Source organism: Ischnura elegans, chromosome 4, assembly GCF_921293095.1.
Source record: "Ischnura elegans chromosome 4, ioIscEleg1.1, whole genome shotgun sequence".
Lineage (NCBI taxonomy): Eukaryota > Metazoa > Arthropoda > Insecta > Odonata > Coenagrionidae > Ischnura > Ischnura elegans.
Window position 1 is genome coordinate 130,512,746 of NC_060249.1, and position 144,179 is coordinate 130,656,924.

Consider the following 144,179-nt stretch of genomic DNA (forward strand, 5'->3'; position numbering starts at 1 on the left):
GACTTATCTGGGATAATAGATACTTCTAACCATTGTGAAAAATAATCAACAATGACTAAAAAAGACTTGTTCCCAAATTGAAATAAATCTGCTCCTACCTTTTCAAATCTAAATTTAGGCACAGAGTGAGGGGTCAATTTCTCTTTGGTTTTAAATGGCCTAAACTTTTCACAGGGTCTGCATTTCTGAATATACTCAGCAATCTAACTTGACATGCCACATGGATCAAAGGGAACTAAGGATGATGCTTGTGAAATTTTATCTTTAAGATTGTCAAGGACCTTATCATGATTAGGCAACCATTTAAATTCAACATTCTCCTTCAATAAATGAAATAATGGTTTCATGACCTGATTCATATCTGGTACATACCGTCTTACATAATTAAATGAGCCTAAAAGTCTTTGCAACTCTTTCTTATTTTTTGGACTCTTAAGTGACTTTAGGGCATCTACTCTTTGAGGATCAATTTGCATCCCTTGTTCAGAAATTATTTGTCCCATAAATTTGACCTTAGATTTCTTAAATTGCATTTTGTCTCCATTAAATTTGGCATTAACCATTTTGGCAGTATTGATCACATTTTGTAGGGCTTGATCATGTTCCTCATCAGACCTTCCCATGATAAGCAAATCATCTCTACACACAATGACATTAGGTATGCTACCAAAATATTTTAACACTTTCTCATCAAATAAATCACCTGAGTTACTTAACCCATAAGGTAACACTTTGTAACGATAAACACCAAACGGTGTAGCAAAACAACATAACCAAGATGATTCAACATCTAATAGTAATTGATAAAACCCTTCTGACAGATCAAGGGTTCTAAAAATTTTTTTTCCTCTACATTTCATGCAAATATCCTCCAATTTGTATGGAATCAAAGGTTTTCTAACAATAATTTTATTTAGATCTGACGGATCCAAACATAGTCTCAACTTCTTGTTTGATTTCTCAATCAAGACAATTCTATTAACACATGCATTATCACTCATGTTCTCAACTTTGCATATAGCACCTCTTTTTTCCAATCGATCCAATTCACACTTAAACTGATCCATGAGGGCATGCGGGACTCTGGATGGAGGATACAATATTTCTCCTACCTTGTCTCTGATACTTAGTGAACACTTGTCCGGAAATTGCCCATGACCTTGGAATACTTCTTTGTTCTCTGAAATAAATTTACTTTCAGCACTAAATTTTAACATATCTGGCACTTTTGCTTTCTGAGCCCTTATTTGGTGCACTTTTTCATTAGTTTGAGTAACCCTTTGAACAAGATTTAACGCACAACACCCTGGTAAACCCAATAAAACTTTACATTTCCACTCAACAATCATAAAATCAAGACATGACTGATTGTTAGTTGATTTGCAACATAAATTTACAACACCCAAAGGTTTTTTCTTACTACCATCAAAACCTTCTAACTGGACATTTGTTTTACGTAAGCTTACTGGTTTATCAAGTTTCTCCAAAATACACAAAGGCATTACATTTACTTCCGATCCTGGGTCTAGCTTCATCTTCACTTTCTTACCTTCCACATTTAGTATAGCAAACCACTCGGTAACATTTTGAGTAATACTTTCAACACTTTTCACACTTTGATCACCCTTTGTCGCATTATAAACAACATTCACATTTTCACAAAATAATAGAGACGAATCAGATTCATTCTCATCGTCATTTTCTACACTTTTCACAGCTTTTACCTTACACGAGACGGCAAAGTGATTTTTCAACCCACACTTTCGACATGTCTTCCCGTAAGCTGGACATTGACGAATACCATGTTCTGTTTGACATCGTGTACATTTAAATATTTTCTTCTGAAACACTTTACCTTGGGGTTTTGAATTGCTTTGCCTGTGTCTGGTTTTTACAGCATCCACTACTGTACCTGCTGTGTCGCCTATTTCTTCCATCTTGTTTGCCTGTTGTCTGCTCTGTTCCGTCGCTCGACAATAAGTTTCTGCCTTCCTCAATGTTAAGTTATCAACTCTTAACAGACCTTCACGGATAACTTTATCCCTAATACCATGCACTATTTTATCCCTCAAAATTTTCTCCTCAACGGTTTCTTCATCCGTTGTATCGTTATAATTGCAAGATTTAATTAACTTCCTGCATGCTGTCATAAACTGGCCAAAAGTCTCACCTTCATTTTGCTTCCGATCCATAAACAAGTATCGTTCGTAACACTCATTCGTCCGTGGCTTCACATATTCACCAAGTCTTTTGGTCACATTTTCATAAGATTTGCGTTCCTCGCCAGTCATTGGGATCGTTGACAGAACACTGCGGGCTTCCTCCCCCATAATATTTCGCAACAGTGATAGTTTGACTTTATCATGCGATTCATCATGTCCGATGGCAATCAAGTAATCTTCAAATGCATCCAACCACGCAGGAAATTTAGTAGCAGCATTGGCACCCTGAAGGTCGAGATCTGGTGGAAGTTTCACCGACGATGCCAACAACGCGTCCATGATGATATATTTGACTATTACACCAGTTACTAATACTTATTTATTCCTCCCAACTTGTCTAACGACTGCGCCATGTTTAAACTTATATTTGGTGGTGCCCAGACCATAACTAAACACATAGGTTCAAGACAATTGGGAATAGAACAAGTATGTGGCAATAACACGAACGATCTATGGAAACTTCTCAAACCGCCATCTTTATTCGGCGTTCCACTTGTACCACCTTAACCAAATTTCATATTCATACATAACCAATGACACAATGATAGGGCATTGGATATCATGTCTTCTGACGAGGAGGATGTAGACGACATGGTATTAATGCCTGAAACAAGATAGCATGAGTCGAAAAAGTTTAACAAATTCGGTCACTAACATCAGGCCCGTCGCTAGCTGATCTGGCGCCCGGGGCGAACTGGGATCGTGCGCCCCCCTCCCCCCCCCCCCCCGCCCCATAACATTGATATATCTGCAATCGGGAGAGTTGAAAATATAATTGAAAATATTTTTTCGTAATAAGGATATTTTATCGAATATGAAAGTAAAACATACAAGGATATTTAAAAAAAAAATTTCGTCGGCGAACACGGTGCGCCCCCAACTTGCTGCGCCCAGGGCAAAATGCCCTGGTTGCCCCGCCCTCGCGACGGGCCTGACTAACATTCAAAGTGGAGATTGGATTCTGGCTAGATTCAGCAGCAAAAAGTCAGTTGCTCACTATGCAGGGAAAATTCTGGAGATTAATGAATAAGACGTGATGCTGTGGTTTGCTTTTTGAGGACATTTTTTGGAACTGAAAATTAAGTTTCACCTGTCCATGGAATGAGGATTCCAGCGAAATACCTGGAATACCAATGGAATTACGTTTTGCAGTGGGTGTGTTTTTGGAACTGTTTCGGTCATTTCTTTTGTAAATTCTTAAAAAAAATATGTGAAATAAGTGCGTTAAAGTGGCCTTTCTGATTATTTTACTATATTTTACGATTTTTAGTTAGTATTTGAAGGGATATTAAAATTTTGTCCAGAGACCTATTACTTCTTACGTTCAATTACTTCTTATGTAATCATAACAGTGCCTCAGAAAGAGTGAACATTTTTGGTAAACTACTGGATTTCTTCAATTCCTTAGTATTAAATCAAAACTAACCGACAGAAAGAGTCAACCTTTTTGGTAGACTACAAGATTTCATCAATTACTTCTTATTTATTGCGAAAACGGCAATAGGGTTGTTCAAGCCTATCAGAACGGTCTAAAAAAACGAATGTATATCACTTCTGATGTAATTTCATTTCGATTGGGATGAATGACAGATGCGTTGAAAAAGTAATGATGGAATTATTAGCAATCAAAATACGAACAATTTTAAACGCCGCCAAAAACGGTCGGCCATCTTGAAATAGAGGTGATGACGACACAAGCCTGTACGGCTGGCCTGTACCCTCGGTCGCTCGATGCCAAGCTGAGTACTCTGCATGCCGACTGGACATTTGCCAAGGTTATTCCTTATTTTGAAATGGCCTATGTTGTGCATGAAGCTTCCGGATGGATCAAGGCGACATGAAATCCATTCTTCAAGTTAGGCAGGCAACGTATGTAGCGTTGACAGGAATTGAAAGTTTTGTATAGCTGCATCCCTAGTAGCACAATTTGTGTTCAGAGTATGCTCAGGGCATTTTCAACACATATGTAAGATGTGTTCAACATAATTTGAGCACATGCTGAGCATATGTAAATGTCCGGCAAGGCATATGCTCAACATATGTTCAACACAAGTTTTCAACATATGCTCAGCATGTTTTCCACACATGCTCAACATATGTTTTTAACATATGCTCAGCATATTACCCACTTATGCTCAACATATGTTTTTAACATATGCTCAGCATGGTATCCAATTATGCCCAACATATGTTTTTAACATATGCCCATCATTCTCCCAAAATATGCTCAGCATACCCTAGTGAAAATATCTACAGGATTTTTTTTCCAATAGTAATTTGACAATGGGAAACATTTGTTTCTATAGGAAATTTTTATGTTCCTACAGGAAAATTTTATTTTCCCATAGGAACCTAAAATTTTCCTATAGGAACAATCATTTCCCATTGTCAAATTACTAAAGGAAAAAGAAATCCTATGGAGATTTTCACTAGGGTTAGGTTGCATCCATTTATCCCCCTTATGAAAAGTATTCCCTTACAACCTTGCAATACCTATAGATGCACAAATTCTCTCCTTTTTACCGCTCCTGCCTTTCACTGTAGACTTAGGGCATGATGTCAGACCTACACATTGCATTCACTCAAGTTATCAGATTAGCACTTTAAATTGAAAATGTTTAATCATTAATACAACTAAATTTGGTCAAGGATTTGAAATCGCCAATGTTAATTTAAAATTTATAAATGATAAGCATTCGACGGAATAAAGCATTGATGGTACTGATTATCATGTTGTCTAACCCTTCAACATCCTCTTTAGCCCTGTCATCGTACAGCTCTCACCAGCTCCACTGCACATGTGCATCTGAAAGCATTACACTCCACACTGCTAGATTACAACGTACGAAAGATTGAACGAACAAGGAAAAGGGCTAAGGCATGTTTTAGTAACATTAATAAGAATATTGATACATAGGTGGTATCATGAGCCACTATAATGCTTTAGCCCAAATTATTTGCAATTATTAAAGTCTACTGCCACTTTATCCTTTGATGGAGCTCCTACGGAACATGTAATCAATTGGTAGATAATGGATTACATAGGATATAATAGGAGAATCAAGTATGACATAGTTCTGCAATTTGATAATGAAGTAGATTTATTCTAATAAAAAAACATAAGCATTTAACATTATCAACAAATATTTCAATCCTATTCTTTTCCTTGATTTCTCTCAGTCTTCTTCAGGCAGCACGACCATCGTAGCCACTCCCCAGTTAACTCAAGAAAGGCACATTTATCAGCACTGCTAAACATAAGACGAGAGTGGGGAGCATCTGTAGATTAAAATAAACAGAAATCAATATTTATCCACTAAACAAGCACTGAACAGCAAAAAATTATTACTTCTTTAACCTGAAAATGGTGAATATTGACATCTTTCATGAATGGTAAATTAACATTAAGTTGCAAAATTTAAAATTTGCATGAGACAGACTAAGGAGAGGAAGTAGCAGTAAGGGAAGTATTGCATCATAAGTTCACACAATATGTAATGTAAAAGTTATTCATGTCAGCTAGTGTATATACATTGGTCTTAAATATCAATAATCCTACAATACATTTCCATGTAAGTCCATCAACATAATACAATTATTGAGAGCTAGATGAAGATAATACTAATAGATTAGTGAGGTCATGAACATTTTAAGACACCCGATTCATTTCCATGCAAGAGGGTGAAGTTCTTCAAAAAATAAAAATGTCATTTTTTTGCATGACTAAACAGACATTTCTCATTAACAGATTTTGCATTGTTTAAAATATGTGATGAAATATGGAAATCAAGAAAATTATGATGAACCTGAGAGTATCATGTTTAACAGAACAAACGGTTCAATTGACAACATTAAATTTAATTCCACTATAATGTGGAGCCTTATATTCCATAAAAAATCGCTTAAGATACACATTATGTGACTTTGGTCTCTAATTGTCCATGAAATTATAAATACCAATGCGCATATGGTGTATGTCTTGAAATCCGTGAAACCCAAGCAATATATATGCCAGATTTGGTTAGTATTTGAGGCACGAACCACAGGAATACTGTAGATACTGCAAATAAACTCGATTATTTTTGTCCCCTTACTTCTGAGTGAATCGCCTAAGTGCTAAAGTAAATTTTTAGTAATCTGATGGAAAAACTAACGATAGTACGTATCATGCACTACTTTTGAGCCATCCCCATGGGTTACCCATGCCAATTCTTTGTTTCGTTCCCTCATATCAGAGTGCAACTGTGTTAACATGATTCCTAGTCGAGACTACTCATATTTACTGTTAGCACTTCGCTGCGACAGTTATTCACAAAATAAGTTCGTTAATGATACTTGGTTACAAATTAGTTAATTATGCCTCAAAATGATACCATGAAAGAGAGGGCTAATTCATCATCCAGCGATTAGTTTAGCATTCATGAAATGGTGCTGTTATCATAATTTTATGGCCTTGTTACAATATTAGCATGAACAAAAAAAGAGTTTATGAATAGATTCTCAAACGAAATTAGAACAGGCTCTAAGCCTTGACCAAGAATTTATTACTTCCTTCACATTTTATTGTGGCTATGATTGATTTTGATCGAAAATTTTCGCACTCACTCGGTTACAGGCATCATATTCGATCCAAGTATTTACATTGGGCAGGAATAACTTAATACGGCATTTACGACCACAATTCAGTTCATAAATAGCCATTGAGAACTTTTACCATACCACACAAGAACAGTCAGAACTAAAATAGTAATATCATACATTCATCCGTTCATAAACAGCGATTGAGAACTTTTACGATATCACACAAGAACAGTTAGTACTAATTGTAAAATAGTAATTTCATATATTTATCTACCAATGTACTTACATTTCATGCTTCTAGATGATTCCGAGGTAACTGGGCTCTCTCCTCTTGTATAAAGTAACGTAAACAACGTCCGATTTGAGCAATGAAATCATAGCAACATCAGAACACACACAACAACGTCGACGCATGCGTCTCGCTCTTCAATTATTTTTAAAGTGTTAAAATCAGGGCCTTGGTTAAAATTATGAATTGATATGAATTAGAATAAACTAGAACTAGATATATTCCTTTACATTAATTATAAAACTAGCATGCAGTACTCGAATCCTGATCGCTGATTTGTCGACGAAATATTTCTCAGAACGCATAGATATTTTCTTGAAAATATGATCAACATATTTCGTTGAACACATGTGGAGCATATGTCTACGTATATATGCTCAACATATCTCGTTGAACACATGTGGAGCATATGTCTACGTATATATGCTCAACATATTTTGTTGAACACATGTGCAGCATATTTCTATGAAAATATGCTCAACACATCGTCTGAACATATGCTGGAAATATTTCGAGCATATGCTGAAAACATGTGGTTTTAAACATCTGCTGAACATATTTTCAGCATATGCTAATGTTGTGTGCAAAACATATTTCCCTGACATAATCTGAGCATATGCTCAACATTTCTTGTGCTACTAGGGATTTGCTAGGAAACTACGTGCAGTGAACTTTCATTGTGCCTCTAGTGCAAGTGAACAAAATTTGTGCCCTTGATGTACCCCTAAGTGAATGATTGCATATAGACGATGAAGTAAAGAGTGAAGTGAGTCGTGAATGTAACTGCTTTGACGAAATTATTTATTTCTTCCATGCTAGTTCAATCAACCCTATACATTTCGATCTAAGGTATCTAACTATTGCCTAGGGGATATGTTTCATATTTGAGCTAGTTGTGCTTTAGGGATACATTGAACGCATATTAATTTTCAATCATTTGTTCGCTTCTAAGTTCCGTTTGATGCGTTTGATGTAATTACCTATTCATTTTGAGCATTCACGAGTGTTTACATTTCACGAATTTCGTTGCGCTGTTGTTTGTTTTTGTTTTGGTCATATTTTGGTTACGGTAAGAGTACGGGTAAGAGTAATAGTGAAATTCGAAGTTTTTTGATGTTACAATAACCGGTTTAGCAATTTGTTTCAGCCTATTCATTTCATTGTCCTCGAAATGTCAATGTGAAATAACGTAAACTGATTCTAAGTCGTTAGTGATGAGTGAGAAGTGAGGTGTGGAGAATCTTTCGAACTTCAAGGAGTGCAAATTCTTTTAGCGTGTGCAGAGTGATTGGAAAACCGATTATCATGTTTTATTAGTGTTTTATATTTATTGTGAGTCAAGTTTTTCATTGAATCAGTTGATTCGGAATATACTGATTATATGTATCAAAAAGACAACTCGTGAAATGTGTACGTTGTAGTGCTATTTATGATATGATGAGCAATAAACATGTACAAGTAAAGCCGATGTCCCACGGTCAAATTTGCGTCAAAATATTTGCATCAAAATGTTTGTCCAAATATTTTGATGCAAATATTTTGATACAACTGGACTGGGGGTGTCCCACGATGCATCTCATTTTGATCAAAAACAAACGAAAGACGATATTTATGTAAACAATTAGGAAACTTGTGGAGGTGGAGAATTCTTTCTTTTTTAGCAGGCGGAATTGTCTGAACAGGCCTCTTGAACATTAAAGATGCGAAAAAAAGAAAACAGAAGGAATGCTGAACTTGGCCTTGGTCGGAAAGGGGGTATGAAAGCGTTGGAATAAACATGTTGGAGAAGGAGTTGGTCGCCGATGTTCCCGTTTATTATCGATAATAATTGACAAGTGAGGATATTTTCATGTCCCTTATCAGCAAGGTCGAGGGCAGAATAAAACGCCAGGATACAAACGTGAGGCAGTTTATTCCCGCGAGGAAAATGTTATTAATAAACGATGGACATTGTGGTTGAGGAGATGTTATGAATAGTGCTGTAAGCGTGCATATAAATCACATTTTTCTCTCCTAATCTAGCGGTTTCTAAAATAAGGTCCTTATCCGATAATCATAGTAATAGAAACGGGCAGCTGTAGTGTTCCATAGGTAGAATCGTCAGTTCATATTAGTCATTTCTCCAGCTGCTCGCTCGCATTGTATGCCTTCCACAAAGCGTAAAATTCGGCCTCGATACCTTAAGTAAATCTTTTATTATTTCCAAAACATCCCTCCTGGTATTGCGATTCTAAAGATCGCTTCCTTTCTATTTAAGATCAACTGATTATTACGGATTTCCTAGTTGAGAGCTTCCATCGCCGATCACAAGACAAATTTTTGCTCATATTTACCTTTAGGGCCACACCAGGCGATGAAATAGACGATCACGAACATATATATATTTGAAATAATTTTTTGTGAATTCACTTCGTGGTATCGTGATATTATAAATTTAAAACTAAACCTTTTAGTATTCCATACAATACTAATGAAAAAACTCAACCGGTTTCGATCTTTTCAGGTCCTTATCTAGAGGTTTACGATTAAGATAACGACCTGAAAAGGTGGAAACCGGTTGGGTTTTTAATGCATACTGTGTGGAATACAACAAATTTTATTTTTGTGTCCATAATATACATAATTATTAATTAAAATACTCATGCAGACGATAAATAAGTTTAACCTATTTGGCCTGTGTGTCAGCGCTTGGCGATGCTTTTTTGTCAAAGGCTCTGTGATTGGTCGGTTTCATCCAATTGGACGAAAATTTAGAACCTGTCCTATCAATTTGTACAAATCGGTGATTTGTACAAACGATAGGACCAAAAGCTAGTTGGACAAAATTTTGACCGTGGGACAGGGTGCGCGTCAGTTGCATCAAATTTTGATGCAAATATTTTGACGCAAATTTGACAGTGGGACATCGGCTTAAGGGTAATTTTGCTTATTATTACTCTTACTAAAGGATAAATTTGGATTTTCTTTAAACACTGATCTGGCGGCAGACGCTGGAGATCTTGAAAAAAAGTGGAATAACCCTGCTGAGCCACTTAAACAACACTGCAGTAGGGCATCTACAGGCTTGTGACGTCACACATCAATACAAGATGGAAGTAGGGCTTTTTGGCGTAACGTAAAATTTGTCACTGTTTAAAGCCTTCTCTTAACATGTACAATGAAGAAAATAGCATAATATTATTGTCATTGCTCCTTCTGAAGCACGATCTTTCGATTTCTTAAATAAAAAAAATATGGTGAACAACCCTATTAGAAAATGGAAGCAGTACCGATATTAGCCGTACGTTGCGCTGCCGTCGGGTATACCTTGAGGTTGACTCTTTCTTCATTCTCTAAGACTGCCGACCAGCCATTGTGAACTGCCATGTTAAGAGGAGGTACCTTACCTCCCCTCACCTCCCCCCGCTTTTTCCTTAGTCGACGTAGTACAGTGCTTTTCATAGATGGCAGCCCTAAAAAAGTGTACGTGACTGCCGATAGATGGCAGCACTGACTATGAGCGGCAAAACTGGGTATTCAAATATGTCATCCAGTATATACAGTAATATTAATACTCGAATTTCCTGAAAAACAAAACTTTTTGTTTCTTTTAAATAAAAAAACAATGGTAATTAAACATTAAGTTATTTTTATTGATAATAAACAGTAATACATTTATAAAACAAGGCAACATTAACATTTGAAAAAGATCACTGAAAAACAATAGATCACCACTTCAATGCCTTACGTTCGAAACAATTTTATAAAGCACGGAAAAATACTAAGGCATTTAAATAACCTCACATTCAGGGATAAGGAAAGAAATATTGCTAACTCAAACACATTGAGCAAAAGACAGTTGTGAATGCAATGCATTAATAGGTGCATGAGCAATTTATTTTTTTGTTTATTTATCACATCCCCCGTAAACAGCACATGACGGCCTTTTACAACGAGGGTTTCCAATATTAACAAAGTACAACACTAACATCCATGCCCTGGATAGGGATCACCTACCCAGGCGGGATTCGAACCCACGACTTACGGTTTGGCAGGCGAGGACCTTACCCCACCGCCACCGAGGCCGGCAAATGAATAGCAATGTGACAACTTGCTTATCACATGCATATGAAGCCAATGGCAGTACACCCCAGCATAACCATGCAAGACAATTAAACCAACAGGCAGTCAGAGGCAATCAACACTATCAGCAAAGGACAGTTGTGAACGCAATGCATTAATAGGAACGTGAGCACTGAATAGTTATCAGATAACTAGCCACAACACTTGCATATGAAGCAAAATGCAGTACACCACAGCATACCCATGCAAGACAATTAAACCAACAGGCAGTCAGAGGCATTTCAACACAATCAGCAAAGGACAGTTGTGAATGCAATGCATTAATAGGAACGTGAGCGCCGAATAGCAATCAGACAACTTGCTTATCACATGCATATGACGCAAATGGCAGCACACCCCAGCATAACCATGCAAGACAATTAAACCAACAGGCAGTCAGAGGCAATCAACACTATCAGCAAAGGACAGTTGTGAACGCAATGCATTAATAGGAACGTGAGCACTGAATAGTTATCAGATAACTCGCCGCAACACTTTCATATGAAGCAAAAGACAGTACACCCCAGCATAACCATGCAAGACAATAGGGTTGTTCAAGCCTATCAGAACGGTCTAAAAAAACGAATGTATATCACTTCTGATGTAATTTAATTTTGATTGGGATGAATGACAGATGCGTTGAAAAAGTAATGATGGAATTATTAGCAATCAAAATTCGAACAATTTTAAACGCCGCCAAAAACGGTCCGCCATCTTGAAATAGAGGTGATGACGAAACAAGCCTGTACGGCTGGCCTGTACCCTCGATCGCTCGATGCCAAGCTGAGCACTCTGAATGCCGACTGGACATTTGCCAAGGTCATTCCTTATTATGAAATGGCCTATGTTGTGCATGAAGCTTCCGGATGGATCAAGGCGACATAAAATCCATTCTTCAAGTTAGGCAGGCAACGTATGTAGTGTAATTGTTGACAGGAATTGAAAGTTGTGTTTAGCTGCATTTGCAAGGAAACTATAGTTATATACCCAGCTAGCACATTATAAGTCATTGAGATAAGGTGAAAGGAAGAAATAAGGAAGTCGCTTCTCAAGTAAGCTTGTTATGGGTTTCTTACGGCCAGGGCGACAAACATCCAGAGTAATGGCAAAATGGATGCCAAACTTTCAGCACTTCCGTAGATGCTGTTATTATCCCATCGTTACAGAGTGTTAATTAAGGCCTTTATGCATTAAAACAATGTTTATATTATTGGCGCTTCTATATTATGAGGAGAAATAACATCATACCTCCATAATTTGAAAATCATTCACATTTATGAACTGATAGCTTATAACGAAGGTCGTAAGAAAAACACAATTTCACAAGAATACCAACGTAGAATAATATAAAAATGCCGGAAGGAACATCTAATATACGTATTGTAGTCATCAGGTTATCAAACCGTTATTTAAAATTCATAAATGTTAAAATGTATGGACCTTGAATAAATTCAGTTTTTCATGCACATGCCAAACAAGTTTTTTTTACATAATTGGATATTTAGTTAGTAACTACACTTCACTGTCTCAAAAACTGCCGTGGTGTAGTGGTAAGCGTGTAGTGCTTCGGTTCCGAGGGTCACACGTTCGGGACCACCCTGATGCTATTTTTTTTCTTTCCGCCGCATGGATAGAGTAATTGTACTATGCTTTATATCTTCACTAGCCGGTTGCTTGCAGTTATTAATTTTTTTCTATTTACAGGAAAATCTGTTATCAGTTGTTCAGCCCTTATAAAAACTAGCTAAATTTCCCCAATAGCCTTTAAATTCATGTCAAGATGAGCCGCGTAGCATGTGTAGTACGCTGTTCAGCTGCCTTTGGCGCTCCAACAGAAGTGACTTACATTGCCTGAGGATATTTGACGGCATTCCTTACCTAAACGTCCCTAACGTCTTACCCCTGCCTTATATAAGTCCCTTAGCTTGCGATAAGCTGCTTATCAATTTTTTCCGTAAGAAAACCATAAGAAACGGTTAACTCACTTACTTTGTGCTATCTGGGTACCTACGTGCAGTCAACTTTCATTTTGCCGCTAGTGCAAGTGAACAAAATTTGTGCCCTTAATGTACCCCTGAGTGAATTGATTGCATATAGACGATGAAGTAAAGAGTGAAGCGACAAGTGAAGTGAGTTGTGAATGTAACATCTTCGACGAAATTATTTATTTCTTCCATGCTGGTTCAATCAACCCTATACATTTCGATCTAAGGTATCTAACTATTGCGAAGGATATGTTTCATATTTGAGCTAGTTGTACTTAGAGGATACATCGAACGTATATTAATTTTCATTCGTTTGTTCGCTTCTAAGTTCAGTTTGATTTTAATACCTGTTGCCAATTCATTTTGAGCATTCGTCAGTGTTTACATTTCACGAATTTCGTTGCGCTGTTGTTTGTTTTGGTCATATTTTGGTTACGGTAATAGTGAAATTCGAAGTTTTTTGATGTTACAATAACTGGTTTAGCTAGTTTAATAATTTGTTTCAGCCTATTCATTTCATTGTCTTCGTAATGTCAATGTAAAATAACGTAAACTGATTCTAAGTCGTTAGTGATGAGTGGTAAGTGAGGTGTGGAGAATCCTTTCGAACTTCAAGGAGTGCAAATTCTTTCGTGTGGGCAGAGTGATTGGAAAACCGATTGTCATGTTTTATTAGTGTTACATAATAGTGTTTTATATTTATTGTGAGCCAAATATTTTATTGAATCAGTTGATTTGGAATATACTGATTATACGTATCTAAAAGACAGCTCGTGAAATGTGTGCGTTGTAGTGCTATTTGTGATATGATGAGCAATAAATATGTACAAGTAAGGGTAATTTTGCTTATTATTACTCTTATTAAAGGATAAATTTGGATTTTCTTTAAACACTGATCTGGCGGCAGACGCTGGAGATCTTTAAAAAAAAGTGGAATAATCCTGCTGAGCCACTTCAAACACTGCAGTAGGGCATCTATTGGCAAATGGAAGGAAATCCAGGTGGCAGCACTAAGTTAGGTGTCATGGCCGAATAGGGAGGATCGCCCACTTTAGTACGTTTGTTTGTGTGGAACGATAACCTGCGAATACCCGAGTTTTATGTTCTTATTGAAAGCGTCATTGTTCTTATTGACAATTGCATCTGGAAGGGAATCCAGGTGACAGCACTAAATTAGGTGTCATGGCCGAATATGGAGGATCGGATGCATTAGTACGCTTGTTCGTGTGAAACGTTAGCCGGCCAGCACTATACCGTTTAGCCGAATATCAATGGCATTATGATGAAAAACTTAGAAGGAAAAGTTCATGAGCAACAAAATGTGCGGTGTTTATGATTGCACCGACCAGTGTGAGACAAAAGCTATCTCTCTACATAGATTCCGCAACACCCCTAATTTGGGAAAGAAGTGGGAGCACGTCATGAGAATGGGCAAGAGTGAGCTAGCTGTTCTATTGCAGGAAAACACAAGAGTCCATTAGGAAATAAACTTTTAATTCTGGGCTATGCACGATACAACGCATGGCGTAGTCCCGCCAACAACTGCCGGGCGTGCCCCGTCCTCACATGTCTTATCCTTGGGACAGGGCTACCACCCTGGATACAACAACTCCCCTCCACTAAAATAACCCTTTACAAACATGAAAATTAAATACATGAAACATAAGATACATTACATAAGAAAATCATTCAAATATTTTGGTGGCTGCCTTTTTCGTGATGGGCGACTCAAGGGAGTAGAACAAGGCTTAGCCAATACAGGGCTTCTAGGCAAGGGTTCATGAGTATTCTCATGGGTAGCAGATCCTGGACTGTCTGACTCGGAAATATCATTTTGGGGAAGTGGGATTTTAGCAACCTCCTCGGTATTGACATTAGCAGGTGGGGTAAACTCATTTCTCTTATCTTCACAGGACACAATTCTTGGACGAAGGAATTGAAGGGAGACATTTTTTTTTAGTTTCCCATCACACAAGACATCAAAGGACTTGGCACTCACTTGCTTTACTATTGTCGCAGGTTTCCATTGTTTTACATTGTGTTTAACACCCTGTGTCCACACCGTATCACCCTCTTTCAATTCCGGTAATTTAGTGCTATGTTTGGAGGCCACCTTCTCATTACAGGAAGTCACCCGGTCTTCCACAATGCTCATTGGATTTAATAGGGACAACTTTGTTCTAAGCTTCCTCCCCAGGAATAACTCTGCAGGTTCTATCTTAGTTACAGTGTGTGGCGTCGTACGATAAGCCATTAGGAATTTGTTAATCCTACGCTGCAAGGACAATACTTCACATGATTTATCAAGCACCGATTTCTTTAGAGCCTGTTTTACATGCTGCACAGTTTTCTCTGCCTGACCATTTGCTCTTGGTAAGTATGGGGGAGAAAACAGATGTTTGGCACCCATACTAGTAAGAAACTCACTAATTTCTTGGGACTGAAAAGGTGGGCCATTATCGGAGACAAACACTTTAAACAACCCATATGCAGCTGTCATGGACTCAAGTTTTTCAATTACTGCAGAAGAACTTGTTTCCTTCATAATTGCAACAATCGGCCACTTAGAATAAGCATCTACCACAATAAGCAATGTCTTATTTTCTACATAACAAAAGTCGGCATGAACTCTCTCCCACTTAGATTTTGGCCATGCCCAAGGAGAAAATGGTATTTGAGGAAGTGAGTTTTGGACCTGTTGACATGGCTCACAAGAAGCTACCATAATTTCAATGTCCTGGTCAAGAGTGGGCCAATAGACATAACCACGAGCAAGTGCTTTCATTTTACTCATTCCTGGGTGTTGATCATGCAACAAATTTAAGACATCACGTTGTAGAGCTTTTGGGATACAAACTTTCGAACCATAGGTGACACACTGGTTATTAATAGAGAGTTCTAACTGTCTCTTAAAGTAAGGTTGTAACCGCAGATCATCACATTTAGAGGGCCAGCCATGCTGGATGTACATCCGTACTTTTAATAAATCAGGATCTTTTTCTGTGGCTAGCACAATCGACTGGGCATTCAAAGGTACACCTAATGTCTTAACTAAACATATTACATTTTCAGGAGACTCCACTGGTGTATCATCTGCCAATGGAAGTCTGCTTAAAACATCAGCATGAGGGATATTTATCCCTTTTTTATACACAATCTTAAATCTGTAGCCATGCAGTAATACTGCCCAACGCTGAAGACGTGCAGCAGCGAGGGGCTTGACACCAGTCTTTGACCCAAAAATTATTGTGAGAGAACTGTGGTCAGTAACCAGTTCAAATTCTCTCCCCCAAAGAAATTTGTTAAAATGGGTGACACCAAAAATTACTGCTGCAGCCTCTCTCTCCACTTGAGCATAATTGCGTTCGGTGGAGGTAAAAGTTTTTGAGGCAAAGCCCACTGGGCGCTCTTCCCCTGAAGGGAGAATGTGAGATAGAACTGCCCCAGCCCCAACTTGAGAGGCATCACAAGTTAGTCTAATAGGTAACTTAAGGGAATAAGGAATAAGTACCTGGCTACTACTAAGGGCTGTCTTACATTTTGCAAAGGCTTCCTTTTGTTCTTTACCCCAAGACCAAGGGAAATCTTTCTTCAATAGTTTATTTAAGGGTTCCATAAAAGTAGATGCATCTGGGAGGAATTTATAATAGAATTTGACAGCTCCTAGGAAACTACTCAACTCAGACACATTTGAAGGCGCACCCATATTCACAATAGCCTTAACCTTAGATTCTTCAACATGTAACCCATGAGAATCTAGCACATGACCTAAAAATATGACTCTGTTAACAAAAAATTCACACTTAGGTACGTTAATGACAATGTTATGTTGGGCCAATCGCCCTAATACCTGTTTTAAAACAGAGGAACAGTCACACCAATTTTCAGCATAAATAAGAATATCATCAAGATACACAAATAAGTTAGGAATACCCTGTAAGATTTTTTCAACGGTTTGCTGGAAAATAGCGGGCGCAGAAGCTATCCCATACAGCATTCTCTTTACTTTAAAACAACCTACATGGGTGCTCAAAGTTAATATAGATTGTGATTCTTTACCAACGGCTAACTGTAGATATGCCTGAGAAAGATCAATTTTACAGAAACACTCACCTTTTAGTAAAGACAAATCGTCTATCCGTGGTAGTGGGTAATGATCCATACTCAGACAACGGTTTACTGAACAACTGTAATCCCCACAGATTCTCACCTCGCCATTGGATTTCGGGACCACTACAATTGGAGTACCCCACTGTGTGTTGGTCGTGGGCTCCAAAATCCCTTGTTCAACCATTTTTTCCAACTCTTTTCTTACCTTGTCTCGCAATGGAATAGGCACTTGTCTATGAGATACAAAAACTGGTACAGAATCTGGTTTCAATACAATCTGGGCGACATAACCCTTGATTAGCCCAGGCTTTCCAGAGAATACAGAAGGGAACTCTTTCTTAAGATCCTCTAACACAGTTTTACCATTGGCAACCACATTTACAGCTTTCTTTGGGAAAAGACTGTACCAATTTATAGGAAGCACTTCTAGCCACGGAAGACCCATCAAGCAATGAAACTTCCCTTTGTGCACAACCAGAGGTAACACATATTCAATTCCTTCAAACATAACATTAACCTGACATTCGCCGAGTAATGATAAGGGGGCACTGGAACAATTGTATAACATAGAGGTGGGCGTCAACTTCAAGTGGCTTAAATGTTTCTTATAAATATCTTCTCCTACACAGGATGCATCTGCGGCCGAATCTATTTGCATAGTTACAGGTGCACCATTAATCTGAACAGTCAACGTGCGCCGATTTCGTTGGGTTCCCTGCACTTGATGCAACTGCAACAACCCCACATGCCTGTGGCAGTCTTCGTCACTAGATTCCTCTGGTGTCTGTTCTAGCACGGATTTTACCATCTTTTTCATTTTGAACTTATCTTTACTCTTTTGACGGCAGAATTTCACTGAATGCCCGTCCTTGCCACAATGGGTACACTTCAAAGGCTTGTCACATGAGTTAGCATAGTGAGGCCCTCCACAATTAAAACATTTCACAATGTTCTTTGGTGATAATGGCTTACAGTGAGGTTGAGATCTCTTATTAATTACCGAAACTGAGGCAGGACTATCCCCAGTGCTTTTGGCGTATTCCGCAGATCCTTCCATATAGCACGCTTTGGCCACGAATCTCTTAAAAGGAACATTTTCGCCAGCCAATTTAGTGGTTATTTCTTCACTATTAAGACCATACAGAAATTGGTCAATTAATCTATCTTCCATACTGTTCCCAAAATCACAGGTGGCAGCCAACTTCTTTAACGCCAGGGCATACTCCGAAAAACTTTCATTGGGTTCACGAACACGACGTTGAAAGATCAGCCTCTCAGCACGAAAGAAGCGCACCGGTGTAAATATGGTCTTAAGCTCCTCCACTAATTGTTCGTAAGTCAGCTGGTCCGGTGTGAGAGGGTGAAGATTCACAGCTAGCTTCTCCAATGCTGCCCCTCCTATGTGACCAATTAAGAAATCCTTCTTGCCGAGATCCTCAACAGGAGGACGTAATGTCCTCATATAGCTGTTTAGGCGCAGAAGGTAGGTCGAGATGCTCTCAACACTTTGATCAAAAACTCCTATACTCATATTTAGGCAATAGGTCCGTGAAGATACAGAATGGCACGTACCACAGGCGCGGTCGACCGATCAGTTTTTTTTTCCCGAAACTCACGTAAAGCCTCAACCACACGACACATAACCCACGACAGTATCGGACTCCAAATATCCCATCCTCGTCGCCAAATTGTTCTATTGCAGGAAAACACAAGAGTCCATTAGGAAATAAACTTTTAATTCTGGGCTATGCACGATACAACGCATGGCGTAGTCCCGCCAACAACTGCCGGGCGTGCCCCGTCCTCACATGTCTTATCCTTGGGACAGGGCTACCACCCTGGATACAACACTAGCATGCTAGTTTTATTTAAGAAAAAAACAAGAATGGGTCATAGAGAAACATATGAAGGCATGACACCTTCATTGTATCATTTAATGCCTACTTAAAAATTGTTCGCGTAAGTATGGAGGTGTCAGAGGATGAGATGCAGACGGAAAGAAGGTTGAACAAACTTGCAATAACTATCAATGAATTTTCAGATATCCAATAAGCCAGGAAAGTTAAGGTTGGGGAAATGATTCGAATCGCGACAACTGAGAATTATATGAATATTCCAGGCCGACTACCCACCAATTGCCGGGACTAAGTCTGCTTGAGACAAGTAATTTCTCCCAAAGTCGCACAAACTTTTCCCAGGCGATCCCCCCCACGATCGCCGGGACATCTTCCGCCCGGGGGCCCGTCAAAACCGGGTCGGCCCTTAAAACATCTGTCTCTTTCTCATTCAATAACTAGACCCTGCTCTTCTGAATACGATGCGGTTCGAAACCCCGACGTTTCTAAGGCCTGCGTGCTTCGTTGGGTTAAAGGATTTCTCGAGTCGCTTAGCCCAAATGGCCAAAATTCCGGGGCCGAGGCACGGAGACCCGTCTCGCCACTTCCCCATCGATCTTCGCTAGCCGGTGAGAGTCGAGTGACTCCACATAGCAGTCAAAACGCCAATGCAAGGGGAATTCCACTCACGACCACACCGACGTCGAATTCCCTTAAGAAGAATAGATTATTGAGGACGGATGGCTTATGTGAGTAGATGCCTATCATATTGTTTGATGATTTTAATAATGATATATCTCTTGTGATGATGGTGGATAAAATCGTCAAACAATACACACGAAAACGGAAAAAGAAGCGCCAATTTTCTTCTGAAAAGCTTGTATCTCGTGTGACATGCCATTAATAACGCTTGTTTGTATGCTAAAGCCCATTGCAAGAACCAAATACTCCAACAGTGCTTCAACCATGATAGGTTACAGCATTCCACCTCATAGCCCTCAACGAGGGACCTCTTGATGTCTCTATTGAACTCCAAAACGTCAGATGTGGAGAAAATTACTTCATCCATTATTCACAACTGAGATTTACCATATACATCAGTATTCGCTTCACAAAATTGCTGAAAACACATCCGTTTCGCACACCGCTAGGCTGTAGCATTAGTAAACAAACCGGCCGATCCTCCATGTCTCATTTCTGAAATTGGCCACCAGATGTCAGCTACTTTGATTCCTGTTGCCAATAGGCTTGTGACGTCACACATCAATTCAAGATGGAAGTAGGGATTTTTGGCGTAACGTAAAATTTGTCACTGTTTAAAGCCTTCTCTAAACATGTACAATGAAGAAAATAGCTTAATATAATTGTCATTGCTCCTTCTGAAGCACGATCTTTCAATTTCTTAAATAAAAAAATATGGTGAACAACCCTATTAAACCAACTGACAGTCAGGGGCACTTCAACACAATCAGCAAAGGACAGTTGTGAATGCAATGCATTAATAGGAACATGAGCACTGAATAGCAATCAGATAACTACCTTTAACACTAACATACGAAGCAAAAGGCAGTACACCACAGCATAACCATGCAAGACAATTAAACCAACAGTCGGAGGCACTTCAACACAACACAAACACTTCAGCAAAGGACAGTTGTGAATCCAATGCATTAACAGGCGCATGAGCACTGAATATAAATCAGAGAACTGGCTTTAACACTGACATACGAAGCAAAAGGCAGTACACCACCTCCCATCCGAAATATGGGCACCACACTCCAAAACACTACGGTAGTGCTTGATTTTCACTTTTTAAAAATAAAGACTTATCACACGGATCACGAGAGCTCCTAACTTGCCAAGAGAACAGATTCAAAACATGGTCACGTGGTTATAACGGCCCTGGGACCACGGTGAGTCAACTGGTAGGTGAGGGGGGTCGGACAGCGCGGTACAGGGGGAAATAACTTTAATCGGCACGGCCAGAGGCGCTGCAGTCGATGGCACCAAACTTTCGAAATTGTTTGTTCTCCTAAGCATGGTATACATGGTTGAAGAGCCAATCACAGAAGGGAATTCTGAAAATCAATTGCCGGCCTGCCGGCTGCCGGCAAGGAATTCAAAAATTTCTGTCTTCTGCTAGGAAGCGTGGTGCTATCAACTGCTGAGGAAGGCGTGCTCGCGACGAACCTTTAAAAGTGCATTCATTCTCTCGTAATGAATTGATGTGAGTATTGTTGTGCAATTACTTTAGGATTACTAATGATTTATTATATATGTAACTTGGAATCAATTTTCCCACGTCTGTTTCATCCTGGCTTTTCACCTTTATAAATTAATCACCTATCATGAAATTCACTCTTATTCATTTAAGTGCATTATTAGAATTAAATTAGTTTATATATTGCTTACAAAGCATTAATTTTTTACAATACATATATGTACACACGTATATTTGGAATTTTCAGATATTGAATGGTGTTGGCTATTCTTCAAGTTACTTCCGTGGATGTGATGCTCGTGTTTCAGCTTCAGGCTTACCGCAAAGGGGATGCCGTATAATTGATCCCAGGTTTATTCTTTTAATTCATACACCATCGAATGCCATAGATGTTTCTAGAGATTTTAGTTCCTCTAATTGGTACATATGGTTAATTTTTTTAATCAATGCAAATTTTGTGCTTCTCACGTCTCAGTTTCGTTTGATTTATAATGCAATGATTTGTTTGTATGTTCTGCCGACTTTTCTCATGCATGCACTCACAGAGTGAAAGTATAAAATAATGCAATGTAATTTTAAATGTTTTCTTCGCTTTTTACGTACAATATCATTGTTATACTTATGGCTGAAACCATTGCTTTTGAAGTGAGGACTCCGTTTAGCTTATCGTAAACGTTAACGAACAGCCAATTTAATGTATTTAGTATTTCCTTGTACAAGGTATTTGATTTAAATAAACATGTAAATTAACATTGGAATTCTTTATTTCACGACAACCAACCACCCTCAACTGAAGTGAATGTGTGGCTTCCGATTATTCTCATTAAATATAATGATCTAGAACTGTCAAGTGAAAGAAACGATAGAAAATATTTAGTTGATTTCAGAATTATAACATTAATTGAGAAAAATGCTTAATATAAAACATCTGATGATGTTAATTACAAACTACAACAGAAACGTTGGGAGAGCTTTCTGCTATGCCCCCCACCATTTGTGCCCCCACCCCTATCCCATTACGTCACGGCGACTGTGGCGCATAAATGTGGCGGCGTTGCCGATCGAAGTTGCTACCCCCTTTGCTCCCTGCGCTGTCCGAATCCCCTCGCCCTCAGTCATGACCATACAGGGCGCACTCCCCTTCCCGAAGTTGCCCCCGCGACGCTAGCGCCAGGGCAGTAGGCACGTATGGAAGGGTACTACATGAGCTCTCTTGGAATTTGGAAGGAAATTTCGCGCATGCGCAGTGATACAAACAGGCAGTTCAAATTTGGGAGGCCGAGAAGGAGGGTGGTGGAACCGGCGTTAACGGTTGTTAACGGTCGCCGGCGGATTCAAGCAGGGAGAGCATCTCAGGAGGCCAGATATTTGTGAACAAGGTAAGTGATCCAGTGTATTGTTTCAATGTTAGGTTCGTTGAAATTCGGCCGTACTTTTCACTAAGCGTGAACCTAAAATATTGTCATTGAAATCTTTATTATTCATTATACCGTTTCAGACTATCACATTCGCCATCCGATTTGGAGCAGTTACATGGCTGCCGGGAGTATATGGAATTGACGAAAAGGCAGACAGTTTTCAAAAATGTCGTCATGATCAAGTGAAGAATGCAATTTTTAATATCGGGCTTGATTTAGTGAAACTACTCCCCAGCTCTCACAAGAAGAAAACTTTAATATTACTCGGGCATTGGCGTGAGTATTATTCAGTGATTTCAATACATCAGTTAATTATTTAGTCTGTTTGGTTTTTAGTCTGTTTTAAAAAGTGGGGAGGCCTGCTAAATTTCCATTTGCCTTTTCTCTTAGATTCCCCATTGGATGCCGCTAGAGAGGTTATAATGAAAGAAGTCCCTTCCACCTCCAGTGGGATATACACCTTCTCTCTTGCGTGAGTATTATTCAGATATTTGAATACATATATGTTTATTATTGAGTCTGTTTTGTTTTTAGTTTGTGTTAAAAAGTGGGGAAGCCTGCTAAATTACAAAATGTTCTTAAAATCCATAAAATTAAATTTTTATCACACACATGCATTCAGGATTGTAATGATGAAGTAGCAATTGAACTCTGCCTCTAAATAAGACCTTTTCTCCTCATATCTATTTGATAGACAACAATGTCCCTTATTTTTATGGCAATTTCCATGCTATTTTTCCAGCTGCAAATGGAGATCTGGGAGTCGAAGCCGGGGAGACAGCTGAGCTCCTATACTTCTTCGACAGGCTTTTTGATAGCATAAATGGTGATTCCCTGAAGCCACCTGCTGGGAAGCCATTACGGTGTGCAGTGTCCCCTTCATCTCAGCATGTGCAATTTTGGGGTGAGGCTCAGAAACTCCTGCAGTCAATAGTGTTCATTCATGGGCAGAAGGAGAGTAGGACTCCCTCTTTAATTAATTGGGGTAGGACTAGGAAGTAATATTAAGGCCCTTTGGCAAACTTTACACAGCATTGGATTTAAGAACCTTACCCCAAGGAATTTAAATCCAGATCCACTTGAAAATAAGTGTGGGAGCATTCGAAGCTATGGGTTTCGATATGATGCTCGAACGTGCTTCCAAGTCGTGCTTCTGCTTCCACTTTGATTTCAATTTCATTGAAAAGTTATTTGTTTTCAATGTATTTCATTTTTCATAAAATAGTGGTTTTCTATTATCATTTGTATCATGAGTATATCTGTGTTTCATTTAATTAAAATTTCTAATGTAAAACAAGTGGGTCATAGATGTAGTTCACAAGTCCTACCCCAAGTAATTGTTTCATAGGATTACGATTAGGGATGTGTCGATTCTCAATACCATTGATTCCTATACTTGGTATCGGTATCGAGAATCAATAACTTTAGGCATCGACACATTCCTTAGGATTATAAATTTTGAACATGGGTGGCCAATCTAATATCATTAATAAATCTATTTTTAGTGGTGGTACTAAATTGAACCTAAAAACTGATCAATACAGAAGAATTAACTAATTTTAAAAAAACTTGTACAGATAATCAGTTATCTTTAAACATACACCTATTACTGGTGAAAATGATCGATAACCAATATAATTCACCATTTACTCGTGGTAATTGACGAGTACTGACGGATTTTGCCAGTATTTATAATTAAATTTTTGTAATTAAATGGCTTACAACAGTTACATTTGTCATATAGGTTGGCCATCCCTGGTTCACTTGGTGATTTATAATGTTAGGAGTTAGTATTGGTGCTGATAACACTGAAGCCTGCATGTTGTGTTTTCACAACCACTTTGTGATGCTATTGTTATAAGCCTTCCTTTGAATGCTACTTACCTTGTAAGTTTAAAGTGTTATCAAAATACCACTTTGCAAAACTGAAATCTTCTTGTATTTAAATATCCATGCTTTGATGGCTTTCATGATAAGCCTAATTCAAAAGTATTTTTTATGAATGGTAATGAGTGTTATGATGTGACTTTCCAACACTGAAACCTCCTTGTATTTAAACATCCATATGCTTTTATGGCCTTCCATAATTATAACTGACTTTAATACGTGATATTTTATGGGTGGTATTGTAATATGTAACTTTCCTAAAGAATGTTACTAACTGTTACTCGTATTTGGTGTAGAAGTCTTATTCATATTAGCGCTTAAATTCATGATGCGCTAGGATAAAACTTAGTATTGTGCTTTATGGGATGTATAATGAACTACTGTTATTCTTAAAATTTAACTCGATTTCATTGTACAGCATTTAAACTTTGCATGTGTTACGACATGATTTGGATGTTTGCTTTCATGTTTTGTGGTTTATTTCTGATATCCTGCTTGTAACTACATGATATGTGATTTTTGAGCAATAAAACAAGTACATGTTATTTTGTGTTCTCATTTTCCCTTTCGAAATACGCGGCAATTGAGGTATCCTATAAAGTAGGCATCTTGCACTACGAAAGGGGGCGGGGCTAAATCGCTCTACTGCTGATAGTTCCCTTCCGCCCACAGTGGCGCTACAAACGCTGGTCCCGTTTTTTAGTATTGAGTGTCCCATGTATGGTCATGACCACCTAGATACTGAGTATTTAGGTGGTCATGCCTCAGTTGACGCTCCGTGCTGGGACCACGTGAGTTCCACGAAACCCTCCCCTACTTCCCCCTCCCTCTCTCACCTCCCCTACAACTTCAATACTTCTCTCAGATGGCGTGAGAGTGCAAGTTACCCCAGAGTCCTCTATATTGCCATATAATAAGTACGAAGTCGAAGACATGATGAGAGAGTAGTGTTGAGAGAGCAATCTAGAGGACTCTGGATGAGAGAGTAGTGTTGAGAGAGCAATCTAGAGGACTCTGAGTTAGAGGTGGGATTTTCGGTTCATTTCCGTGATTCGATTCATTCGGTTCTATTCATGTGAATGAACTGTTCTTTCATGTCGTTCATAAAGAATCACATGAACCAAATGAACACCGCGAACCGAATGAACAACGTGAACTAAATGAACTCTGCGAACCGAATGAACAACGTGAACAAAATGAACTCTGCAAACTAAATGAACAACGTGAACTAAATGAACTCTGCGAACCGAGTGAACAACGTGAACTAAATTAACTCTGCGAACTAAATGAACAACGTGAACTAAAGGAACTCTGCGAGCTAAACGAACAATGTGAATCAAATGATTGCAATGAAGCGAAATAATCCAGAGTTAACCGAAAACATTGAAGGCTGTACGCATGAACTTACATAATTATGTGTGTAATTATTAGTAAGAATATCTTCATGAATATAGTAAACTCAAGCTATAAACTCAAGATATAATGGTAATATTTAGAGGCTCTCTGGCATATAAAAAATTAAGGTAATAATCGAGAAATACGACTAAACATGTTTCCTTCGTATTCGGTGATTCATTATTAAATTAGGTTCTATTAATTGGCGTTACACCATAAAGAAATTTTCCCTAAAAACAGACAGACTTATCGGGAGCAAAGTGGTCATGAAATTATTCCGGGTAACTCACGCAACACCTCTGACAGCGGTGTTAGCAATATTGTTAGGCATCATGGCGCACGAGACCCCTACAACATACGGGTAAAACGGCATAACATTTGTCATATTACCTCTAGGAAAAGTGTGATTTTATGAAAAATAACCTTTTAGCATCAAAAGAGAATGATCATGATGCTACCGCAATGAAATCAATTATGCTACAAAAAATTAGTTAATGAAACCATATAGTGACATATAAAATAAAATAAATGTTTCACGAAGTAATTCAAGAAGAGGCAATTAAGATTTAACCTCTCAAGCGAGTATATATATACGTCCTAGATATTCCGTTCTTATGCAAAACATTTAATAAGGAATATTGCTATTCTTGTCTCATTGAATTTAAGTAATTCCTATTTTTCAGTATATTCCCAAGTAGCAAAATCTTGTAAAAATTATTTTAAAATATATTGCGAGAACATTTTAAAATGATTTTAACATCATTTTGAAAACATATTAGCTTTCTCTGTTTCAACGTTACAAATCTTTTTTTCACCATTTCAAAATGATTTTAACATAAGTTTAAAATATGTCCTACTCTTGTATAAGCTATGAAATATAGATTTTAAAATAGTTTTAAAATATGTTGTAACTAATTCAGCCTCTTTTAAAAATGATTAATTGCTATGTTAATATGATATAAGTAAACACATGTTTGAAATTTCGAACTGTGCCAGGAACAGTAAAAAAAAAATTCCCAACCTAACAATTATCCTAGCGTCAACAGACATGAGTGTTTGAAGGAAATGGTATATGCATCGTGACAATTACAGAACCTCCTCCTCGGCGTGCACGGAAATGACGGAAATCCCACCATTACTATACACACCTTGACATAATGGTAATCAGATGTCTGAGTTTGGTTTTATACGAATTCATTGTGGAAACATGTATACTCAGTCCTTATCCCTTTTTAGTATGCAATAAAGCACATATTGAGAGTGTTTTCAGGTGTTCCTTGATTGCATTCTCGGATCGTTCACTGTCCATTTTTTGATGATATGCCTTCATTTTGGGATATTTTTCCCAGAAATTCATTATTTTAAATTTCTAGAAATGTTATGGAAAACTGCCAAAAAATACTGTTTTGTGGATTTCAAGATGGTGAAATTCAAACTCACTTTTGAAAAAAGGGATTAATTTTTGGTAGACAAAGTCTCCAAAATCATCTGTATTACTTGTTTTATGTAAAGCTAATTGTCAGTTACCACAATCACCTCCAAGGAATGAGAATGTTTATACTGGTTTATTTTATCACACTGGTATGATTAAGATTGAAATGACCTAATTATTTCAAAATTATGTTAAAATGATTTTAACATTATGTTAAAATGATTAGAAAATAATTATCAAATTATTTCAAAATTATTTTAAAATGTGTGTAAAATAATTTTGAAATTGTTTTAAAATAATGTTCACATAATTATTTTTCTGTGAAATTAAAAAACGAACATTTTTGGCAAAAATAAGCCATTACTTCCTGCATATCCAAGAATATACTATCAACAAAATGAGATCAAATGGTACAAGACTTAAAAAGAGCAACGCCTAATACATTATTTTAAAATCTTGAAAAAGTCATGAATTTAGCCATCTTATGATATTTTGATTTTAAAATCATTTGAAATAATTTTAAAATCATTTTTCAATATTCTTTTGCTACTTGGGAATTCCTATTGATGTGTTTTCTTATTTATCAACTGTCGGAGGACGAAGAACGTTAAGTTCCATAGGTTCCATATAATAAGCGAGAAATTCATGGAATATTCACTCTCAACCAGTGCAGGTGGATTCAAGATTGTGACAAGAAGGGGGCTAGGTACCTGGGGTAACCTTGGTAAGGTGGGGGGGATTGGGAGTAAACCTTCCCCGATAACTGAACAAAATTATTATTTTCTTTAACTCTAAATATAATGGTGCATTAAAAAACTCAAGATATAATGGTAATATTAAGAGGCTCTCTGGATCCGCCACTGCTCTTAAATGACTAGAAAGACCTACTGCCATCCGCGGCCCGCGAAGTAATTCAAGACCATAATACTTCTACTACTCCGACGATTGTTCAAATGATTCTTCGATTCTTACATGATTCTTCAATTCTTATGATTCTTCGGTTCTTAAACGAATCTGCGATTCTTAAATGATTCTTCGATTCTAAATGATTCTTCGATTCTAAATGATTCTTCGATTCTAAATGATTCTTCGATTCCAAATGATTCTCGATTCTAAATGATTCTTTAGCTTTGTTCGCGTCGCTGCGACTTCTGCACTTTTTTGCGACTTCTTGCCCCTTTCCGTTCGCGTCGCAGAGGGCGCAAGTGAGGAACGCTGTTCGCGTCGCAGGTTCGGGTTCAAAAGTTGCAACTTCTGCCTGCCCCTTTTGCACCCTCGTCGATGGTAGGGCAAAAGTGGCACGGAGGGCAGCAGAGAGAATTATGGGAAATAGCAGACGAGGGAAACTGAAGAAGCAGACGATCTCAATATTTTCAAATGCTTTGTTTTTTGTTGTTTCAGCGTAACAAAAATGAATATAGTGAATATATATTTCCTAAATATATAATTTTGACTGAACTTCATTATTAAAGGAGTTAAACGGCTTTTCAATACCTACCGCTGAATGAATTATTACTTCTTACATAAAGAGGAATTTTGCCTTTCGCACTACCAATTGCATTGACGATAAATACCTTCTGATTTAAACCTATCGCCTCCAAATGTTTGAAAGAATCATATATTCATAGCATCACGGATGTAATACGCGATGGGTGGTACCGAACTGCAACAATTATTTATAAACCCCTACACCCATTCGACTTATTAAATCCAAACTCACCTGGGCCAAAAATTTATTGTTATCCAAAGTAACATTTTGGTTTCGATCCTCGCTATTCAGATGCAAGTTTATGTGATAAACTTTACTTTTAACGTATTTGACGTAAAATTAAACTGTCAGCAAGTTTTTTTTTGTAATAAACACATGCCACAAATATTATAATAGATTAAAGATTTAATAAAAAATATAGCTCATCTTTGGACAACAACACCCAAATTGTTGATGTGGGATGAACGTATTCACGGGATTGTTATGCCGGATGGAAAATTAACGCATTGTGGATGTGTTTATATTCGAGGAAATAAAAGACTGTTTATTTGCAACAGTAGATAGAGGTAGTATAATTTTTATAATTTGCTACAGTCTGCTTCAAAATGACAGCTCTTCCCCTGTTAAATGCAGAAAATGACGTGGTGCTAGATGAAAATGGAATGATGTCATTTACGCTGGAAGGTATGGTAATTTAATTCGAAATGTGGTTTGTTTTCGAAATTTACTCCATAGTGGCTTCATCATCTAATTTACTTCACATTGTAAGTAAATGATATCATATTACTTTCCTGGATCTAGCGTTCACTATTTTTGATTATATAATTCCTCTCATTTAGATGGTTCCTCCGTTATAAAGATAATGCCTTCGGATATTCATGACCATATTTGTGATAACCAAGAGTTTATGATGGTCGATATTGGAAATAATCAGCAAGTGAAACTGATTCTCCCTCACAAACCAGCTCCAAATACCCCACCCCAAGAGGACACTGCTAACCAGCAGCAGTTTTCCTGGGATGATGCAGCCACAAAACTTTTTTTTGAGGCTTATTTTAATTTTAAGGGAAAATATGGGAAGAAAATGATAATTCAAAAAAGGCTATATGAAGCTATAGCATCAGAAATGCAGAAGCATGGCTATGCCATTTCTGCAGTGCAAGTATGCTACAAATACAAGTCCCTGGAGAGGGCATTTAAGTTACATGTGACTTGCAATAAAACTGGTAGAGGTCGCAAGATACTAAATTATGAAACGTAAGTGTATTTTTTTACAGCATAAACTTTCTTTTAATGTCATAGCTTAATTACTCCTATAATAATATTCCCTCCTTATAATAAAAATTCACTTTAATATCTGGCCATAGGGAAATGACAGAAATATTTGGGAAAAAACATAAAATTGTTCCCAAGGTGGTGTCTGGCCGACATGGATTGACCATAGGAAACACTAGTGGTGTCTTGCCAAAGTCAGTATTTTGGATGTACAAATTTTATTATTGCTTTGCATGCTACTGTTAGGGGAGGGGTGTAATCATAGTACTTCACTCTAAGAAAAGTGGGAGTTAAGACATGTTTGCTATATGCGGAGGCTGGAAAAATGTATCTCTTTACAGTGTTGAAACTCATGAAAGTGAAAGTGTCGACCCCAGGCCATCCACATCATCAGCAGGGCTTGAGGAAGTATATCTCCCAGAAGGTCAATCCTCAGCTAGCCAGAAAGAGCCTGTGGCTAAAAATAAAGTCACTAAGCGGGATGGGAAAATGGCAATGGCACTTGAAGCTGTGAAAGAGGAAGTCGCTAGGCAGTCTTTACTCTTAGAAAAGAAAATGGAGCAAGATAAGGCCATTCTAGAAGAGATTAGAAGTGCCAATGAAATTAATGCCCAAAGTAATACTCTGAAAGAGGAGGCTAATGCTCAAAGAGCTAGAAGGAATGAACTCCTGAGTGAGCAAATTGTTCTGCTGAAAGAGCTCCTTAATAGGGAATAAATATATTTGTATAAATATATAATAAATCTGTATGCATTTGTGCTAACATGGTTGTACTCTACTTCAGAAGCACATACTCTTTTGATTTTATCATGTACTTCTATTTTTTAAATGAAACTGAGATTCATGTTGTACAAGTATTTAAAGTTCAGTGCTTAAAAGAAAAAAATCAGGGAAACCTGGTAAAGAAGTTAACCCTCTACAAATTGGCCCCTCTCATAGCCAGTTGCCTACAAATTTCATTTCGTAGAATTTTTCCCCCATCGGCATCGATAGGGTCTCCCAGATTATCAACAATTCCTTCAGGACCGTTAATTTCTTCAGCATCTCTGTCAGGGTAATCCTCAGGCAGGGGTTCCTCAAACCCCTCCAAATCATCCATGTCTGCAACATTATGGAGAACACAACAGGCATGGATGATTCTAACGATCTCAACAAGATTTCTTGTCTTGAGGTGGTATAGCTGACGGAACCTTTGTTTCAACCACCCAAAAGTGTGCTCCACAGTGATACGGCAGCTACTGTGCACAGTATTAAAGTTTCTCTGTGCTCTTGTTAGGTGCCCATTATCCCTAAATGGGGTTATTAAGTTTGGAGAGCAAGGGTATGCACTGTCTCCAAGCAAGTAACCCTGACCTGTAAAAGTGTAAAGAAAAATGTCCTATTTGATTATGATTGCAAATGTTCAATCAGTAATAATAAAATGAAATAAATTCTAGATGCGATGAAGTAAAAATAACTCTGCAAAGAAATACTGAAGTAAAATTCCCATTAACACAAACCTTGACATAAATTGGGAAGTTCAGGGTAAATTGGGCTATTTCTAAACACTCTGGCATCGTGCACAGATCCAGGATACCCTGTGAACACATCAATAAATTTCCCCTTCTCATTTACTACTGCCTGGAGCTGAATTGAAAAGTATTTTTTTCTATTGATATAAGACTCTGGGTCTTCATCTGGTTTATCTATCCTTATATGGGATCCATCAATCAAACCTGAATTTTGAGTGAAACTAGGCATATTAACTGCTTATAACTTGCAAACAGGCAAATTTATAATTTTTATTAGTATCTATCTATTACCAATTATGTCAGGGAATCCTTTCCTGTTAAAAAAATGCTCCTTTGTTTCATTTTTATCTCTGTCTGTGGGATCCTTAATTATCATGGGAGCCATTCCCACTATAAACTCTGTCATTCTTTTAATTACAGAGTGCAAAGCACTCAAGCTCAAATTAAACCGGTCTGCCACATCCCGGTATCCAGCTGCCTCATGCCCAACAAACCATAGGAATGCCAATATGTGTTTTTGAGGACTGACTGGCTCAAAACCTCCATGACCTACAGTGAAAATATATAAATAATCACAACAAAAGCGCAAGATTTGCGCAAATATTATAAAATAAAATAGAAAAAGCAAACCACAACCTCGTAATGCTGTAAAGTCGGGTAAAATTTGAAATTTCCCAATTAGGTTTTCCACTATGCCAGGTTTTAATCTGAAATGCCTCACAAACTCAGTGTCACTATATAAAGGAATGATATTTTCGACATAGCCTGGGACGGCATTCCTCTCCTGGGGTTCAATAATATCGATAACAGCGTTAATATGCTGTAAAATACCTGAGAAAATACATAGAGTTATCAATTAGTCATTCATGGAAAAATAGCAACGTGTTAGGCAAAATGAAAACACCGACGTCATCATACATATCTCTGTTGGTTGTCATAAGAACCTAATTTAAAAATGATTTCATGCATATTTTAAAACATAGAAGCTTTAAGAGATAATGTATGCCATGAACTGTATAAATTTGAACCTCAAGAAAACACACAGGACATACAGAGCCCGTATGAAATTGATGAATGGGCGCAGGTGAACGTCATCACTTTCAGAATTATAAATAAACAGTTTTGGAATTAATATCATAAGGGCCATGTTCGCCAAGCTTCACCATGATGATGACGATGTCTACACATGAAAAACAAATTATCGCACAGAATCACAACCAAATATTTCTTTCTCTATCACTGTGTGTTTGGTCCGCTTACGCACCCTGCAGAATCAACAAAGCAAAATCGCATAATTCAATATATATTGTTTGACATATAATTTTACTACCTCTCTCCTGTGGCTGTGCTAATGCTGGCAATAAATTTAGAATATCATTGTTATCATCTTCATCTGAAGAATCCTCCTGGAGTCCTTGGAGCAGATTTCTCACAATCAGATTACGCGCCATCTTTTCCTCAATAGCGTTCGCGTCGCATGAGTTGAAACTTTCTGCCCTCGTCTGTTCGCTCTTGCCCCCGCGGGTGCAGAAGTCGCAGATGGTGCACGCGACGCGAACAAAGCTTTTGATTCTTCATGAACCACACGATTCTTTATGAACCCTTTGAACGAGGAGCGTATTTCGATTCATTCGGTTCATGCCAATGAACCGTTCAAAATGAACGATTCATTCATGAACGACACAGCTCTACTCTGAGTTACCCGGAAGCCCCGTAAGACGTCGCACTATTTGCTCCCGACCAAAGGCCAATAAGGGACACTAGTGCCACTTATTGGCCTTTCTTAGAACTAAGTTTCTTCCCCACACTTTCATCAGTTCCGTGGAAACTGAATCTTCGTTTATACGCCGGTTCTATGTTCCTTGGTTCGTTACGAGGATCGTAGATGAACCTTTCACTTCTTTCACCACTTTCATTTTCCTGTTCTTTGACGATGCCGACCAATGTGAACGGTTTGTGTGTGGTTACGGCGGTGAGAGTCGGTGATATTGAAATGAAGTTGTAATATAGCTAGGGTCCATATCAAAAGCTGAGGCGAAAGAGCAACGGGGTGGATACAATGGAAGCATTTAGGCATTAGTACAGCGTTTTGTTTTCTGTCGGAAAATTTGTCTCCGAATGCGCTATCGCCAAACGGGAAGAAATGGAGGGTGTATTATGGAAATGGACAAATTACTGGAATGGTATGTCAGTCGTTGCTATTCGATATTTTGTGGAGGATATAGATCTTACCGCACTGTCGATGATTTGCATTAGTTGAATCAGTTCAATACTTTGAAATTATTCAGTGTTACGTATGGTTCGGTAACAGATGCTGACGTGTATGCGATTACATTGACGTTAAATCTAATCAATTGTCACAGGCTGGCAAACCAGGTGGTTTGTCCTAGAAAATTCCGTCCTGGCGTACTATAAGTCACAGGATGAAGTGAACCAAGGATGTAAAGGCTCCATCAAAGTCAGTGCTGCTGAAATAATTGGTACGTTTTTGCTGTTACGATATTACTAACCACTATTTTTTATAGTTATTGACTTCAGGTGAGATGTTTTTCTCAATCTTTTCATACTTCTTGCCAGTGAAGGCAAGCTGATAATGTTTGCTTTCATCAGTATCCTGAGATGTCTTCGCCATCAATTGTTTAGTATTTAATGAAAGTACCCATATATTGTTGAAGTTCTGCATTATGTATGTTAATAGTATTATTGGTATTTATAGTCATATAATTTCGTTGTAGCTGTACCAATATCTAGGAAAGCATCGTTTCTCGGCTGTTTATACCACTTGATTCTCTTCCATTGATGTTCACGATCGTGGTTGCCACATTTGCAGAGTTTTTATGCGTGGAATTGTCTGAAATTGCAGCTCACCCCGGTGGTGAAGGAACTCGGATGGACATTGTGGTCCCTGGAGAGCAACATTTCTACCTCCGGGCACCTTCGTTCAAGGAACGACAACAGTGGTTGGTGGCATTGGGAAGTGCAAAACAGTCGAATACCATCGGCGACGGTATGTTTGATGATCGTCTTGAATCAATTACGTTTAGGGTTCCATGCTTGAAATCTTGAATAATTGCTGTAACCATGTTTTGAAATTTGATGATGAAATGCCCGTTCATCTGGACCATTTCGAAGGCCTAGCCTTTGCTAGACTTGTGTTCACTTTGCTTTGACATTTTGATGTATATTATCTTATTTTTATTTTGAAGGGTTCACGAGATTTGAGGCTCTCGTGAGTGCATTGCTTTTGAGAATGAGTCAATATTTGTGCATTAAACTCTGCAGTGGCGTAGCCAGGGATTTCGTTCGGTTGTGGGCGGGGGTCAAAAACCAGGGTGGAAGATAAAAAAAACCGTACTAAGTAGAGGGTTTTAAACTAAGTGAAAGCAAATTTCAAAATGGAAAAAAAACTTACTTTTTCTTTTTTGATATTTTTTGGAAATTCATAATTTTTCTATATTATGATTTACTTTTCTGAATGACAGAAATTGTGTTTTTATATGATAGGGTTATATTTTGGGGGGGGTCCGTTGGGGGATGTGTTGTTAGGGTGTTAGGGTTATATTTTGGGGGGTCCGGACCCCCCGGACTTCCCCCCTCGTTACGTCACTGGTACTGTGGAAGAAATATTTCGCTGTTGGAGCAATATGATATTCTTAGTGTGAATGCATGGGAAAGCTTAGAAGAATATCAGTGGATTTTCTTGTTATAATTCCAACTTGGATAGTTGTAATCCGCTGCGTACAGGTAGGTTAGGTCATTTTTTCATATAATAGTAATTTATTGGGAATAAACAGTGAACATGTTACCTATATCAGTTCGTTTGTCCTACACAAGGTGTATGCTATGCGAAGTAATCATTGAAAGCTAAATATGTTTGATTTTCTTCGTAATTGTGTTAGGCTTCGAAGTCTGTTTATTTGTTGCATGTCAAAATAAATAACTATCAACTTTTCTTGTGTTGCTCGTGACAATATAGCTTTACTGGATGAACTAGAAGTTTTCGTTTCTAGTTATGCATAGCTTTATATTATATGACTCCCTAAATTTCAGTGTTTATTCTTTGTTCAGGAAATGAAGTAGGTTACGTACGACATTACAGCTGTGCTTTCATGTATTATGATGGAATAATCTCGATATTTCAGCTGCAGATGTGGAAAAAGCTGAGGGTGGTGATGGTGAATTTAAGGATGGATGGAACAGCTGTGAACAAGTGAATCTGACACTATTGAATCGTGTGGAAAGTGTGGTTTTGTTGCCTCTTATTATTGTTTTCGTATCAGCTGATTTTAATATGCTCACTGAAAATTTTGATAGACCCTCAGCTGTGCCGATACACTGAATCTTAATTGTGTGAAACTTGCTTGTGGAGGCAACAATTAGTATTCAAGTCCACATCATAAATACTGCATTATGTTGTTCATGGATATTGCATAAAACGTCTGTGGTGAATCATATTTGTTCGGAAACTATTGATGTTCGAAGAAATCGTTTGTTTTCAAGCAAGCGATTCAAGTCGACTGCCCGTGTTAAAATTGAACAAAATTCCAGTTTTAATTGCATAAAGTAGTGAATAATGGATGGAAAAGAATTTTGAGTCGAAGCATGTATTTGTATATATGTACTGTCCGATTGGGGAAATGTACTGCTGATTAAAATATATTATATTATTTATTTTCATTGAAAGCTACTATTTTTTTGGCAAGTCGATGGGTTAACACAAGCTTGAAAAATTTCAAGAATTGACCTGATAGCCCACGTTGCGGATGTTTTCGCCGCACGTCAAGTATTGAAGTAAAATTATGCATTGTAAATATGAATGCATTACAGAAAATATTAGCTATTCGTAGTAATTCTTTGCGTTAATTGTTATTGTTTATGTGCTGTTGATGAAGCAAGCTTGTGCTCCACATTTTAAGCTCAAATGTTAATTTCTAGACAATTCGCTTAACTAGTGAAATATTCATCACGCATGCTACGATTATTGAATTAAAATAAAGTAGAACTCATTTTATTTTTAGTTATTATTCCATTTTTCAATATGTGATTAGGTTACTTCAACCTCTGAGAAACAATTCAACATCACAATGTGCACGTTTAATGGGGTGTAATACCGAATAGCCCTGTTCGGGAGACGGTGTAAAATTATTAAACCCCTACCAGGTGCGATTCGCCGTTCAGAATAGTGAATTGCACCGGCGCTACAGAAATTTTTAGAATTGAGCCTTCCGGTGTAATTGAAACACGGATTACACTCGTTCAGAATACCGTATTGCACCATGGGTGCAATGCAAAATATTATTACACCTTCTGGTGTAATATTGGCGAATAGCTCGGTATAATTCCATCCAGAATAGCAGCCGTGATGACTTGTATGACAGGATAAAAAAATATCTTCTCCTTTGATGTCAGGATTGTTTTTAAGTGTGACATAGAAATCCCATTCAGCATTATGGAAAGGGACATATTGTGCTTCATGTCATTAATTTTTTAAAATTTTCTTCTCAATGGAAAGAGTTTTCCACATTCTTTTTGCTTTATAAGGTCCCATATTTCTGCCATAGCTTTACCAACAATTAATATTGTCCTAAATGAAATCTACCTCCTCCTTTTGCTGATAATCAAGAAAATGCGCCTGCAACACAATGTATGAGTTTTAGGACTACCAACTGCTTGGATTATAATTGTTAAAATGGGTTTTCAAGCAATCAAAAATAATGTAAGACAATTAAAATGCCAAACTTTTCTGGCACAGAACTAAAGTTTTCTCTTCTGCATGCTTTCAATTTGTGGCAAAAATCAATGATTGATAAGTTGTGTTGCGGCTGTGTCTTCAATCTAGAAAGCCGTCTATCGGTTGGTCTGTACCATCTCGACTATAAGGAGAGTAAAACAAAGAGAGACAAGTGTATCTCTATTAAATGGACTTTTCGTGATAATGTTCACATCTCCGGCGATCTTTTTTCTTAATCAAAAGTAGTTAGGTATGCATAGACAGCAATTGCCGTAACTCTTGGGTTCATTCCATTACATTCACACAAGGTGTTATGTACCAGGAATGAATCAAGTAATGAAGCCACTCTTACAGTTACTGTAGGAAAATTTTGAGTTTAAATGTTGCTAATGCTCGATATAGGCCTGGATAATTTAAATATTAAGTCTCTCACCCTTCACAATTGACTCCCTTTGATCCAAGTTACCCGATAATCTTGAGAGAAGTTCACAGAGTCCATTGGATGTCATATTTTTATCGAGTGAGGGGTTGAAAATTAGTCAGTGGGTAAGCGAGAAAATTAGTCAGGGTTTCAAGAACATTGAACAATTTTAGTTAAATTATAGTCAATACGAAAGAGAATAATTGTTATGGGGAGAAAAAGACAATTGTTTGGATTTATTTATGGCTTTCAGCTTAAACAGACTATCAACCTTTACTATCAGTGATGAAAAAACCCGTTAGTAAGATTGGTTCTGTTCATCTTCAAAGGCTGAGACTTAATCATATGCATATGATCTTGAGGTTATCTATGTTCCTGGTAAATATCTGCATTTTGCTGATATGCTCTCAGGGAGTTCCTTTGATGAGACTGAGTTTGATCTCAAAATATTAGAAATAGTTCATTCGGTCACCAAATGCTTTACAATGTCTCATGATCGGCAAAATAGGTTTAGATTGGCAACTGACAAAGATCATACATCCCAAGCAGCAGTCAACATCCCAACAACATCAGACAACATTGGCATTGTTGACATAAGATATCTGTGCAACATCCATGTTAACCTAATTAACGTTGTATGCATATCAGCCAAATATCCAAAGGACCCAACTAACAATGTTGCAGATACGTCCAACTGTGGAGTGGACGTGGAGGTTAATATGACAACATCTCTTAGATACCAGCACAACATCTAATGAGTAGATAATGGGTGTCCTTAATATATTCATAATATGTTGCAACGCCTTTTTTATGACTTAATTTAATGTTTGCTTATCAGCTTAAATATTATAAAATCTAATTTTGATTTTATGCATTACCAATACAAAACAATATTTTGGTAAAAATATTTAGTTGAAGTTCTATCCAAATACAGATGTCAAAATCAATTGAGTTAATATTATAATCTTTAAACATCAATAATTTGCCAAATTTAGAAATAAGGCCTTAAGTGTGAAAGTAAAAAGGCTTAATAATTAGAAAAAATTGAATTTATCTTGTTTATTCCTTTTCTTGATGAGGTCTGTCGGCTTATTATGTTTTTTCACAATGTCTCCACACATGTTTCCACACGGTCCTTACAAATTTTCTTCGTGAATTCCAAGCACACAGGTTTTTGCATCGGAAAAATAAGGAAGAGGTTTTCTGTTTTTAGCATGGTAGTCATTGGAACTACCAGGCTCCAAACAAAATATACAACTTGTTGTAATGAGTTACAATTACAAAAAACAAAAGTACAACAAGAAGGTCATTCTTCTCAAGTACAACAAGAAGGTCAAGAAGGTCATTCTTGGTTAAGAACAGTATACAAAGATAAATCTTAAAAGACACAGTTCATATATTCTTTTACATCATAGACATAGTTCATATCATAGACATAGTAGATCATAGTTTGAAAAGACATGTGCATAAAACACTGCAATCCCACAGAGTTAACTGGCACTCAAACGCCAGTGTCCCTCGCTCCATTGGTGGAATCAAAAGGCAGATATCTATGGAGAATTCTATTGCTATTTCAAAAATATCGAAGAATGAGATGAAAAATTTCATTCAAGAGCATGCCCCAGACTTCTTGAGACAAATATTACAATAGAAAAAACTGATCACCCGAGCTTAAGGAGATTTTAACAAAATAGAGCATAATTGTTGCTAATGTCCCCATATTATATATCCCAACAGAAATTCAAGAACTTATTCTTGGCTATTCTGCTTTGAAGGATTCTGTTCGAACAGTTCAGGAAGAAGGAAGAGAATTTTCAATACTTCCACTAATCCTTGCCCTGAGAAATGATTTTCCCCATATTGTAGAAAATTGTGTGAAAACCCTGTGGATATCTGTGGCAAACGTAGATGCAGAAAGAGGTTTTTCCATCCATGGAAATATTCTGACTGATAGAAGAACCACTTTACTTCCAAAAACCTGAGTGTGAATACTTAGAGATTGCACATTCCAAAATTTTTTTATCGCTAAAAGCAACCTATGATGTACATATTTGCAAGTGTTCATAATACATTGTTTCTTTAAGACCTAAAAGGCTTTTGTACCAATGTGTTAAGTTAAAACTATAAGTTTTTTTACATCATGCAGGCCAATGTGAATGTTAATTTTTGACCATTCAAAAATAATCCCCATCTAACTTCCGCATTTCTCTAGCTCTTTGAGGTTGGAATACCTAGCAAAAGGTGTTTATCGTATATGTATCCAACAAATGCTTAACTTATTCCTATCATCATAGGCTTTGATCTGTCTTTATAAAGTTTTTTTTACCATTAAATTATATCTAATATGCTTCTAAGCATTTTTTTGGTGAAATTATTGTTTTTAGGATAAAAAAGAATATTTGTGACATGAGAGAATTTTTATGATGAAACTATTTTTTATAACGAAATTGGAATTTTATGACAAAATTATAAACAGAAATTGACAGATTTTTATGACGAAATTCCCAGGTTTTATTCACCGATAAACTTTGCCTCTACTTATAGGTTTTCCAAAATAATTATTACTGGTGATTTCAATTACAATCTACTTGAAGAGACAAATGACAAAATTGACTTCCATAATTCCATCGCAGCTTTTAATATTGATGTAATTTTATGTGTACCAAAGTTACTCATTCTACTCAAATTTTGATTGACAATATTCTTCCTAATGTATACCGTAATGATGTTGGCACAAGGGTTCTTGATGTTCAAATATCTGATCACTTTCCTATCATATCTACGTTCAGTTTTTTTGTGTCATCTAAAATTAAAATATTTTCAACTAGAAATTTCTCAGATCTAAATACGATGGCTGTCCAGAAAGTAGCAGACATTTTGAAATAAAAAAAATAAGCAAAGTGAAAATTACAATTTTTATGGTATATTCTTTGAAGGTTAACTCTTTGGCTATTTTTATCCACAATCATCATTTAAATTTCGGCATTTATCATGACATGACTTTTCAATACCCTCTCTGTAGAAATCTGCCACCTGCGAGTTAAATCACTGGTTTAAGTACAGTGCTATGCACTTCAACATCAGTGTCAAATTGTTGTGTAACGAGCCAGATCTTCATCAATGGGTGTTAGTCCCTGTAGTCCCTCAATGCTAAATCTGGGCTATATGGCGGGTTATTGAAAACTTCTCATCCCAAACCATACAAGAGCTCTTGGGTTCGAATTGCCATGTGTGGATGAGCGTGGCTGTGGAGAAACAAAACTTCCTTCCTGAGTTTTCCCTGATGCTTGTTTTGTGTCGCATATGCCACTTTCCTGATTATTCCTTTGCCATACACATAGCCAATCTGGCGATAAATTTCAGTTGATTTTACAAAAACTTATCATAACTTGCACTTGACATCTGGCGGGATTTTCTACTGCAAAATTGATTTTCATTTCTGAAAGATATCTATTCTTAAAAGCCCAAGTAGTGAAACATTGGTAGTAGGTAGCCCAGTGGCTCCTATACTAATCTCCGTGGAACAAATTGCATGGCGTTCCTGTGGACAATATTACGCTCACAGATAAAGTCAATCGAAGTTGGCGAGAAAAAATACTTTGAAATGAAGTGGATTAGTACGAAGATGACGCTGACCCTAGCTGCCCAGCCAGGATGGCAACGAAATACCTCAGCACTCAAATGACTGTGCTTCTCTGATTCATTTTATTTCATAGAATACATTTTCTCTATGGCTCAGAAAGAATTAATTTGTGAACATAACATAGTACAAAGGAAAGCCATGAAATTTGTCAAAGACTGCTGGGAGATAAGTCTCTACAGACTCAGAGCTTAAGGGCTAGGCTTTCATTGCTTGAGCCAATAAGAACAGGTATCTTTCAAAGGTATACGGAGAACATCATCTTATTACATATGTTTCTACTTTGGCAGAAACAAAAACTTAATATATTAGTTATTTTGCCTAATATACTTAGGATTTCCTAATGGATAGGTTAAAGGATTAGTTTCTCCCCCTAACATTAAAGTACATTAATAAATGCTAGTTGGGACTCAGTAGTCCAATTTCTCCAACGGGCACTTCATTTTCTTCTATTTTCGTTGTAAAGGACTTGTATCCTTGCTCCACCACCACATATTTAACGTAACATTTGCGCTGGAAATCGTTAAATTGAAAAGGGAAAGTTGGAATTTTGAGGGTAGAAGTCGACCCAGCATGGGCTACTTGATGGATGCTTTGGCTTTATGCCTAGCCACGAGCAATGTCAGCTCCCGAGAGGAAATTTTCATCAGTTTACATTTGGGTAGCTTTAAAAAGAGGCAGCAGAGAGTGAGCATCCCTAGCTATTCTATCTATCCAATGTCTATTCTTTGTCTTTCCATTTGCTTTCTTGGCTGGAAGGAGGCATTTATGTAAAGTATGTGGTTGCTCGTACCTGAAGGGGCAAGTGTTACTACGGAGAACTAAGAGGAAGTATGTATGTATGTGCTGTAATTTCCTAAATTCGTTTTGGAAAATGGATGAGAATAACATGTGAAGTATGTTAAAAATGTTTGAGTAATCAATGAAGTGCAGAAAATTAATCTGTTGTCTTTGTCCGTATTTGTTCATGGCTGAGCTTTGAGTAGGTTATTGTCTTTGTAATGTATAATAATGCAATTATATGTTGGGATGTTATTGATAAATCTAACACATGTATTCGTTGTTGTCTTTTGTCTAAGGTTTAGTTCCTCATTCCTTCACATATGTATGCACTGTGCATTGTAACCAAAATATGGGTGTTAAAGTGTAGTGACCATTTGCAGACATATTTCGATAATCAGACAGTTTCAATATGTATTCATTTGAGTTACAGTTTTGAACGTTAGGTTATATGAAGTATTCATTCCAAGAAAGGGTTTGGTCAGTTTTCACTCCCACATCTAATACAGAACAGGTTCTAGTAATCCATCTTAATTCTAGTTGAAGTTGCTGTCTTTCAGTATATTGCATCTAATGTCTCTTTAATGATTTTGTTGCTCCTAGTAATGATTGCTTTATTTTTGGCTGGGTCAATGAAAATATTGCCCCCAGTGCTACTACTATTGATATCTTTGTTTTCTTGGCCAATTGCCTTGTGCATCATGAGGGTCTTTATTGGATTTATCAGGTAATGTGCTTCTAAAATACGAAAGTGGTGCAAAGGAGTTAAGGTTGTGAACTGATGTTTTATATTGTTGGTTTCCAGGGCCACCTCCCGTTCCTCTATCCCTCGTGCTTGGCAGTGGTGATGCAGCGGACGCAAGGCGAGAGAGCTTGGCGGCAAGGGCTGCGTTGCGCCGCAGGACATCATCGTCCTCCTCATCCAATGCTGTTGTCCCCAGTGAGTTACTTGAATTAGAGAGGATAATGCTTCATTGATTTGTAGTTCACATTAGAGTAGTTAATGTCCAAGGAGTACAAGTGGGCTTACAATTATGAATGACAAACGAATAGCTTATTATCTAACGTGCAATATTTTCCTCCAGAAAGTCAGATGCAGCAGTGGCTAGGGTGTCCCAAAAAAACCGAAAGTTTGAAAGTTGAGGGGGCATTTCCATTTTCCTATGCGAATGCATGAAAAAACATCCCACAAAAATTTTCAGCTCAATCGGACAATATTTGACCCTGCCGAAACGCATTCAAAGTTTGAATTTTTGAGTTTTCCAGATTTCATGCAATGTTGCCTACCCTGCAGGAGGCTCGAGTGTTAAAAAACAACCAATTTTAAGTTCAAACCATCTCCTCTAGCTCTATAGGCGTTGACAGCAACACTTGAGTCAAAATGAGCTTCATATCCACAACTCGGTGTGTTTACAAGTCCCGCTCGCCGTTGCGGCCGCCAGGCGCCAGCCGAGTGCATATTGCCCCGCCGTGTCGTGTTGAGATTCGAGTTATGCGCTTTTGCAACATCGCTCTGTTTATGTTAAAAGTATCCCGGCTTAGTCTATCAGTCACTCGTGGAGTTTAGTATTGTGCACTAACTGAGAACGTGAGGTATTGTCGTGTGTTTCGTGGTCGAGGCTGTTTCGGCGGTGGCCAGAATGAGCGTGAAATCGAAGAGTACGCCGGTTATGCGAAGTGCGACAAGTGCGTGGTTGGTGGGTAATGAGTCCAAACATTTGCCCGGCAATGGTAAACTCCCTACGCTGCGTGAAGTTCTCAAAGTTTTCTTTTACAACCTACACTGTTCTCCAGGATCGATGTCAGCGGCAGATGCAGCAAGGATTGCAATCAAAGAGTTACTTGCTGTGTGGGGAAAGTCTAATATTCCTACGCAGGAGGCTCGAGCAGCCATTAAGAAGCTCCTGACAGCTTACGAGAACTACCGTGCCCTTGGGAAAGACAAAAATAAAACTAGTGAGAAGTCAGTGTCCGCAAGAGAGGAATTCAGCAAAGAGCTCGACCGTCTGTTTGACATCGGCTGCAAAGACGCCCTTTCAAACATTACTGTGGAGGAGGACAAGTTGTTTTACATATCTATGAAAACTTATTGAAAAGGATATATGGCGGGTATTGATATAAAGTGGTGTAAGTGTTTAGAAAACCGTAAGAGACTTCAAGAAGAGGATTTTTAAAGGAAAAAACGGCATGAGAAAGAAAAGGAAATATTGGATGAGAAAGTGGACCTCGTTCGACAGATGTCTGCGGAGAGTACGACGAGCTCGTCGGATTCGGAAGAAAGTAATTTTTTCCGGGTGCGGGAAGGGTGACCAATATGGTGGAAGAAAGGGAGAAATAACATTTTGTTACTTTTACAGAATTTGAAATGCGGACAAGGTCCGGAAAGCGCCGTAGAGTAAGTATAATGTCCGACATCCTTGTGACTGCTTCCCTAGATCGGACTCAAGACGTCCTCTGCCGCTGGGTCTATGATAGTCCAGGCTGTCGCCAATGCGACAGCATCTGCATTGGGTTTTAAAGGGGATGAAATCCATTTAGTATTTTCCAAATCTCATCTACATAGAATGAGAGTGAATAAAAGGTCCGAGACACTAAGGCTTATCAAGCAAGACTTTCACCCTCAAGTTCCTTTAGCAGTGCACTGGGATGGGAAATTACTTCCGAGCAATGAAGACGACAAGAGGCTGTTTGAAGGATATTTCAAATGTAGATGACATTATCAAATTTTGTATTCTTCAGCTGCAGGTTCGTAAATGGTAAATGTCAGAATGTTCAGGGTGATTTAAACTCCATCCTCAGGATTAGTATTTAAAATTATGCCCCATATTATTTTAGAACCACCATCCTCGAGACGACTACAAAGAACTTTTGGAGTTGTATATAGTGTGGTTGGGTGGTGTGGTTCCCAAGAAAGAGAAGTATGTGGTTCGCCCCCCCAGGCCCAACTGACAAATCACGGTGGATGAATAAGGAGCTCTACGCTTTTAAAACGTGGATTTTTGGCAAGCAATTGCGTTTGTCGACACATGACAGTGACAATTTATTCAAATTGTGTTGCTTCATTGCAATTGCATTTATGAAACATTGGTACACCTGTCCTGTGGCAGTGAGCGCTCCGAGAATGGATCTTGAGCTACTTAAAGTCCTAGGTCGGAAGAAAGACCCTCACTACGCAGCAGCTTTGGCCAAGTTTTGTAACCATCTATGGTTAAAACTTTCGAAAACTTGAATTGTATGGCCCTCTTAGATGAAATGGTTTCTGACGACGAGAAAAGAGACATTGCGGAAGCAATCAGAGACAATGAGGGGTCTGATGATGACGCACCTCGGGCTACTCTTCCGCCTAATCGACCTATTAGTGAGCTGACTCTCGCTGACTTCGCTTCGAAAAATTCTGTGAAGTTTTTCAAAATTATTGGTATTTCGCCGGCATTTGTGCTGCGAGATCCGTGCACATGGAAAAGTGACGTAGACTATCAGAAGGGCCTATCTATAGTTCAGCACCTTAAGGTTGTTAATGATACTGCAGAGAGAGGAGTTCAATTAATAAAATATTTTCTAGTCAAGAAAAAATTGACAAATGATGAGGCTCAGAGGCAACATCTGTTACTAGTTGCTAAGCGGCATAGGAAAATGCATGAAAAAAGTGGCAAAAAACTCTAGTTTTTCATATTGCTTGTTGTTCACAGTGCATTTGTATCCGCATTATCACAGTATAATAATAAGAGAGCATTTTCTTACAGAGGTTTCTAATTTTAAATCCCCCAAGACCCTTAGAGCTAGGCAACATTGCATGAAATCTGGAAAACTCAAAAATTCAAACTTTGAATGCGTTTCGGCAGGGTCAAATATTGTCCGATTGAGCTGAAAATTTTTGTGGGATGTTTTTTCATGCATTCGCATAGGAAAATGGAAATGCCCCCCTCAACTTTCAAACTTTCGGTTTTTTTGGGACACCCTAAGCAGTGGCGCAGCGAGGGGTGGTTTTGGGGGATAAACCCTCCCCCCCCCCCCCCCCCCCCCAGAGCTAAGAGAAATTTTTAAGTTTAATCCATTTTACGTAATTGGATTGATACCTTCAGAAAGTCGTAAAACTCACCATTTTGAACAATTTATCTTTAAAATTCTGCAATTTATTAATCTCGTGCCTACCGCTTATCCTGGTGGGTATTCCATACCCCCACACGCCCCAGTATTAGTTTCAACTAAACCCCACCCAGGCTTAATTCCTAGCTGCGCCCCTCAGATGCAGAATATATATGTAGAGGGTTTTTCGGAAGCTAATGGTAGAATTTTTAGAATACAAGAAATGAGATGCGTTAGATTGAAAAATATATTTTAGTTTTTATGTTTTCTTTGACATGAATTTGTGGTGACTCTTTAAAGTTTTACTTGATCAAAATAAGTTTCTTCCATTCGTTAGAATTATTCCTTGTATTACTCTTGTGAATATCAATGCAAAGTGATTGAAGAGGTAAATATGGTAGGCTGCAAGCTATAATTTTATTATTGCAAAGGTGCATGGATGGAAAAGTAAAAGAAAAACTGCAAAGGAAGTTCTCTTGGGCTAAACACCAGTGCTTAAGTAGCTGCTAGCATTTCTGCACTAACTGAGTATGCCACTGTCTCCTGGCTAAAAACTGACATTTTGTTTAAAATCCCTGAAACTCTTCCTGAAATATAATATGTATTATAATACAAAATAATATAAAAGTTAAAGAAAACTAATGCAGTTGTTATAGTCGAAGTTATAATCGATACAAGTGAGCGTTCGATACATCCCTTCTCCAGACAAATTTCAATAGTACCGTATAAGCGTGTGTAAGAGGCGCACCCCTATTTTGACCATCGAAGCTATGAAGAAAAAGATTTTGCGGCATTTTTTTAATACTGTCGCGCGGTGTTGCCGACGTATATCGAATTTTCCTCTTTCAATATTAATTGAAAGAGGAAATTTTGATAACTGCGGCGGTAATAGCGGCATAAGAGGGAGTAGAAAGAGTTCCGATCCTCTCTTCACATACGTCGTTGCTCTACGATGCTTGTCCTATTCACGAACAATTTTGTTTAAATGCTCTCGCAGGAGTATTGCAATAGAATTGCAGCCGTGGAAATTTTTAAGGCAATGCACGACAGGCACATAGCATGAACCTTCCCGAGAGCTTGGACAACAATCGGGGCAATCTCAGCGCCGTAGGATAATAACCACGTCGTAGATTTAATGGAGCCACATTCGGCCCCCCATCAGCTAATGCCTCTGCCGTTTTTTTTTTCCTTTCCGAGACCCCACAGGAAATTAGGAAAACATCAAGTTACAGGGGAACAATGGAAACGTGTTTCATCCCTACCCCGTCTCACCAACTGACCTTGATCGATCTCTCAGTTTATGGAGGCCAAATGCTAGGCGAGTCATCTACTGAGCCCGAAGATATCTCGATAGCTTTCAATAATTGTAAGGCACGCACGAGGTTCAAAAAAAGAAAGAGATCTAACGCGACGCATATCTGACAGAATTTAAGTTTTTTAAGCTCGAATTGTTTTACGCAAAGATTTATAGTTACAACAAGGCTACTAATATTCAAAATAGTCCAAACAGGACAATTTCGGAAGAAACAAGCGTAGCATAAGCGCATTCAAACAAGACGAGACGGACTGGAAACTTTAGGCAACGCAAACTGCGTATATCACATTGCTGCGCCTTCGCCCCTTCGCTTTGAAGGCAACGACGTGACATGCAAGATCGGACGTGTTCTTCCCGTGCTCCTTCACTCATAGCCTCGTAGCTTGAAATACGGAGGGGAGGGAGCGTGCTCCTTCCCCTCCGTATTTCGTTGCTTGCTTCGAAGACGGAGGGATCGCGCTCCTTCCCCTGGACCTCTCCTTCCACGCTCTTCACATATAAGTAGGGACATGCAAAAGTCGCAAATGCGATAACGCGAATTTTAACGCGAATTCCGGGATTTTCCCGCGAAATACGCGATTTCCGGGGTTTTCCCGCGAATACGCGAATTTCGTGTTAATTGCGATTTTCTCCAATTCATGGACGATTTTCACTAACTCAGACGCAATTTTCACAATTTTTTTTCTTCAGCTCATCGTCCTCCCACGAAATTATTTTTCGGGACGTAGATTTAAGGCGTAATTTTTTCACTGCATTGGCCGCTTTCCGACGCGGCGAATTTCCATGGGCCGCCGTTCACGGCACAGCGCCGTGAGATGTCTCGTTAGAAAGTGGCCTGAATTTTCACGGAACCGTGCCGTGAACGGCGGCCGGCGAAAAGTCGTTGCGTTTGAAAGTAGCCTCAAGGTAGCACGATGTGTATTTCACGCCATAAACCGGCGCACCCGCCGGGCCGGATTGAACCTTGCTTGCTGACCGTCAACAACGCCGTGCCGTCAACTGCGCGAGTCCGACTCGCTTGCAGACATGCATTGTGACCAATGGTTATTTAAAAGCACAGTGCCGTGCCGTTGACGATGGGCGGAGCAAAGCAAAAGTCTGAAAGCGGCAAAAAGTGGCTGTGCGCCGTCTATTCCGTGAAATACACACGGAGCTACATTGTGGCAGCTTTGTGCCAAAACGACTTATCGCCGGCCGCCGTTCCCGGCACAGCGCCGTAAAATTCAGGCCACTTCCCGACAAGATGACTCTCTGGATTTCACGGCGCTGTGGCGGGAACGGCGGCCCGCGGAAATTAGTCGCGTCGGTGAGCGGCCAATGCCGTGAAAAAATTACGGCTTAAATTTACGCATCGAAAAACAATTCCATGCAGAGCAGAAGGAAAAAAATGATGAAATTCGCGTCTGAGTTGGTGAAAATCGCCCATGAATTGGAGAAAATTCATGATTTCCACAAAGAAACACCCTCGAGGAAATAAGGCGACTTGTTTGTCCGGAGGATGTCTAAACCGCATTCACGATGTCTACAAAGTAGCCAAAAATGCCATTGGAATCTGGGAATCTGATGGTTGACCTTAATACAATTACTGGAGGGTTCAAACTATCAAATACTCACATTCTATAAAGAGTTAACCCTTTCGCTACTAATGACGAAAATATGCGGCAGGACGTTTCTTGACCCGGGAGACGAAAGGCGAAAATTTTCGTCTGAGATTTTCCTACGCAGGCCTAATGCCGAAAATACGTTTCCTTGCTCTCCTCCTTTTATGATATTTGTGGGTTCGCAAAGTCTTAGTTTCGGGACCCAACACAGGCCAACACCATGGACTGGCAAAATCTGTAACTTCCGAAATCCGGAAGCATGAACCTAGACCCTCGTCTCTTATTACCTCTCTTTGTGGCAAGGGACCGCAGTCATACACTTGTTCATTCAGTTAGTATGCGAAATAAATATATGGTTCTTTCTCAAAAAATATAAACGAAGAATTGAATTCTTAGTCTTTTGGCAGCGTTTACAATTTTTAAACGAAATTCTACCACAAATATTAACTTATATCTCGATTTCAGTATAAAATCAACATGGAAATTGTTAATGCATTAAATTCGTTAATGCAGATGGTAGAGCTTCATTCAAAATTTTAATATTCTCAGAATAAATCGAGGAATTCAATTGAAAGTCTGCAATTTAAATGCAAGCAACAATCATCCATATAGCTAATTCACATGAACAAAGCATGAGTTGACAGCAAACCAATGCTGCTGGTAGGGTTGTAAACCACGAGAGGAGGGAGACCAACTACCCTCAGAGTCCAAGATAATGCAAAATGCCCACTAGGAAGGATCAGAAAAGGTTGGTGTTGAGAGTGTTTGATTATCTGCAAGACCTTTAACAGATGTCCAACATAAATGCTCCATACAGAGGGGACCGAAGAGTCTCATGGAGCGCAGTACCGCATTCATCTTAAGGAGAGAACTCCACCATTTTGAAAGAGTTAAGGAAGTTAAAAATGAGCCTCCAGAAAGTTCATAAGAGTACTTTTTTTTTTTTAGATAAAACCACTTATTACATCTGCAAAACATGAAAACCTCTAAAGCAGCTGCTGTAAAGTCAATACCTATGCAGATGGCTGAAAAAGCGTCAACCAAACTTAGTTCTCTTATGTTAGAAGACCTAAGCAGAAAAATAGGTATTTGAAAGATCTCAGTTTTTGATCCCAAGAAGTTCCGTCTACAGACATGAACCCTGACTTAAAAACAAAAAATTCATGGCCTGGAATCAATGGAGACAGAGAAGTTGGAGTTGGTGAGAATTATAGAAATTACTACAAAAGTAAAATTCCCGGGTTCAATGGATGTAATTAAAGCAATCCAGGAGCTCAAATGTATGAGACATCGTTTGCATCTAAGTGCCTTTAAGCAATTTGGATCCCTTCTGCAAACATGGACTGAGAAAGATTTCTTTCCTGCTATAGCACTGTGTTAACAGATATGAGAACAAAAGTAAAAGATGACAACTTGATCACAATAGCAATATTTCATTTGAAATTACAGACATTTAAAAGTAATTTCTCTCTATGTAAGCTAGAGATATGGTTACGCGAAGGATAAAATATGTAAAATAGGTTAATTCAGTCAATACTCCATGTATATTATTGCTTTAATTATTCCCGATCAATAATATCCTAAATTTAGGGCAATGGGTGGGCCACTGGATGGATGGCTCTCAATCAACATAAATTATTTTGCCGTTAAAATAACACCGATTTCAGGGCAAAATAACATCGCTTTTGTAGAAAAATAACACCACTTTTGGCTATAAAATAACCCCACCTTTTGCATGTCCCTACTTATAAGCATTTCTGATTTCTTCCATCCACAATTTAGTCCAACAATGAACACACTCGTTCGAATTTTTGAAAGCGCAGGTTTTGATACCAATATAATTTTCAGTTGCAATAATCCTCATATCAGCGTCTGAAGATGATTTTTGGAAAATCAGGTCTTCAGCGTAATGGAAATTACTCGGCAAGACAGATATTGACTATTAACCAGGTATGTCCTTCAAAACTTTCGTTTCTCTACGTTTGATAAGCGATTACTATATGCAGTATAAATGCCACGGGATGCCCACTCGTGGCAGTAAATTTAGCATGCCCTCCGGAGCGAAAAACCCTGCGCGATCTTCCATGTTCACCTCTGGGGAACCTACGTGACGGCGCGATGCTTACAAGAAAAGCAAACAGGAGCATTTTACAAATACGTCACTAAGGGAGAAACTCCCCTGCCTGCCGCTTGTTTTTGACCTAGGGTTTCAGATGACAGACTCACACTGGAAACCAAGGCCACTCAGTTCCCCTTAGACTTGGGACTGGTGAAGGGGAGGGGGGGAAGTTAAGAAGTTTGTGTAAGAGGCGCATCCTCATTTTCGGCTGCAATATCTGGGGAAAAACGTGCACCTCTTACACGCGCTTATACGGTAATTGGAATAAGACTTTAACCATGATGTTAAGAGGGCAATGTACTCTTCATAAATATATAAATTATTTTGATGTGATATGTTTCCTTATGAAGATGTATCGATATTATTATTATTATACATTGCTGCAAGTATGCTATTGCCTGGTGGCAGCATAAGATGTACGTGAATAACTACAGAATAGATATCCATGGTAAAAATAATACACTAATTCTAATCTAATACAACTAAGAATTTAACATTGTCTCATAAAACAATTTAAAACAATCCATTAAATACATTAATTCTAATATAATACAACTAAAAAATGAACCTTGACCCAACTTCACACTCTCCCTATTAAACCACTATGTAGTTAATAAATAAGTGATGCACACTTCTTCCTAAAAATTTTGGCATTTGCAGGGAAGATCTTAAAAATCACTCCTTTATTCCTCTATGTAGGAAGGATTTTTTTCAAAGTGTCTTTTCTGTTTTTTTAACTTAATTTTGAATTTATGATGTAACTTTCCGATGTAACATGGTGAGTCTAACTTCAGACCTATTTCTTTCCAACCCTGCTCATTTGCAAATGCTTTGTATACCCCGCATAGCCTATTTATGGTTCTTCTCACTTTTAGAGGTTTCCATCTTAACCTCCGTAGCATAGCTGATACACTTTCCCCCCTTCCATGTTTCCCTAGAGTGTACCTGGCTGCCTTTCGCTGAACCTTTTCAAGCTTAGAAGATTCATTTTTACTGTAATGATCCCACACCGAAGTTGCATATTCCTGTACCGGTCGAACCATGGTCATGTAGGCCATTTCTTTAATTTCTTTTTTGCTCTCTTTTATATTCCGCATGACCCAATGCAGGGTTTCAAATGGTCTCCCTACCACCTGATCAATATGCACTCCCCAATCAAGATTAGATGTGAAATTAACCCCCAAGTATTTTAGGTCACTAACTTTGGAAATATTTTCCCCGAGCAAGCTGTATGACCGATTCTCCATGTTTCTCCTTCTCGTGAATGTAATTTGCTTGCATTTTCCCGTATTCACATCCATTTTGTTGGAGATTATCCATGAAGATATTTTATTCAGGTCATTTTGAAGGATACACGGGTCTTCCCTGCCTTTGATCCTTCGGTAGATTATGCAGTCATCCGCAAAAAATCGTATTTTGGAGCGTAACTCCCACATGGATGCCATTAATATAAATTAGAAACAATAGCGTACCCAATACGCTTCCTTGCGGGACCCCTGATGTTACCGCTATCTCCCTAGAATATTCTTCACCGACTCTTACCCTCTGAGATCTACCTTGTATGAAGTCACTATCGATATGAAGTTATGTCGATAGGTTTCATTGTCTCCTATGATATTCACCTTACCCATCTGAAATTTTCAGCGTCATATGTTGTTAACAAAATGATTATTTAGTGAAAATTAAATCTCCTTGCCAACCATAGTTTTCATATTATATTGATATCTAATAGCAATGCAAAGTAAAGTGGAAAACCTCAAATCCTTCTCAATATGATTCTATTTATGGGAGATGAACAACATTTTAATGGTATAATCCTTATCACATAAATCACATTTGTGAATGATTGGCACTCCAAATAATCAATTTTTCTGCAAGTAAGATCAGATCGACTTTGTTTGGATTTGACTTTTCCCTCATATTTTTTTCATTTCATGAGATACAAGGCTGAAACTCATGTAGAATGTTATTATTAAGCTACCTAATCAAATTATTGTTAAATCTAACAAATATAAAGGTAGTGTAAATAAAGTTTTGGCCCACAAAATTGTACAATTGATAGTTGCACACAGCAGCATCACTATTGTGGGTACGGAAATTAAATTCATAAAGTGTACTTGGGCAGCAATATATTAATGGTACATATAATTTATTATTACCCATATTGCTAGTGTGTTGAGATATATTGATTAAAATATATATTGATACCATCAAATATCTCCTATAGTATTATAGACACGTACCCTTAATTAACAGATAATTGTGAGGCTGTCAAAATTTCATAAATAATCGTCCATAATGTTTTGGGCCCCTTTTTTGTAATTATATAATAACGATATCTATTTACAATGTAAGGTAAATGGAAATAATGCTGTGATCATTTTACGTACGATTGAATTCACATTTTCGATGCGGTTGCTAAGGCAGGATGTGATTGTTGAAGCCTGGTTATCCAACTCCAATTCGCCTAATGCTGTTTTTAATTTGTTTAAGGATGCTAACCGTTTATGGTAACAGAGACCATTTCCTCACGTAATTCATGCTTTAAAAATATTTTACATGGTAATCGTATGGGATTCAAGTAATAGGGAATTGATATGTAGTGAAGGTCGCATAAGGCGTCGCAATAAATGAATGCCATAGCCAAAAAATGAATATTTCCGGCGAAAATAATTTGCAGTGAATGTGTAATGATTATGAAAATATATTGCTCTTCCATTTGTGAAAACCATGTAATGCTGATTTGCGTTCGTGGCGCCATCTATACCGTAACAATAAAAACATGTTTTAGCTATTTTATGTATATTGTTAATGAAAATAACTTACGTGTCTGGTGATATTTTTGTGTCTTGATGTTTCATATTCCTATTTTATAAATATACCTCAAGGAATAGGCGAGTGCTGGATTTTTTGGGACAGAGCGTTGGTGGCGTCTTCTGTCGCTTGAAAGGTGGTAATATATATAATAGATCCTTGGTTTATGGGATTATGTCTTAGAAATTAACTTGAGCAGCTGGGCATTGGCATTAATTGGTCTCAGTCGGTTTATTAAAGAAAAATATGTTTTAATTTGTCTAAGTTTGTTGGGTTCAAACCCTCATAATCAGAAATAGAGGAGCTACAATCCTAGGGTAAAGGCTAAAATACGAAAAATCGGCGCTATTCCGCAAGTTCATGTGTCATTAATTTTATATTTCTCTCCATTACGTAAATATTCAATTCAAAAAGTTCTCTCAATGTTTATATCATCGTGGTTACTGAGACGACCTAAGTATTGTTGAGTGTTTATGAGCGTGTTGTTCATCCATTCCGCCCATTTCAACGGCATTTTGAGTGGTTTTTTCCGATTTTTAAGCAACTTATGGACCCAATGCTTGAACACATGTGACACAAATATGTTCCCACCCCCCTCCAAAACCTGCTTGATGAATTCAAGCGCCAATCGACTTGTTCTATACAAAGCGGCGTTGACAGAGCTAAAAAGTCTTCCAGACCTTGAAAATGATATAGAATGTGGTATCCATGGTCGGTTGTGGAGTTTTATATTAAAGTTTGGAAATTACCATTTGTAGATTATATTTTATCATTTATCTTCCAATTACTTCAGTTTGTTTGTAGGTATTGTAAGAATTTCCGTTTCCTCCTCTTCAGCTTCAGTTTCTACAAAATTCTCTTCTTATACATCTGCACTTAAATTCCTTGAAGACTCTTCTTGTTTCAATTTTCAATTGGTTTCATCAAATATTTTTTCTCCCAGCTTGCACAGAAAATAAAAGGTGGCTTTTTTTTGTAATTAATTTTGAAATAATTACTAATTTTTAATGTTTAAACAAGTTCTATTTGTTTACTATTATGTATTTCAAATTTTTGTATGAAGATTTTTCGAGAATTGCTGCGAGGTAACATTTTCTTACTCAACGTTTCACTCTCCTGCTGTGAGCGTTTTCAAGAGAATGGGAGGGAAACCGTTCTCGTCCCGAGGTACCCATATCAGTGACTTTTTTTTTTTAAGACTTCTTTTTTCAATGACTGACATCCATTTTGGGTATGCAAACAATTAAGATGAAAACTCGATAGCTACAGTAGTTATACATAATGCAAAAGATGTTGCAGAGTTATTGAATTAAAACTCCTGCATATAAAATAACGGTCTAAGTTTTCACTGGAATCAGTTTCTTTTTTTTTTGGAAACTTTAAAAAGTTCCATTGATGACAAATTTCTCAATTGTTTTGGTAAAAAGTTGTACAGTTTTTTGATGGAGATTTTATCTACCTCAAAGATTTTATTATTTTATTTTCAGTGGCGGAAAAAATTAACGCAAAGCTCTTTGGTGTATGAGAGCGGCCAGTTCAGGAACTACTTGTCTTCCAAAATTTTGCCCTTATAATGCTCTCATACAACCGGGAGTTTTAAAAGCAATATATCCCTTATACCGGGGAAATAATCACGCCCGTCGCATTATGACAAGGTGCAAAATATACAGCTACGAATTCTTCGCCATATTCTCTGAAGTATGCTTCGCCCTCGACTCACCTAGAATGGAATCTACTCTCGTCGGGACATCAGTGGATACAGCCGACATATTAGGCATTGAGACTGCCTTAAAACCCAATCGTTCCGGTGGGGTAGTGGGTAAAGTATCATGCTACGAATCAGAGGTTCCACGGATCAAGTCCCAGTGGTGGATGACTTGATGTTGCACACACAAATTTAAACATTTTTCTGATCTTAAAACTTCGCAATGGCTATCAAAAGGTCCATAGGATGTTGCATGGCTATTGAATTCTTACGCGCTTATTTATTTGTTGAAATTCAACTACATACTATATTGCATAACCTTTTGGGCAGTTGACTGTGGAGTGAATTTTGACTACCATTTCCGCGTCGTTCAACCCAGCTTCAAGGCCTCTAACATTAGCTGTATGTGCAATATGTCACAGCTTATTACTCCTCCCTCATTTCAAGGGAAAATTCCTTGGAAGTTCTATAGAGCTGAGCGAAGGCAGAACATCGAGCTGCCCAAACTCAGTAGTTCTCAATCGGGAAATTTTGGGCGTCTGCATATGTATTTCATCAGAAACATTGAGAAAATGATGTTAACAAAGGCTAGACTTACCTTTAAATTTTCCAAGAAAATGAGCATTACCCATACATTTAAAAAATATTTCATCATTATCATGGAATTAATGTTATTTCAAATTCATAAAAATATTGGACTGTTCGCGTTTTCCGCTCTTTAATTATTCCCTACTTAGAACTTTTCATTACTGTTAGTACTCAACATCAGGTTAGGAAGTTCGAAAGTCTTACTAACCAAAATATTGTAAATAAAAAGTGAGTTGGTTACCTTTACCTTTACCTATCAATGAAGAAATTTTATTCTTGTAATTACATGAATTACCATTTATTTCGATATCTCAATTTTCTGGCCAAATTTTCAATATTCTTTATTCAATGAAGAGGAGCGATAGAGTTTTTTTGACCATCCCGTGAATTATAGTGTGAGGTCGAATTTTCCAATTGTCCTCGCAAAAACTATATTTTCAGTAAGCCACCTAATGCTTACAAAAAATTTACGTCATATACAGCAGACATTTTCTTTTCACTTTCTAACGAAGGATTTACTCTCATGATTGTTGCACAATTGAAATGTGCATCAAAGATGGACTTTTGAAACAGTCTACGTATCAAAATAAAAGTAAATAAGTTTAATTGTTGACATTAAATACTTTGCGGAAAACGATTCGGACACAAAAACGGAGTAGACAGGTAAATGGGTGCGTGGTACAGCATGTGTGTTTCAGAGGAGAGGAGAATTATGCAGAAATTGATGAAGAAAGAAAGCATCAAAGATCGGAGCAAAAGAAATATTCACTAGAGTTAAAAGAAATAAATTCGAGAATCTATTGATTGATTATGCCTGAATGAGTTGTTCACGAGGGAAAATATATCAATCCATGATATGTATCAACTTGTAGCTGGGAAAATATTAATAATAATTCGATTACCACGGAAACAAAATATAGAAAAAGTTAATTCTCTTCTATTTACTCAAAAATAGAGTCGAACTCCACTAAGTTCCTTTCTGCCCATTCAAATTTCCAGTCTTTCCAGTTTCCTAAACAACTTTTCAATAAGTGAAAATCATAATACTTTTCTGGGTCTCATTTTATGTCAGTTTACAGAATTGAAATGCGTATGTAGTTCTGAAAGAACTATTTTTATAAAGATCTAATTTTTAATTAATGTTGTTAATCAAATATGCTTTCATATGGATCATCTTTGTCACTAACAATCAAGTTTTAAAGAAATTATGAAGTTCAAAAAACTATAATTACACCTCTCATTTCACTATGAAAGAAATCGTTTGCTGACCAATTTAATCAATTTCTTCGGATAACTACATGAAAGAAATGATTGAACATTAAAATGGCCATCACATATTCCGTTTCCTAAATCAATTTGGCTTCGCATTTCTCTTCAATTGCAGTATGTTACCTAAGTTGTTCCAATATAATCCTTGGGGAACTATTATTGGGCGTAGAATATTGAGCAAAGCATTGCAATACTGAGCTGAAAACAGGCAACTGATTTCTCGGAATTGGCTCAAAAAAGTGCTTTCATTTCTGCTACGAGGAACTCTATAGGAGTTTCCCCTTGAATCGGGGTGGGATGATGAGGAAATGGAAGTCAAAATTCACTCCACAGTCAACTGCCCAAAAGGTTATGCAATATAGTATGTAGTTGAATTTCAACAAATAAATAAGCGCGTAAGAATTCAATAGCCATGCAACATCCTATGGACCTTTTGATAGGCATTGCGTAGTTTTAAGATCAGAAAAATGTTTAAATTTGTGTGTGCAGCATCAAGTCATCCACCACTGGGACTTGATCCGTGGAACCTCTGATTCGTAGCATGATACTTTACCCACTACACCACCGGAACGATTGGGTTTTAAGGCAGTCTCAATGCCTAATATGTCGGCTGTATCCACTGATGTCCCGACGAGAGAAGATTCCATTCTAGGTGAGTTGAGGGCGAAGCAATGCTTCTAAAACTCCTGGTTGTATGAGAGCATTACGAGGGCAAAATTTTGGAAGACAAGTACCTAGTTCCTGAACTGGCCGCTCTCAGACACCAACGAGCTTTGCGTTAATTTTTTCCGCCACTGTACCTCAACCCAGATAACACAAAACATGTAATACACCTGTATTACATGCATTATACATGGTGTATAGCTGATGTATACATCTGTAATACAGCTGTATTACACATGTAAAAGTAGCTCAAAAGTCCTGCCATACAGCTGTAATACACATGTATTACAGCTGTATTTTTCTGGAAAATACAGCTGTAATACACGTGTATTACAGCTGTATATGTACATATACAGCTAATATACATGTGTATTACAGCTGTATATGTACATATACACATGTATTACAGCTGTATATGTACATATACACGTGTATTACAGCTGTACATGTACATATACACATGTATGTAGCTGTATATCCGATGTATGGATACATCTAAATTATGTTTCTTGCTCAATAGTATTCATTAGCTGACCTCATTATCTTAAACATGCTGATTCCTCTAATATTAGCTGCTCTGGGAATTAATAGAAGAATTTTCTCTGACTTATAAATGCAGTCAATGGAAAAATTACTAATCTGACTAAACCTTACTTATGCTCTGTATTTCTAATTTCACTTGATCACACATCATCTTACCATAGCTACTCTAAGTAGCAGCTGTACTAGTTCAAATGCAGAGGCCCTCAATCTTCCTTGATAAAACGTGATGGCCCTCAAAACCTGAAGATCGAACATCATTGAGAATATAAAATGGACAGCCAGAAACAAATTTTACAGAGTAGTAAAAAAGGAGGACCATATAAGATACCAGAGAGGAATAAAATGGATTGGAAAAACCCTGAGTGCATGAATAGCAAGATTGAAGGGAAAATGGAACAGTTCTCAATGGAAAACATTTTATGAAGTTCACAGATAAAAGAAAGGGAAGTACATAGGATGAGTTATCAAGCAGTGCGGACTAGCACAGGGAAGAGTGGAGGTTAGGACAATGAAGTAATCAATCCTAGCAATTCCTGACCAATGACAAAGTGAATGTCGTGCTGGGAATCCTGAATTCCATGAGAAAGGAATGCATCCAATAACCATTTGTAATGCAAATTAAGAATATAGTGAAGACAAAAAATTCCTTCATTTAAAATTATCATTTAATGCACAATATGTACATCATAAAATATAACAGGAACTATACAAATTCTTTCATATAAAATTATCATTTAATATACAATGTACACATTATTAAATATCACACAAATTGTGCATATTCTGTCATTCGAAAATTTTCAATTAATTTAAAGTTCATTATATACTGAAGTAGGTACATCATAAGAGTCTAGGCTTCCGGGCATTCCTCCGCATTGAGTTGTCCATAGGTGACGACAGTTTCTCCAGCCATCCTGCTGGCATCTTCAGGTCAGAAGTAGCAATGCATAAAATTGGGAACCTGCATTCGCAGCAACAACATGCAAGTGATCATGCAAATCAAATTTATTAATGCATACCAATGGTAAACATAACTAATCACTAGAATATAGGATCAATGCAAAATGAAATGGCAGAAAATCCCCCTACAAGGAAGGATAAACACCATAAATCAATTAGGAGTACAATATCCAAGGTTTATCACAACATGTCGCTAAGAAATGCCTTAAGAAGTTTTAATTGCACATGAAATCTCCAAAATATCATTAAAACCATAATATTTTCACACAACACCACATCAGGTCTTGAATAAGTTATATCTAACCATTAACAATAAGCTTCCACTCTTCACAATCACTATTTACATGGCATTTATAAAAGCACACTTAAACACATAGGCTTAGTAAAAGGAAATCTATAAGTAAAACAATAAGTCCTAGAAAAATATACACTGACAATAACGTTTTGAAATATAATGATGTACGAAGAAATAATGAAAAACTCCTAGTTTTCCAAAGCCATATTTTTATAATGACTCTACATTTTTAGGCATGAATGGCACCGTCCTCTTTGATAATCACTGAAACCATTTTTAAAAAACCTAATTAACTGTAAAATTTCAAATCTTACAATTAGTTACTATGCTCGAATACGTACCACAAGTAATTATTCGGCCAAAGATGTTGAAATTTCAAGTACACAGGAGCAGACAGCAGCATCAGCCCTGGGCCACGACAAAATTTCGGTGTTGATGTATTTTTCCGTTTTAACCAGCCGAAGGAATGTAATCCTATTAATACAAAACTGGAATTAAAAAAATTCGGAATGAATCAAGGAAAATATTCGTCGCAAAAGCGACTCGTCGAGATTTTCATTGCATCTTAAAATTTAGCATTCATACTACTTCGAAATATGATAGTCAATCTTCTCATGAACAACACACAAATAAAGCAATGAAAAGCGAAGTTTCATCCATTAATATGTATCGGGATATGCATATTCTAGTCAAAAAACGTAATTGCCTTTATTTGTTGTAAATGACCGAAAGATTACTTCATACCGGCATTGACACAAACAAATATTTTTATTGAATACAAAAGTAGCATCATTAAAAAGTTATTGTTACACTTTCTGGTACTTAGTAAACACTACGACAATCATCTCAGCAACCTAGACTAAATATTGTATTTTAATCACAAAATTTCACACATTCTATTGATGAATAGAAAACAAAGAAGCATTAAAACACTCGTCAAGAACCTTGCCGGATTATCTGAACCGGAATACATTTTTAAAAATTACTACTTGTGCACAGTTCAAACCAAATGATTGAAATACGTGGATCAACACTATTAAAAATTTAAAGTAATTGTATTCAAGGAACCATTATGTGTAGAAAAACTTACCTCACGCAAGCGGGAAGACGTTGTCGGGTGCCACTTGTCCCTGCGGCATATTTGAAGCCATTTCGCTCTTCTCTCAGTATTTTGAGGGAAACTAAAATTTTTAAACACGTCCTTGGTGCTAATGGAGCAATTAGGAGCCGAGCTACAACATATTGTGCCGTATTTCTTCTACAATTAACGGAAAATCTTGCCGAGCAACAGCCGGCCACATTAACTTTCACAACGTAAACAACGAGTGCGGAGAAAAAAAGAGGACTAATAATAATATGGCGATTGAGCGCAGGAGGCCATGGCGCAGGATAGTACGTTAAGCATATTAATTAACAACAAAACATTACCATCAGCGTTCATATTTAAATATGGGTTCCAAAAAGGGTACCGGCATTTTAAATACAATTATAGATCGAAAATAAATCCTATTATGAAATGATTATTACCTGAATATTTGTTCAAGAATATTAGAGGCGATGATGACTTCATACTCGTGTAATTCAGCTGTATTTGTACATATGTAAAAATACACATGTAATACAACTGTAATACAGCTGTATAAATACATATGTATAATTGGTGTATACGTACAGCTGTATTACATATGTACATTATTTCCACATGTAGAAATACACGAAAAATACATGTGTAATACAGCTGTATAGATACATATGTATAACTGGTGTATTCTTACAGCTGTATTACATGTGTATCATTTCCACATGTAAAAATACGCGAGTAATACATGTGTAATACAGCTGTATAGATACATATGTATAACTGGTGTATTCTTACAGCTGTATTACAGAAGTGTGTGTTATCTGGGAAAGTGAGGCTGACAAGATTCTTTATGTTTTAAGCTCAACATAATTCTCAAAGCTTTATTTTGTATCATAAATACCTCAGTGCTATTGTAACTGTCACCCTGGAAAATAAAACTGTAAGAGATTAAGAATTGAAAGTTAGCATAGTACACTTATTTTAGAACACTCTAAGGAACACTTAATTGTATATGGCGCAGTTGATAGATAGTATGTGACTACAGTAGTAGCCTGATTTAAGGTTTTTCAGGGGGGGACAAAATTTAAAACACTTAATGCAGAAAAACACTAAATAAGTATCTGCCATTTTTGAGGCTGTATGATTGGAACAGCTTTCTATGAACATGAAATATAATTTTAAGTAATTAAAAGGAGTCATATGCAACATTTTTCATCTAATCATTGTGCTTTTCCCAAAGAAGGTTGGAAGAAACTTTCAGAAAACGGCAAAAAATGGGGTGTAAAGTTAAATATGATAAGCAATTTGTGGTTGTATGATCTTAGGTTTTCCTGGCGTATCAGGTGCAGAAAAGTTTCTCGGGCTTTCCACCAGTTGATGTTGTCCATGTCTCCCGACGTTTCAAGCAGTAAGCCGCTGCTCGAAACGTTGGGAGACATGGACAACATCAAGCGGTGGAAAACCCAAGAAACGTTTCTGCAATTTGTGGATGTTTTAAGAGTAAAGAAAAAGTTTTATCATAACAATTATCTTAAAAACATAACAGTCCTAGGAGCTGACCAATAGCAAATGTAAAAAAATTGGACACGAGGCATATGATGAATTTGGTGATCTATTGGGCAATGTTTTCAATTTTCATTAGCCATTTATTCAGTAACAAGGCAAAAAAATATGAATCAAAAATTAAAATAATCCCAAACAAAACATACAATTCATTAGCTTTATGCCTATTCACAAATTCAGTATTAATTTAAAAACTTTTAAGAGAGACTAATTATACTTACAAACATTTATTTTAAAAACAAATCTGAGATCTTAGTTTGCTTATTTTTTTGCCATAATTGAGAAGCAGTTCATTTTCAAGTTTTGATATTGTCAATAAAATGGATTGATGGTTCTCAACAGATGGAAATTACGATCTTAATTTATCCAATCCAACCACAGCCTCTGAAAAGGTAGCCACTGCCAGAACTTCCTCATTCTCGTCCTCACTGCAGTTAGAGTCTGTTTCATTCGATTCACCACAAATTTCACCTATTGGGACAATCTCACTGGTCTGCACTTCATCATCACATTCAAGAAAATCATCAAATGATACGTCAGAATTCAAAGTTTGCCATTCATTATCATCAATTAAAGTTTGTAAATCACTATCTATTTCAGTGGTATTCAGGAAACCCGCTTTAGTGAAACAGTTTGTGACTATTCACCCTCTCTCATGCACTTGCAATAAAATGGATGGCCTGTAACGCATTAATTTTGGCTTGTTGTTGCCCACAATTTATTGAGACAATTGCCTTTCTTACCAGTGCACTTCTGTAAAGTTGTTTGAAAACTTTGATAACACCCAAATCCAATGGTTGTAAAACACTTGTGCAGTTAGCTGGAAAGAATTCCACCCTTGCATTTCTCAAGAAATGTGTATCATGAGAATGCGCTGCACATTAACGGTCTATAAAAAGGATTATTTTTCGGTTGGCCGATCCCATTTTGGCATCAAGGGATTTCTAAAAGTCGTGAAATTAATCTATGGTAATCCAAGCCTTTTTGCTACTGAAGTACCTGCATGGCAATGATCGTACGTGCTTGAAGCATCTTGATTTATCAAATTTATCAATCACCACTGGTTGCAACTTTTCACTCCCATCACTATTGCAACAAAAAAGAACTGTTAATCTCTTTTTGCTTGGTTAGCCACCATAGCACTTTTCACCTTTAAAAGCTTGTTTTTTGTTAGGTAGAAGGGAAAGAAAAGCCCAATTTCGTCAGCATTGAAAATGTTTCTGGGCTCATAACCTTCAATTAATTTCCCTCGCTCACTTTTCCAGGATTCCACAGTTTCTTCATTTACACTGCTGCTTTCACACCACACACTTTTGAACACCAGTCCATGCCTAACTTTGAATCTATTGAGCCATCTGCTGGATCTGGTAAAATCATCAACACCAAGTCTTGTAGCTATTTCATGTGCTTTCTCCTTCAGTATAACACCATTTATGGGTAAATTGCTAGCTCTGGCTTGCTGACACCAGGGGAGTAGGTGGCTCTGTGGCAAGGTTCTTAGACTGTAAGGTTGCCTCATTCGTAACCGCGCATGTGCCAGCAGAAGTCCCGTTACGTCACTGTAGACCCTGTATCCCAGCTGGTCCTAGCCATTTCATTGTTTACACGCTAGAAATTGAGAGAGAATAAGTTCCTGAGACCTTGCGCCGCCTTGTGTTTAATGCGAATCTGAGCACATTTCCTGCAATTTCACTGGTAATTGTCTTTGTAATCCACTACTCATAAGACGAACTTTTTGTGGGTGAAGAGCGCCTTTAATCGTCGGATATGCCAGGCTCCCATTGTACTGTGGCAACGTGCTCCAACAGCTTGTCGAAAACGAAGAAAGCTGGACGGAATGTCTCATATCACAGGCGGATGCTTAAATTGAAAAATCTTTTCATTGTATATATTAACTAATCGAATCATTGACTGTGTCTCGTCCCCCTCACATGTGAAAAAAGTGGTGAAAGTGAATCAGTCAGACAAACTAAGTGGATATGCTAAAGATTTCGTAATCAAGAACTTAGATTCCCCTATTGAATTGGAAAATCGGGAATTCTTCCCTTTTAAGGCAAATTGAACTTAATATTTTGCGCACTCATTCATGCAGGGACTATTTTGCAAATTCATCCTTTACCTCGTATGCTATGAGTAACATCGTGTGCCAATGGTAAGATATCAGGTAAACAAATTTCTGCTACTAAGTCTGTAAATTTGAGTCCTTTCGTATGCCTTTGAGAGCTATTGAGAAATTTTCGAGGCCACGGTTGCGCAAAATTGTTTATTAATTTAGGTACATAAAAGTTTTAGTGTGCATAAAAATATTTATCAGGAATCAAGTGTTAAATCGTAGTTCACATAAAAGAAACTTACGTTAATTTTAATCGTATTATTTTCTCTCGAACTAGCAAATTGGTGAAAATAGCCTTTATAAACTTATAAATGTTGACTTGAGTCAAACCATATAATATTTTTATGTACTCTTTCGCGTTTATATTTACCTGCAAACTGTATTGAAGTAGACTCTACCATCTAATTAGAACTAATTCGACAAATTACCAATGTTCTGTGCTGTACAGCACGTGTCTCCATCTTGGACAAAGCAATTATTAAATGTTACGCCAAGTAGAGGGTCTTTACAAGAATAAAATGTTTGAACAAAAAAATGCAACAAGGAAAGCAACTTTGGTAGTGCCACTAAAAAGATTTAAAAAATTGTTTAGTATATCCTTTTACATAAATTCTTGAGTCTTATTATTTATACCCTCTTCAAAATGAACCTTGACGGTGGAGCTAAATTTCTACAACAGACTTATGATCGACCAAATAGCTGATATGCATTAGGCTAAGTTATTGTTTCAGCAATTGTCAGTGTAAGTTATCGAATTTGTTTCCTGCAGTGCTTTTTGGTGCCATGAAAAATTTTTCTTTTAGGTTTTTTGACCAAAGGCTACAGTGAAAACTTTCTGTGAGTTTTAAGATAGAGAAGAGTCCTCTGATTCGAAGGCTGTTCTCCACTCAAGCGGGCAACTATAGTACTGTTTTGATAACGGCAATTGTTGGTGGTTCATTAACCATTTCTAGAAATTATTTTACCAGGGAATTCTTATTTCTCTCAGCATAATATTGAAGTTAGTTCCGTTTCATCTGTATGATTTTTTGCTTAACTTATGATCACTTTGAATTCCTATTATGAATGATTTGAAAATGGTAATAACGGTAAATTTACAACTCTTTTCACTCTATATGCTTATTTTTTTCTTCCCATTGAAGTAAAGGATTTCAATGTCCTCTTGCATAATTTTCTTTATCTTATATATTTTCAAATCCCGGTGAGGAATGAAAACGAGCGTAATTTCCATTTAAAAAGTGGCGGAACTGTAATTTTTTGAAGCAACTAATTTGTTTTTTGCGTATTTTCCTCCCAGCCATATTAATCTAAGTTTAAATTATATTGCGGAAGTAGCAAGGAAAACAGTGTTTTGAGAGTTACAGGAAGGAAGTGTGGACACGGAATTAACTCGCACACTCTACTAATTCATTTCATCACTTAATTAGGAAATTATAGCGTCTGAATACACGAATTTATCTTTTTTTAAATCTTAACATTATTGTTTTCATAAATCGGCGTTCAATTTAAAATTTGGCTCATTGTGTTCGATAGAGGGTAACTTCAAGAACTCGCTGCGGTAAGCAGTTACGCCCGTGGAAAGGCTAGAATTTGAAATGGCGCTGGAAGTTGGGTCTACAGTGACGTCAAGCCAATGGGAGCCTGAGTCGCGAATGAGGCAACCTTTACTCTAAGAACCTTGGCTCTCTAGTTCCTCAAACGGGGACTTTTTTGAGTGCTTGCGACGCTTAGATAAAACACCCAATGATGCGGCTTCTCTTAAAATTGTTTCCCTTTTTATCATGATGTCGTTCAAGGTTGTAACTGGTACAAGCAGCTTCTTCTCCAAGTCAACTATCTTCAAGTGAGGATTTTTATCCACCTCCTCAATAATTTTTCTCTTTGAAGCTTAGAGATTGATTAGAATGGTAGACCAATGGCCTATGCTCTCAATAAGCCAATGGCATCTATGAGACTAATGCTGGTCAATCTGTGGCGTTGTGAAAGAGTTTTTCCTTGTATTTTCTTTGGTTTCAGTTGCCTGTTACTATGCCAACTTGATCACAAACATGATTTACAAAGTTCATTTAGAAAAATATTGACTATTGTCGAATATGAGGACATAAGTCACGCAAGAAATAGTGAAAATGCCGATAGCAATAAATTTTTCTAATCTGCATTTCTGGAAAATTTAACTCCTGTGGGCATGTAAACTTTTTAAGTGGTGCACAATTCTACGTTCATTTTTTTCTCCACAACCCTATTCTCCTGGGAAAATTTCAATGATTTCATGCCATATCATATCATTGCCATATCATCATTGTCTTGTAAAGAAATTAAGAAAATGCAGTTGTATAATTATGTATGTATTACCAAGAGCATGGGCGCAGCTAGGAATTAAGGCTAGGGGGGGTTTAGGTGCAACTAATACTGGTGTGTGTGGGGTATGGAATACCCACCAGGATAAGCGGTAGGTGTGAGATTAATAAATTGTGGAATTTTAAGATAAATGGTTCAAAATGGTGAGTTATTCGGCTTCCTGAGGGATATTTTATTAATCCTTTCACTATTCTGTTAGTAATATCAATCCAACTAAGTAAAATTTCCCTGAGCTCTGGAGGGAGTTTTATATCCTCCAAACCCCCCCCCCCCCCCTCGGTGCATCACTGACCAAGTATCTTCATGTGAAACCTTACGGACTCGTGTCCTATTCAAAACTAATGCCAGTGACAATCATCATTAATGTTTGAATGATAATTTTTATGAACTGTTAAGAAAAAATGTTAAATTGGGTAAAAAAAATCTTGTGTGGGGAAAAATTTGATGACGCAGAATGTGGAAAAATGCAGAATGTAGAAATGCTAAACAAGGATAGTTTTACATTGTTTTAATAGGGAATGAATCAGGACCTCAAAAAATAAACCTTAAATGTGGAAAAACGCTAAATGTGAAGGTGCTAAATCCAGGTCTGACTGTATTTGGTGGTTAAGATTTTGGTATGTTTAGACCATTTCAAGGATTTGTCCAATGTGATTTCAATGAAAAAAATATTATTGATTTTGATATAGGTCTTGTGCTGAAAGGTCAGGTAGACTAAGTCATCGTGCCCAGAATATTAGCTACTCTCAAATATTGTTATAAAACACTTAGTTTTGCTCTGTTTGAATTTTGCAAAAAATACCTGTATAAACAAGGTAGTCCCTGTCAGTAATTGTTGGAAAGGCATTCTTTTCTAATTCAAGATCTAGGACAATAAGAGAGGGTTGGACCTCTCGTGCCTAGGGACCCTAATGGCACTTGGGACCCACTTGGCATGCTTGACCGCAAAGCCGTGAAAACATGGCCTTTGGCCTTCAGCATCGAAAAATTCAAGCAGTGGAAACACGGCCTTCGGCCTTTAGCGCCAGAAAATTCGAACCGTGGAAACGTGGTTCGTAGGGAAAGGGTTAAATACCTTAACACCATGATGATAAAAAATTTGTCTCATGCCTATGCTTGCTGCAATTAACATTAATTATTAATTTATCGCCGTATGATCAAAATGAAGACTACAAAATATACTTCTGTGATAGAGCCTCAAACCCTGGCCCCTGAGATGAGAGTCATCGATGTTAACCACCATCCCAACTGACCGATCTGCTGAATGGAGGGCTATTTTGGAATTATTTAAGGCTTGTTAGAAGTACATACTGCATGCAAATTGATTAATTACAGCCAAATTAAGGTCCATTCAATGGAACCACTGCAAGTTCAGAGATGTGCTTGCCATTCCAAATGCCATAAAAAATACGGCATTGAAAAAGGCGGAGCAAGGTATGTAATCTCCCCTTGCAAGTGTTTGAAGCAGTCTAAGCTGACACTGTATATCAGATGTGTTGACAAATGAGCTCAAATTCATTGTCATGTAATTGTCTGCTCCTCGTGTAAGATACTAACAAGTTGTTTGAAATTATCCAATTTTATTCTCTGTTACTTAATATGTACCATTTTTGAATGGTGACTAGAGGCCTGGTTGTGAAATTATGACCCATTTATGCCAAAGAACTGCCTCCTCATTATGAAAATGAGAAATGGAATAACATTTCTTGCTGCACAAAACCGGAAAATTGGTGGCTTGTAATAGTCTTATCTAATTCAATAGCATTTTGTGTCAGAATTTTAAATAGCTCTGCACAATATTATTGCTATCTACATCTACACAATACTCTTCAAGCCGCCTAAAAGGCGTGTAGGCAAGGGGTGTTATGACACCAGCCATTAACCCATGAAAAGGAAGTGTTATAAGGAAATTACTGCTAGCATTTATAGCATAGAGTCCATTATAGTTCAGGGGAAAAACAAATTCCCATATCTATCCGTTCGGCAAAACATCTCTCTTAATTTATCGCTTCTGTTGGACCTGGAAATATAGTGGTGCTCTAATATTATGTTCTCTGTGTCGCTCTTTAAGATATCCGATCTCAATTGTTAAAGCAATCTAAGCCTAGCGTGCAGCCTCCGAGTCTCCAGCAACTCTCAGCCTTATTCGCTTAACATCTGGGTAACGCTGTCTGTAAACCTGTTGCATTTTTTGATGAACCGCGCAGATACGTGCAGTCGTTTGTGTGCCACACAATCCTTCATTGCAATACTCAAATTATTTTCAGACACATGTGGTGCATTTTGTATATTTATGGTCTTATTGATAGCTAAGGAGGGGACGAGGTCACCCATCAACTGGATGATTTCATTTCATATATGTTACTGTCAATTTATTTGCCTTTAGGTGTTAATGATGCACAGAGTGTGTATGCAGCCCTTCGATCGAGGAGGGGAGAGTTGCGGCTCTACTGTGACCTGATTATCCAGCAGGTGCATGAGATCCAAGCTGTCTCTTCGTTCATCAAGGACAATCAGAATGCCATCTCTGATGGATCAGCCAAGCCCCACCTGGAGGTACTCCTTCATTTTTCAAAATGTTTGTTCAACAATTATGTATAGGTAAATCGTGAATTTATGCATTGCTGTTTTTACACCTACAAATCTCTGTTTAAATTGATGAGTACTACCAACTGCCAGTGTTGTGCACTAAAATAAAGCATGCAATGCATTAATTCAGTGACTAAATAGTATCTTAAACAATTTAAGTTTTTCCTGGTGAATACTTCTGACAAATATTTCTCGGGTTTGCATCCAGGTTAAAGCTTTTATGTAAGCCGACGTTTCGGAAGACGACTTGTCTTCCATCCTCAAGGCTGTGTTACTTGAATGAAGTTCAATTTCACACTGAACAGGATCGACCGTTTACGGAGACAACAATACGGCTCAGGTGTCGTCCGATTGGCTGTAGGTCTTTTGAAATTCTTCAAGTTTAACCCTTATGTTTTTCATACAGCTGATTACAGGTCTCCATGTAGTGCTTAGATGAAAGCCGGTGTCCCGATTGAAATTTTTGGGATTGAGGCGGATCTCTATTGCTTCCTTAACTACGCGGTCCCAGTAACGTTGAGCATGGCAAAGGATTTTGGTGTCGTCCCATTTAATAGCATGGTCTTCATTAATGCTGTGTTCCGCCACGGCCGACTTTTCTGGTTGCGCTAATCTGAAAAATCTCCGGTGTTCTTTCAGCCTCGTCTCAATCGTTCGGCCTGTCTCCCCCACATACATTTTACCACATTCACAAGGTATTCCATAAACCCCTGGTGTCTTCAACCCAATCGGATCTTTCACCCTCACCAAGCGGTGCCTTAATTTAGGTGGTGGCAGATGGACAGTTTTGATATTATACCGTCGTAGAATGCGGTGGATCTTACCAGATATGGTTGACACATATGGGATTAAGGCTGTTGATAGCGGTTTTTCAGGCGGCTCATCCGGGCAACTCTTTTGTTTTATGTTGAATCTGCTTAGGGCCTTAAAAATCTCTTGTTTTCCATAGCCATTCCGTAAAAATGTTGTCTTAAGGTGGTCTAACTCGGCTGAGATGCTTGTATTATCTGATACAGTGGAACCCCGATTTATCGTTCCCGCATTCATCGTTTTCCCGCATTCATCGTTCGCCGCTCCTGGTCCCAAATTAAGTTCCATAAAGACAATGTAATTTTTTCCCGCATCTATCGTTCCCCGAAGTATCGTTTTCCCGCATTTATCGTTTGAAGATCGCGGTCCCGTCGAATAATTTTCCCGCATTCATCGTTTGATAAAAATGAGACGAAGTGTTTACTACGTGTTATTTATGGCTAATTACGACAGACACATAGTTTGAATCTTCCCCAGGACATTGAAATGCGATAGGGAGAAGCAGAGTGCCGTGGGATAGTTACATAAGCGCATTTCCCAAGATTCGGTATCCCCCCTCCCCGGTTGAAGCTTTCTTCTTCTCCGAAAAAAAAAGGTCCCAGCTCGATCAGGGATCGTATTACGACGACCTTAGCTTCGAAAGAAAATATCAAGTTACTCGAGAACAAAAGAAACCTTTTTCACGCCTCCCCCTCTCTCGACCGCTAACTTTTTTTTAGCCGACTCGCTTCAAAGGTGGAGGTCAACTGCTGCATGAATCACCTATTAGCCCAAAAGGTATCTAAAAATCAATTTCGGCAATTGGTATTATACTTTTATTATATTGAGATATTAGTGATGTGCACGTAATTTAGTAAAGATTGATACCAAACACGACGTATTTCTAACGTTATTTAAGCATTTTAAGCAAGGAAATAGTTGGAATAATACGATGGTGATTTCTGGCGAATATGTACCGATATCCTCGCAGCTGATAGTGAGCTTCACGGAAGTTGATGCGATTTTTTTCGAAAACAATTACGAGTCTGGTTACAATTTACGAGTTATGCTACAAGTTTCACTTGTCTGAGTTGCTAACGAAGCGATGTCTTCTCAGAATATTTTGTTTCTCTCGACTAGCAATCTGAATTCATCTGCTCATCTAGAGCTACGCTACTTATTGTTAGAAATGAGTGGGTAAGTTGCCTTCTCTATAGGATAAAAAATTTAATTGCGCAGTCATATGGTCATGCTTCACCCTCTGCAGTAAGCTCTGCCTACGCCGTACGCGATAGCATTAGTGCCGAACTTCACCTCGTACGAGTGGTTCCGTACTTTCCGGGGTGGGTTGACTTAAAACTAGCGAGTGTTTTCCGTGTGGGTTCAATGGAGTCCGGTTTCATTTTTATTAGTTTTATTCTTATTCGTCTTCGGACCATGGCCCTTCCGAAGATACAAGTGAGAACTTTAAAAGATGGACTCAAAATAATTGATGATGAAGAAAAAAATCCGGGCTAGAATGCGTGAATATTGCAGAACGCCTCGGTTTGTCCGGTAGCACATCACGGCAGGGGTGGGGGTAGAGCGAGATCCCAGGTGAAAACAAGAAGTGGGATGAAGCCGAGGATCAGGTGGGCGTGCCGCTGACGATTAACGCCACATTGCCTCTATCATATTAAAAATTTCATTGCTAGAAAGGAACATTTCCAATAATAAACTATTTTTGGCCTTCTTGATCCATCTCATAACCAATCACTGCGACGGCGAAATCAGTTGTTTGAGGCATAACACGCACATTTCTCGCGTAAATACGTGTACTTGAAATGGCATTTGATGGATAAGAATGTTTACAGTGAAATAGCAGTGAAAATTCCGAGTTGAGTTCAAAAATTTTTTAGCAAGGCGGCTTGTTCCCTTAGGATATTAGAAAGAGAGATAAGTCGAATCAACAATATGACTTTTTCGATAAAGTAATAATATTCCTGAAATCAGCTGAAATCTCGTTTGAATCCATTAATGAATGTCATAATTCGCAAAAATCCAGCGGATCCTGGGACATAGGCAACCCGGACAACCATTCCCGCATTTATCGTTTTCCCGCATTCATCGTTCTTTTCATCCATCCCCCTGAAAAACGACAGATCGAGGTTCCACTGTATTAGCTTGGCTCTATGGACCAAGGTAGATAATACAGCGGCCTTCTGCGATGGATGGTGGTGGCTCTGTCCGTTGAGATACTGGTCAGTATGCGTTGGCTTCCTATAAACCTATGTGACTGATCACCACCGGACAGTTGTTAACTTAACTGATGAGAGGATTGATGAAGGTACATTTTCAGTTCTTTCTAAGGGACTAAATTTCGCCCCCGCTCCAAGAAATATTCCATTTGGAGATATAATTGGAGGGGTAGAGGAAGCAATTCGGAAACTTCCCAGTGATGCAGCCGAGGAGGTAAGAAGTGATATCTCTCATGTACTTAAAAATGCAGTTCTGCCCAAAGCCAACTTTTCTAAGAATGAGAGGAATGCTCTGAATTCTTTGAGAAGAAAAACTTCAATCATTGCTCTTCCTGCGGACAAGGGAAATGCTACCGTTCTTATGAAAAGTGATGATTACCGTCAAAAGGTTCTGGAATTACTTAGTGGCAGTACGTACAGGAGAATACCCCGAGACCCTACGGATATCATCGCCAGAAGGACCTCAAAGTTAATTAAAGAAATGAGTTTGCCACCAGAGACAGCAAAGAACCTGCTACCTCAAGCACCAGTGCCTCCTAGGTTTTATGGGTTGCCCAAGATACATAAGGAAGGAACACCGTTGAGGCCGATTGTCAGCGCAATTAACTCTCCCACATATTACGTTGCCAAATATCTTACGGGTATCCTAACACCATTCTTGGGTCTCAGTGAACACCGTGTGAAAAACTCAATAGAATTTGTGAACACTCTTAAGGATATTCGTTTAGATCCTACCGATTTGATGGTTAGTTTGGATGTGGTGTCTCTCTTCACGCGGGTCCCTCTTGTTGACACCTTGAGTCTGCTAGAGAGTAAATTCGATACGAAGATGGTCAAACTTTTTCATCATGTGCTCACTTCTTCCTATTTTTCTTTTGAGGATATTTTTTATGAGCAAATGGATGGAGTCGCAATGGGTTCACCAATATCACCGGCTATCACTAATTTCTTCATGGAAGATTTTGAGAGAAAAGCCCTCGATACCGCTCCCTGCCGTCCAAAATGTTTTTTCAGATATGTGGACGATTCCTTTTTAGTTTGGCAACATGGTACAGCTGCATTGCAGGAATTTTTGACACATATGAACAACCAACACCCGGGCATCACATTTACCATGGAGGTAGAAGAGAATGGGCGACTTCCTTTCCTGGACATCCTAATACATAGGAAAGAAGATGGGAGCCTAGGTCATTCCGTTCATAGGAAGCCAACGCATACTGACCTGTATCTCAACGGACAGAGCCACCACCATCCATCGCAGAAGGCCGCTGTATTATCTACCTTGGTCCATAGAGCCAAGCTAATATCAGATAATACAAGCATCTCAGCCGAGTTAGACCACCTTAAGACAACATTTTTACGGAATGGCTATGGAAAACAAGAGATTTTTAAGGCCCTAAGCAGATTCAACATAAAACAAAAGAGTTGCCCGGATGAGCCGCCTGAAAAACCGCTATCAACAGCCTTAATCCCATATGTGTCAACCATATCTGGTAAGATCCACCGCATTCTACGACGGTATAATATCAAAACTGTCCATCTGCCACCACCTAAATTAAGGCACCGCTTGGTGAGGGTGAAAGATCCGATTGGGTTGAAGACACCAGGGGTTTATGGAATACCTTGTGAATGTGGTAAAATGTATGTGGGGGAGACAGGCCGAACGATTGAGACGAGGCTGAAAGAACACCGGAGATTTTTCAGATTAGCGCAACCAGAAAAGTCGGCCGTGGCGGAACACAGCATTAATGAAGACCATGCTATTAAATGGGACGACACCAAAATCCTTTGCCATGCTCAACGTTACTGGGACCGCGTAGTTAAGGAAGCAATAGAGATCCGCCTCAATCCCAAAAATTTCAATCGGGACACCGGCTTTCATCTAAGCACTACATGGAGACCTGTAATCAGCTGTATGAAAAACATAAGGGTTAAACTTGAAGAATTTCAAAAGACCTACAGCCAATCGGACGACACCTGAGCCGTATTGTTGTCTCCGTAAACGGTCGATCCTGTTCAGTGTGAAATTGAACTTCATTCAAGTAACACAGCCTTGAGGATGGAAGACAAGTCGTCTTCCGAAACGTCGGCTTACATAAAAGCTTTAACCTGGATGCAAACCCGAGAAATATTTGTCAGAAATAGTATCTTATTTATTTTAAAAGAGTGGAGTAAGTACCTACTATATGATGTGAGAATGGAGATTTCCTCAGTGTGCGATGAACTTCTTCATTTCCGGTTACTACTGCGTAGGTTGCTCTACCGGTGACAACAGTTCCCAAAGAGAATGGCTGCAAAGCTGCCTAAGTCTAAATAAAAAAACAGTGTCTCAGATGGAAGTGAAGACAGGAAAGCCTGGGCCATCATCCCATGCATCACTAGAACCATAGAAAAAATTGCCAGAGCCTTGAAGAAACACCGCGAGATTTAACTGTGTCACAAAAATTGGTGATAATTTCCCATGGCCAAGGACAAAATCCCCCAGGATCGGTATGAAGCTGCCTTGCGCATGAGGCAGGTCGTACGTTGTCGAAACTTGCTGTTCATTAAAATTTTGAATGAAGGAACACCTGAAAGCCACGAAGAAAAAACAGTTTCAACTGTCTGCCATTTCCAAACATGCCTGGACCCCTGGGCATGACGTGAAATTTACGAAGCCAAGATACATAATTGTTCAAGATATTACCCCAGAATAATACGAGAATCTATTGAAATTGCCTGGACAGACAATTTTTATTGCGACGATGGATACCATCTTGACGTCCATTGGAAGAGATTACTCAAGCGAACCAGAGAGAGAGAGAGCAGCTGCAAGAATTGGTTGTTACGGGGCCCTATATATGTAATGAGGGCAAAAACAGTGAATCATCATCTTTGACCGGAAGATGCTGGCAGTAGTGGCAGCAAAACTGTTGTCACTGCCACAGCAACCTATGCGGTCCTGCAACTCCTTTAAATCTTTGTATTTTACTAACTTTACTCCTGGGTCCTAATTCTGGTTCTTTCTGGCTGTAGCCAACGTGATTTATCGAAAAGATTGGCAAACGCTGTATGCATTTGTATTCTCATATTCATTCACTGGCTATTTCACCAGGAATGCTTTGCTTTGTGTCTCTGGTGATGAAACAGTTATTCTCGTTCTGACTGTAGAGCGCAAAGCGAACGTAGACATTCGCTAGGAGCAAATTTTGCTGGTGACAGCAATGAAATCACTCTAGCGGTTTAGCGAAAGAATTGAAAAAGGCAGACTCATGATTTTACTTCAGCTGTACATCATTATTACGTTGTATCTTTGATCCCATTGGGTTTAATTGTAATTAAGATGCTTGGCATGCAACCTGTGTGTTTTACTTGTCTTGTCATTTTAGGTAATTAAATAAATGGGAATAAAAGTATGTATGTATTTGAATGAACCACGAAGCTTTTCTTCGATAAACGTATTGTGTTATCGTGGGAGTGCTATTATTCTGAGCATATAACTGTGTTGGATTGCTTGCGAAAACTTGTTTCTATTCTTATGCTCATGAACGTTTAATTGGAAACAATAAGATAGAGACTGACATATACTGACAGCTTTGTCATATAAGAAGATATCATTTATAAATTGAAGTACATGGTGATGTAGTGGATAGCATGGCTATCTTCTAATCTTAAGGTTATAAGGCTGATTCCTGCCGCAGTTACTTTTTCTTCTCTTAACCACAAGGAAAAGGTTTGAATACTATGCTTTTCATCTTCAGAGGCAAGTCACTTGAATTTGTCAATATATATTTTCTATGTACAGGAAAATCTCTTATCAATTGTTCAGGTCTTATTAAGACTCACTGAATTTAATTACTAACCTTTAAATTCATGTCTGGCAGAGCTCTGGGCAGCGTAAGATGTGTAGTACACTGTTATGCTGCCTTTGTTGCTCATCCTACATCAGCAAATTAAGTTAATATGAGAATATTTGACTGCATTAATTTGAGAATATTTATTTAATTATGAGAATATTTGACTATTCTTCCTTTAAATCTTATTCTTGTCTTACATAAGTTCCTTAGTGTGCAATAAGTTGCTTATCATTTTCTTCCGTAATGAAACCATAAGAACCAGATAACTCGCTTATTTTGTGCCATCTGGGTTAGGTTAAAATTGAAAATACTAACCTATAAGTTTCACCGGAGTGACCTTTGGACTCATCGTTTACATCTACAAAAAAAGATGAAAAACAAAAAAAAAAAAAGGTTTTAAGTACGAATACGGAAAACAACTAATGAATTAGAAATACAGTAACTCTCGTTATTACAAAGTTCACAGGACCGAAAAACGGGAGGTTCATAATAACGAAGTCCGTATGAACATTTCTTTTAGGAATTATCGAAAAAAAAACAGTGTAAAACAAACGCGATTAAATTATGCGAAATATAAACAGGAAAATTCGTTTCAGTTCCTCATCAGAAGAATGTGGCATGACACAATCGAGGGTTGATATCTTCCCGAATATAGTGTCCAATATGCGAAATAGATCCATTCCAAGACCTTGTAGTGCAGGGTTATCCGCCCCTCCTATTGTGCCGTCATTGGAAAACCCTTGCTGACCGGACTGCATGCAAGGAAGCGAGGGGTACGGTAATCCTTCTGAATGCAACATTGCGTTACGCGTATACGCTAACTCACGATTGTGATGAACTGGTCTAGCTGGGCGTGCAACGCATCCGGAAAAATAGCTCCCCACGGTGATGAAGAATGGGCAAAATGCTGAACAGTTCCTAAATTCACACTGGATTCAATAATCACACTTTGTTCAGATTGTGCCCACAGTGAGAGTTCACACCGCGTAGCATCGGCCAAATCGAAAGGTGCCAAATTCGTAATTTGAATACTTTTAATGCTTGCATCTCTGAAAATTCATAAATCAAATGTGCATAGGAAATGTACACCCAATTTACGAGCGGTAATGAGTGGGTCACCATGACTCCACAGGAATGAAGCTTATTGTATGATGTTGCATGTAAACTGAATAAAGAACCTTAATTGATGCTCTTGGGCACAGTATACGAGAAGAACTGAAACGTGGCGCGATTATTAAAACTTAGTGTAGTGAATATCCACCTAAATGTCATTGCTTATGCGTGGAACTTCGTAATAAAGATCATTTTGTAACTGCCGGGAATGGGAATGAGGTTCGTAATTTTGTAAAAATGAAAGTTTCATTATATGCAATGTTTCTTTTAATATTGCTTGGATAGGCCTTTTCATCGGGACCAACGATTTGCTTCGTAATTACAAGAACTTCGTAGTAAATTTGTTCGTATTAATGAGAGTCTACTGTATTGTACAGCAATACTAAATGTAGCACTTTGATAGTCCCACACAATAAACAAAACATGGCATAATATATTTTAGAAATATGATTTGAACTTACCAATGTGCCTCGTGCCTGAGCTCAATTGTTTCGGATTGCAGAGGCAGTGTGTTGATCACTGAAACTTTCTTGTGGCCATAGACTTATGGGTAATTCGTCATTGCTTACATCGCAATCTTTCACCAAGAAAACGAAGTTACCCAAATTGAAGCGACAGGTGGGGCATCACAAGAAAATGATAAGCAGTCTATTGTGCACTAAGGAACTTATGTAAGGCAAGAATAAGATTTAAAGGAAGAATAGGTAAGGAATGCAGTCAAATATTCTCATACTAACTTAATTTGCTGATGTAGGATGAGCAACAAAGGCAGCATAACAGTGTCTTACATCTTACGCTGCCTAGAGCTCTGCCGGACATGAATTTAGAGGTTAGTAATGGTCCTTGGGGTCAGTAAAGGTACTTGGGGTCAGATTACTCGCATAAAAATTGTTTGAACACCCAGAAAATTAGACGGAGAAGCCGGATCCTGGGATTCTAAGGGACGTAGCCACTTAATGAGTGCACGCGGAGCACTTTGAGTGAGAGCTTTACATAAGAATATGACCAAGTGTTCTAATAATAAAGTCCAAGTGTTATTCCGAAGTATAATCCTCATCAATAAGTATCCTAAATAGTATAATCCTCATCAATACCAAATCTTGATTTTAAACACTTTAATTGTACACAGTGCCCATGTTTTGGTCCCTCCAACTGCGTAAAATAAGTTTCACTGTATTTTGTTTCATAAGTTCCTCGAAATATTCTTCAGTTCTAATTGCTATAGAATTTGTTTCTGTATGAGTTTCATTCAAAAGGGATTGACCTAAGTTTTCAAATATGTACTCTGATTGTGTAAAATGTGGATTATTCATTTCTGGCATGAAATTCAAGAAAACTGAAACTTGGATTAACTCGATTGTTTCTGACTTAACTTCGTGAAAATCCATTGTAAACAATAAAAAGTTGTGGTTCTTTTCCTCACAATTTATTTGAGGAGACCGGTTTCATCACAGAGGCGACATCTTCAGGTGCAGAAATAGTTATTTTTATAGTTATTTTGTTGTTTATTTGGTTGCTCTAACAAATCTAACTTAAGGGCATTATTATGCAATACGAAAGATAAAATTGACGTAAATGATAGAAGTGGCATTTACAGACTCAAGTGCAGTGACTGTGAGACCTGTTACATAGGCCAGACTGGACGTTCGTTCCGATTAAGAACAGAGGAACACAGAAGGTATTTAAGAAACGGGGAGATAGACAAATCGCATTTCGCGAAACACTTATGGGAGAGTGACCACATGAGCGATTTTGTTCCGGAAATTCTCCACCTTGAGAAAAAGGGAAGAAGGATGGACTGCTTGGAGGAGTTGGAGATTAGAAATCTCATCAGGAATGGAATTGTAGCAAATGAGAATATTTTTGTCAACTATTCCCCCCTTTTGGAAATTCCCCTGAAGTTGAGTAATGCTCCAACCTCAACGCAGCCCTCCCACTACCAACGCATAATAGCAACCAAATAAACAACAAAATAACTATAAAAATAACGATTTCTATACCTGAAGATGTCGCCTCTGCGACGAAACCGGTTGTCTCAAATAAATTGCATGAAAAAGTAGCATAACTTTTTACTGTTTGAAACTTGGATTTGACCAGCCTCATTTGTGAATGCATCAAACCCTAGACTTAGTTCCGTGTGAGCTCCAAGTCTAAGTACCTATCCCAATCCACCTTCATGTTGAATCGCTGAGTGTGTCATTGCCATAAGAATTTCGTGGTGAATCTGCTTATTGTTGTTAGCCTGTAATTTAATCTTTTCATTCATGGCTGCTTTTGTCATGTACTCTGACATTGGCAAGTTTGTTTTCTCATATTTTTCAACATTGGATTTGTGTGCAATGGCAGTTTATTTCTTTCTCATTCCTTCCATGTTCTTGTCATTAGCCTGTCTCTTTTGAATGCATTTGTCGCCATTGCAGCGCATGCACGAGGCTGCGTCTGTCCTTGGGCCCACGTGCGACTCTTTCGTGGAAGCGCTTGAGGAGTGCCTGGAAACTGTCTCTCCCAGCATGCATCAGCCACCATCGTCTCGAAGCAACCATTCCTCTGAACATTGATGCTCTTTCTGTTGTTTTGTGCAAAATGAGTAAACGCCAAAGTGACTTCTGTCAGAGAAAATATCAATGTAATCGAAACTTATGACCCAGTGGTTACCCTCTTTTATATGCATATTAAATATATATATATTTTATTTCCCTCGCCAAAAGAATATTTTTTTTAACGTTACCAAAATATATTAGTAACATTTCTGCAAATAAAACTGTTGATATGTACAGGATTGTTATATCTACAAAGCTTTAACTGCAATGTACTAACTTCTTTTGAGTGTCCTAAAAGCCAATTCACTATCCATGTGGTGCATTGGTATGAAATTGGGAAGGCACGAGTGCCAATTTGCCATTCCCGAAGTAAACGTGAATGTGTTATAAATGGGTGTGGCATTTGTGTCTCTATCAGTGATAATATAGATGTGAATGCAATTAATGGATCAGATAAATTTGTGATGCGCGCACTGAACTCCAGTTTTCGAGTATGAATTATTGCTAAAAAATTGTGTGGGCAGATAATTCCTATGCGACTGAGAGGAAATGTTAGTGGGTCGACTTGTGAGGAAATTGTTTTGAATAATAATTTATTTTTCCAGAGATCAGGATTTTACAATAATTACACTGATATAGGACACATCAGGTTAAACATACAGTGATCAATAACATGCTAGTCACTTGTTAAATCTTGTTAAAAAACTCATCAATTGAGTAAAACATTTTTAATTTCAAATACTTTGCAGGTTGTTCTTAAATGCAGCCATGCTTTAATGAGCCTTGAGCTCAGCTGGCAGTTCATTGTCTAGTTGAAGGCACGTACCACTCGTACCAGCACCTGTATTCCTAGTGTGTACATAAGAGAGGTGCAGCTGATCAATCTGTCTTGTGAAACAGTGGTGGATCTATTGGGAGGAGGGGGTTCGGGGGGCTATAGCCCTCCCCCCCCTTTGGGTATCCAATTTACACTGGATAATGTGGTAGTTTTGTTCAGACCCCCTTCTACTACTTCTGGCAGATATCTCCCTCTTAGCCCTCCCCTTATCCCTATCCTGGATCCGCCTTTGTTGTGAAATAATGGTGAATGTCACAGTTCTTGTTGAGTTAGATTTCTTTTACTACACACAAGTACGTGAGCAATATATACACAAGGAACTGGGAGTATATCCAAATCTTTGAATAGGGGACGGCATGGGGCGTCATCTTTAGAAAAAGTCAGGTGCGGAATGGCTCTCTTCTGAATGCTGAAGATAGCCAAGGCCTTAGAGGATGAACCCCAGAAAATGATGCTGTGTGTGATGTGTGAATAAAATTCACCATGGTAGAGTCCTGGAAGAACTTCAAAGGAAACAGTGGGCCTAATAGATCTAATCGAACAGCAGGCTGAGCATAGCTTAGCGGCCTAAGTATTTTATGTGGTCATCCCAATAGAATTGAAAATGGATATTGAAGCCCAGGAATTTAGTACATATGTACTGTATTGGGACTTGGGATTCCCATCGACTTCAACTGAAAGCATTTTGCTAGCTTTATTTTTATTTGCAAAGTGAATGAGGTTAGACTTTCCTGTACATATTTAAACCAAGAGAATTATGCATCATCAGCAAATAACAAGCGCGTAGCACCATTTATGTGTTGAAAACTATTTACAAGATCGTTAATGAATACATATATGAAAGAAACAAGAGATGCCCAAGGACTAAGCCTCGAATTGAGATCTTACCCGGGGAAACAACAGTTGCACTATTTACATAGATAACAACGTGCTGAATTCTGTATAACAGGAAGGAATCTTTCCAAGCATTAGGTATGCTACAAACACCCATCCTGTTAAGTTTCTTTAGAAGCAATTGATGGTCCACACTCAAAACCTTTTGAAAGATAAAAAAAACATTGCATCAACTTCCATTTTGTCATCTAGGACATTTAATATCTGGTTTATTAATTGATTGGTTGCAGATGTGGATTTCTGTCTCGTAAAAGCATGCTGAGATGGTGAAAGGACTCCTCTGACTCATGCTGAGATGGTGATGAGGAAAGGATTGGTAGCCTCCCGTGACCAAAATAGCATCCCCTGATGAAATGTCTTTAAAGGGCCATGGCAATCATGCAATTAATCAACATCTTATTTTTATCAGAGCACTCTGAAAGACTGGCAAATTTCAGGGAATTTTATTTTCACAGGAAGTATCAGGGAAATGTTGAATTTACTTAGGAATTTTTTTGGTGTGAAATTGTAATGGTAACTCATGCAATGTCATTTTTGTCAAGCCTCTGAGTCAAATATCTCTAGGGCTGTCAAATTTGAATACCTGTAGTCATTGTAAGAACCTGTACAATGTTTTATAGGCATGAATTGTGCTCCAATTGGTGTATGTCCTTCAGTGGCGTTAAGAATAGAGATGTGTGAATAGTCGAATACCTCGAATACTAGAAAGTATTCAATATTCGAGACCCCGAATAATTATGCTAAAGGTACAACCTCGAATACCTCGAAAACTTTGAATTTTTGCATCATACACTGTCGCACGCACGTCGTTGTTAGTTGACTCGGAAAAATGTAGAGAACTCTAGTCGTTTATTACATGCAGCAAGTTACAGGAGAATAATAGAATCGTGTTTGTCCCATCTCTCTTTCTCTCCCACTGACCTTTTTCTGCCTACCTGCTTCGAAGTTCCCCAGAGGTCAACTGCTGCATGAGTCACCTATTAGCTCAAAAGTTGTCTAACAATGACTTTCGGCAATTGCTATTACACCTTTATTGGATTGAAATATTAGTAATGTGCGGATAATTTAGAAAAGAATGAGACCAAATACGACGTATTTCTGACTTTATTTAAGCATTTTACGCAAGGAAATAAATGTCAAAATATGACGGAGACTTAGCATTCTGGCAAAACTCGATATCCTCGCAGTTGAGCTTCTCCAAAGTTGATGCTGTATTTTTTTCGGAAAACATGTATCAAGTTACAATTTATGAGTTATGCTTTAAATCTCCATTGTCGCAGTCACAGACGAAGGGATATTTACTCAGGATGTTTGGTTTCTCCCTGCTATCAATTCGAATTCATCTACATATCTTGTGAGAGCTTGATGGACTGAAAATAATTGAAGAAGAAGAAAATCCGGTGGAGAAGCACGTATATTTTGCAAAACACCTCAGCGTTGCTCCGCCCGAAACGTGAGAAAAGGGTATCATGTTTCGTTTGAGGATTTGACCTCCAGCGCAGGGGTTGGCGGTAAGGGTAGGAGGTAGGCGGTGGAGACTATGAGCTGTTCGTTGTTCAACCAGAATATAGATGGCGTTAAACTCCATCAATGCATCGCCCGTAACACTTGAATCCAGCTAGTTTACCTCTTTTTTGGAACTTTGCTTTTGAACTTTTTGAGGTACTAAAGTCAATGGCCTCTTTTTGTAAGGTGATTCAATTATCTTCATGCTATGCTTTCACCGCTCCCTAAAAATGTTTAATTTTATCTCGACTGTGATCTGTAAATTAACATGATTTTTAGCAATGTAATTATTATAGCAAGTGATTCAATGAATAAATAACGTCATAATCGTGTTTCTAATGCTCCCTAACCTAATTTGAAATTTATTCTCCAATTTGAGAGATGAAGAAAAATATTTGTTATCAATGTCTGAAATAAATCGTAATTCCAAGAGAGCGATGTTAAAAATCACGTCTAGAATGCCATTTTAGTGCTCACACACACAATGTAAAATATTTGTCTTTAATGCTCTTTTGCAAGACTATAATTCAGTACAAAAAAAACTCGTTTTAAAGCGAAGGAATTAAAAGTAAATGTCTTCGTTAAGTTTTATACCCCATTCACTAAATGTAAAATTTTATCTCTAATCAAGAAAAATTTATTTTTAACGACTGTAGTAAATCATGACATGCATGAGATATCAAATATATATTTCCATGCTCACTAGAAGTAAATTTGGTTTTGCGTTGTGTAGGCTATCGAAAACTTTATCTCAAGAGAGAGAAATTATTGACCTGTCTCTCATTACATGCTTACTCAAAAAAATTTGAAGCTATTGAAATAATTTCCTGAATTATAAATTGGTTAATGCACAATATAAATCCTTGATTAATGTCCTAAGAATTAAAAATCGTGTCAACAATGCATAATTAATTTTGCAAACAAAACGTGATTTTTTTATCTTGAATTCATCAAGAAAAAATGTGTTTACTGTTAAAATAATGAAGTTAACACAGGTGGAATAAGTTTACTTTAAGAGCTTAGTCCTGTTACAACAATACGTGAGAAAAAGTAAATACATTTCATGTTACAAGTTGTCATGTAAACATAACAACAACAAAAAACTGGAGAAAAGATAGAATATTTAAGTTGTTAGATTATAAATTCAACATTTACAGCAACTACAAAAAACGTGATAACAAGTGATATAATTAAAAAATGTCACAAACGCGTTTTTAATGCTTACACAAAAAATAAGAAATTTTATCAAGGGTGTAATATTTGGAAATAAAATCTATTCATATTGAGTGTAACAGAAAAGAAACTTACAGGATTTTTTCATGTTGCGTACATGGTTTTTTGCTATCACCTAAAACGGCGAAAGGTATTTTTAAATGCCAATAATCAATACGAATTGGTTTTGTAGGTAGTCCAATTTAGTCTTAATTTCAGGTAATAAAATCATCTCATTAAATTTAATATCGATCTCGAAGCTGGTATTCTTCGATAATAGGTTCATTTTCAAGTTTTGATATTGTCAATAAAATGGATTGATGGTTCTCAACAGATGGAAATTACGATCTTAATTTATCCAATCCAACCACAGCCTCTGAAAAGGTAGCCACTGCCAGAACTTCCTCATTCTCGTCCTCACTGCAGTTAGAGTCTGTTTCATTCGATTCACCACAAATTTCACCTATTGGGACAATCTCACTGGTCTGCACTTCATCATCACATTCAAGAAAATCATCAAATGATACGTCAGAATTCAAAGTTTGCCATTCATTATCATCAATTAAAGTTTGTAAATCACTATCTATTTCAGTGGTATTCAGGAAACCCGCTTTAGTGAAACAGTTTGTGACTATTCACCCTCTCTCATGCACTTGCAATAAAATGGATGGCCTGTAACGCATTAATTTTGGCTTGTTGTTGCCCACAATTTATTGAGACAATTGCCTTTCTTACCAGTGCACTTCTGTAAAGTTGTTTGAAAACTTTGATAACACCCAAATCCAATGGTTGTAAAACACTTGTGCAGTTAGCTGGAAAGAATTCCACCCTTGCATTTCTCAAGAAATGTGTATCATGAGAATGCGCTGCACATTAACGGTCTATAAAAAGGATTATTTTTCGGTTGGCCGATCCCATTTTGGCATCAAGGGATTTCTAAAAGTCGTGAAATTAATCTATGGTAATCCAAGCCTTTTTGCTACTGAAGTACCTGCATGGCAATGATCGTACGTGCTTGAAGCATCTTGATTTATCAAATTTATCAATCACCACTGGTTGCAATTTTTCACTCCCATCACTACTCATTTCCAAGTAACTTTTTTAATTTTTTACCTTGAGAAGTGACTTCGTGTTTGCAACAAGAGTATTCATTTCCTAGGAACATTTTTAATTTTTTCACTTTGAGTGGTGAATTCGTGTTTGCATCAAGTTTCCAAGTAACGTTTTTATTTTTTTCACTTTGAGTAGTGAATTCGCTTTTGCAACAAGAATATTCATTTCCAAGTAACATTTTTAATTTTTTACCTTGAGAAGTGACTTCGCGTTTGAAACAAGAATACCTATTCATTTCCAAGGAACTTATTCATTTTTTCATTTAGAGTAGTGAATTGGCGTTTGCATCAGGAATATTCATTTCCAAGTTACATTTTAAAATTTTTCACTTTAACTAGTGAATTCGCGCATGCAACAAGAATATTTATTTCCAAGTAATATTTAAAAATTTTTCACATAGAGTAGTGAATTCGCGTTTGCAACAAGAACATTCATTTCCAAGTAACTTTTTTAACTTTTTCACTTTAAGTAGTGAATTCGCGTTTGCAACATGAATATTCATTACCAAATAACATTTTTAATTTTTTACCTTGAGAAGTGACTTCGCGTTTGCAACAAGAATATTCATTTCCGAGTAAAATTTATAATTTCCTCACTTTGAGCAGTGAATTAGCGTTTGCAACAAGAATATTCATTTCCAAGTGACGTTTATAAATTTTTCACTTTGAGTAGTGAATTCGCGTTTGCAACAAGAATATTCTTTTCCAAGTAACATTTTATAATTTTTCACTTTGAGTAGTGATTTCGCGTTTGCAAGAAGAATATTCATTTCCAAGTATGTTTTTTAATTTTTTCACTTTGAGTAGTGAATTCGCGTTTGCAACAAGAATATTCATTTCCAAGTAACATTTTTAATTTTTTCACTTTGAGTAGTAAATTCGCGTTTGCAACAGGAATATTCATTTACAAGTAACATTGTCAATTTTCTCATTTTGAATAGTGAATTAGCGATTGCAAAAGGAATATTCATTTCCAATTAACATATTTAATTTTTTCACTTTTAGCAGTGAATTCGAGTTCGCAAAAAGAATATTCATTACAAAGTAACATTTAAAAATTTTTTACTTTGAGTAGTGAATTCACGTTTGCAACAAGAAAATATTTATTTCCAACTCACATTTTTAAATGTATCACTTTGATTAGTGAATTCGCGTTTGCAACAAGAATATTCATTTCAAAGTAACATTTTAAAATTTTTCACTTTGAGTAGTGAATTCGCGGTCGCAACAAGAATTTCAAGTAAATTTCAAGCAAATCAATTTCAAGTAAAATTTTTATCTCCACCTATCCATCTATCACCACCACCCCTAAAAAATTCTGGTCTTTTGTGAATCGCCGCCGATTTCATTCTCGAATTCTGGACAATGTTTGTTATGAAAACAGTAACGCCGAGGGCCCTAATAGGCCAAACTTGTTTGCTAAATTCTTTTCAGATCGTCTAATGCCTGCATCCAATGTCCCTTCTTTCCCTGACCACTCCTTCACAGCCTGCTCTACGCACTGTCTTTCCCGCATTGAGACCGAATCACAGGAAGTCTTTCACTTTCTCTCCAAAATACCCCTCCATCGTTCACCAGGCCCTGATGGCCTCAGTCCTATCTTTATACGTAACTGCGCCTCATCCCTCGCGATTCCTATGAGTCTTCTGTCAAATCGCTGCTTCACGCTTGGTGTCTTTCCGCATCAGTGGAAAATGGCGAACATTATACCAATCCATAAAACTGGTCCTAAATGTGAAGTCGCAAATTACCGCCCGATTTCCTTACTTCCTATCCTATCCTCTGTCGCTGAGAGGATTATACTCAACAGATTACATTACTTTACATCCCCTAACCTCTCGAAAAATCAGCATGGTTTCCTTCCTAATCGTTCCTGTCTTACTAACTTATCTGTATTCCATCACCATGCCGTAAACTCAATAGCAAAAAATTCTCAACTCGACGCCATATTCCTTGATTTCTCCAGAGCCTTCGATTCACTTGACCATACCCTCCTCTTTCACAAACTTAATCAACGATTCAACGTGCATGGAACCTTTCTCAATCTCGTCCAATCCTTCCTTACTAATAGATTCCAAAGAATTAATATCTCTGGCACCTAGTCCTACTGGTCCCCGGTAACATCAGGTGTTCCCCAAGGTAGTGTCCTGGGGCCATATTTATTTAGCCTTTTCATTGATGACTTAGCCACACTTTTGCCTCCATCCCAGACACATACTCTTTTTTACGCGGACGACTGTAAGCTGTTTAAACAAATTCAAACTCCCTCGGACTGCAAAGTCCTTCAAGATTCCTTAAACCTGACTGCAAAATGGTGCAATACTTGGAACCTAAATTTAAATTTCAGTAAATGTAACTCCCTTTCGATTTCTCTTAAAAAATCCCCCATTATTTTTCAATATTCAATTAATTCTGAGCCTCTTCAACGCGTTTCGGCAGTGAAGGATTTAGGCGTCATTACTGACACCAAACTTAACTTCTCGGAACACATTCATTCAATCAAGAGCAAAGCCATGTCACTTTTAGGTCTCCTCTACCGCTACACAGAAATAGCCGATCCCACAGCTTTAAAATCATATTTCTCGGCATTTATCCTTCCAGTCACCGGATATTGCTCTCCCATATGGTCCATCGCAGCCCCCTCTAACCTCACCTCTCTTCACAGTATAACAAGCTTCTTCGCCAGAATGGTAAGACGCAGAGTTCCCCACTTGCGTGACATGTCCACCAGCTCACTCTTATCTTCCCTATTAATGACTGATCTCTCCCAACAAAGGATTAAAACAGACTTAAAACTTATTCACAATATTCTAAATTCACACATTGATTGTCCTGATTTGATTTCATCCATTAATTTCAGAGTACCTTGCCGACCCACTCGTACACATTCCTTGCTCCATACGCCTATCCCTAGACTATCCCTCGTTAAGCGATCCCTCCAACACCGCCTTTGCTCCTTGCTCAATTCATTACCAGACAATATTGACCCGTTTTTTCTGCCCTTAAACTCATTTATCAAACTCGCCATGTCCCATTCCTCAGCAAATAAATAAACATCCCTCTACACCTCCCTTTCCTCGAGCCTTCAATTTTGTTCTTTACTATCTTAAGCCACTGCTCTCTGTTCAAATTTTTTATGTTAAAATTTTATGTTTGTTACTGCGTCACTATAAATTGGCAGAAATGCTGTATGTGAGTGACCCCTTAAATAAATAAATAAATATTTCGCATTGAGTAGTGAATTCGCGTTTGCAAAAGAATATTCATTTCCAAGTATGTTTTTTAATTTTTTCACTTTGAGTAGTGAATTCGCGTTTGCAAAAGAATATCCATTCCAAGTAACATTTTTAATATTTCATTTTGAGTAGTGAATTCACGTTTGCAACAAGAATATTATTTTCCAAGCAACATTTTTAAATGTTTCAATTTGATAAGTGAATTTGCGTTTGCAACAGGAATATTTATTTCCAAGTGTCATTTTTTATTTTTTCACTTTCAGTAGTGAATTCGCGTTTGCAACTATAATATTCATTTCCAAGTAATATTTCCAAATTATTCACTTTGATTAGTGAATTCACGTTTTGCAACAGGAATATTCATTTCAGAGTAACATTTTTAATATAATGAAGATATATAATGAATATGAGTAAACCGTATCGCCAAATATTGAGCCACCAACCATAAAATACCTATTTATTAACCGATTCTAATCAAATTACTTTTAAGATGTGTTTTTTTATGTATGGTTTTACGATGCAGAATTTAATTAAGTTGGAGGACATACTTTGGAAATCACAATCAAACATCTCATATAAAAAAATAATGTTATCGCCAAATATTGAGACACCAACCATAAAATCCCTATTTCTTAACCGACTCTTTATGAATCACTTTTAAAATGTGTGTTTTTATGTATGGTTTAATGACGCAGAATTTAATTGACTTGGAGGACATACTTTAGAAATCACAATCAAACATCTCCAAAGAAAAAAATTAATGTCATCGCCAAATATTGAGCCACCAACCATAAAATCCCTATTTCTTAACCGACTCTTTATGAATCACTTTTAAAATGTGTGTTTTTATGTATGGTTTAATGACGCAGAATTTAATTGACTTGGAGGACATACTTTAGAAATCACAATCAAACATCTCCAAAGAAAAAAATTAATGTCATCGCCAAATATTGAGCCACCAACCATAAAATCCCTATTTCTTAACCGACTCTTTATGAATCACTTTTAAAATGTGTGTTTTTATGCATGGTTTTACGATGCAGAATTTAATTCACTTGGAGTATATACTTTGGAAATCACGTTTAAACATTTCCAATAAAAAAATTAACGTCATTGCCAAATATTGAGCCACCAACCATAAAATACCTAGGTATTTAACAACCGATTCTTTTCGAATAACTTTTATAATGTGTGTTTTTATGTCTGGTTTTACGATGCAGAATTTAAATTATTTGGAGGACAAACTTTGGAAATCACAATTAAATATCTCCGATAAAAGAAATTAACGTCATCGCCAAATATTGACCCACCAACCATAAAATCCCTTTTTATTAACCGATTCTTTTTTAAAAACATTTAAAATGTGTATTTTTATGTAAGGTTATACGATGCAGAATTTAATTCACTTGGAGGATATACTTTGGGAATTACAATCAAACATCTCCAAAAAAAGAAATTGACGTCATCGCCAAATATTGACCCACCAACCATAAAATCTCTATTTATGAACTGATTCTTTTCGAATAGCTTTTAAAATGTGTACTTTTATGTATGGTTTTACGATGCAGAATTTAATTCACTTTGAGGTCATACCTTGGAAATTACAATCAAACATACAACATCAATTACATTAGATGACGTTAATTTCTTTTTTTTGAGATGTTTGATTGTAATTTCCAAAGTACGTCCTCCAAGTGAATTTAATTCTGCATCGTAATACCATACATAAAAACACACAATTGAAAAGTTTTTCCGAAAAGAATCTGTTAATAAATAGGGATTTATGGTTGGTGGCTCAATATTTGGCGATGACGTCAATACCTTTTTTTGGAGATGTTTGATTGTGATTTCCAAGGTATGTCCTCCAAGTGAAATAAATTCTGCATCGTAAAACCATACATAAAAACACTATTTTAAAAAGTTATTCGAAATGAATCGCTTAATAAATAGGGATTATATGGTTGGTGGCTCAATATTTGGCGAAGACGTTAATACCTTTTTTTGCAGATGTTTGATTGTGATTTCCAAGGTATGTCCTCCAAGTGAATTAAATTCTGCATCGTAAAACCATACATAAAAGCAAACATTTTAAAAGTTATTCGAAAAGAATCGGTTAATAAATAGGGATTCTATGGTTGGTGGCTCCTTATTTGGGGATGACGTTAATTTCTATATTTGAATATATTTGATTGTTATTTCCAAGGTATGTCCTCCAAGTGAATTAAATTCTGCATCGTAAAACCATACATAAAAACACATATTTTAAAAGTTATTCGAAAAGAATCGGTTCATAAATAGGGATTTTATGGTTGGTGGCTCAATATTTGGCGATGACGAAAATTTCTGTTTTTGGATATGTTTGATTGTAATTTCCAAAGTAAGTCCTCCAAGTGAATTAAATTCTGCATCGTAAAACCATTAATAAAAACAAACATTTTAAAAGTTATCCGAAAAGAATTGGTTAATCCATTATTCCACAGACTGCATATAGGGCGTTTACCTTTGGTTATTTCGTATTTTACGGTTTATTTTGGCCTAATTAAGATTAATTTTCAGAAAAAAATGTTATATTCATCATGATATATGATTTACATAATGTTGCGTTTACGCAACGCTGGGAAAACCCCGCTAAATAAAATCAAAAAATAACCTTTTATAACTTAGGTTGCGTATTTTATTTTTATCGTCTTTTTTGATGTAATTTTCAATAATATTCAGCGTGAAATTAAAGGTAGCACTTTTCACAACATTACTTATCTTTGATTTACACACTCGACATCTTTGCCGGAAGTTATAAGTATGCCTGCGGATGAAATGCCCAATTCTCCCTTCACGGGCATCTCTTGGTATGTCATTTTTCCTAAGGTGTCCCGCCAGCGGGCACCGATTTTTATGCCAAATCAGCATATTCATCAGCATTGTATTGGAAACGATTACTTGCCTCAGTAAAATTTTACGATCTCAGACCAAAATTCTAACAAATGAATTGCTTTGCCCGTGACTGGTGTAAAATCACCACGGAATCACCTTTGGACTATCAACCCCTTTTCGGAATAGAGTTTTTTGCCCTAAATCTGGATATAGTAACATGCAACATAATTATCGAGTAAATCTACCCCTCCCATTCCCTGATTGTAATCGTTGATGATATTTCGATTTTCCTCGGGAATCTTCGTGAACACCTTTCACGAAATATCACTTTCAAGTTCCGCCTCTCCATATGGCAAATATTGATAAAAATAGCCTGTAGAAGAGACCAGACACCACAATGTATAACCTACTCTGAATTGTTCCCAACCAATAACATTTTAGCTGTGTGCCACCTGAAATATGGAATCATTTGTTAGGAAAATTCCTAACTGAATGGAATTTTCGTTTAGTCTGTTGAGAACAGATCCGACTTTCAAAAATTTATCACTTTGTGTAGTTGAGAATTATCGGAGAGCTGTCGGTATTTATTTAGGTAATTCATCAAACCGAATCCGCATCATACATTGCCTCACAATTGCGACAGACATCTCCTCTTAGCTTGTCAAGTACAACTTAGTGCGCAGTAATATATGATATCCCGACAACATTAGGATTCCAATTATATTTTTTTAATCTGCCTTACTCTGAGTAAATGCATAGTTATTTATCTCCTCATCGTAGTTATTTGAGTACCTCAAAATTATTTCAAGTAATTTTCGACTGAGAAATAAGTGACAGATTGGTGAGTGGCCTCCATACTGAGTAACAAGTGTTTCTATCACTTTTTTCACGCAGAAATTTGGGACTACTACGGATGTAGATTTTATTTTTTCACATTTAGATGAACCTGTTTGTTCTCTGCATTTTTTGCCTGGGCGTGCGCGTTAACTGGACGATTTTTCTTTAGATACTACTTGAGTAAACTGTGATTTGCCTTGAATTGCCTACTGCAATCATCCATATTTGAAATACTGAGAAGATGTAATCCCCATTGTAGTTCCAAAGCTTAGAAAATATTATACATCACCTCTCCTGTTAATTTATATTCTTCAGGTACCTTCTTGACGGTTCTTCTAAAGTATACGTCTGAGGCGTAGAAATAACGGGTAAAATTTTCTTCACATTTAAATCTGAATGAAACCCCTGGATAAATCATTTTGCAAAACACCGAGCAAAAACTACTGCAGTATTATTGATAGGATTACTGGACGAGAGATAAAGATGCATTTCAGAGGACTTTCTGACTGGTACGAATCCAGCTGAAGCTAGATTATTAGCCTTACATCACCTAAGCGATAAAAGAAAAAATAGGTAACTCAGGATTGCACGGAGAAAATTACAATGAGTGAATAGAGGAACACTCCACCTTCCATCACAATCCTGCATCAACTAATACGTTTCTCACCCTCTCATTCTACCATCTCTGAAACTGAATGCATTAGAAGCTGAATTTAACGTCTACTCAACGACATGGGAGTGACATTGCCCTGTATCGGTTCCACATGTGCGCGCAAGTTTGACTCCACGAAGTACCAGTGTTCAATGTAAAATTCGTACCGATGGCCATTTTGGAATTCACCTTTTCTTTGTAAACTCACAACCTTTGAGTGCCAAAAATGCAGCTAAACTGCCTCTAAAAGACTAAGTTGTCGAAAAAAAGCCATACTGACGAGTTTCGTTATGCTTTGAGAAAAGCCCTCTGGTCTACCAGAGAATTCCCATCGTTGCGTAAAGGCAACATTATTTACAACAACCATATTTATGCCAGTAAAGACGGAAGTTTGTGACAAAAATAACCATGATGAATAAAGAAACTTCGAACTAAGAGAAAACATTACCTATAGTAAGATTACTCAATAAATCTTTGTAAAAAATGATTTACAATATGTAGTACTCCAACTATTCGAAATAGGCAAATTTCGAAGTAACATAAAAATTGTTATTTTAATGAAAATTTTTCCAAAATTAACTGAATAAGAACAAAAGGTATTTCAGGAATTCAGAAAACCAGAGAAAAAAATATCCTGACGCAAAGATTTTTTCTAATAATTACGATTTTATAATGTTGCGTTTACGCAACGCTGGGGATTAATGGGTTAATAAAAAGGGATTTTATGGTTGGTGGCTCAGTATTTGCGATGACGTTAATATCTTTTTTTGGAGATGTTTGATGGTGTTTTCCAAAGTTTCTCCTCCAAGTGAATTAAATTCTGCATCGTAAAACCATACCACAGACGAGGACATACTTTTATAAAGTACATACAATCCCAATGAAATAAATCCCAATTTAATAAACAGTAAAAATACATAAAATCCCAATTTATTAACCGATTCTTTTTGAATAACTATTAAAATGTGTGTTTTTATGTATGGTTTTACGATGCAGAATTTAAATTATTTGGAGGACATACTTTGGAAATCACAATTAAACATCTCCAAGAAAAAAAATTAACGTCATCGCCAAATATTGAGCCACCAACCATAAAATCCCCAATTATTAACCGTTTCTTTTCGAACAACTTTTAAAATGTGTGTTATTATGTATTGTTTCACGATGTTTAAATAAATTCACTTGGAGGACATACTTTGGAAATCGCAATCAAACATCTCCAAAAAAAGAAATTAATGTCATTGCCTAATATTTAGCCACCAACCATAAAATCCCTATTTACTAACCCATTCTTTTCTAATAACTTTTACAATGTGTGTTTTAATGTATGGTTTTTACGATGCAGAATTTAATTCACTTGGAGGTCATAACTTGGAAATTACAATCAAACATATCCAAAAAAAGAAATTAAAGTCATCGCCAAATATTGAGCCACCAACCATTAAATCCCAATTTATTATCCGATTCTTTTCGAATAACTTTTGAAATGTTTGATTTTATGTATGGTTTTACGATGCAGAATTTAATTCACTTACTTTTGAAATCACAATCAAACATCTCCAAAAAAAGATATTAACGTCATTGCCATATATTGAGCCACCAACCATAAAATCCCAATTTATTATCCGATTCATTTCAAATAACTTTTTAAATGTGTTTTTTTGTGTATGGTTTTACGATGCAGAATTTAATTCACTTGGAGGAGATACTTTGGAAATCACAATCTACCACCTCAAAAAAAAAAAAAACAAAATTAACGTTATCACCAAATATTGAGCCACCAACCATAAAATCCCTATTTATTAACCGATTCTTTTCGAATAACTTTTAAAATGTTAGTTTTAATGTATGGTTATATTATGCAGAATTTATTTCCCTTGGATGACATACTTTGGAAATCACAATCAAACATCTCCAAAAAAAAGACATTGACGTCATCGCCAAATATCAAGTCACCAACCATTAAATCCCAATTTATTATCCGATTCTATTCGAATAACTTTTTATATGTGTGTTTTAATGTATGGTTTTTACGATGCAGAATTTAATTCACTTGGAGGACATACCTTGGAAATAAAAATCAAACATATCCAAAAAAAGAAATTAACGTCATCGCCAAATATTGAGCCTTAACCATAAAATCCCTATTTATTAACCGATTCTTTTCGAATAACTTTTAAATGTGTGTTTTATCTATTTAAATTCATTTCTCGAGTTTACTTTTACTTTTTCTTACTTTCTACTGAAATGAAGTTTATATGAACAAAATTCATTTCTGAAGTTTCATTTTGTATTTTTCCTCCTTTTCTTAAAATCCTCATTATAGCAAAAAAAAATTCACTTGTGGAATGTATTTTTGCATTTTTATTATTTTTTGCTGAAATCGTTTTTATAGAAAAAAATTCACTTTTGGAGTGTCTTTTCGCATTCTTCTTACTTGGTACTTGAATCATGATTATAACAAAAATATTCACTCCTGGAGTGTCACTTGAAATTTTTCTTAATATGTAATGGAATCGTGTTTATAGCAAAAATATTAACCTCTGAGTTTCATTTCGTTATTGACTTCGTTCTTAAATCCCATATAAACCATATAAACTTTATTTATTTCAGAACTGCCCTTTCCCTTACCTTTAAAAATTCAAGAAGGTGGTTTACCTCAAAACTCCATGAAAATCATTGACCTTTCAAACTCAACGAGGGTCATTTCTAAATCCTTTCAAACCAAACTTTTTCCCTGGAACCTTTAAAAATCCACTAGGGTCACTGACCTCTTAACTCCATGAAGGTCATTGACCTCTAAACTCCATGAATGTCATTGACCTCTATACTCCTTGAAGATCATTGACCTTTCAAACTCCACGAGGGTCATTGACCTCTAAACTCCTAGAAGGTCATTGACCTTTTAGATTCCACGAGGGTCCTCTCAACTCCATGAAGGTCATTGACCTTTCAAACTCCACGAGGATCATTGACCTCTAAACTCAATGAAGGTCATTGCCATTTTAGACTCCACGAGGGTCATTTACCTCAAACCTCCATGAAGGCCATTGACCTATAAACTCCATGAAGGTCATTCACCTTTCAAACTCTACGACGGTCATTGAACTCTAAACTCCATGAAGGTCATTGATCTTTCAAACTCCACGAGAGTCATTGGCCTCTAAACTCCATGAAGGTAATTCATCTTTCAAGGTCATTAAAGGTTATCTTTCAAGATCAATGACCTTGAAAGACCTATTAAGGTCTTTCAAGGTCATTGAAGGTCATCGACCTTTCAAGGTCATTGCAGGCCATTTATCATTCAAGGTCTAATGACTAATCCAAGGACTAATCCAAGGTCATTGAAGGCTATTGTCCTTTCATAGTCATTGAAGGTCATTGACCTTTCAAGTTCATTGAAGGTCATTGACATTTCATGGTCATTGAAGGACATTGACCTTTCAAGGTCATTGAAGGTCAACGACCTTTCAAGGTCATTGCAGGCCATTTATCATTCAAGGTCTAATGACTAATCCAAGGACTAATCCAAGGTCATTGAAGGCTATTGTCCTTTCAAAGTCATTGAAGGTCATTGACCTTTCAAGGTTATTGAAGGTCATTGACATTTCAAGGTCGTTGCAGGTCGTTGACCTATCAAGGTCATTGAAGGACATTGACCTTTCAAGGTCATTGAAGGTCATTGAACTTTCAAGGTCATTTATTGAAGTTTCAAGATCGACGATTGTCATCACCATCTAGAATCCATGAAGGTCAGAGGCGTATCAAGGTATGTCTTTTACTTCTCGACTCCAAGAAGGTCATTTCAAAATCAATTCATGTCATATGTATCCTGACTAATCCAAGGTCATTGACCAATCATTTGTGCATAATCCTTTTGTAGCAAAAATTTATTTATCTTCTGCCCTTTCCGTAACCATTCAGACTTCAAGAAGATCAGTGACCTCTTAACTCCATGAAGGTCATTGACCTTTGAAACCTCACGAGGGTCATTGATCTCTAAACTCTATGAAAGTCAATGACCTTTCAAACTTCACGAGGGTCATTGACCTGTAAACACGACGAGGGTCGTTGACCTCTAAACTCCATGAAGGGCATTGACCTATACACTATTATTTATTTGTCTATTAGTGATTATACATTTCTCGAGTTTCCTTTCTTTTTTTCTTACTTTCTACTGAAATGAAGTTTATATTAACAAAATTCATTTCTGAAGTTTCATTTCGTTGTTTTCCTACTTTTTACTGAAATCGTATTTATAGGAACAGAATTCACTCTAAAATGTATTTTTGCATTTATCTTTTTTTGCTGAAATCGTTAATTAAATTTTTTATTAAATTAAATTTTTGCTGAAATCGTGTATTCACTTTTGGAGTGTCTTTTCGCATTCTTCTTACTTGGTACTTTAATCATGATTTTAACAAAAATATTCACTTCTGGAGTGTCACTTCAAATTTTTCTTACTTTGTACTGGAATCGTGTTTATAGGAAAAATATTAACCTCTGAGTTTCATTTCGTTATTTACTTACTTCGTTCTTAAATCCCATATAAACCCTCATAATAAATAGCTGCTCCTTTGTATAATAATTTTTCTATTTTCTCACCTTGTTCGGAAATCGCGTGTATAGCATACTTCTGGAGAGTAATTTTTTATTTTTCTTACATTATACTGAAATCGTATTTATAGCAAAATATTCACATCTGGATTTAAATTTCGTATTTTTCTTAATTATTGCATAATCGCTTTGTAGCAAAAAAGTTATTTCCGTAGTGCCCTTTCCCTTACCTATCAAACTTCATGAAGGTCATTGACATCTTAACTCCGTTAAGATCATTACGCTAACAAACTCCACGAGGGTCATTGTTCTCTAAACTCCATGAAGGTCATTGACGTTTAAACTCCATGAAGGTCATTCACCTTTCAAACTCCACGACGGTCATTGACCTCTAAACTCCATGAAGGTCATTGACCTCTAAACTCAATGAAGGTCATTGACTTCAAGGTTCAATGACCTTTCAAGGTCATTGAACTTTCAAGGTCAAAGAAAGTCATTTATTTTAGTTTCAAGGTCGAAGAGTGTCATAACAATCTGGAATCCATGAAGGTCATAGACGTATCAAGGTAAATGTAGGTCTTTTACTTCTCGACTCCAAGAAGGTCATTTCAAGTCCAATTTATGTCATATGTATCCCGACTAATCCAAGGTCATTGACCTTTCATTTGTGTATAATCCTTTTGTATCAAAACATTTATCTTTCCTTTACCTTTCAAACTTCAAGAAGCTCTTTGACCTCCAAACTTCATGAAGGTCATTGATCTTTAAAACTCCACGAGGGTCATTGACCTCCAAACTCAATGAAAGTCATTGACCTATTAAGCTCCACGAGCCTTTCAATTTCCACAAAATTCACTTGTAGAATGTATTGCATTTTTCTTATTTGTAGCTGAAATCCTGTTTATAGAAATAAATTCACTTTTGGAGTGTCTTTTCGCACGAGGGTCATTGACATCTAAACTCCATGAAAGTATTCACCTTTCAAGGTCATTTCAGGTCATTGACCTACCAAGGTATAAAGGCCATTGACCTATAAATGTCATTGATGGCCATTGAAGGTCATTGACCTTTCAAGGTCATAGAGAGCAATTGACCTTTGAAGGTCATTGACCTTTCAAGGTAATTGAAGATCATTGACCTTTCAAGGTCATCGAAGGTCATTGAATTTTTAAGGTCAATGAAGTTTTAAGAAGAATAAGGTCATTTATTGATGTTTCGAGTTGGAAGAGTTTCATAAGCATCTAGAATCCATGAAAGTCATAGAGGTATCATGGTAAATGTATGTTTATTACTTCTCGACTCCAAGAAGGTCGTTTCAAGTTCAATTTATGTTAAAATTATCCCGACCAATCCAAGGTCATTGACCTTTCATTTGTGCATAATCCTTTTGCAGCAAAATTTGTCATTGCAGGCCATTTATCATTCAAGGTCTAATGACTAATCCAAGGACTAATCCAAGGTCATTGAAGGCTATTGTCCTTTCAAAGTCATTGAAGGTCATTGACCTTTCAAGGTTATTGAAGGTCATTGACATTTCAAGGTCGTTGCAGGCCGTTGACCTATCAAGGCCATTGAAGGACATTGACCTTTCAAGGTCATTGAAGGTCATTGAACTTTCAAGGTCATTTATTGAAGTTTCAAGGTCGACGATTGTCATCACCATCTAGAATCCATGAAGGTCAGAGACGTATCAAGGTATGTCTTTTACTTCTCGACTCCAAGAAGGTCATTTCAAAATCAATTCATGTCATATGTATCCTGACTAATCCAAGGTCATTGACCATTCATTTATGCATAATCCTTTTGTAGCAAAAATTTATTTATCTACTGCCCTTTCCGTAACCTTTCAGACTTCAAGAAGGTCAGTGACCTCCACGAAGGTCATTGACCTTTCAAACTCCACGAGGGTCATTGATCTCTAAACTCTATGAAAGTCATTGACCTTTCAAACTCCACGAGGGTCATTGACCTCTAAACACCACGAGGGTCATTGACCTCTGTACTCCATGAAGGTCAGTGACCTCTAAACTCCATGAAGGTCGTTGGCCTCTAAACTCCATGAAGGGCATTGACCCTTCTAACTCCAAGAGGGTCATTGACCTCTAAACTCCGTGAAGGTCATTGACCTTTCATCCTCCACGAGGGTCTTTGACCTATACACTATTATTTATTTGTGTATTTGTGATTATGCATTTCTCGAGTTTTATTTCGTTGTTTTCCTACTTTTTACTGAAATGGTATTTATAGGAACAGAATTCACTCTAAAATGTATATTTGCATTTATCTTTTCTTTGCTGAAATCGTGTATTAAATTTTTTATTAAATTAAATTTTTGCTGAAATCGTGTATTCACTTTTGGAGTGTCTTTTCGCATTCTTCTTACTTGGTACTTGAATCATGATTATAACAAAAATATTCACTTCTGGTGTGTCACTTCAAATTTTTCTTACTTTGTACTGGAATCGTGTTTATAGGAAAAATATTAACCTCTGAGTTTCATTTCGTTATTTACTTACTTCGTTCTTAAATCCCCTAAAAACCCTCGTAATAAATAGCTGCTCCTTTGTATAATAATTTTTCTTTTTTCTCACCTTGTTCGGAAATCGCGTGTATAGCATACTTCTGGAGTGTAATTTCTTATTTTTCTCATTTTGCAATGAAAACGTGTTTGCAGCAAACAAAGTTACATGTGAAGTGTAATTTCTAATTTTTCTTACCTTGTGCTGAAATCGTATTTATGGCAAAAAATTCACTTCTGGATTTAAATTTCGTATTTTTCTTAATTATTGCACAATCGCTTTGTGGCAAAAAAATTATTTATGTAGTGCCCTTTCCCTTACCTATCAAACTTCAGGAAGGTAATTGACATCTTAACTCTGTGAAGATCATTGACCTTTCAAACTCCACGAGGATCATTGACCTTTAAAATCAATGAAGGTCATTGTCCTATTAGACTCCACGAGGATCATTGACCTCTAAACTCAATGAAGGTCATTGACCTCAAACCTCAATGAAGGCCATTGACCTCTTAACTCCATGAAGGTCATTCACCTTTCAAACTCTAAGACGGTCATTGAACTGTAAACTCCATGAAGGTCATTGATCTTTCAAACTCCACGAGAGTCATTGGCCTCTAAACTCCATGAAGGTAATTCATCTTTCAAGGTCATTAAAGGACATCTTTCAAGGTCAATGACCTCGAAAGACCTATTAAGTCTATTAAGGTCATTGACCTATCAAGGTCGTTGAAGGTCATTGACCTTTCAAGGTCATTGCAGGCCATTTATTTTTCAAGGTCTAATGACTAATCCAAAGGTTTTTCAAGGTCATTGAAGGTCATTGACCTTTCAAGGTCATTAAAGATAAGTGACCCTTCAAGGTCATAGAAGGTCATTGAATATTCAAGGTCAATGAAGGTCATTGACTTTTCAAGTTCCTTGAAGGTCGTTGACCTTTCAAGGTCATTGACGATTATTGACCTTTGAAGGTTATTAAACTTTCATGGTCATGGAAGGCCATTTATTGAAGTTTCAACGTCGAAGAATGTCATAACCATCTAGAATCCACGACACAAGGTAAATGTAGGTCTTTTAGTTCTCGCTTCCAAGAAGGTCATTTCAAGATCAATTTATGTGATATGTATCCCGACTAATCCAAGGTCATTGACCTTTCATTTGTGCATAATCCTTTTGTAGCTAAAATTTATTTAAGTTTTGCCCTTTCCCTAACCTTTCAGACTTCAAGTAGGTCAGTGACCTCTAACCTCCATGAAGGTCATTGATCTCTAAACTTTATGAAATTCATTGAGCTTTCAAACTCCCCGAGGGTCATTGACCTCTTTACTCCATGATGGTCATTGACCTCCATTCTCCATGAAAATCATTGACCTCTATACTCCATGAAGGTCAATGACCTTGAAAGGTCAATGACCTTGATAGGTTAATGACCTTAAATTACCTTGATAGGTCAATGACCATTAATGACCAAGAAAAGTGAATGACCTTCATGGAGTCTGTAGCGTTCATGGAGGTTAGAGGTCAATGACCTTCATGGAGTTTAGAGGTCAATGATCTTCAAGGAGTTTGTAACTTCAATGACTCTCATATAGTTTAGAGATCAATGACCCTCGTGGTGATTGAAAGATCAATGACCTTCATGGAATTTTGAGGTCAATGACCTTCTTGAAGATTGAAAGAAAAGGGAAAGGGATAACTTGGATAATTTTTTTGGTACAAAACGATAATGCACAAATTAAGAAAAAGACGAAATTAAACTCCAACAGTGAATTTTTTGCTATAAACACGAATTCAATACAATGTATGAAAAATTATAAATTACACTTCAGGAGTTACTTTGTTACTTTTTTTTGCTATAAACACGAATTTAATACAATGTATGAAAAATTATAAATTACAATTCAGGAGTTACTTTGTTATCTGTAAACACGATTTCATCACAAAGTGAGATATATAAGAAATTAGACTCCAGAAGAAAATTAGTATGCTTTAAATACGATTAAAAGAAAGTGATAAAAAAGAAAAATTATACTACAAAGGAGCTGCTAATTATTATGAGGGTTTATCCTATCTATATACAGCCGGCGTGGTGACTGACTCACTCATGGATACAAATTCCCGACCACTTCTAGAAGTGCTGGAGAGCTGAAATTTGGCACGCGTGCGGGGAACCCGAAATGATCCGGAGGAAAAATCCGAAAACCGGAAGTTTCCGCCACGTGTCGTCGCTAGGACGACAAAATGGCCGAAATCGGGCTTTTTTCGGGGACAGTCTTTCGGTTTTTATTTTACTGCGCGCGAATGGTGTGTGCCACACGGATCGCTAATGCATTTCCTGAAAGCTGACGAACGTGGGCACGTAATTACGTAATGTTGTTAATTTCTTTTTAAGAAAATTGCAGCCAAAATGGCGTCCAAAAATTCGTTTTTCGAATAAAATTTCATAACTTCCGCTCCCTTCGACTTAATTTAAGGTATAGGATAACGAAAATGATTATTATATATGCTAATAACATCGTCTACGAAATGAAGGTAACAATTTTCTTTCGTCGTCCTTGGTTACTCAGAAAAAAATTAAAATATTCCGAAAATCACCGAAAATTACGATTTCCGAAAGATTAACACAAGATTATGTCAATTTTTACCTGACCGATTTCTTTCAAACTTTGTAGTTACATACACTTATTTATTGTCTTTCAGAAAACATGAACGTTTAATAAATGATTTAATGTATTTAACCGCGAAAAAATAAAAATGGCGGGCACTACTCACTTTTTTCGGGGACTGGTTTGCTTTTTATTGTATTACTCTCGAAATATGGATGTCATAAGGCACACTTCTGTTCGAAATGATAGTAAATGAATGTAACCATATAGTATTGTCATCTTTAAACCCCCCGAAACCCCCTAAAAAATTAAAATTTGCACAAAAGTAGCCTTTTCGGGTACTTTTCGTCACAATTCCGCCCTTTTTCCAAGCTTTAACAGTCATCGCTACGGGATTGATGTGGACGATAGATGACCGCTGGCAGTAAAAACCTATAAACCCCCGGTAAACCCTCATACACCCCCACAAAAAATAAAATGTTGCATATAAGTCTACTTTTTGGGTATTTTTCGTGACTATTCCACCGCCCCCAACGACTCATCCCCACGGAATTTATGTAAATGGATGGTGACCGCCAAGAGTACGCACATTTAAACCCCCGGTATCCCCCTTAAAACCCTCCCAAATGTAAAATGTGTCATTTAGTCTCCTATTTGGGTACTTCTCGCAAACATTACGCCACACTACCCGTCCCCTCTGAGGTCTAGATCCGGAATATTTGGTGAGGGCGAGCAACCGTAAACCATACGGGAAAAAATACCAGAAACCCCCGATCACCTCCTGGAACATCGCTGAAAAAAAATAAATGAATTTTAAAGTCGCCTTTCCGAGTAGTTTTCGTCACAATTTAACCGGTGCCCCTACCACTTATTAAAACCCCCGAAAACCCCGTGAAACCTCACAAAACATTTCTAATAAATCGCCTCTCCAGGTAAAAGAATCGTCAGACCACTGTTCCGGACCCCTAGGACTTATCGGCACGGAATTTATGAGAACGATTTGTGACCACTGGTTTAACACAAGTATAAAGCCCCCCGGTATTCCGTTGGAACCCCCGCAAAAAATGAAAAACTTGCCATTAAGTCTTCTTTTATGGGTACTTGTCGCCACTATTACTCCGCGTTGCACTACCCTTTACAATCATCGCTACGTGATCACTGTGGACGATTAGTGACCGCATGCATAACACATTAAAACCCCCGAATCCCCCTGGGCACCCCCTTCGGTGGAGAAGAGCATTAATGAGAACTAAGCGGAGCAGCCGCGGGGGGGCTCCTCGACCCCAAAGCGGCGAAGCCGCCCCACAACGATGAACGGCGAAGCCGTTCCGAGGAGTGACTGGCGTAGGCGAGGGGGAGCTTCAGTAACCTTCGGGGCGGCGAAGCCGCCCTGACGTTCAAGCGGCGCAGCCGCTGTAGACTCCACCCATCTCAACTCACACTCAACCCCTGGGCGGCGAAGCCGCCCTCCAGCGAGGAACGGCGAAGCCGTTTCGAGGAATGAGTGGGGCGCCTCCCTACCCCCTGGCCGGCGAAGCCGGCCCCTAGCTGAGGTGAGATTATTCGAACTTTAAAAGTCTTCGAGCGACCACAAATGTAGACGGCGAAGCCGGAACCGGGGTTTTTAAGGGGCGTAGCCCCTTAACGAGCGCGCGGAGCGTGCGAGTCCTATCTATATACAGCCCTTGTGGTGACTGACTCACTCATGGATACAAATTCCCGACCACTTCTAGAAGAGCTGGAGAGCTGAAATTTGGCACGAGTGCGGGGAACCCGAAATGATCCGGAGGAAAAATCCGAAAACCGGAAGTTTCCTCCACGTGTCGTCGCTAGGACGACAAAATGGCCGAAATCGCGCTCTTTCCGGGAACCCTCTTTCGGTTTTAATTTTACTGCGCGCGAACTGTGCATGCCACACGGGTCGTTAATGCATCTTTTGAAAGCTGATAAACGTGGGCACGTAATAAAGTACATTTATTAGTTTCTATTTGAGAAAATGGCAGCCAAAATGGCGTCCAAAAATTGATTTTTCGAAACAAATTACATACCTTCCCCTCCCCTCGACTTAATTTAAGGTGTAGGATAACGAAAATGATTATTATATATGCTTATAACATCTTCTACCAAATCTAGGAAACAACTTTCTTTCGTCGTCCTTGGTTACTCAGAAAAAAATTAAAGTATTCCGAAAATCATCGAAAATTACGATTTTTAAAAGATTAACACAAGGTTTTGTCAATTTAAACCCAACCGATTTATTTCAAACTTTGTAGTTACATACAGCTATGCATTGTCTTTCAAAAAACATAAACATTTTATAAATGATTCAATGGTTTAAACCGCGAAAAAATAAAAATGGCGGGCACTGCTCACTTTTTTCAGGGACTGGTTTGCTTTTTATTGTATTACTTTCGAAATATGGATGTCATATGGCACAATTCTTTTAGACATGACAGTAAATGAATGTGACCATATAGTACCGTCATCTTTTAACCCCCCGAAACCCCCTAAAAAATTAAAATTTGCATATAAGTAGCCGTTTCGGGTTCTTTTCGTCACAATGCCGTCGCTTTTCCAATCCTTACCACTCATCATCGCTACGGAATTGATGTGGACGATTGATGACCGCTGGCAGTAAAAACTTATAAACCCCCGGTAAACCCACATACACCCCCCCCCTCAAAAAATAATTTTCATATAAGTCTAATTTTTCGGTACTTTTCGTGACTATTCCACCGCCCCCAACGACTCATCCCCCCGAAATTTATGTGAATGGATGGTGACCGCCAGGAGTACACACATTTAAACCCCCGGTATCCCCGTGAAATCCCCCCCAAATGTAAAATGTGTCATTTTGTCTCCTATTTGGGAACTTCTCGCAAACATTACGCCGCTTTACCCGTCCCCTCTGAGCTCTAGATCCGGAATATTTGGTGAGGGCGAGCCCCCGTAAACCATGCGGGAAAAAATACCAGAAAACCCCCGATTACCTCCTGGAACATCGCCGAAAAAAAATAAAACAAATTTAAACTTGCCTCTCTGAATAGTTTTCGACACAATTTAACCGGTGCCCCTACCACTTATTAAAACCCCCGATAACCCCGTGAAACCTCACAAAAAATTTCTAATAAATAGCCTCTCCAGGTAAAAGAATCGTCAGACCACTCTTCCGGTCCCCTAGGACTTATCGGCACGGAATTTATGAGAACGATTTGTGTCCACTGGTTTAACACAAGTATAAAACCCCCGGTATTCCGTAGGAACCCCCCGAAAAAGAATGAAAAACTTGCCATTAAGTCTTCTTTTATGGGTAATTGTCGCCACTATTAATCCGCATTGCACTACCTTTTACAATCATCGCTACATGATCACTGTGGACTTTTGGTGACCGCATGCGTAACACATTAAAATCCCCGAATCCCCCTGGGCACCCCTCTCGGTGGGGAAAACCATTTATGAGGACTAGGCGGAGCAGCCGCGGGGGGCTCCTCAACTCCAAGGCGGCGAAGCCGCCCTACAACGAGGAACTGGCATAGGCGAGGGGGAGCTTCAGTAACCCCCGGGCGGCGAAGCCGCCCCGATGTTCAAGCGGCGCAACCGCTGAGGACTCCCCCAACCTCTGGGCGGCGAAGCCGCCCCTTAAACGAATGACGGTGAAACAGTTCCGAAATGCCCTCGCCCTCTGGCACACTAAAGCCCCGGGCGGCGAAGCCGCCCTTCAACGAGGAACGGCGAAGCCGTTCCGAGGAATGAGTGGGGAACCTCCCTACCCCCTGGCCGGCGAAGCCGACCCCTAGTCGAGTTGAGATTATTCGAACTTCAAAAGTCTTCGTAGACAAATGTAGACGGCGAAGCCGGAACCGGGGTTTTAAGGGGCGGAGCCCCTTAACGAGCGCGCGCAGCGCAGCGAGTATAGGATATAAGAACGAACTAAGAAAATAACGAAATGACACTTCAGAGGTTAATATTTTTGCTATAAACACGATTCCAGTACAAGGCAAGAAAAATTTCAAGTGACACTCCAGAAGTGAATATTTTGTTCTAATCATGATGCAAGTATAAAGTTAGAAAAATGCGAAGACTCTTTTAGCTGCAAAACTGAGTTTATCAGAACGATTTTCATTTCCAAATCACATTTTTATCACTCTTCGAGGTGAAATCATTCAATGTCATTGAAGTTTATTGACATTTCAAGGTCATTGACCTTTCAAGGTTATTGATGGTCATTAGCATTTCAAGGTCAAAGAGCTTTCAAGGTCATTGAAGGTCATTGAAGATCAAAAAAGGTCATTTCCTCTCAAGATCATTGAAGGTCATTGACCTTTCAAGGTCCTTTCACGGACATTCACGTCATTGACATTTCAAGGTCATTGACCTTTCAAGGTCATTGATGGTGATTAACATGTCAAGGTGAAAGAGATTTCAAGGTCATTGGAAGTCATTGAAATTCAAAAAAGGTCGTTGACTTTCAAAGTCAATTAAGATCATTGACCTTTCAAGGTCATTCACGGTCATTTACTTTGCAAGATCATTGATGGACATAAACATTTCATGGTCAAAGAGCTTTCAAGGTCATTGAAGGTCAAAAAAGGTCATTGACCTTACAAGGTCACTCCGGATCATTGACCTTTCAAGTTCAAGTACGGTCATTGATATTTCAAGGTCATTCACGGTCATTGACCTTTCATGGTCATTGACCATTCATGGTCATTGAAGGTCAAATAAGGTCATTTTCTCTCAAGATAATTGAAGGTCATTGACCTTTCAAGGTCCTTTCACGGACATTCACGTCATTGACATTTCAAGGTCATTGACCTTTCAAGGTCATTGATGGTGATTAACATTTCAAGGTGAAAGAGATTTCAAGGTCATTGGAAGTCATTTAAATTCAATTTAATACATGAAGGTCATACACGTTCCATGGTAAATGTAGGTCTTATTATTTTTTATTTTTTCACTCTTCGCAGTGAAAACGCGTTTATAACAAGGAATATCAATGGAATATTTTTTTTAATTTTTTCACTCTTCGCAGTGAAACGGCGTTTATAATAAGGAATATCATAGGAAATACGTAATTTTTATTTTTAAATCTTCGCATTGATACCGCGTTTATTACAAGTATTATCATCATCAAATCACATTTTTTCACTCATCGCAGTGTTATCGCATTTAAATAAAGGATACCTTTCAAATGAAATACTCTATTTTTTCACTCTCCGCTCTGATATCGCATTAATAACAAGGATTACCTTTCAAGGCCATCGAAGGTCATTGAAATATCAAGGTCCTTGAAGGTCGTTGACCTATCAAGGTCATCGAAGGTCATTGACATTTCAAGGTCTTTGAAGATCATTGACTTCTTAAGGTTATGGAAGGTCATTGAACTTTCAAGGTCAATGTAGGACATTTATCGAAGTTTCAAAGTCGAACAGTGTCATAACAATCTAGAATACATGAAGGTCATACACGTTCCATGGTAAATGTAGGTCTTTTACTTCCCGACTCCAAGAAGGTCATTTCAACATTAATTTATGTCATATGCATCCCGAATAAACCATGGTCATTGACGTAAATGTCATTTGTGCATAATCATTTTTTAGAAAAAACATTATTTAACTACTGCCCTTTCCTTTACCTTTCAAACTTCAAGAAGGTCATTGACCTCTAAACTGCATGAAGGCCATTGACCTCTAAACTCCATGAAGGTCAATCACCTTTCAAGGTCATTAAAGGTCCAGTGACCATAAATGACCTATTAAGGTCATTTAAGGTCATTGAAAGTCATTGACCTTTCAAGGTCATTGAAGGCCATTGGTCTTTCAAGGTCATTGAACGCTATTGTCCTTTCAAATTCATTGAAGATCATTGACCTTTCAAGGTCATTGACATTTCAAGGTCGTTGACCTATTAAAGTCATTGAAGGTCATTCACCTTTCAAGGTCCTTGAAGGCCATTGACCCTCAAGGTCATTGAAGATCATTGACCTTTTGAGGTTATTGAAGGTCATAAACTTTCAAGGTCAATGAAGGTCATTTATGGATTTTTCAAGGTCGAAGAGTGTCATACCATCTAGAATCCGTGAAGGTCATAGACGTATCAAGGGTAATGTAGGTATTTTACTTCTCGACTCCAAGAAGGTCATTTCAAGATCAATTTATGTCATTGACCTTGCATAGTGCATAATCCTTTTGTATCAAAAATTTATTTAAGTACTGCCCTGTCCCTAACCTTTCAAACTTCAAACAGGTCAGTGACCTCTACAGTCCATGAAGGTCATTGACCTTTCAAACTCCACAAGGACTTTTAAACTCTATGAAGGTCATTGACCTCTATACTCCATGTAGGTCAATGACCTCTATACTCCACGAAGGTCGTTGACCTCTAAACTCCATGAAAGTCATTGACTTCTGAAACTCGACGATGGTCATTGATCTCTAAACTATGAAAGTCATTGACCTTTCAAACTCCACGAGGGTCATTGACCTCTAAACTCCACGAGGGTCATTGACCTTTCAAAATCCACTAGGGTCACTGACTTCTAAAGTCCATCAAAGCCATTGACCTCTATACTCCATGAAGGTTATTGACCTCTATACTCCATGAAGGACATTGACCTCTATACTCCATGAAGGTCGTTGACCTCTAAACTCAATGAAGGTCATTGACCTCTAAAGTGCATGAAGGTCATTGACCTTTCTAACTCCACGAGGGTCATTGACCTTTCAAAATCTATGAGGGACTCAAAATCTATTATTAGTATTTATAGCAACAAAATTCATTTGTCGAGTTTCATTGTTTTTCTTCTCTGTACTGAAATGAAGTTTATATTAACAAAATTCATTTCTGAAGATTCATTTCGTATTTTTCCTACTTTTTACTGAAATCGTGTTTATCGTATCAGGATTCACTCTAAAATGTATTTTAGCATTTTTCTTTTTTTGCTGAAAATGTGTTTATAAAAAATTCACTTTTGGAATGTCATTTCGCATTCTTTATACTTGGTAATTGAATCATGATTATAACACATACATTCACTTCTGAAGTGTCACTTGAAATTTTTCTTACTTTGTACTGAAATCGTATTTTTAGCAAAAATATTAACCTGTGAAGTGCAGTTACATTGTTCACTTCAAAAATTCACTTTTGGGATGTCTTTTCGCATTCTTTATACTTGGTACTTGGGGGAGGAACGCCTGACAATAAATTGCCCTGAAAATCTAAAATGTATTTTAGCATTTTTCTTTTTTTTGCTGAAAATGTGTTTATAAAAAATTATTTTTGGAATGTCATTTCGCATTCTTTATACTTGGTAATTGAATCATGATTATAACAAATACATTCACTTCTGAAGTGTCACTTGAAATTTTTCTTACTTTGTACTGAAATCGTATTTTTAGCAAAAATATTAACCTGTGAAGTGCAGTTACATTGATCACTTCAAAAATTCACTTTTGGGATGTCTTTTCGCATTCTTTATACTTGGTACTTGAATCATGATTATAACAAATATATTCACTTCTGGAGTGTCACTTGAAATTTTTCTTACTTTGTACTGAAATCGTATTTTTAGCAAAAATATTAACCTGTGAAGTGCTATTTCGTTATTTTCTTATCTTGTTCTTAAATCCCATATAAAACCCTCATGATAATTAGTAGCTCTATCGTAGTATAATTTTTCTTTTTTTGTTCTGAAATCATGTTTATAGCATACTTCTGGAATGTAATTTCTTATTTTTCTCACTTTGCAATGAAATCTTGTTCGCAGCAAACAAAGTTACTTCTGAAGTGTAATTTCTAATTTTTCTTACCTTGTGCTGAAATCGTATTTAAGGCAAAAAATTCACTTCTGGGTTTTAATTTCGTACTTTTCTTAATTTGTGCATAATCGCTTTGTAGCAAAAAAGTTATTTAAACCCTTACCTATCAAACTTTAGGAAGGTCATTGACCTCTTAACTCCGTGACGATCATTGACCTTTCAAACTCTAAGAGGATCATTGTCCTCTAAATTCCATGAAGGTCATTGACCAATGGTCATTGATCTCTAAACTATGAAAGTCATTGACCTTTCAAACTCCACGAGGGTCATTGACCTCTAAACTCCACGAGGGTCATTGACCTTTCAAAATCCACTAGGGTCACTGACTTCTAAAGTCCATCAAAGCCATTGACCTCTATACTCCATGAAGGTTATTGACCTCTATACTCCATGAAGGACATTGACCTCTATACTCCATGAAGGTCGTTGACCTCTAAACTCAATGAAGGTCATTGACCTCTAAAGTGCATGAAGGTCATTGACCTTTCTAACTCCACGAGGGTCATTGACCTTTCAAAATCTATGAGGGACTCAAAATCTATTATTAGTATTTATAGCAACAAAATTCATTTGTCGAGTTTCATTGTTTTTCTTCTCTGTACTGAAATGAAGTTTATATTAACAAAATTCATTTCTGAAGATTCATTTCGTATTTTTCCTACTTTTTACTGAAATCGTGTTTATCGTATCAGGATTCACTCTAAAATGTATTTTAGCATTTTTCTTTTTTTGCTGAAAATGTGTTTATAAAAAATTCACTTTTGGAATGTCATTTCGCATTCTTTATACTTGGTAATTGAATCATGATTATAACACATACATTCACTTCTGAAGTGTCACTTGAAATTTTTCTTACTTTGTACTGAAATCGTATTTTTAGCAAAAATATTAACCTGTGAAGTGCAGTTACATTGTTCACTTCAAAAATTCACTTTTGGGATGTCTTTTCGCATTCTTTATACTTGGTACTTGGGGGAGGAACGCCTGACAATAAATTGCCCTGAAAATCTAAAATGTATTTTAGCATTTTTCTTTTTTTTGCTGAAAATGTGTTTATAAAAAATTATTTTTGGAATGTCATTTCGCATTCTTTATACTTGGTAATTGAATCATGATTATAACAAATACATTCACTTCTGAAGTGTCACTTGAAATTTTTCTTACTTTGTACTGAAATCGTATTTTTAGCAAAAATATTAACCTGTGAAGTGCAGTTACATTGATCACTTCAAAAATTCACTTTTGGGATGTCTTTTCGCATTCTTTATACTTGGTACTTGAATCATGATTATAACAAATATATTCACTTCTGGAGTGTCACTTGAAATTTTTCTTACTTTGTACTGAAATCGTATTTTTAGCAAAAATATTAACCTGTGAAGTGCTATTTCGTTATTTTCTTATCTTGTTCTTAAATCCCATATAAAACCCTCATGATAATTAGTAGCTCTATCGTAGTATAATTTTTCTTTTTTTGTTCTGAAATCATGTTTATAGCATACTTCTGGAATGTAATTTCTTATTTTTCTCACTTTGCAATGAAATCTTGTTCGCAGCAAACAAAGTTACTTCTGAAGTGTAATTTCTAATTTTTCTTACCTTGTGCTGAAATCGTATTTAAGGCAAAAAATTCACTTCTGGGTTTTAATTTCGTACTTTTCTTAATTTGTGCATAATCGCTTTGTAGCAAAAAAGTTATTTAAACCCTTACCTATCAAACTTTAGGAAGGTCATTGACCTCTTAACTCCGTGACGATCATTGACCTTTCAAACTCTAAGAGGATCATTGTCCTCTAAATTCCATGAAGGTCATTGACCTTTTAGACTCCACGAGGGTCATTTACCTCTCAACTCTATGAAGGACATTGACCTCTAAACACCATAAAGGTCATTCACCTTTCAAACTCCACGACGGTCATTAATCTCTAAACTCCATGAAGGTAATTGATCTTTCAAACTCCACGAGAGTCATTGACCTCTAAATTCCATGAAGGACATTGACCTTTCAAGGTCTCTAAAGGTCATCGTGACCTATCAAGGTCATCGGAGGTCATTGACCTTTAAGGTCATTGAGGATCATTGACCTTTCAAGGTTATTGAAGATCATTGACCTTTCAAGGTCAATGAAGGTCATTTATTAAAATTTCAAGTTGGAAGAGTGTCATGACCATCTAGAATCCATGAAGGTCATAGAGGTATCAAGGTAAATGTAGGTCTTTTACTTATCGACACCAAGATGGTCATTTCAAGTTCAATTTATGTCATATGTGTCCCGACTAATCCAAGGTCATAGACCTTTCATTTGTGCATAATCCATTTGTAGCAAAAAATTATTTAAGTAGTGCCCTTTCAAACTTCAAGAAGGTCGTTGACCTCTAAACTCCATGAAGGTCATTGATCTTTCAAACTCCACGAGGGTCATTGACCTCTAAACTTTATGAAATTCATTGACCTTGAAATAATAACCTTCAATGACCTTGAAATGTCAATGATCTTCAATGACCTTGAAAGGTCAATGACCTTCAAGGACCTTGAAAGGTCAGTTACCTTCAATGAACTAGATAGGTCAACGACCTTCAACGACCTTGAAATGTTAATGACCTGCAATGACCTTGAAAGGTCAATAACCTTCAATGAACTTGAAAAGGTAATGGACTTCAATGACCTTGAAAGGTCAGGGCCCTTCAATGACCTTGATAGGTCAATGCCCTTTAATGACCTTGAAAGGTCAATGACCTTCATGGAGTTTAGAGGCCAATGGGCTTCATGAATGTTGGAGGTCAATGACCTTCATGGAGTTTAGAGGTCAATGATCGTCGTGGAGTGTAAAATGTCAATGACCTTCATGGAGTTTAGAGGTCAATGACCCTCGTGGAGTTTGAAAGGTCAATGACCTTCATGGTATTTAGAGGTCAATGACCTTCTTGAAGTTTGAAAGGTAAGGGAAAGGGCACTACTTAAATCAATTATTTGCATCAAAGCGATTATGCACAAATTAAGAAAAATACGAAATTAAACTCCAAAAGTGATTTTTTAAATATAAACCCGATTTCAGCACAATGTATGAAAATAATAAATTACGCTTCAGAAGTTACTTTGTTTGCTGTAAACACGATTTCATTGCAAAGTGAGAAAAATAAGAAATTAGTATGCTATAAACACGATTTCCGAACAAAGTTAGAAAAAATAAAAATTATACTACAAGGAGCTGCTAATTTTTATGAGGGTTTATATAGGATTTGAGAACGAAGTAAGAAAATAACGAAATGACACTTCAGAGGGTAAATTTTTTTCTATAAACACGATTCCAGTACAAAGTAAGGAAAATTTCAAGTGACACAAGGAGTGAATATTTTTGTTATAATCATTCTAAGCAATATTTTAAATTTATCTCTTTGAGTAATGAATTCTCGTTTGCAACAGGAATATTTATTTTCAATTAACATTTTTAATATAGTCATATTGAGCAGTGAATACGGGTATTTACCGGGTATATTTATTTCAAAGTAAAATTGTTAAATTTTTCACTTTGAGAAGTAAATTCGCGATTGCAACAGGAATATTCAATTCAATATTCATTTCAAATTTACATTTTCAAATTGTTCACTTTGATGGAGAATTCGAGTTTGTAACATAAATATTTATTTCCAAATAACGCTTTTAAATTTTTATTTTGAGTAGTGAATTCGCGTATGCATCAAGACTATTCATTTCCAAGTAACATTTTTTATTTTCACTTTTAGTAGTAAATTTGCGTTCGCAACAAGAATATTCAGTTCCAAGTAACATTTTTAAATTTATCACTTTGTGTAGTGAATTCTTGTTTGCTTCAAAAATATTTATTATCAAGTAATAACTTCAAATTTTTCACTTTGAGTAGTGAATTCGCGTTTGCAACAGGAATATTAATTTCAAAATATAATTTTTAAATTTTCATTTTTAGAAGTGAATTCGCGTTTGCAACAAGAATATTTATTTCCAAGTAACCTTTTTAAATTTTTCACTTTGAAATGTGAATTCGCATTCCTAACAAGGATATTCATTTCAAAGTAACATTTAAAAATTTTTCACTTTGAGTAATGAATTCGCGTTTGCAATAAGAATCTTCATTTTCTAGTAACATTATTAAACGTATCATTTTGAGAAGTGAATTTGTGTTTGCAACAAGAATATTTATTTCTAACTAACGTAATTAATTGTTTCACTTTGAGTATTTATTCGCGTATGCAACAAGAAAATTCATTTCCAAGTAACATTTTCAATTTTTTCACTTTGAGTAGTGAATTTGCGTCCGTTACAAGAATATTCATTTCCAAGTAACGTTTTATTTAAAATTTTAATCATACTTTGAGAAGTGAATTTTTGAGTATCACACTGAGTAGTGAATTCTCATTTGCAACAGGAATATTCATTTTCAAGTAATATTTTTAAATGTATCCCTTTGAGTAGTCCTGTTTGCAACTGTTATTTTAAAATTTTTCACTTTGAGCAATGAATTCGCAATTGCAATATGAATGTTCATTTCCAAGAAACATTTTTAAATATTTCACTTTGATTAGTCAATTCGCGTATGCAACAAGAATATTCATTTCCAGGTAAAATTTTTAATTTTTTCACCTTGAGTAGTGAATACGCGTTTGCAACAAGAATATTCATTTCTAAGTAATATTTTTAAGTTTTTTACTTTGAGAAGTGAATTCGTTGTCGCACAAAAATATTCATTTCCAAGTAATATTTTTAGGTTAATTAAGTTAAGTTAATTTATTAAGTTGGGTTATTAAGTTAATTCGCGTTTGAAACAAGAAAATTGATTTCCAAGTAATATTTTAAAATTTTCAACTTTGAGTGGTGAATTCGCGTTTGCAACAGGAATATTCGTTTCGAAGTAACATTTTTAAATTTTTCACTCAGAGTACTGAATTGGCGTTACCTACAGTAATATTCATTTTCAAGTAGGATTATTAAATTTTTCACTTTTAATAGTGAATTTGCATTTGCAACAAGAAGCATTTCATTTCCAATAAACATTTTTAATTTTTTTTACCATGAGCATTGAAATACACGTTTGCAACAAGAATATTCATTGCTTAGTAATATTTTTAATTTTCTCATTTTGAGTAGTGAATTCGACTTCTCAACAAGAATATTTATTTCCAAATAACATTTCTAAATTTTTCACTTTAAATAGTGAATTAGCTTTTACCACTAGAATATTCATTTCCAAGTAATATATTTAATTTTCGCATCGTAAGTAGTGAATACGCGTTTGTAACAAGAATATTCATTACTAAGTTATATTTTTAAGTTTTTCATATTGAGTAGGGATTTCCTGATCGCAACAAAAACATTCATTTCCAAGTAATATTTTTAATTTTTAAACTTCGAGTAGTGAATTCGCGTATGGAACAGGAATATTCATTTCCAGGTAAGATTTTCAATTTTTTTCATTTTTAATGGTGAATTCGCGTTTGCAACAGGAATATTTATATCCAAGTAACATTATAATTTTTCACTTATTGGTAATTCACCTACAGTAATATACATTTCCAAGAAGCATTATTAAATTTTTCACTTTTAATAGTGAATTCGCGTTTGCAACAAGAAGCATTTCATTTCCAATACACATTTTTAATTTTTTTACCTTGAGCATTGAATACGCGTTTGCAACAAGAATATTCATTTTTAAGTTTTTCTCTTTGAGTAGTGAATTCGGGATCGCAAAAAAATATTCATTTCAAAGTAACATTTTACAATTTTTCACTTTGAGTAATGAATTCGCGTTTGCAACAAGAATATTCATTTCCAAGTATCATTTTTAATTTTCTCATTTTGAGTATTGAATTGTCTTTCGCAACAGGAATATTCATTTCCATGTGACATTACTAATTTTTTCACCTTTAATAGTGAAAATGCGATTACAACAAGACTATTCATTTCCATGTAACGTTTTTAAAATTTTCACCTTGAGTTGCGAATTCGCTTTTACGACTAGAATATTCATTTCCAAGTAATATTTTTAATTTTTTCACCTTGAGTATTGAATACGCGTTTGCAACAAGAATATTCATTTTTAAGAAATATTTTTAAGTTTTTCACTTAGAGTAGTGAATTCGCGTTCGCAACTAAAATATTTATTTCGAAGTAACATTTTTAAATTTTTCTCTTCGAGTTGTGATTCGCGTTTAAACAAGAGTTTTCATTTCTAAATAACATTTTTAAATGCATCACTTTGAGTAGTAAATTCGCGTTTGAAACAAGAAAATTGATTTCCAAGTAATATTTTAAAATTTTCAACTTTGAGTGGTGAATTCGCGTTTGCAACAGGAATATTCGTTTCGAAGTAACATTTTTAAATTTTTCACTCAGAGTGCTGATTTGGCGTTACCTACAGGAATATTCATTTTCAAGTAGCATTATTAAATTTTGAATTCGCATTTGCAACAAGAAGCATTTCATTTCCAATAAACATTTTTAATTTTTTTCCTTGAGCATTGAATACGCGTTTGCAACAAGAATATTCATTTTTAAGTTTTTCTCTTTGAGTAGTGAATTCGGGATCGCAAAAAAATATTCATTTCAAAGTAACATTTTTCAATTTTTCACTTTGAGTAATGAATTCGCGTTTGCAACAAGAATATTCATTTCCAAGTATCATTTTTAATTTTCTCATTTTGAGTATTGAATTGGCTTTCGCAACAGGAATATTCATTTCCATATGACATTACTAATTTTTTCACCTTTAATAGTGAAAATGCGATTACAACAAGAATATTCATTTCCATGTAACGTTTTTAAAATTTTCACCTTGAGTTGCGAATTCGCTTTTACGACTAGAATATTCATTTCCAAGTAATATTTTTAATTTTTTCACCTTGAGTATTGAATACGCGTTTGCAACAAGAATATTCATTTTTAAGAAATATTTTTAAGTTTTTCACTTAGAGTAGTGAATTCGCGTTCGCAACTAAAATATTTATTTCGAAGTAACATTTTAAAATTTTTCTCTTCGAGTTGTGATTCGCGTTTAAACAAGAGTTTTCATTTCTAAATAACATTTTTAAATGCATCACTTTGAGTAGTAAATTCGCGTTTGAAACAAGAAAATTGATTTCCAAGTAATATTTTAAAATTTTCAACTTTGAGTGGTGAATTCGCGTTTGCAACAGGAATATTCGTTTCGAAGTAACATTTTTAAATTTTTCACTCAGAGTGCTGAATTGGCGTTACCTACAAGAATATTCATTTTCAAGTAGCATTATTAAATTTTTCACTTTTAATAGTGAATTCTCATTTGCAACAAGAAGCATTTCATTTCCAATAAACATTTTTAATTTTTTTCCTTGAGCATTGAATACGCGTTTGCAACAAGAATATTCATTTTTAAGTTTTTCTCTTTGAGTAGTGAATTCGGGATCGCAAAAAAATATTCATTTCAAAGTAACATTTTTCAATTTTTCACTTTGAGTAATGAATTCGCGTTTGCAACAAGAATATTCATTTCCAAGTATCATTTTTAATTTTCTCATTTTGAGTATTGAATTGGCTTTCGCAACAGGAATATTCATTTCCATGTGACATTACTAATTTTTTCACCTTTAATAGTGAAAATGCGATTACAACAAGAATATTCATTTCCATGTAACGTTTTTAAAATTTTCACCTTGAGTTGCGAATTCGCTTTTACGACTAGAATATTCATTTCCAAGTAATATTTTTAATTTTTTCACCTTGAGTATTGAATACGCGTTTGCAACAAGAATATTCATTTTTAAGAAATATTTTTAAGTTTTTCACTTAGAGTAGTGAATTCGCGTTCGCAACTAAAATATTTATTTCGAAGTAACATTTTAAAATTTTTCTCTTCGAGTTGTGATTCGCGTTTAAACAAGAGTTTTCATTTCTAAATAACATTTTTAAATGCATCACTTTGAGTAGTAAATTCGCGTTTGAAACAAGAAAATTGATTTCCAAGTAATATTTTAAAATTTTCAACTTTGAGTGGTGAATTCGCGTTTGCAACAGGAATATTCGTTTCGAAGTAACATTTTTAAATTTTTCACTCAGAGTGCTGAATTGGCGTTACCTACAGGAATATTCATTTTCAAGTAGCATTATTAAATTTTGAATTCGCATTTGCAACAAGAAGCATTTCATTTCCAATAAACATTTTTAATTTTTTTCCTTGAGCATTGAATACGCGTTTGCAACAAGAATATTCATTTTTAAGTTTTTCTCTTTGAGTAGTGAATTCGGGATCGCAAAAAAATATTCATTTCAAAGTAACATTTTACAATTTTTCACTTTGAGTAATGAATTCGCGTTTGCAACAAGAATATTCATTTCCAAGTATCATTTTTAATTTTCTCATTTTGAGTATTGAATTGTCTTTCGCAACAGGAATATTCATTTCCATGTGACATTACTAATTTTTTCACCTTTAATAGTGAAAATGCGATTACAACAAGACTATTCATTTCCATGTAACGTTTTTAAAATTTTCACCTTGAGTTGCGAATTCGCTTTTACGACTAGAATATTCATTTCCAAGTAATATTTTTAATTTTTTCACCTTGAGTATTGAATACGCGTTTGCAACAAGAATATTCATTTTTAAGAAATATTTTTAAGTTTTTCACTTAGAGTAGTGAATTCGCGTTCGCAACTAAAATATTTATTTCGAAGTAACATTTTAAAATTTTTCTCTTCGAGTTGTGATTCGCGTTTAAACAAGAGTTTTCATTTCTAAATAACATTTTTAATTGCATCACTTTGAGTAGTAAATTCGCGTTTGAAACAAGAAAATTGATTTCCAAGTAATATTTTAAAATTTTCAACTTTGAGTGGTGAATTCGCGTTTGCAACAGGAATATTCGTTTCGAAGTAACATTTTTAAATTTTTCACTCAGAGTGCTGAATTGGCGTTACCTACAGGAATATTCATTTTCAAGTAGCATTATTAAATTTTTCACTTTTAATAGTGAATTCGCATTTGCAACAAGAAGCATTTCATTTCCAATAAACATTTTTAATTTTTTTCCTTGAGCATTGAATACGCGTTTGCAACAAGAATATTCATTTTTAAGTTTTTCTCTTTGAGTAGTGAATTCGGGATCGCAAAAAAATATTCATTTCAAAGTAACATTTTTCAATTTTTCACTTTGAGTAATGAATTCGCGTTTGCAACAAGAATATTCATTTCCAAGTATCATTTTTAATTTTCTCATTTTGAGTATTGAATTGGCTTTCGCAACAGGAATATTCATTTCCATGTGACATTACTAATTTTTTCACCTTTAATAGTGAAAATGCGATTACAACAAGACTATTCATTTCCATGTAACGTTTTTAAAATTTTCACCTTGAGTTGCGAATTCGCTTTTACGACTAGAATATTCATTTCCAAGTAATATTTTTAATTTTTTCACCTTGAGTATTGAATACGCGTTTGCAACAAGAATATTCATTTTTAAGAAATATTTTTAAGTTTTTCACTTAGAGTAGTGAATTCGCGTTCGCAACTAAAATATTTATTTCGAAGTAACATTTTAAAATTTTTCTCTTCGAGTTGTGATTCGCGTTTAAACAAGAGTTTTCATTTCTAAATAACATTTTTAAATGCATCACTTTGAGTAGTAAATTCGCGTTTGAAACAAGAAAATTGATTTCCAAGTAATATTTTAAAATTTTCAACTTTGAGTGGTGAATTCGCGTTTGCAACAGGAATATTCGTTTCGAAGTAACATTTTTAAATTTTTCACTCAGAGTGCTGAATTGGCGTTACCTACAGGAATATTCATTTTCAAGTAGCATTATTAAATTTTGAATTCGCATTTGCAACAAGAAGCATTTCATTTCCAATAAACATTTTTAATTTTTTTCCTTTAGCATTGAATACGCGTTTGCAACAAGAATATTCATTTTTAAGTTTTTCTCTTTGAGTAGTGAATTCGGGATCGCAAAAAAATATTCATTTCAAAGTAACATTTTTCAATTTTTCACTTTGAGTAATGAATTCGCGTTTGCAACAAGAATATTCATTTCCAAGTATCATTTTTAATTTTCTCATTTTGAGTATTGAATTGGCTTTCGCAACAGGAATATTCATTTCCATGTGACATTACTAATTTTTTCACCTTTAATAGTGAAAATGCGATTACAACAAGAATATTCATTTCCATGTAACGTTTTTAAAATTTTCACCTTGAGTTGCGAATTCGCTTTTACGACTAGAATATTCATTTCCAAGTAATATTTTTAATTTTTTCACCTTGAGTATTGAATACGCGTTTGCAACAAGAATATTCATTTTTAAGAAATATTTTTAAGTTTTTCACTTAGAGTAGTGAATTCGGGTTCGCAACTAAAATTTTTATTTCGAAGTAACATTTTTAAATTTTTCTCTTCGAGTTGTGATTCGCGTTTAAACAAGAGTTTTCATTTCTAAATAACATTTTTAAATGCATCACTTTGAGTAGTAAATTCGCGTTTGAAACAAGAAAATTGATTTCCAAGTAATATTTTAAAATTTTCAACTTTGAGTGGTGAATTCGCGTTTGCAACAGGAATATTCGTTTCGAAGTAACATTTTTAAATTTTTCACTCAGAGTGCTGAATTGGCGTTACCTACAGGAATATTCATTTTCAAGTAGCATTATTAAATTTTTCACTTTTAATAGTGAATTCGCATTTGCAACAAGAAGCATTTCATTTCCAATAAACATTTTTAATTTTTTTCCTTGAGCATTGAATACGCGTTTGCAACAAGAATATTCATTTTTAAGTTTTTCTCTTTGAGTAGTGAATTCGGGATCGCAAAAAAATATTCATTTCAAAGTAACATTTTTCAATTTTTCACTTTGAGTAATGAATTCGCGTTTGCAACAAGAATATTCATTTCCAAGTATCATTTTTAATTTTCTCATTTTGAGTATTGAATTGGCTTTCGCAACAGGAATATTCATTTCCATGTGACATTACTAATTTTTTCACCTTTAATAGTGAAAATGCGATTACAACAAGAATATTCATTTCCATGTAACGTTTTTAAAATTTTCACCTTGAGTTGCGAATTCGCTTTAACGACCAGAATATTCATTTCCAAGTAATATTTTTAATTTTTTCACCTTGAGTATTGAATACGCGTTTGCAACAAGAATATTCATTTTTAAGAAATATTTTTAAGTTTTTCACTTAGAGTAGTGAATTCGCGTTCGCAACTAAAATATTTATTTCGAAGTAACATTTTAAAATTTTTCTCTTCGAGTTGTGATTCGCGTTTAAACAAGAGTTTTCATTTCTAAATAACATTTTTAAATGCATCACTTTGAGTAGTAAATTCGCGTTTGAAACAAGAAAATTGATTTCCAAGTAATATTTTAAAATTTTCAACTTTGAGTGGTGAATTCGCGTTTGCAACAGGAATATTCGTTTCGAAGTAACATTTTTAAATTTTTCACTCAGAGTGCTGAATTGGCGTTACCTACAGGAATATTCATTTTCAAGTAGCATTATTAAATTTTTCACTTTTAATAGTGAATTCGCATTTGCAACAAGAAGCATTTCATTTCCAATAAACATTTTTAATTTTTTTCCTTGAGCATTGAATACGCGTTTGCAACAAGAATATTCATTTTTAAGTTTTTCTCTTTGAGTAGTGAATTCGGGATCGCAAAAAAATATTCATTTCAAATTAACATTTTTCAATTTTTCACTTTGAGTAATGAATTCGCGTTTGCAACAAGAATATTCATTTCCAAGTATCATTTTTAATTTTCTCATTTTGAGTATTGAATTGGCTTTCGCAACAGGAATATTCATTTCCATGTGACATTACTAATTTTTTCACCTTTAATAGTGAAAATGCGATTACAACAAGAATATTCATTTCCATGTAACGTTTTTAAAATTTTCACCTTGAGTTGCGAATTCGCTTTTACGACCAGAATATTCATTTCCAAGTAATATTTTTAAATTTTTCACCTTGAGTATTGAATACGCGTTTGCAACAAGAATATTCATTTTTAAGAAATATTTTTAAGTTTTTCACTTAGAGTAGTGAATTCGCGTTCGCAACTAAAATATTTATTTCGAAGTAACATTTTAAAATTTTTCTCTTCGAGTTGTGATTCGCGTTTAAACAAGAGTTTTCATTTCTAAATAACATTTTTAAATGCATCACTTTGAGTAGTAAATTCGCGTTTGAAACAAGAAAATTGATTTCCAAGTAATATTTTAAAATTTTCAACTTTGAGTGGTGAATTCGCGTTTGCAACAGGAATATTCGTTTCGAAGTAACATTTTTAAATTTTTCACTCAGAGTGCTGAATTGGCGTTACCTACAGGAATATTCATTTTCAAGTAGCATTATTAAATTTTGAATTCGCATTTGCAACAAAAAGCATTTCATTTCCAATAAACATTTTTAATTTTTTTCCTTGAGCATTGAATACGCGTTTGCAACAAAAATATTCATTTTTAAGTTTTTCTCTTTGAGTAGTGAATTCGGGATCGCAAAAAAATATTCATTTCAAATTAACATTTTTCAATTTTTCACTTTGAGTAATGAATTCGCGTTTGCAACAAGAATATTCATTTCCAAGTATCATTTTTAATTTTCTCATTTTGAGTATTGAATTGGCTTTCGCAACAGGAATATTCATTTCCATGTGACATTACTAATTTTTTCACCTTTAATAGTGAAAATGCGATTACAACAAGAATATTCATTTCCATGTAACGTTTTTAAAATTTTCACCTTGAGTTGCGAATTCGCTTTTACGACCAGAATATTCATTTCCAAGTAATATTTTTAAATTTTTCACCTTGAGTATTGAATACGCGTTTGCAACAAGAATATTCATTTTTAAGAAATATTTTTAAGTTTTTCACTTAGAGTAGTGAATTCGCGTTCGCAACTAAAATATTTATTTCGAAGTAACATTTTAAAATTTTTCTCTTCGAGTTGTGATTCGCGTTTAAACAAGAGTTTTCATTTCTAAATAACATTTTTAAATGCATCACTTTGAGTAGTAAATTCGCGTTTGAAACAAGAAAATTGATTTCCAAGTAATATTTTAAAATTTTCAACTTTGAGTGGTGAATTCGCGTTTGCAACAGGAATATTCGTTTCGAAGTAACATTTTTAAATTTTTCACTCAGAGTGCTGAATTGGCGTTACCTACAGGAATATTCATTTTCAAGTAGCATTATTAAATTTTTCACTTTTAATAGTGAATTCGCATTTGCAACAAGAAGCATTTCATTTCCAATAAACATTTTTAATTTTTTTCCTTGAGCATTGAATACGCGTTTGCAACAAGAATATTCATTTTTAAGTTTTTCTCTTTGAGTAGTGAATTCGGGATCGCAAAAAAATATTCATTTCAAAGTAACATTTTTCAATTTTTCACTTTGAGTAATGAATTCGCGTTTGCAACAAGAATATTCATTTCCAAGTATCATTTTTACTTTTCTCATTTTGAGTATTGAATTGGCTTTCGCAACAGGAATATTCATTTCCATGTGACATTACTAATTTTTTCACCTTTAATAGTGAAAATGCGATTACAACAAGAATATTCATTTCCATGTAACGTTTTTAAAATTTTCACCTTGAGTTGCGAATTCGCTTTTACGACCAGAATATTCATTTCCAAGTAATATTTTTAATTTTTTCACCTTGAGTATTGAATACGCGTTTGCAACAAGAATATTCATTTTTAAGAAATATTTTTAAGTTTTTCACTTAGAGTAGTGAATTCGCGTTCGCAACTAAAATATTTATTTCGAAGTAACATTTTAAAATTTTTCTCTTCGAGTTGTGATTCGCGTTTAAACAAGAGTTTTCATTTCTATATAACATTTTTAAATGCATCACTTTGAGTAGTAAATTCGCGTTTGAAACAAGAAAATTGATTTCCAAGTAATATTTTAAAATTTTCAACTTTGAGTGGTGAATTCGCGTTTGCAACAGGAATATTCGTTTCGAAGTAACATTTTTAAATTTTTCACTCAGAGTGCTGAATTGGCGTTACCTACAGGAATATTCATTTTCAAGTAGCATTATTAAATTTTTCACTTTTAATAGTGAATTCGCATTTGCAACAAGAAGCATTTCATTTCCAATAAACATTTTTAATTTTTTTCCTTGAGCATTGAATACGCGTTTGCAACAAGAATATTCATTTTTAAGTTTTTCTCTTTGAGTAGTGAATTCGGGATCGCAAAAAAATATTCATTTCAGAGTAACATTTTTCAATTTTTCACTTTGAGTAATGAATTCGCGTTTGCAACAAGAATATTCATTTCCAAGTATCATTTTTAATTTTCTCATTTTGAGTATTGAATTGGCTTTCGCAACAGGAATATTCATTTCCATGTGACATTACTAATTTTTTCACCTTTAATAGTGAAAATGCGATTACAACAAGAATATTCATTTCCATGTAACGTTTTTAAAATTTTCACCTTGAGTTGCGAATTCGCTTTTACGACCAGAATATTCATTTCCAAGTAATATTTTTAATTTTTTCACCTTGAGTATTGAATACGCGTTTGCAACAAGAATATTCATTTTTAAGAAATATTTTTAAGTTTTTCACTTAGAGTAGTGAATTCGCGTTCGCAACTAAAATATTTATTTCGAAGTAACATTTTTAAATTTTTCTCTTCGAGTTGTGATTCGCGTTTAAACAAGAGTTTTCATTTCTAAATAACATTTTTAAATGCATCACTTTGAGTAGTAAATTCGCGTTTGAAACAAGAAAATTGATTTCCAAGTAATATTTTAAAATTTTCAACTTTGAGTGGTGAATTCGCGTTTGCAACAGGAATATTCGTTTCGAAGTAACATTTTTAAATTTTTCACTCAGAGTGCTGAATTGGCGTTACCTACAGGAATATTCATTTTCAAGTAGCATTATTAAATTTTTCACTTTTAATAGTGAATTCGCATTTGCAACAAGAAGCATTTCATTTCCAATAAACATTTTTAATTTTTTTCCTTGAGCATTGAATACGCGTTTGCAACAAGAATATTCATTTTTAAGTTTTTCTCTTTGAGTAGTGAATTCGGGATCGCAAAAAAATATTCATTTCAAAGTAACATTTTTCAATTTTTCACTTTGAGTAATGAATTCGCGTTTGCAACAAGAATATTCATTTCCAAGTATCATTTTTAATTTTCTCATTTTGAGTATTGAATTGGCTTTCGCAACAGGAATATTCATTTCCATGTGACATTACTAATTTTTTCACCTTTAATAGTGAAAATGCGATTACAACAAGAATATTCATTTCCATGTAACGTTTTTAAAATTTTCACCTTGAGTAGCGAATTCGCTTTTACGACTAGAATATTCATTTCCAAGTAATATTTTTAATTTTTTCACCTTGAGTATTGAATACGCGTTTGCAACAAGAATATTCATTTTTAAGAAATATTTTTAAGTTTTTCACTTAGAGTAGTGAATTCGCGTTCGCAACTAAAATATTTATTTCGAAGTAACATTTTAAAATTTTTCTCTTCGAGTTGTGATTCGCGTTTAAACAAGAGTTTTCATTTCTAAATAGCATTTTTAAATGCATCACTTTGAGTAGTAAATTCGCGTTTGAAACAAGAAAATTGATTTCCAAGTAATATTTTAAAATTTTCAACTTTGAGTGGTGAATTCGCGTTTGCAACAGGAATATTCGTTTCGAAGTAACATTTTTAAATTTTTCACTCAGAGTGCTGAATTGGCGTTACCTACAGGAATATTCATTTTCAAGTAGCATTATTAAATTTTGAATTCGCATTTGCAACAAGAAGCATTTCATTTCCAATAAACATTTTTAATTTTTTTCCTTGAGCATTGAATACGCGTTTGCAACAAGAATATTCATTTTTAAGTTTTTCTCTTTGAGTAGTGAATTCGGGATCGCAAAAAAATATTCATTTCAAAGTAACATTTTTCAATTTTTCACTTTGAGTAATGAATTCGCGTTTGCAACAAGAATATTCATTTCCAAGTATCATTTTTAATTTTCTCATTTTGAGTATTGAATTGGCTTTCGCAACAGGATTATTAATTTCCATGTGACATTACTAATTTTTTCACCTTTAATAGTGAAAATGCGATTACAACAAGAATATTCATTTGCATGTAACGTTTTTAAAATTTTCACCTTGAGTTGCGAATTCGCTTTTACGACTAGAATATTCATTTCCAAGTAATATTTTTAATTTTTTCACCTTGAGTATTGAATACGCGTTTGCAACAAGAATATTCATTTTTAAGAAATATTTTTAAGTTTTTCACTTAGAGTAGTGAATTCGCGTTCGCAACTAAAATATTTATTTCGAAGTAACATTTTAAAATTTTTCTCTTCGAGTTGTGATTCGCGTTTAAACAAGAGTTTTCATTTCTAAATAACATTTTTAAATGCATCACTTTGTGTAGTAAATTCGCGTTTGAAACAAGAAAATTGATTTCCTAGTAATATTTTAAAATTTTCAACTTTGAGTGGTGAATTCGCGTTTGCAACAGGAATATTCGTTTCGAAGTAACATTTTTAAATTTTTCACTCAGAGTGCTGAATTGGCGTTACCTACAGGAATATTCATTTTCAAGTAGCATTATTAAATTTTGAATTCGCATTTGCAACAAGAAGCATTTCATTTCCAATAAACATTTTTAATTTTTTTCCTTGAGCATTGAATACGCGTTTGCAACAAGAATATTCATTTTTAAGTTTTTCTCTTTGAGTAGTGAATTCGGGATCGCAAAAAAATATTCATTTCAAAGTAACATTTTTCAATTTTTCACTTTGAGTAATGAATTCGCGTTTGCAACAAGAATATTCATTTCCAAGTATCATTTTTAATTTTCTCATTTTGAGTATTGAATTGGCTTTCGCAACAGGAATATTCATTTCCATGTGACATTACTAATTTTTTCACCTTTAATAGTGAAAATGCGATTACAACAAGAATATTCATTTCCATGTAACGTTTTTAAAATTTTCACCTTGAGTAGCGAATTCGCTTTTACGACTAGAATATTCATTTCCAAGTAATATTTTTAATTTTTTCACCTTGAGTATTGAATACGCGTTTGCAACAAGAATATTCATTTTTAAGAAATATTTTTAAGTTTTTCACTCAGAGTAGTGAATTCGCGTTCGCAACTAAAATATTTATTTCGAAGTAACATTTTTAAATTTTTCTCTTCGAGTTGTGATTCGCGTTTAAACAAGAGTTTTCATTTCTAAATAACATTTTTAAATGCATCACTTTGAGTAGTAAATTCGCGTTTGAAACAAGAAAATTGATTTCCAAGTAATATTTTAAAATTTTCAACTTTGAGTGGTGAATTCGCGTTTGCAACAGGAATATTCGTTTCGAAGTAACATTTTTAAATTTTTCACTCAGAGTGCTGAATTGGCGTTACCTACAGGAATATTCATTTTCAAGTAGCATTATTAAATTTTTCACTTTTAATAGTGAATTCGCATTTGCAACAAGAAGCATTTCATTTCCAATAAACATTTTTAATTTTTTTCCTTGAGCATTGAATACGCGTTTGCAACAAGAATATTCATTTTTAAGTTTTTCTCTTTGAGTAGTGAATTCGGGATCGCAAAAAAATATTCATTTCAAAGTACCATTTTTCAATTTTTCACTTTGAGTAATGAATTCGCGTTTGCAACAAGAATATTCATTTCCAAGTATCATTTTTAATTTTCTCATTTTGAGTATTGAATTGGCTTTCGCAACAGGAATATTCATTTCCATGTGACATTACTAATTTTTTCACCTTTAATAGTGAAAATGCGATTACAACAAGAATATTCATTTCCATGTAACGTTTTTAAAATTTTCACCTTGAGTTGCGAATTCGCTTTTACGACTAGAATATTCATTTCCAAGTAATATTTTTAATTTTTTCACCTTGAGTATTGAATACGCGTTTTCAACAAGAATATTCATTTTTAAGAAATATTTTTAAGTTTTTCACTTAGAGTAGTGAATTCGCGTTCGCAACTAAAATATTTATTTCGAAGTAACATTTTAAAATTTTTCTCTTCGAGTTGTGATTCGCGTTTAAACAAGAGTTTTCATTTCTAAATAACATTTTTAAATGCATCACTTTGAGTAGTAAATTCGCGTTTGAAACAAGAAAATTGATTTCCAAGTAATATTTTAAAATTTTCAACTTTGAGTGGTGAATTCGCGTTTGCAACAGGAATATTCGTTTCGAAGTAACATTTTTAAATTTTTCACTCAGAGTGCTGAATTGGCGTTACCTACAGGAATATTCATTTTCAAATAGCATTATTAAATTTTGAATTCGCATTTGCAACAAGAAGCATTTCATTTCCAATAAACATTTTTAATTTTTTTCCTTGAGCATTGAATACGCGTTTGCAACAAGAATATTCATTTTTAAGTTTTTCTCTTTGAGTAGTGAATTCGGGATCGCAAAAAAATATTCATTTCAAAGTAACATTTTTCAATTTTTCACTTTGAGTAATGAATTCGCGTTTGCAACAAGAATATTCATTTCCAAGTATCATTTTTAATTTTCTCATTTTGAGTATTGAATTGGCTTTCGCAACAGGAATATTCATTTCCATGTGACATTACTAATTTTTTCACCTTTAATAGTGAAAATGCGATTACAACAAGAATATTCATTTCCATGTAACGTTTTTAAAATTTTCACCTTGAGTTGCGAATTCGCTTTTACGACCAGAATATTCATTTCCAAGTAATATTTTTAATTTTTTCACCTTGAGTATTGAATACGCGTTTGCAACAAGAATATTCATTTTTAAGAAATATTTTTAAGTTTTTCACTTAGAGTAGTGAATTCGCGTTCGCAACTAAAATATTTATTTCGAAGTAACATTTTTAAATTTTTCTCTTCGAGTTGTGATTCGCGTTTAAACAAGAGTTTTCATTTCTAAATAATATTTTTAAATGCATCACTTTGAGTAGTAAATTCGCGTTTGAAACAAGAAAATTGATTTCCAAGTAATATTTTAAAATTTTCAACTTTGAGTGGTGAATTCGCGTTTGCAACAGGAATATTCGTTTCGAAGTAACATTTTTAAATTTTTCACTCAGAGTGCTGAATTGGCGTTACCTACAGGAATATTCATTTTCAAGTAGCATTATTAAATTTTTCACTTTTAATAGTGAATTCGCATTTGCAACAAGAAGCATTTCATTTCCAATAAACATTTTTAATTTTTTTCCTTGAGCATTGAATACGCGTTTGCAACAAGAATATTCATTTTTAAGTTTTTCTCTTTGAGTAGTGAATTCGGGATCGCAAAAAAATATTCATTTCAAAGTACCATTTTTCAATTTTTCACTTTGAGTAATGAATTCGCGTTTGCAACAAGAATATTCATTTCCAAGTATCATTTTTAATTTTCTCATTTTGAGTATTGAATTGGCTTTCGCAACAGGAATATTCATTTCCATGTGACATTACTAATTTTTTCACCTTTAATAGTGAAAATGCGATTACAACAAGAATATTCATTTCCATGTAACGTTTTTAAAATTTTCACCTTGAGTTGCGAATTCGCTTTTACGACTAGAATATTCATTTCCAAGTAATATTTTTAATTTTTTCACCTTGAGTATTGAATACGCGTTTGCAACAAGAATATTCATTTTTAAGAAATATTTTTAAGTTTTTCACTTAGAGTAGTGAATTCGCGTTCGCAACTAAAATATTTATTTCGAAGTAACATTTTAAAATTTTTCTCTTCGAGTTGTGATTCGCGTTTAAACAAGAGTTTTCATTTCTAAATAACATTTTTAAATGCATCACTTTGAGTAGTAAATTCGCGTTTGAAACAAGAAAATTGATTTCCAAGTAATATTTTAAAATTTTCAACTTTGAGTGGTGAATTCGCGTTTGCAACAGGAATATTCGTTTCGAAGTAACATTTTTAAATTTTTCACTCAGAGTGCTGAATTGGCGTTACCTACAGGAATATTCATTTTCAAGTAGCATTATTAAATTTTTCACTTTTAATAGTGAATTCGCATTTGCAACAAGAAGCATTTCATTTCCAATAAACATTTTTAATTTTTTTCCTTGAGCATTGAATACGCGTTTGCAACAAGAATATTCATTTTTAAGTTTTTCTCTTTGAGTAGTGAATTCGGGATCGCAAAAAAATATTCATTTCAAAGTAACATTTTTCAATTTTTCACTTTGAGTAATGAATTCGCGTTTGCAACAAGAATATTCATTTCCAAATATCATTTTTAATTTTCTCATTTTGAGTATTGAATTGGCTTTCGCAACAGGAATATTCATTTCCATGTGACATTACTAATTTTTTCACCTTTAATAGTGAAAATGCGATTACAACAAGAATATTCATTTCCATGTAACGTTTTTAAAATTTTCACCTTGAGTTGCGAATTCGCTTTTACGACCATAATATTCATTTCCAAGTAATATTTTTAATTTTTTCACCTTGAGTATTGAATACGCGTTTGCAACAAGAATATTCATTTTTAAGAAATATTTTTAAGTTTTTCACTTAGAGTAGTGAATTCGCGTTCGCAACTAAAATATTTATTTCGAAGTACATTTTTAAATTTTTCTCTTCGAGTTGTGATTCGCGTTTAAACAAGAGTTTTCATTTCTAAATAACATTTTTAAATGCATCACTTTGAGTAGTAAATTCGCGTTTGAAACAAGAAAATTGATTTCCAAGTAATATTTTAAAATTTTCAACTTTGAGTGGTGAATTCGCGTTTGCAACAGGAATATTCGTTTCGAAGTAACATTTTTAAATTTTTCACTCAGTGCTGAATTGGCGTTACCTACAGGAATATTCATTTTCAAGTAGCATTATTAAATTTTTCACTTTTAATAGTGAATTCGCATTTGCAACAAGAAGCATTTCATTTCCAATAAACATTTTTAATTTTTTTCCTTGAGCATTGAATACGCGATTGCAACAAGAATATTCATTTTTAAGTTTTTCTCTTTGAGTAGTGAATTCGGGATCGCAAAAAAATATTCATTTCAAAGTAACATTTTTCAATTTTTCACTTTGAGTAATGAATTCGCGTTTGCAACAAGAATATTCATTTCCAAGTATCATTTTTAATTTTCTCATTTTGAGTATTGAATTGGCTTTCGCAACAGGAATATTCATTTCCATGTGACATTACTAATTTTTTCACCTTTAATAGTGAAAATGCGATTACAACAAGAATATTCATTTCCATGTAACGTTTTTAAAATTTTCACCTTGAGTTGCGAATTCGCTTTTACGACTAGAATATTCATTTCCAAGTAATATTTTTAATTTTTTCACCATGAGTATTGAATACGCGTTTGCAACAAGAATATTCATTTTTAAGAAATATTTTTAAGTTTTTCACTTAGAGTAGTGAATTCGCGTTCGCAACTAAAATATTTATTTCGAAGTAACATTTTTAAATTTTTCTCTTCGAGTTGTGATTCGCGTTTAAACAAGAGTTTTCATTTCTAAATAACATTTTTAAATGCATCACTTTGAGTAGTAAATTCGCGTTTGAAACAAGAAAATTGATTTCCAAGTAATATTTTAAAATTTTCAACTTTGAGTGGTGAATTCGCGTTTGCAACAGGAATATTCGTTTCGAAGAAACATTTTTAAATTTTTCACTCAGAGTGCTGAATTGGCGTTACCTACAGGAATATTCATTTTCAAGTAGCATTATTAAATTTTTCACTTTTAATAGTGAATTCGCATTTGCAACAAGAAGCATTTCATTTCCAATAAACATTTTTAATTTTTTTCCTTGAGCATTGAATACGCGTTTGCAACAAGAATATTTATTTTTAAGTTTTTCTCTTTGAGTAGTGAATTCGGGATCGCAAAAAAATATTCATTTCAAAGTAACATTTTTCAATTTTTCACTTTGAGTAATGAATTCGCGTTTGCAACAAGAATATTCATTTCCAAGTATCATTTTTAATTTTCTCATTTTGAGTATTGAATTGGCTTTCGCAACAGGAATATTCATTTCCATGTGACATTACTAATTTTTTCACCTTTAATAGTGAAAATGCGATTACAACAAGAATATTCATTTCCATGTAACGTTTTTAAAATTTTCACCTTGAGTTGCGAATTCGCTTTTACGACTAGAATATTCATTTCCAAGTAATATTTTTAATTTTTTCACCTTGAGTATTGAATACGCGTTTGCAACAAGAATATTCATTTTTAAGAAATATTTTTAAGTTTTTCACTTAGAGTAGTGAATTCGCGTTCGCAACTAAAATATTTATTTCGAAGTAACATTTTTAAATTTTTCTCTTCGAGTTGTGATTCGCGTTTAAACAAGAGTTTTCATTTCTAAATAACATTTTTAAATGCATCACTTTGAGTAGTAAATTCGCGTTTGAAACAAGAAAATTGATTTCCAAGTAATATTTTAAAATTTTCAACTTTGAGTGGTGAATTCGCGTTTGCAACAGGAATATTCGTTTCGAAGAAACATTTTTAAATTTTTCACTCAGAGTGCTGAATTGGCGTTACCTACAGGAATATTCATTTTCAAGTAGCATTATTAAATTTTTCACTTTTAATAGTGAATTCGCTTTTGCAACAAGAAGCATTTCATTTCCAATAAACATTTTTAATTTTTTTCCTTGAGCATTGAATACGCGTTTGCAACAAGAATATTCATTTTTAAGTTTTTCTCTTTGAGTAGTGAATTCGGGATCGCAAAAAAATATTCATTTCAAAGTAACATTTTTCAATTTTTCACTTTGAGTAATGAATTCGCGTTTGCAACAAGAATATTCATTTCCAAGTATCATTTTTAATTTTCTCATTTTGAGTATTGAATTGGCTTTCGCAACAGGAATATTCATTTCCATGTGACATTACTAATTTTTTCACCTTTAATAGTGAAAATGCGATTACAACAAGAATATTCATTTCCATGTAACGTTTTTAAAATTTTCACCTTGAGTTGCGAATTCGCTTTTACGACCAGAATATTCATTTCCAAGTAATATTTTTAATTTTTTCACCTTGAGTATTGAATACGCGTTTGCAACAAGAATATTCATTTTTAAGAAATATTTTTAAGTTTTTCACTTAGAGTAGTGAATTCGCGTTCGCAACTAAAATATTTATTTCGAAGTAACATTTTTAAATTTTTCTCTTCGAGTTGTGATTCGCGTTTAAACAAGAGTTTTCATTTCTAAATAACATTTTTAAATGCATCACTTTGAGTAGTAAATTCGCGTTTGAAACAAGAAAATTGATTTCCAAGTAATATTTTAAAATTTTCAACTTTGAGTGGTGAATTCGCGTTTGCAACAGGAATATTCGTTTCGAAGTAACATTTTTAAATTTTTCACTCAGAGTGCTGAATTGGCGTTACCTACAGGAATATTCATTTTCAAGTAGCATTATTAAATTTTGAATTCGCATTTGCAACAAGAAGCATTTCATTTCCAATAAACATTTTTAATTTTTTTCCTTGAGCATTGAATACGCGTTTGCAACAAGAATATTCATTTTTAAGTTTTTCTCTTTGAGTAGTGAATTCGGGATCGCAAAAAAATATTCATTTCAAAGTAACATTTTTCAATTTTTCACTTTGAGTAATGAATTCGCGTTTGCAACAAGAATATTCATTTCCAAGTATCATTTTTAATTTTCTCATTTTGAGTATTGAATTGGCTTTCGCAACAGGAATATTCATTTCCATGTGACATTACTAATTTTTTCACCTTTAATAGTGAAAATGCGATTACAACAAGAATATTCATTTCCATGTAACGTTTTTAAAATTTTCACCTTGAGTTGCGAATTCGCTTTTACGACCAGAATATTCATTTCCAAGTAATATTTTTAATTTTTTCACCTTGAGTATTGAATACGCGTTTGCAACAAGAATATTCATTTTTAAGAAATATTTTTAAGTTTTTCACTTAGAGTAGTGAATTCGCGTTCGCAACTAAAATATTTATTTCGAAGTAACATTTTTAAATTTTTCTCTTCGAGTTGTGATTCGCGTTTAAACAAGAGTTTTCATTTCTAAATAACATTTTTAAATGCATCACTTTGAGTAGTAAATTCGCGTTTGAAACAAGAAAATTGATTTCCAAGTAATATTTTAAAATTTTCAACTTTGAGTGGTGAATTCGCGTTTGCAACAGGAATATTCGTTTCGAAGTAACATTTTTAAATTTTTCACTCAGAGTGCTGAATTGGCGTTACCTACAGGAATATTCATTTTCAAGTAGCATTATTAAATTTTGAATTCGCATTTGCAACAAGAAGCATTTCATTTCCAATAAACATTTTTAATTTTTTTCCTTGAGCATTGAATACGCGTTTGCAACAAGAATATTCATTTTTAAGTTTTTCTCTTTGAGTAGTGAATTCGGGATCGCAAAAAAATATTCATTTCAAAGTAACATTTTTCAATTTTTCACTTTGAGTAATGAATTCGCGTTTGCAACAAGAATATTCATTTCCAAGTATCATTTTTAATTTTCTCATTTTGAGTATTGAATTGGCTTTCGCAACAGGAATATTCATTTCCATGTGACATTACTAATTTTTTCACCTTTAATAGTGAAAATGCGATTACAACAAGAATATTCATTTCCATGTAACGTTTTTAAAATTTTCACCTTGAGTTGCGAATTCGCTTTTACGACCAGAATATTCATTTCCAAGTAATATTTTTAATTTTTTCACCTTGAGTATTGAATACGCGTTTGCAACAAGAATATTCATTTTTAAGAAATATTTTTAAGTTTTTCACTTAGAGTAGTGAATTCGCGTTCGCAACTAAAATATATATTTCGAAGTAACATTTTTAAATTTTTCTCTTCGAGTTGTGATTCGCGTTTAAACAAGAGTTTTCATTTCTAAATAACATTTTTAAATGCATCACTTTGAGTAGTAAATTCGCGTTTGAAACAAGAAAATTGATTTCCAAGTAATATTTTAAAATTTTCAACTTTGAGTGGTGAATTCGCGTTTGCAACAGGAATATTCGTTTCGAAGTAACATTTTTAAATTTTTCACTCAGAGTGCTGAATTGGCGTTACCTACAGGAATATTCATTTTCAAGTAGCATTATTAAATTTTTCACTTTTAATAGTGAATTCGCATTTGCAACAAGAAGCATTTCATTTCCAATAAACATTTTTAATTTTTTTCCTTGAGCATTGAATACGCGATTGCAACAAGAATATTCATTTTTAAGTTTTTCTCTTTGAGTAGTGAATTCGGGATCGCAAAAAAATATTCATTTCAAAGTAACATTTTTCAATTTTTCACTTTGAGTAATGAATTCGCGTTTGCAACAAGAATATTCATTTCCAAGTATCATTTTTAATTTTCTCATTTTGAGTATTGAATTGGCTTTCGCAACAGGAATATTCATTTCCATGTGACATTACTAATTTTTTCACCTTTAATAGTGAAAATGCGATTACAACAAGAATATTCATTTCCATGTAACGTTTTTAAAATTTTCACCTTGAGTTGCGAATTCGCTTTTACGACCAGAATATTCATTTCCAAGTAATATTTTTAATTTTTTCACCTTGAGTATTGAATACGCGTTTGCAACAAGAATATTCATTTTTAAGAAATATTTTTAAGTTTTTCACTTAGAGTAGTGAATTCGCGTTCGCAACTAAAATATATATTTCGAAGTAACATTTTTAAATTTTTATCTTCGAGTTGTGATTCGCGTTTAAACAAGAGTTTTCATTTCTAAATAACATTTTTAAATGCATCACTTTGAGTAGTAAATTCGCGTTTGAAACAAGAAAATTGATTTCCAAGTAATATTTTAAAATTTTCAACTTTGAGTGGTGAATTCGCGTTTGAAACAGGAATATTCGTTTCGAAGTAACATTTTTAAATTTTTCACTCAGAGTGCTGAATTGGCGTTACCTACAGGAATATTCATTTTCAAGTAGCATTATTAAATTTTTCACTTTTAATAGTGAATTCGCATTTGCAACAAGAAGCATTTCATTTCCAATAAACATTTTTAATTTTTTTCCTTGAGCATTGAATACGCGTTTGCAACAAGAATATTCATTTTTAAGTTTTTCTCTTTGAGTAGTGAATTCGGGATCGCAAAAAAATATTCATTTCAAAGTACCATTTTTCAATTTTTCACTTTGAGTAATGAATTCATGTTTGCAACAAGAATATTCATTTCCAAGTATCATTTTTAATTTTCTCATTTTGAGTATTGAATTGGCTTTCGCAACAGGAATATTCATTTCCATGTGACATTACTAATTTTTTCACCTTTAATAGTGAAAATGCGATTACAACAAGAATATTCATTTCCATGTAACGTTTTTAAAATTTTCACCTTGAGTTGCGAATTCGCTTTTACGACCAGAATAATCATTTCCAAGTAATATTTTCAATTTTTTCACCTTGAGTATTGAATACGCGTTTGCAACAAGAATATTCATTTTTAAGAAATATTTTTAAGTTTTTCACTTAGAGTAGTGAATTCGCGTTCGCAACTAAAATATTTATTTCGAAGTAACATTTTTAAATTTTTCTCTTCGAGTTGTGATTCGCGTTTAAACAAGAGTTTTCATTTCTAAATAACATTTTTAAATGCATCACTTTGAGTAGTAAATTCGCGTTTGAAACAAGAAAATTGATTTCCAAGTAATATTTTAAAATTTTCAACTTTGAGTGGTGAATTCGCGTTTGCAACAGGAATATTCGTTTCGAAGTAACATTTTTAAATTTTTCACTCAGAGTGCTGAATTGGCGTTACCTACAGGAATATTCATTTTCAAGTAGCATTATTAAATTTTTCACTTTTAATAGTGAATTCGCATTTGCAACAAGAAGCATTTCATTTCCAATAAACATTTTTAATTTTTTTCCTTGAGCATTGAATACGCGTTTGCAACAAGAATATTCATTTTTAAGTTTTTCTCTTTGAGTAGTGAATTCGGGATCGCAAAAAAATATTCATTTCAAAGTAACATTTTTCAATTTTTCACTTTGAGTAATGAATACGCGTTTGCAACAAGAATATTCATTTCCAAGTGTCATTTTTAATTTTCTCATTTTGAGTATTGAATTGGCTTTCGCAACAGGAATATTCATTTCCATGTGACATTACTAATTTTTTCACCTTTAATAGTGAAAATGCGATTACAACAAGAATATTCATTTCCATGTAACGTTTTTAAAATTTTCACCTTGAGTAGCGAATTCGCTTTTACGACTAGAATATTCATTTCCAAGTAATATTTTTAATTTTTTCACCTTGAGTATTGAATACGCGTTTGCAACAAGAATATTCATTTTTAAGAAATATTTTTAAGTTTTTCACTTAGAGTAGTGAATTCGCGTTCGCAACTAAAATATTTATTTCGAAGTAACATTTTAAAATTTTTCTCTTCGAGTTGTGATTCGCGTTTAAACAAGAGTTTTCATTTCTAAATAACATTTTTAAATGCATCACTTTGAGTAGTAAATTCGCGTTTGAAACAAGAAAATTGATTTCCAAGTAATATTTTAAAATTTTCAACTTTGAGTGGTGAATTCGCGTTTGCAACAGGAATATTCGTTTCGAAGTAACATTTTTAAATTTTTCACTCAGAGTGCTGAATTGGCGTTACCTACAGGAATATTCATTTTCAAGTAGCATTATTAAATTTTTCACTTTTAATAGTGAATTCGCATTTGCAACAAGAAGCATTTCATTTCCAATAAACATTTTTAATTTTTTTCCTTGAGCATTGAATACGCGTTTGCAACAAGAATATTCATTTTTAAGTTTTTCTCTTTGAGTAGTGAATTCGGGATCGCAAAAAAATATTCATTTCAAAGTAACATTTTTCAATTTTTCACTTTGAGTAATGAATTCGCGTTTGCAACAAGAATATTCATTTCCAAGTATCATTTTTAATTTTCTCATTTTGAGTATTGAATTGGCTTTCGCAACAGGAATATTCATTTACATGTGACATTACTAATTTTTTCACCTTTAATAGTGAAAATGCGATTACAACAAGAATATTCATTTCCATGTAACGTTTTTAAAATTTTCACCTTGAGTTGCGAATTCGCTTTTACGACCAGAATATTCATTTCCAAGTAATATTTTTAATTTTTTCACCTTGAGTATTGAATACGCGTTTGCAACAAGAATATTCATTTTTAAGAAATATTTTTAAGTTTTTCACTTAGAGTAATGAATTCGCGTTCGCAACTAAAATATTTATTTCGAAGTAACATTTTAAAATTTTTCTCTTCGAGGTGTGATTCGCGTTTAAACAAGAGTTTTCATTTCTAAATAACATTTTTAAATGCATCACTTTGAGTAGTAAATTCGCGTTTGAAACAAGAAAATTGATTTCCAAGTAATATTTTAAAATTTTCAACTTTGAGTGGTGAATTCGCGTTTGCAACAGGAATATTCGTTTCGAAGTAACATTTTTAAATTTTTCACTCAGAGTGCTGAATTGGCGTTACCTACAGGAATATTCATTTTCAAGTAGCATTATTAAATTTTTCACTTTTAATAGTGAATTCGCATTTGCAACAAGAAGCATTTCATTTCCAATAAACATTTTTAATTTTTTTCCTTGAGCATTGAATACGCGTTTGCAACAAGAATATTCATTTTTAAGTTTTTCTCTTTGAGTAGTGAATTCGGGATCGCAAAAAAATATTCATTTCAAAGTAACATTTTTCAATTTTTCACTTTGAGTAATGAATTCGCGTTTGCAACAAGAATATTCATTTCCAAGTATCATTTTTAATTTTCTCATTTTGAGTATTGAATTGGCTTTCGCAACAGGAATATTCATTTCCATGTGACATTACTAATTTTTTCACCTTTAATAGTGAAAATGCGATTACAACAAGAATATTCATTTCCATGTAACGTTTTTAAAATTTTCACCTTGAGTAGCGAATTCGCTTTTACGACTAGAATATTCATTTCCAAGTAATATTTTTAATTTTTTCACCTTGAGTATTGAATACGCGTTTGCAACAAGAATATTCATTTTTAAGAAATATTTTTAAGTTTTTCACTTAGAGTAGTGAATTCGCGTTCGCAACTAAAATATTTATTTCGAAGTAACATTTTAAAATTTTTCTCTTCGAGTTGTGATTCGCGTTTAAACAAGAGTTTTCATTTCTAAATAACATTTTTAAATGCATCACTTTGAGTAGTAAATTCGCGTTTGAAACAAGAAAATTGATTTCCAAGTAATATTTTAAAATTTTCAACTTTGAGTGGTGAATTCGCGTTTGCAACAGGAATATTCGTTTCGAAGTAACATTTTTAAATTTTTCACTCAGAGTGCTGAATTGGCGTTACCTACAGGAATATTCATTTTCAAGTAGCATTATTAAATTTTTCACTTTTAATAGTGAATTCGCATTTGCAACAAGAAGCATTTCATTTCCAATAAACATTTTTAATTTTTTTCCTTGAGCATTGAATACGCGTTTGCAACAAGAATATTCATTTTTAAGTTTTTCTCTTTGAGTAGTGAATTCGGGATCGCAAAAAAATATTCATTTCAAAGTAACATTTTTCAATTTTTCACTTTGAGTAATGAATTCGCGTTTGCAACAAGAATATTCATTTCCAAGTATCATTTTTAATTTTCTCATTTTGAGTATTGAATTGGCTTTCGCAACAGGAATATTCATTTCCATGTGACATTACTAATTTTTTCACCTTTAATAGTGAAAATGCGATTACAACAAGAATATTCATTTCCATGTAACGTTTTTAAAATTTTCACCTTGAGTTGCGAATTCGCTTTTACGACCAGAATATTCATTTCCAAGTAATATTTTTAATTTTTTCACCTTGAGTATTGAATACGCGTTTGCAACAAGAATATTCATTTTTAAGAAATATTTTTAAGTTTTTCACTTAGAGTAATGAATTCGCGTTCGCAACTAAAATATTTATTTCGAAGTAACATTTTAAAATTTTTCTCTTCGAGGTGTGATTCGCGTTTAAACAAGAGTTTTCATTTCTAAATAACATTTTTAAATGCATCACTTTGAGTAGTAAATTCGCGTTTGAAACAAGAAAATTGATTTCCAAGTAATATTTTAAAATTTTCAACTTTGAGTGGTGAATTCGCGTTTGCAACAGGAATATTCGTTTCGAAGTAACATTTTTAAATTTTTCACTCAGAGTGCTGAATTGGCGTTACCTACAGGAATATTCATTTTCAAGTAGCATTATTAAATTTTTCACTTTTAATAGTGAATTCGCATTTGCAACAAGAAGCATTTCATTTCCAATAAACATTTTTAATTTTTTTCCTTGAGCATTGAATACGCGTTTGCAACAAGAATATTCATTTTTAAGTTTTTCTCTTTGAGTAGTGAATTCGGGATCGCAAAAAAATATTCATTTCAAAGTAACATTTTTCAATTTTTCACTTTGAGTAATGAATTCGCGTTTGCAACAAGAATATTCATTTCCAAGTATCATTTTTAATTTTCTCATTTTGAGTATTGAATTGGCTTTCGCAACAGGAATATTCATTTCCATGTGACATTACTAATTTTTTCACCTTTAATAGTGAAAATGCGATTACAACAAGAATATTCATTTCCATGTAACGTTTTTAAAATTTTCACCTTGAGTTGCGAATTCGCTTTTACGACTAGAATATTCATTTCCAAGTAATATTTTTAATTTTTTCACCTTGAGTATTGAATACGCGTTTGCAACAAGAATATTCATTTTTAAGAAATATTTTTAAGTTTTTCCTTTGAGTAGTGAATTCGCGTTCGCAACTAAAATATTTATTTCGAAGTAACATTTTAAAATTTTTCTCTTCGAGTTGTGATTCGCGTTTAAACAAGAGTTTTCATTTCTAAATAACATTTTTAAATGCATCACTTTGAGTAGTAAATTCGCGTTTGAAACAAGAAAATTGATTTCCAAGTAATATTTTAAAATTTTCAACTTTGAGTGGTGAATTCGCGTTTGCAACAGGAATATTCGTTTCGAAGTAACATTTTTAAATTTTTCACTCAGAGTGCTGAATTGGCGTTACCTACAGGAATATTCATTTTCAAGTAGCATTATTAAATTTTTCACTTTTAATAGTGAATTCGCATTTGCAACAAGAAGCATTTCATTTCCAATAAACATTTTTAATTTTTTTCCTTGAGCATTGAATACGCGTTTGCAACAAGAATATTCATTTTTAAGTTTTTCTCTTTGAGTAGTGAATTCGGGATCGCAAAAAAATATTCATTTCAAAGTAACATTTTTCAATTTTTCACTTTGAGTAATGAATTCGCGTTTGCAACAAGAATATTCATTTCCAAGTATCATTTTTAATTTTCTCATTTTGAGTATTGAATTGGCTTTCGCAACAGGAATATTCATTTCCATGTGACATTACTAATTTTTTCACCTTTAATAGTGAAAATGCGATTACAACAAGAATATTCATTTCCATGTAACGTTTTTAAAATTTTCACCTTGAGTTGCGAATTCGCTTTTACGACTAGAATATTCATTTCCAAGTAATATTTTTAATTTTTTCACCTTGAGTATTGAATACGCGTTTGCAACAAGAATATTCATTTTTAAGAAATATTTTTAAGTTTTTCCTTTGAGTAGTGAATTCGCGTTCGCAACTAAAATATTTATTTCGAAGTAACATTTTAAAATTTTTCTCTTCGAGTTGTGATTCGCGTTTAAACAAGAGTTTTCATTTCTAAATAACATTTTTAAATGCATCACTTTGAGTAGTAAATTCGCGTTTGAAACAAGAAAATTGATTTCCAAGTAATATTTTAAAATTTTCAACTTTGAGTGGTGAATTCGCGTTTGCAACAGGAATATTCGTTTCGAAGTAACATTTTTAAATTTTTCACTCAGAGTATTGGCGTTACCTACAGGAATATTAATTTTCAAGTAGCATTATTAAAATTTTCACTTTTAATAGTGAATTCGCATTTGCAACAAGAAGCATTTCATTTCCAATAAACATTTTTAATTTTTTTCCTTGAGCATTGAATACGCGTTTGCAACAAGAATATTAATTTTTATGTTTTTCTCTTTGAGTAGTGAATTCGGGATCGCAAAAAAATATTCATTTCAAAGTAACATTTTTCAATTTTTCACTTTGAGTAATGAATTCGCGTTTGCAACAAGAATATTCATTTCCAAGTATCATTTTTAATTTTCTCATTTTGAGTATTGAATTGGCTTTCGCAACAGGAATATTCATTTCCATGTGACATTACTAATTTTATCACCTTTAATAGTGAAAATGCGATTACAACAAGAATATTCATTTCCATGTAACGTTTTTAAAATTTTCACCTTGAGTTGCGAATTCGCTTTTACGACCAGAATATTCATTTCCAAGTAATATTTTTAATTTTTTCACCTTGAGTATTGAATACGCGTTTGCAACAAGAATATTCATTTTTAAGAAATATTTTTAAGTTTTTCACTTAGAGTAGTGAATTCGCGTTCGCAACTAAAATATTTATTTCGAAGTAACATTTTAAAATTTTTCTCTTCGAGTTGTGATTCGCGTTTAAACAAGAGTTTTCATTTCTATATAACATTTTTAAATGCATCACTTTGAGTAGTAAATTCGCGTTTGAAACAAGAAAATTGATTTCCAAGTAATATTTTAAAATTTTCAACTTTGAGTGGTGAATTCGCGTTTGCAACAGGAATATTCGTTTCGAAGTAACATTTTTAAATTTTTCACTCAGAGTGCTGAATTGGCGTTACCTACAGGAATATTCATTTTCAAGTAGCATTATTAAATTTTTCACTTTTAATAGTGAATTCGCATTTGCAACAAGAAGCATTTCATTTCCAATAAACATTTTTAATTTTTTTCCTTGAGCATTGAATACGCGTTTGCAACAAGAATATTCATTTTTAAGTTTTTCTCTTTGAGTAGTGAATTCGGGATCGCAAAAAAATATTCATTTCAAAGTAACATTTTTCAATTTTTCACTTTGAGTA

At 35.4% G+C, this 144,179-nt stretch overlaps 4 protein-coding genes and 3 long non-coding RNA genes across 9 annotated transcripts; 3 read left to right on the plus strand and 4 right to left on the minus strand.

The window, feature by feature from the left end:
• Positions 1-203: 203 nt before the first annotated feature.
• Positions 204-2,501, minus strand: LOC124158248. Its single transcript, XM_046533440.1, has one exon. It carries the CDS (start codon positions 2,499-2,501, stop codon positions 204-206), a length of 2,298 nt encoding a protein of 765 aa, XP_046389396.1.
• Positions 2,502-5,392: 2,891 nt separating this feature from the next.
• On the minus strand, positions 5,393-7,173 carry LOC124158062. Its single transcript, XR_006864694.1, has 2 exons — positions 7,090-7,173; positions 5,393-5,501 (listed from the first exon to the last, which is right to left on the minus strand). It is a non-coding gene; the product is annotated as an uncharacterized LOC124158062 (long non-coding RNA).
• A 15,291-nt stretch (positions 7,174-22,464) lies between these two features.
• Positions 22,465-23,937, plus strand: LOC124158061. Its single transcript, XR_006864693.1, has 4 exons — positions 22,465-22,723; positions 22,843-23,038; positions 23,153-23,234; positions 23,505-23,937. It is a non-coding gene; the product is annotated as an uncharacterized LOC124158061 (long non-coding RNA).
• Positions 23,938-29,338: 5,401 nt separating this feature from the next.
• On the minus strand, positions 29,339-33,308 carry LOC124158064 (putative nuclease HARBI1). Of its 2 annotated transcripts, XM_046533237.1 has the most exons (4): positions 32,388-33,308; positions 32,043-32,300; positions 31,740-31,955; positions 29,339-31,593 (listed from the first exon to the last, which is right to left on the minus strand). In XM_046533237.1, the coding sequence occupies exons 2-4, from the start codon at positions 32,155-32,157 to the stop codon at positions 31,157-31,159; spliced, it is 768 nt and encodes a 255-aa protein (XP_046389193.1). In that variant the 5' UTR covers positions 32,158-32,300; positions 32,388-33,308; the 3' UTR covers positions 29,339-31,156. The 2 variants fall into 2 exon arrangements, with proteins under 2 accessions (XP_046389193.1, XP_046389192.1); XM_046533236.1 differs by having other exon boundaries at positions 32,043-33,308.
• On the plus strand, positions 29,828-31,023 carry LOC124158063. The gene is made up of 3 exons (XM_046533235.1): positions 29,828-30,222; positions 30,333-30,434; positions 30,582-31,023. The coding sequence occupies exons 1-3, from the start codon at positions 29,828-29,830 to the stop codon at positions 30,955-30,957; spliced, it is 873 nt and encodes a 290-aa protein (XP_046389191.1). The 3' UTR covers positions 30,958-31,023.
• Positions 33,309-33,536: 228 nt separating the features above from the next.
• LOC124158065 (pleckstrin homology domain-containing family A member 3-like) lies at positions 33,537-80,667 on the plus strand. Of its 2 annotated transcripts, XM_046533238.1 has the most exons (6): positions 33,542-33,934; positions 34,115-34,231; positions 34,615-34,758; positions 43,129-43,263; positions 69,783-69,952; positions 80,381-80,667. In XM_046533238.1, exons 1-6 carry the CDS (start codon positions 33,895-33,897, stop codon positions 80,516-80,518), a joined length of 744 nt encoding a protein of 247 aa, XP_046389194.1. In that variant the 5' UTR covers positions 33,542-33,894; the 3' UTR covers positions 80,519-80,667. The 2 variants fall into 2 exon arrangements, with proteins under 2 accessions (XP_046389195.1, XP_046389194.1); XM_046533239.1 differs by lacking the exon at positions 34,615-34,758 and having other exon boundaries at positions 33,537-33,934.
• Positions 59,722-61,751, minus strand: LOC124158066. Its single transcript, XR_006864695.1, has 3 exons — positions 61,372-61,751; positions 60,623-60,769; positions 59,722-59,987 (listed from the first exon to the last, which is right to left on the minus strand). It is a non-coding gene; the product is annotated as an uncharacterized LOC124158066 (long non-coding RNA).
• Positions 80,668-144,179: the final 63,512 nt, after the last annotated feature.

What these genes read in the sequence shown, in the direction of transcription:
- LOC124158248 (XM_046533440.1), bottom strand. Translation starts at nt 2,501, where the DNA reads ATGGACGCGTTGTTGGCATCGTCGGTGAAACTTCCACCAGATCTCGAC.
- LOC124158063 (XM_046533235.1), top strand. Translation starts at nt 29,828, where the DNA reads ATGCCTTCGGATATTCATGACCATATTTGTGATAACCAAGAGTTTATG. An exon ending in AAGATACTAAATTATGAAAC is followed by an intron (nt 30,223 to 30,332) that starts GTAAGTGTATTT and finishes ATCTGGCCATAG; the next exon opens with GGAAATGACAGAAATATTTG. An exon ending in ACTAGTGGTGTCTTGCCAAA is followed by an intron (nt 30,435 to 30,581) that starts GTCAGTATTTTG and finishes ATCTCTTTACAG; the next exon opens with TGTTGAAACTCATGAAAGTG.
- LOC124158064 (XM_046533237.1), bottom strand. Translation starts at nt 32,157, where the DNA reads ATGACAGAGTTTATAGTGGGAATGGCTCCCATGATAATTAAGGATCCC. An exon ending in AGGATTCCCTGACATAATTG is followed by an intron (nt 31,956 to 32,042) that starts GTAATAGATAGA and finishes CTCAAAATTCAG; the next exon opens with GTTTGATTGATGGATCCCAT. An exon ending in ACTTCCCAATTTATGTCAAG is followed by an intron (nt 31,594 to 31,739) that starts GTTTGTGTTAAT and finishes ACACTTTTACAG; the next exon opens with GTCAGGGTTACTTGCTTGGA.
- LOC124158065 (XM_046533238.1), top strand. Translation starts at nt 33,895, where the DNA reads ATGGAGGGTGTATTATGGAAATGGACAAATTACTGGAATG. An exon ending in CAGTGCTGCTGAAATAATTG is followed by an intron (nt 34,232 to 34,614) that starts GTACGTTTTTGC and finishes CTGAAATTGCAG; the next exon opens with CTCACCCCGGTGGTGAAGGA. An exon ending in ATCCAATGCTGTTGTCCCCA is followed by an intron (nt 43,264 to 69,782) that starts GTGAGTTACTTG and finishes ATTTGCCTTTAG; the next exon opens with GTGTTAATGATGCACAGAGT.